The sequence below is a fragment of the Acomys minous genome (assembly GCF_964271855.1).
Source record: "Acomys minous genome assembly, chromosome: 7".
Lineage (NCBI taxonomy): Eukaryota > Metazoa > Chordata > Mammalia > Rodentia > Muridae > Acomys > Acomys minous.
The window spans coordinates 35,193,232-35,337,410 of record NC_140488.1 but is presented as its reverse complement, the minus strand read 5'-3'; the positions used below and the strand labels follow the sequence as shown (position 1 = coordinate 35,337,410).

The following is a 144,179-nucleotide window of genomic DNA, read 5'->3' as shown; positions in this document are numbered from 1 at the left end:
CCAGTCAAAACTCCCTCCTATAAGGGACTACCTGCATAGCAAGTGTCTTGACATGGTAAGTGCTAAGGTTTCCTACCTAGACAGAGCTTCCAAGACCCTGGATTTGCACTTAGGACCAGGCTTAGGGGGCAGGAATTTGCAGGGGGCCATGCAGTCTATTATGGTCCCGCATTCACCTGTCTGGTAAGGGCGAGTTTACAAAAGATGAAACTGGCCTTGGAAGGGGCTGTGGCAAGAGCTAGTCTGGCTCCAGTACTTTCTGTTCCATGAGTTTCCCCTTCAGTAGGAATTAGCCAGGGAGAGGCTCGGAGGTCAGGGAAGGGAAATGAATGTACAAGCTATTCCTGATGGCTCCACTAGTAAGCCAACTGAGAGTCGGAGCTTTCCGAAACGAAAGTGGGTCTCTAATGCAACCTGTGAGGAGGAGCTGCTGTGCCCCTGGATATGACCAGCTTGGTTTTTGTGCCTTTTAAAGCAGGGTCGAAGGCTAAGGCTCCTCCATAGATTGGGGCACAGCACCACAAGTGAATTCCTCTCTCTCAGTTCCCTTTCTCTGCCAGGTTCCCTTTTCGAGCCATTTTACTCTTAGCATTTTTTTTTTTCATTACAGTGCTGTGTTTCTACCTGCAGGGCATATTCGTGCCCCTATGATAACACAGGTTGCTGCTCTTTCGCTGAAGTCAGGACCTTGCCTAAAAAAGGAAGGATCCTACACTATGGCGGCCGCAAAGGGGCTCTGCCTTCAACACAGTCTTGGCGAATCTCCCTTCTAAAAGGAACTCCTGAGTCAGCTAGCATCATGAGTTTGGTGGAGCTGCGGTTTCTGATTTAGAAGGCATGGTTAGACTTTGCAAGGACCTTGTAGCCAGAGCACCTGATTTGAGGGGCAGGAAGATGCAGGGAGTCATGGAGCCTTAAAGGGTCCTGGACTCTCTAGTGCTGGCGATTTAGCTTAGGCATTAGTTTGTGCCTAGTCCCTGTTATATCTGTGGGGTTGGAGGCAAATCTGCCCGTTGCCCAGGCTGCAGAAACCTTTTCGGACGATTAAGACCAAAAATGAAAAATTTAAAAATTGGTAAAATATGCCTCTACTCAAGATAAAATCGGTCCTGGTGGAGGCTGCAGCCAGAGTTAGCCTGGCTGTTACAAGCTTCTGTTTAGTCATGTGTTTCTTCAGTTGGAGGCTCCTTGAGGTCTGGGAAGGCAACTTTCCAAGCACTCTGAGGTGGCTGTGCTAGTAATCCAAGTGTTACAGAGCCTTCTGGGGCTAAACCGGGATCTTGGGCAACCTGCAAGGATGAGCTGCTGTGGCCCTGTATATGCCCAGCTTGAATTCGGTGCCTTTTAAAGCAGGACAGAATGATTAAGGCTCCAGCCCCAGATTTGGGCAGAACACCACAAATGAATTCTCCTCTCTCAGTTCCCTTTCTCTGCCAGGTTCGCATTTCTCGTCATTGTCATTATGCCCTTAGCATTTTTTTGTTTTTGTTTTTGTTTTTGTTTTTGTTTTGTTTTTTTGTATTCTGAGGCTGTGTTTGTACGTGCAGGGCATCTTCGTTCCTCTAGGGTAATTCGGGCTGCTGCTGCTCTTCCTGGAAGTCAGCACTTTGCCATAAAAAGGAAGGATCCTACACTATGGCGGCCGCAAAGGGGCTCTGCCTTCAACACAGTCTTGGCGAATCTCCCTTCTAAAAGGAACTTCTGAGTCAGCTAGCGTCTTGAGTTTGGTGGAGCTGCGGTTTCTGATTTAGAAGGCATGGTTAGACTTTGCAAGTACCTTGTAGCCAGAGCACCTGGTTTCAGGGGCAGGAAGATGTGGGGAGTTAAGGAACCTTAAAGGGTCCCGGACTCTCTAGTGCTGGAGATCTTGCCCAGGCATTAGTTTGTGCCCAGTCCCTACTATATCTGTGTGGTAGGAGGCAAATCTGCCCACTGCCCAGGCTGCTGAAACCATTCCCGATGGTTAGGACCAAAAAGAAAATTTTTTAAGTGGTAAAATATGCCTCTTCTGAAGATAAAATCGGCCCTGGTGGAGGCTGTTGCCAGAGTTAGCCTGGCTGTTACAAGGTTTTCTTTAGTCAATTACTTGCAACTTCCCAAGCACTCTGAGATGGCTGTGCTAGTAATCCAGCTGTTACAGAAGCCTTCTGGAGGTAAATTGTATCTCTTGGGTAACCTGCAAGGATGAGCTGCTGTGCCCCTGGATATGTCCAGCTTGAATTCGGTGCCTTTTAAAGCAGGACCGAATGTCTAAGGCTCCTTTCCTCGATCTGGACAGTGCACCACAAATGATTTCTCCTCTCTCAGTTCCCTTTATCTGCCAGGTTTGATTATGGAGCCATTTTACTCTAAGCATTTTTTTTTGATATTATGGTGCTGTGTTTGTACGTGCATGGCATCTTCGTGCCCCTAGGATAATGCTGGATGCTGCTGCTCTTTCAAGGAAGTTAGCACTTTGAGGCAATAAGGAAGGATCCAACACTATGGCAGCCAGAAAGGGGCTCTGCCTTCAATACAGTCTTGCGAATCTCCCTTCTAAAAGGGACTCCTGAGTCAGCTAGTGTCTTGAGTTTGGTGGAGCTGGGGTTTCTGATTTAGAAGGCATGATTAGACCTTGCAAGTACCTTGTAGCAGAGCACCTGGATTAGGGGCAGGAGGATGTGGGAAGTCAAGGAGCCTTAAAGGGTCCCCAACTCCCTAGTGCTGGAGATTTAGCCCAGGCCTTAGTTTGTGCCCAGTCCCTGCTCTATGCATCTGCTGAGGGGTGAAACTGTTCAGTGCCCAGGTTCCAGAATTCTTTCTGGATCATCAGGACCTAAAACGGAACATTTTTAAAATTGGTAAGGTATGAGTCTCTTAAAGGGAAAATTGGCCATGCTGGGGCCTGTTGCCAGTGCTATCTTGTCTGCTACACATCTGTGCTCCATCAGTTGTGACTTTAGTTGGAGGCTCAGAGGTCAGGGAAGACACATCACTAAGTGATTAGAGATATCTCTGCCAGAAACCCTGCTTGCTGCCCAGGTCATTCTGGGTCTGGGGGTCTTTTGTATTCCTGCATTACAGCTTCTCTTACTGGTTTCTCACAAAGAAATAACAAAATAGAACAATATTTCCCCTCTTTAAGAGGTGTTTGTATCTTAAAAGTTGATGGAGATGGTATTTTTATATATTTTTCTATATTTAATCATATATATACATATATATGTCTATAGCATGGACCAAAATATATTTCTCAAAGTTTTTCTAAAAACTGGCCAGTTGATTTGCTCTGGAGGCTGTCTCTTTTTGTCTTTTCCCTAAGCCCAAGATAGATATGTGTAATATTGAAATGCTTTGGCATTTTAGAAGCTTTCTTTTGTTTTGTTTTGCTTAGAGATAATCAAAGACCATCCATTTTTCCTGGAGTTTTCATATTGGTTTTTTAGCTCTCAGGTAGGTCAAATTATAAAACTGACTCCCACATGAAAGTGTGATGTTAGTAGGGTAGAACTATGTCTGAAAGAAAAAAAATGAGTGTTACCCATTACCTGTGGGATGCAGTCAATAACGTACATTTGTAGTGAAACCAATGAACCTGGGGAATATGGGGAAAGGGATTGTAGATAACAGAATAGGCTTATTATAAGGAGGTGAGGAAAGACTGAATGCTGGTGATCTAAATGGGGTATGAGGGAGGCCATGAAATTTCAAATTCTAAATTTGTCTGTCATGGATTATTCATATTATTGGAGGAAAAGTGTGTGAAATGTATTAGAATTCCATGTGAAATCCCACAGCTTCTGGGTGCACACTCAGCTGTCTTTATGTGGGCTCTAGATAAATTGTGGGAGTGTTGTTTAATTTAGTTGGGAGTTGGTTTTTTTTTTTTTTTTTCATCACAAATGTTATAAAGTGAGGACAAAGATTGTCAAAGCAAATGGCATGAATGGACATTAAAAAGTGGAGGTGAATCCAAGAGGCAGAGGGGTTTCATCAGCAATGGTAAAGCCCCTTCTAGGCATCCCTTGCTTTGGGAGCTCAAAGCTGCCAGTATTTTGAGCCTTCAGTGTCTTCCAGGTAAGGGTCCTTTACCATTTTCTCATGATGTGTTTGGCAAACATTGGGCAGTGTTTCCATTTCCAGGATTTATCCATTCCAGAAGGCTGCCTGCTAGTCGCCAGGGCCTACTGAGGTTTCCTAGGAGTCAGCTCATGTCAGAAAAGGAATGAATCCTGAAGTATGGCCACTGGGCCAAATAAACTCTAGATTTGGTACACTCTTGTCAAACCGCCCTCCTGAAAGAGACTTTCTGGGTAGCCAGTGGCTGGACTTTGCTTGCTAGACAGAGCATGCTAGAAAGTGGCTCCCCACTTAGGACCAGGCTGAAGGGGCAGGAATTTGCAAGGTGTAATAGAGTCCTACAGGGTCCCAGACTCTCTGGTCTGGTAAGATCTGATTCTACTAAAGATAAAATCATCCCCAGAGGGGGCTGTGGCAAATGCTAGTCTGGCTTATGTACATTCTGCTCCAGGAGTTGTGCCTTCAGTAGGAATTAGCCTCAGAGAGGCTCAGAGGTCAGGGAATGGAAACTTCCTAGCACTTGGAGATGGCCCCACTAGGAAGCCAACTGACTGCCAAGCCTTTGGAAGCCAAGTGGGGTGTCCTGTGGAACCTGCAAAGAGGAGCTGTTGTGCCCCCTGGATATGCCAAGCTTAAACTCAGTCCCCCTTTAAGCAGGCTGAAATGACTTAGTCTTCTGCACCCTTTATTGGGGCCTGACTACAGCAGAAGAATTACCCTGTTTCTGTTGGTTCCCTTTCTTTGCCAGGTAAGTTTTTCTCTCCACTTTCCTCCCCAGGCTATTTTTGGGGTGGATTATTGTGTAACGTTTTTATGTACTGGCATCTTCATGCCCCTAGCACAGCAGCTAGCAAGGGCGGCTCTTCCCCAGCAGTCAGCTTTTTGCCACAAAAAGGAAGGGTCCTGCAGTAGGGCTGGCATGGCAAATGCGTTCTGTATTCCAAACACACACCCTTGGTGAATCTTCCTCCTAAAAGGGACTCCCTGGGTCAGCCAGTGTCTTGAGTTTGTGGGAGCTGAGGTTTCTTATCTATGTAGAGCTTCCTAGAGAGTGGCTTTCCCCTTTGGGCAACTGGAATAGTTGTCTGTCCTGTGTCCAGAGGGCCTCTGCTGAGGGGCAGGAAGTTGAGGGTGGCCCTGGACACTTACAGGGTCCCAGACTCTCTGGTTCCAGAGATGTCGCCCAGGCTTGAATTTGTGCCTAAAAGGAAATAATTTTAAATTGGTCAGATAGGAGTCTATGAAAGGTAAAACTGGCCCTGATAGGGGCCTTTGCAGGTGTTAGCCTGGTTTCCTCCTGTATACCCAGCACCTGGGAGACAGAGGCAGGTTGATCTCTCTGAATTTCAAACCAGCCACTAGGTTTGTACAAAGTGAGTCCAGTACAGCCAAGGCTACACAGAGAAACCCTATCTTAAAACACACAACAACAAAAATATAAGCAGCAGCAGCAGCAACAATAACAACAAAAACCCAAAATCAAATTTCAAAGAGAAAAAGAAAGGAAAAAAAAATGCATTATTTCTGTCCATATCGTTCTGAGTCTGGGCATAGATTTTTATTGCTTTAATACTGCTTTTCTTATTGTCTTATTGATTTTTCACCACAAAATAACAAAAGTAGAAAACTATTACGCTCTTAAAATGTATTTATATTTTAAAAGGTGAAGGATGGTGGTATATTTCATATTGTTATATCTTTGATCATATATATATATATATATATGTATACATATATGTGTATATGTGTGAGTGAGTGTGTGTGTGTGTGTACATGTCAAAATCAGGGAAGAAAAATTTATTTCAGAAAGGTTTTGTAAAACTTGCCAGTAGAATTTTTTTTAAGTCTCCCAAAGGCTAACAGAGACATGGCTGAATTGAAATACATTTGTATTTTGAAAGTTTTTTTGTTTTGTTTTTCTTAAAGATAGTCAAAGAACAACTATTTCCCTGTAGTTTTCATCTTGTTTGTTAGCACTCAGATAGGTAAAATTATGAAACTGACTCCATATGGAAAGTGTGATTTTAGTTGGGGTAGAAGAATCTCAGAAAGAGAAAATTGGGCATTACCACTTACCCGTGGGATCCAGTCAATAATGTATATTTGTAGTGACACCAATGAACCTGGGAATATGTGGAAAGTTTTAGTAGATAACAAAATAGGATTATTATAAGGAGGTGAGGAAAGACTGAATGCTAGTGATCTAAATGGGGCATGAAGGGGGCCATGAAACCAATTGCTTTTCAAGTTCTAACTCTGTCTGTCATGGATTTTTCATATTATTGGAGGATAAGTGTGTGAAAAGCATTCAGTTGAGAACAGGTAAAATTCCCTGTGAAATCCCACAGCTTTTGGGTGCACACTCCAACTCAGGTTTCTATATGTGCTCTGGAAAAATAGTGGGGCAAGGTTTAATTTAATTGGGAAGTTTTCTTCTTATCATAAATATTGTAAAGTGAAGACAAAAAGTATCAAAGCATATGGCATGAATAGAAGTTAAGAAATAGTGAAAAATCCAAGAGGCAGAGTTTTTTTCATCAGTAGTGAGTAAGCCCCTTCTAGGCATCCCTTGCTTTGTGAACCAGAAGATGCCAGTGTTTTCATCCCTCATGGATATGCTAGGTATGTTTCTTGTGCTGTTTCTCTCCTCAGTGGATTTGGCAGACATGGGGCAGTTTTGACATTTGCAGGACATCTCCATGCTCCAAGGCTATCTGCCAGAGAATACTACTGAGGTTTCCTTGGAGGCAGCTCATGTTGGAAAAGCAATAAAGCCTAAAGTATGGCTGCCTCGAGTCAGAAACTCCTATTTCCTATAAGGGACTTCCTACTTAGCAAGTGTCTTGACATGGTAAGTGCTAAGGTTTCCTACCTAGACAGAGCTTTCAAGACCCTGGATTCGCACTTAGGACCAGGCTTAGGGGGCAGGAATTTGCAGGGGGCCATGCAGTCTATTATGGTCCCGCACTCACCGGTCTGGTAAGGTCAAGTCTACAAAGATGAAATGGGCCCTGGAGGGGGCTGTGGCAAGAGCTAGTCTGGCTCCAGTACTTTCTGCTCCATGAGTTCCCCCTTCAGTAGGACTTAGCCAGGGAGAGGCTGAGAGGTCAGGGAAGGGAAATAAATGGACAAGCTGTTCCTGATGGCTCCACTAGTAAGCCAACTGAGAGTCGGAGCTTTCTGAAGCTAAAGTTCCTCCCTAGTGCAACCTGCAAGGATGAGCTGCTGTGCCCCTGGATATGACCAGCTTGAATTTCGTGCCTTTTAAAGCAGGACCAAAAGGCTAAGGCTCCCTCCCTAGATCGGGGCAGAGCACCACAAATGAATTCTCCTCTCTCAGTTCCCTTTCTCTGCCAGGTTTGCTCTTTGAGCCATTTTACTGTTAGCATATTTTTTTTTTTGCATTATGGTGCTGTGTTTGTATGTACAGGGGATCTTCCTGCGCCTAGGATAATGCAGGCTGCTGCTGCTCTTTCGCGGAAGTCAGGACAGTGCCACAAAAAGGAAGGATCCAACACTATGGCAGCCTCAAAGGGGCTCTGCCTTCAATACAGTCTTGGCGAATCTCCCTTCTAAAAGGGACTCCTGAGTCATCTAGCATCTTGAGGTTGGTGGAGCTGGGGTTTCTGATTTAGAAGGCATGATTAGACCTTGCAAGTACCTTGTAGCCAGAGTACCAGGTTTCAGGGGCAGGAAGATGCGGGGAGTCATGGAGCCTTAAAGGGTCCCGGATCTCTAGTGCTGGAAATTTATTTAGCCCAGGCATTAGTTTGTGCCCAGTCCCTGCTATATCTGTGTGGATGGAGCAAATCTGCCCACTGCCCAGGCTGCGGAAACCATTCCCAACAGTTAGGACCGAAAACGAAAATTTTAAATATTAGTAAAATATGCCTCTTCTCAAGATAAAATCGATCCTGGTGGAGGCTGTAGCCAGAGTCACCCTGACTGTTACTACCTTCTGTTTAGTCAGTTGTTTCTTTAGAAGGAGGCGCCTTGAGGTCTGGGAAGGCAACTTTCCAAGCACTCTGAGGTGGCTCTGCTTGTAATCCAACTGTTACAGAGCGTTCTGGGGCTAAACTGGGATCTTGGGCAACCTGCAAGGATGAGCTGCTGTGGCCCTGTATATGCCCAGCTTGAATTCGGTGCCTTTTAAAGCAGGACAGAATGCTAAGGCTCCCTCCCTTGATCCTTGATTGGCTCAGAATACCACAAATGAATTCTCCTCTCTCAGTTCCCTTTCTCTGCCAGCTTCGCTCTTCGCGCCATTTCCTCTTAGCATTTTTTCTTTACTTTTTTTTTTTTTTTTTTTTTTTTTTTTGTATTCTGAGGCTGTGTTTGTACGTTCAGGGCATCTTTGTGCCACTAGGATAATGCTGGATGCTGCTGCTCTTTCGCGGTAGTCAGCATTTTGCCGCAAAAAGGAAGGATCCGACACTGGCGGCCGCAAAGGGGCTCTGCCTTCAATACAGTCTTGGCGAATCTCCTTTCTAAAAGGGACTCCTGAGTCAGCTAGCATCTTGAGTTTGATGGAGCTGGGGTTTCTGATTTAGAAGGCATGATTAGACCTTGCAAGTACCTTGTAGCCAGAGCACCTGGTTTTAGGGGCAGGAAGAGGCTGGGAGTCAAGGAGCCTTAAAGTGTCCAGGACTCTGTAGTGCAGGAGATTTAGCCCAGGCATTAGTTTGTGTCCAGTCCCTGCTATATCTGTGTGGTAGGAGGCAAACCTGCCCGCTGCCCAGGCTGCGGAAACCATTCCCGACTGTTAGGACTGAAAACGAAATTTTTAAATATTAGTAAAATATGCCTCTTCTGAAGATAAAATCGGTCCTGCTGGAGGCTGTTGCCAGAGTTAGCCTGGCTGTTACAAGCTTCTGTTTAGTCATGTGTTTCTTCAGTAGGAGGCTCCTTGAGGTCTGGCAAGGCAACTTTCCAAGCACTCTGAGATGGCTGTGCTAGTAATCCAGCTGTTACAGAGCCTTCTGGGGCTAAACCGGGATCTTGGGCAACCTGCAAGGATGAGCTGCTGTGGCCCTGTATATGCCCAGCTTGAATTCGGTGCCTTTTAAAGCAGGACAGAATGATTAAGGCTCCAGCCCCAGATTTGGGCAGAGCACCACAAATGAAATCTCCTCTCTCAGTTCCCTTTCTCAGCCAGGTTCGCTATTCTCGCCATTTTCCTTTTAGCATTTTTTTTTTTTTGCCATTATGGTGCTGTGTTTGTATGTGTAAGGCATTTCTTGCATGTATGATAGAGCTAGCTGGTGCAGCTCTTTCCCAGCAGCCAGTGCTTTCAAGGCAGAAAGGGAAAGATTGGACACTATGGTGGCCACCTCCCAAACAAAACAAAACAAATCAAAATAAAATCAACCAAAAAAAAAAAGTTCTAGATTTTAAACATGCTCAGTGAACCTTCCTTCTAAAAGGGACTCCTCCAAGGTCAGCTAGTTGTTTTGAGATTGCTGGTGCTGAGGTGTCTCATTCAGAAGGCATCCTTAGAGCTTCCTTGATACCATGTAGCCATAGGACCTGCATTGTGGGCAGGATGATGCAGGGAGTCTTGGAACCTTAAAGGGTCCCAGACTCCCTAGTGCTGGAGATTTAGCCCAGGCCTTAGTGTGTGCCCAGTCCCTGCTCTATGTATTTGCTGAGGCGTGAAACTGTTCAGTGCCCAGGCTCCAGAATCCTTTCTGGATCATCAGGACCTAAAACAAAATATTTTTAAAATTGGTAAGGTTCGAGTCTCCTAAAGGGAAAATTGGCCCTGCTGGGACCTGTTGCCAGTGCTATCCTGTCTGCTACACATCTGTGCTCCATCAGTTGTGACTTTAGTTGGAGGCTCAGAGGTCAGGGAAGACACATCACTAAGTGACTAGAGATATCTCTGCCAGAAACCCTGCTTGCTGCCCAGGTCATTCTGGGTCTGGGGGTCCTTTTTTATTCCTGCATTACAGCTTTTCTTACTGGCTTCTCACCAAGAAATAACAAAAATAGAACAATATTTCACCTCTTTGAAAGGTGTTTGTATTGTAAAAGTTGATGGAGGATGGTATTTTTATATATTATTCTATATTTAATAATATATACATATGTCTATAACATGGACCAAAAAATATTTCTAAAAGTCTTTCTAAAAATTTGCCAGTTGATTTGTCTGGAAGCTGTCTCGTTTTATATTTTCCCTAAGCCCAAGATAGATATGTGTAATACTGAAATGCTTTGGCATTTTAAAAGTTTTCTTTTGTTTTGTTTTTGCTTAGAAATAATCAAAGACCATCCATTTTTCCTGCAGTTTCATAATGTTTGTTAGCTCTTAGGTAGGTCAAATTATAAAACTGAATCCCACATGAAAGTGTGATGTTAGTTGTGGTAGAACTATGTCTGAGAGAGTAAAATGGGCATTCCCCCTTACCTGTGGGATGCAGTCAATAATGTACATTTGTAGTGAAACCAGTGAACCTGGGGATATAGGGAAAGGTTTAGTAGATAACAGAATAGGCTTATTATGAGGAGGTGAGGAAAGATTGAATGCTGGTGATTTAAATGGGGTGTGAGGGAGGCCATGAAATTTCAAATTCTAACTCTGTCTGTCATGGATTTTTCATATTATTGGAGGATAAGTGTGTGAAAAGCACTCAGTTGAGAACATGTAAAATTCCGTGTGAAATCCCACAGCTTCTGGGTGCACACTCAACTCAGGTGTCTTTATGTGGTCTCTGGAAAAATTGTGGGTCAAGGTTTAATTTAGGTAGGAAGTTTTCTTATCATAAATGTTGTAAAGTGAAGATAAAGATTGTCAAAGCATATGGCATGAATGGAAGTTAAAGAGTGGAGGAGAATCCAAGAGGCAGAGATTTTCCATGATCAATGATAAAGTCCCTTCTGGGCATCCCTTGCTTTGTGAACTAAAAGCCCACAGTATTTTCATCCCTCATGGATCTGCCAGGTATGGTCTTGGGCCATTTCTCTCCTTAGCATATTTGGCAACCATGGGGCAGTTTTCACATTTGCAGGACATCTCCATGCCCTAATCTAGCTTCCAGGGGGCTACTACTGAGGTTTCCTTGGAGGCAGCTCTTGTTGGAAAAGCAATAAAGCCTAAAGTATGGCTGCCTCGAGTCAGAAACTCCTGTTTCCAACCACTCTAGTCAAACTCCTTCCTAAAAGGGACTTCCTGCTTAGCAAGTGTCTTGACATGGTAAGTGCTAAGGTTTCCTACCTAGACAGAGCTTTCAAGACCCTGGATTCGCACTTAGGACCAGGCTTAGGGGGCAGGAATTTGCAGGGGGCCATGCAGTCTATTATGGTCCCGCACTCACCGGTTTGGTAAGGTCAAGTCTACCAAAGATGAAATTGGCCCTGGAGGGGGCTGTGGCAAGAGCTAGTCTGGCTTCAGTACTTTCTGCTCCATGAGTTTCCCCTTCAGTAGGAATTAGCCAGGGAGAGGCTCAGAGGTCAGGGAAGGGAAATAAATGTACAAGCGATTCGTGATGGCTCCACTAGTAAGCCAACTGAGAGTCGGAGCTTTCAGAAACGAAAGTGGGTCTCTAATGCAACCTGCAAGGAGGAGCTGCTGTGCCCCTGGATATGACCAGCTTGAATTTCGTGCCTTTTAAAGCAGGACCAAAAGGCTAAGGCTCCATCCCTAGATCGGGGCAGAGCACCACAAATGAATTCTCCTCTCTCAGTTCCCTTTCTCTGCCTGGTTCGCTCTCTGCGCCCTTTTCCTCTTAGCATTTTTTTTCATTATGGTACTGTGTTTGTACGTGCAGGGCATCTTCATGCCCCTAGGAAAATGCTGGATGATGCTGGTCTTTCGTGGTAGTCAGCTTTTTGCTGCAAAAAGGAAGGATCCTACACTATGGCGGCCGCAAAGGGGCTCTGCCTTCAATACAGTCTTGGCGAATCTCCCTTCTAAAAGGGACTCCTGAGTCAGCTAGCATTTTGAGTTTGGTGGAGCTGGAGTTTCTGATTTAGAAGGCATGATTAGACCTTTCAAGTACCTGGTAGCCAGAGCACCTGGTTTCAGGGGCAGGAAGATGTGGGGAGTCAAGGAGCCTTAAAGGGTCCTGGACTCTCTAGTGCTTGAGATTTTGCCCAGGCATTAGTTTGTGTCCAGTCCCTTCTATATCTGTGTGTTAGGAGGCAAATCTGCCCACTGCCCAGGCTGAGGAAACCATTCCCGACGGTTAGGACCGAAAACGAAATTTTTAAATATTGGTAAAATATGCCTCTACTCAAGATAAAATCAGTCCTGGTGGAAGCTGTTGCCAGAGTCAGCCTGACTGTTACAAGCTTCTGTTTAGTCATGTGTTTCTTCAGTAGGAGGCTCCTTGAGGTATGGGAAGGCAACTTTCCAAGCACTCTGAGATGGCTGTGCTAGTAATCCAGCTGTTACAGAAGCCTTCTGGAGGTAAATTGCATCTCTTGGGTAACCTCCAAGGATGAGCTGCTGTGCCCCTGCATATGCCCAGCTTGAATTCGGTGCCTTTTATAGCAGGACCTAATGGCTAAGGCTCCCTTCCTCTATTGGGCAGAGCAGGACAAATGAATTCTCTTTCAGTTCCTTTTCTCTGACAGGTTTCCTTCTAGCACAATTTTCCACTTAGCACTTATTTGGCGTTATTGTGCTTTGTTTTTATGTGCTGGGCATCTTTGTGCCCCTAGGATAGTGCTGGCTGCTGCTGCTCTTTCATGGAAGTCAGCACTTTGCTGTAAAACTCGAAGGACTGGACACTATTGCTGCAGCAAAGGAGCTCTACTTTCAATATGGTCTTTGCAAATCTCCCTTCTGTAAGGGACTCCTGAGTCAGCTAGTGTCTCGAGTTTGATGTTGCTGGGGTTTCTGACTTAGAAGGCACGGTTAGACCTTCCTTGTTACCTGTAGCCATAGTGCCTAGTTTGAGGGCCAGGAAGATGCGTGGAATCATGGAGTTTTAAAGGGTCCAGAACCCTCTAGTACAGGAGATTTAGCCCAGATGTAAGTGTGTGCCTGAGTCCATACCTGCCTTTTTTTAGGCAGAATTCTGTCTGTGGTAGAAATAAGTATGTATTGCCCAGTAGTTTGTTTGTCACATTTGAAGCCATCTCCATAAGGTTTGTTCTTTGATGCTCATCATCTTCTCTGAGGTAGGCTGTATACTGTCAGATGTTAATCTGTCTCATAGTCAGTGAATCTTTAAAATAATAAAACTGTTTTAAACGTCATATTCTGTATGTCTCTGAGGTTTTTGAAGACCTTATCCAACTATGTTACTTTATCTTTCCATAGAATTTTATCTATATCTTGCAGCTAAGATGTATATTCTTGTGATAAAATTAGACTAGTGTTTGACATGACTGTGATTTGCTCAGCTAACCACTTCTATACTCGATTTATCCTAAATAGCCTGCAATAGCACTTTCAGAGTATTGGAAGTTACTTTGGAAGTATTATTGTAAGTATTGTTTTATATATATATATATATATATATATATATATATATATATACACATACAATGTGTATGAAGTATAATCTTACATTTGAATTCTATACTACTGTATGTAAAATTAAACTTATTATTCAGCTATATACAAACTTCTATACCAGTGAGTTAAAAATAACCTTGTGAGTGACAATTGAGGCATTAAGTTCAGGAGTAGAGTCTCTAATCCCCTTTTTGTTCTATCTTCCCTATGTATTTCTATATTCCCCCTGCTTTCTTTTCAACCCCTATCTCTAAACCTGAGTACAAAATTAAGGAAAAGAAAGACATCTCTGAGTCTAACCTTGTTTTCTCTCTAAATAAGTCCAATAATAACTTGTAACCAACTCCCATTTATAATAGCTCTCTATAGCTTTACTATTTTAAAGATGTTCTGATAATAAGACAGGTTAACCCCTGGCAAAACCCAGCCTACCTCAGAAAAGATGATGAGCATCACAGAACCTCCTTATAGAAATGGTTTCAAATGTGGCAAAACTATTTGTAATGTAAAAGGAGATGTGGAAGAGTTTTCTTCCCTTAAAATATATTTCTAAAGTGAGGAATAAAATTAATTCACAGAAGATTTTATTCAAAAAAGTACGTGCTAATTGATATTCCCTGGACTATTTCTTTTAATATATTTTGAAAACAGACATTGGCTTGATTGATATTGAAAAACTTCTATATTCCACTTTTTATATTTTCTATGATTATGAATGACCTTCCATTTTCTTGCACTTTTTGAAATGTTGTTGAGCCTTAAGAAAGATAAAAATTTGAAGTTTCCTGAAAGATAAATGAACTTAGCAAGGTGAATCAGTATTATAAAGAGAAAAATAGATGTTATTCATTGTATGGATGATCTGTCCACTAATATGTATTCATAGAATAAGATTGTACCTGTGGATATAAATAACCATGTTGAATACAGAACAGAAAAGTCTAAATACTAATGGCTGAGGTATGATTCAAAACATGTACTCTATATGAACTGTGAAAGTGGATAAAATCAAGTTGATTTTTCTAGTTCTTAGTCTGTCCTGAGTTTTTCATTTTTGGTAGCAAATAAATGTATAAAATATTTTCAATAGTGAATCTGTAAAATTCAATATGTAATTCTACAGCTTCAGGGAATCTACTTGAACTAAAATGTCTATACTTTGGATTCGGTTAAATTGGGTGTGATTTTATTTTATTGGTTTCTGTTTTGTTCTGTTTTGTGTTTGCATTCTTTTTTTTTGAGACTGTGTGTGTGTGTGTGTGTGTGTGTGTGTGTGTGTGTGTGTGTGTGTGTGTGTGTTTGTAGCCTTGTTTAACTGTCCTGGAGTCACTTTGTAGACCAGGCTGGCCTTGAACTCACAGAGATCTACCTGCCTCTGCCTCTAGAGTGCTGGGATTAAAGGCGTGCACCACCACACCTGGCATATTGCTGGTTTTTACAATTTTTTGCATGAGAGGGAAAGACTATACAGTAGAGTGTTTAGGGGAAGTAGAACGAGGGAAGAGTTGAGAGAACAATATGAATGAAATATATTGTACAGCATTTTTTAAAACGCAAACTCAATACAATTGGAAGCAATCAAAGTGTTAGTTCATATTCTCAGGCATATCAATTTTAAACTTTGGGCATTATTATTTGATGACAGACAGCATTGCATCCTTACAGCATAGCATCCTTTCTCTGTAGACCCCTAGTCTTGTATTTACGTTTCCATTGTGTCCCTCCTTTGGTTTCTCCTTCCTGCTCTTACCAACAAGGAACCTACTGTGAGGCATATTGTTTTTCTGAGGGAACCTGAAATGGGGAGCTCTTAGACCTTAGTATGCTTGCGATGTGTAGGAATGTTTTTAGCACCTTATGGCATGTGCTCTGTTTCAGTGTCACAGAACTGATAAATTGTCTAGAGACAGTGGGAAAGAGTCACAAGAGGAGTAAAACATCCAGACTTCAGAGGTAGGAATACAAGGACCTGAAGAGATGGTTCAGCAGTTGAGAACTCACTGTTATAATCAAATATCAGCACTCATATCAGGCACCTCACAAAACATCTATAACTCTTAGACCAGCTCTAAGGTCTAACTTCTGACCTCTGTGAATGCCTATTCTCTCTCTCTCTCTCTCTCTCTCTCTCTCTCTCTCTCTCTCTCTCTCTCTCTCTCTCTCTCTCTCTCTCTCACACACACACACACACACACACACATACACACACACACACACACACACACTCAAATATTTAAAATATTAATACAAAATATTAAGAAAAATGGACCAATATGTAGGTAACCTATGTGCAGAACTTCTAGAACATTTCAGCACTCCTAGCTAAACAACCATGGAAGGGAGGTAAACCTGTTCCTGTTTTGATCCCAAGTGTGGGATGGAGAAGAGGGCAGGATGTTTGCCACTTTGGTGTGAGAAAGCAGGATGTTTTTCCACTTGGAAGTCGAACTACTTCGTGGGTGAGTTTGGTGAAAAAAAAAATCTTTAAACAGACTGAGAGAATACACACACACACACACACACACACACACACACACACACACACACACACACACATATATATATATACATATATATATCCAAAACAGGAGAGGAGAGAGGAGGCTTTTTGGTTGGGACTTGGTTTTTGGCTGTTCATCCCTGCACTTCAAGAGGCTCCTAAAGAGAACTGCCCCAGGGAAAGCTTCAAGGCTTTGGACTCCAGCTGAGGCTTGAGGTTCCAGCTGCTGCTCCTGGTTCCAGCAGCAACTTTGGTGAGATTGCTGGTCTGCTGAAACCCTGATGACTACACCAGGAGAATCATTCCTCAGAACTGATATCCTTAAGGTTCAATTATAGTGTTCTTTAATAACCTTTTCCAGGATGTTTGGGTTAGTTGGGTTGTTAGGGAGGTAGGCTCATTTATTAAGTTCATAGTAAAATATAATTGATAAAAAAAATTAAGCCTATACCTCTAGAAGACAATCAGAAAACACAGATATTGACACTATCAGTCGTAACAGTACCAAATCATAGTTACAAAGTAGCAATGAAAATAACTTTATAGTTGGAGTCACCACAATATGAGGAACTGTATTAATGGGTCACAGCATTAGGAAGGTTGAGAACCACTGCTTTATTTAAAAGCACAATGTTGTAAGAATATATTTTCTATTACACTAATTCATATAAAGTAAGTAAATAATATTCAGATTTCATATGTCTTATGTACAGATATGTGTGTTCTGGTTTAGCTTAAATAAAAATGGCACAAAATAAGGAACAACTTAAGAGAAAAATCCCAACCATAGAAAAAAAATCAGCCTTTTAAGCCATTTACCCAAAAGCTTCAGTAAGAAAGTTTCTGGGTATGTCTAAAGATACCCCATCAGGAGATGAGCTCAGATGGCACTCTACAGCTCCCTTGTTCATCTGCCATTTCCAGTACATATGATGACTGCCAGTTCAGCTAGTGTGAAATATCAGTTAGTGTTCAAAGTTAAACATAAAAAATGGACCAAATATTTTTATTTTGGAACAAAAGAGGCATAGAACCTGTTGACAACCACCAGGCCTACATCCTCAGCTGCTTCGGTCATGATGGTATAGGCTGAGTCCATATATCCCGGAGACTAGCACATCTTCCCGGAGTGTAGCCACTCCTGAGTAGTGCTCTGTACCAGGGGGGCTTGGAGGTGAAAAGACAATTGATAACTCCTAGGACAGAAACAAGTCCTGTAAGTTTGTGCTAGGCAGACAGGAGATGATCTGAATCTGGATTGTAAAAGGCATCCTAGTTGCATGTCAGAGTCCCACACTGTCTCCTCAGACTCTGCCTAAAGAGCTGCAAATGGATCTGCACCAGCTGGATCTCAGTGCTGACAGCTGTGGGCATCTGTACCTGTGTGAATCATTTCCTAAGGTCTTGCTCTGTTTTTGTACAGACATCTACCGGACAGAAGTATTCCATGATTCAGCTTTGCTTTGGATATTTTTATGTTCTCTTGTTCCTTGAATATGTGTTGACGTGAAGTGTATGTCATGTACCTCAAGTTACTCATTTTGTTTTGGGATGAACTTTCAGTCATTTGGATCTAGGTTTCATAATAAATGTATTGTCAAATAGTAATAGTTTAAGATTATTTTAGACTAGGAATTGTTGTAGGGGTGGAAGTTGCAAGAATATATTTATTTATTTTTTATTTTTGGTGTTTGATTTTTCAAGACAGGGTTTCTCTGTGTAGCCTTGGCTGTCCCGGCACTTGCTTTATAGACCAGGCTGGCCATGAAGTCACAGAGATTCACCTGCCTCTGCCTCCCCAAATGCTGGAATTAAAGGCATGTCCCACCATGCCAGCAAGTTGTTTGTTTTTACTAAAATGAAGTTTCTATTTGTTGCACCTCAAGACATTTTTGCTGTGCTGAAAAGCCATAGCAAATTTGAGACACTGTTGAGGGCCAAATTACTCTGTGTTCATCAGAGAGATTGGCTGATAATCTTCATTGTTTTATTTTGTCTCTTTTTTGGAGTTCTATTAGGGAAGGGTGAGATTGGTAGAGTTTAGACTCATTGCTTCCTTTTCTGTTGTATTGAATAATAGAGAAACATTGGTTTTAGTTCTTTAAACTTCGGGTGGACGCATCTGTACCTGAGTCTCCATGTGTGAGAAGGAGAGGTAAGGTAGTCCCTGTAGTACCAGCCTGCCTTAAACTGGGAACTGTATTCAGGCAGGGATTATCTGGGTGGCCTAAGAGTTACCCTGGGGTCAAGATGACAGCTAAAGGGTCCGTGCGAATGACCAGGTCAGAATGTTTCTGCTAGGCAGTGAGAGGACCTAAGGTCAGCCCATGGAGCCATTGCCCATGGTTTGTTGCCAAGATTTTGAATTACTTTCCCAGGTAGAATAAAGTTCCTTCAGGATTCCTGTATGGTTTATATGCATTCAGAGGGCACCATGGAAGTGACGCCATCCAGTCGAAATGAGAAACCTGCAAGTCACGTGTGAATCAGGCTGTGATGCCTGTCTCTGGCCAGAAGTGGACTAGATAGTGAGTTGCCATCTTGGATTCTGGTGGCAACTGGTCAATTTTTTTTCCTCAGCAGATGGTGGAGGGGATAGACCTAAAACTTAGCCACCTTGGCATTCTTGGTACAATCCTGCCATCAAGTAGAATTGCTCTGCAGATTCTAACACTTCCCTGTCCTTTTTCTAGAGAGGACTGGTCTGCTGGGCAGACTTCAGGTCCAAGTGGGACAGGGAAGTGGGTCCTGTGAGCTTTGGGAAACCATGGAGACCCTGGGTGGAGATTACTGTGGCTGTCTTGGACAGTATTAATTCCTAGGTGAGACCAGGTGGCAGTGTGGTTGGTGGTTGCAATCAAGAGGGTACAGACTCTTGTCAGGTGGCTGCTGTATCTGAATCTATCCCGTGGCCCAGACTCTCTCAGACCTTCAGTAAAAATGGCCTTCCCTCTCCACTTTCCTTTGGCTCTCAAGCTTTCAACCTTTAGCTATTCATGGATTTGGTAATCATGAAGACATCAAGGGTGCTTGCATCTCTCTCCCTGGTTTGGGGTTGGGAAATCCTTCTGCTCACCCTCCACATTCCCTTTTATGTCTTTGTGCCCAGCCATCTAGCCTAGCCATCTAGCCTGTGATGGCTAGATGTTGGGTATATACTCTGCAGCATAGTTCTTCCTTCCAGACCCTAGTTTTTCTGGTAATTTACTTCTAGACACTCTCCACGACGGGCAGTGGCCTTTCTCACCTTTCTACCTGGGTTCTCCGCTCCCTGGTCAGTGTTCACAGAGGGATGTGGGAAGCAATTCTCTCTCTCTCTCTCTCTCTCTCTCTCTCTCTCTCTCTCTCTCTCTCTCTCTCTCTCTCTCTTTCTCTCTCTCTCTCTCTCTCTCTCTCTCTCTCTCTCTCTCTCTCTCCCTCCCCCTCTCCCTCTCCCTCCTCCTCCTCCTCCTCCTCCTTTCTTAGCTTTTGTTTCATGTTTGGTTTTCTTATATTTGCCTGTTTTGTTGCCAGATAAGTATTCAAAGTTGTTTCTCATTTCCCTTTATGTTGCACCTTTTAAGTCTTCTAAAGCATTGCTAAGTAGTTTTATGTGGCTGCAACCTTTTGAATCCAAGCAGCCCTCTTCACTGCCAGGTGCAAGGTGGCTTGCTTAGTCTTTACCCAAAAGGTTTGATCATTAAGCTGAAGCATGATGGTCTCAGTTTGCTCCCTTTGCCCGAGTCAAATTTTCAGGCCCAAGAGAAGGCACAGGAAGCAGAGACCCACTTGTTCATACAATCAAGAACCCTATAAAAACAGTAACCTGGAAGTCGAAATGTATACACAAAGGACCTATAGGCTAAAAAGAAAAGAGAAAAATATAAAGAAAAGAAAAAGAAAAGAAAAAATAAGATTTTTTTTAAAAAGAAAAAGCCTTGTCATGGCATTATGTGTGTGACAAGTTTTCATCTAACTAGACAACACTTCCACGAACCTCCAAAGATGCTGTTGAGTTTGATTTCTGTTGGCTGTCTCCTGATGAGGGTCCTTTGTTTCCAAGTTGGAGGAAACGAAATTTTCATTTGCATGTGGTTATCAATTGGAGATTGCTTCTGGGATAGGGACAGGGCCTGTGTCCACTTCTGAGATGTGGCCTTACAACCACATCTGGTGTAGACCCGTGCAGGTACTGTGCATGCTGCCTCCATCTCTGTGAGTTCATATGTGCATTGATGCTGTTCATTTTGAGGGCCTTATATCGTTGGTGTCCTCTATCCTCTCTGGCTCTTACACTCTTTCTATCTCCTCTTATGCAGGAGTCCTTGAGCCCTAAGAGGAGGCATTTGATGGAGACAGCCCATTTAGGGATGAATATTCTTCTAAGGTTTCTTACTATTTGCATAATGTCTGGCTATTGGTCTCTGTATTTGTTTCCATCTGCTGCTGGAGGAAGCTTCTCTGATGATGGCTGAAAAAGCCATCTATAAGTATAGCAGAATATTATTAGGGGTTATTATAACTCTATTTTTTTTAGGCCAGTATTGTTTGGTTTTGCCCTTATTTCCCATAATTTTAGCAAAGTTAATGGCTCAGACACCTTGGTACTCAAGTATGACTACATTTTTAGGGGCTTTGTTGTTTGTTTTGTGTTTTGAGAAAAGGTTTCTCTGCATAGCCCTGGGTGTCCTGGAACTCACTCTGTAGACCAGGCTGGCCTTTAACTCAGAGATCCTACTGCCTCGGTTTCCCTGAGTGTGGGGATTAGAGGTGTGCGCCACCACCGCCCAGCTGTCTGGCTATCTCTTCTTTATACAATTTTTGGAAGCGCCTGATAAGGTGGCCTTAGCCAGTCCCGGAATATTCCGAGTGTTCTCAATATATATCCTTCCTCATCCTAGATACTTTTCCCACTAGAAAAATAATTGCTGGAGGCAGGAGGCATGCTTTATCATATCCCTTCTATTTGGACATTAGATTTTTCTTTTTCCAACTTCTACCCCTCTTTCTATGAAGTACAACTGTTTGGGAGAAAGCATGCAAAGTCCTAGTTCTGGCAGGGTGGGTGTGAATCTGTTAATGGGTATGTTATATACTATCCTTTGTCCACCTAGAGGTGATAAGGTGGGTACTGAGATTAGACACACCCAAGAATGATGGTCATTGTCCCTGGAAGATCACTTGTAGATCGGTATGCAACCAGAGTAAACATCCTTTGGTAAAGCACAGGAGCTATCAATGAAAAGCCTGTTTTCCATTTACTTATAGTGGAGAAGACAGAGTGGAAAACATACTCTGCCATGCTCTGATGTAGTCATTCAAATGCAGAGCTGAAGATGTTCTTTAAAATTTTTTTTTAATTTTCAGTTCACTTTACATCCTGATTGTAGCTCCCTCCCTCCCTCATTGCCTTCTGCTCCCACTCGCACTCCCTCCCACAGTCCTCAGAAAGGGAGAGCCCTCCTCCCCTAACATTTGACCTCAGCCTATCAAGTCTCATCTGGACTACCTGTATTCTCTTCCTCCCCACCAGGGGGAAGTGATCAATGTATGGGGACCAGAGTCCATGTCAGAAGTAGTCCCTAATCCCCGTATTGTGGGACCCACAAGGAGACTGTGCTGCCTATCTACTACATATGAGCAGAGGGTCCTCACCATGCATGGTCCTTGGTTGATGTTTCAGTCTCTGTGTTATAGTGTAGTTATCCTGTATTAATGTGGCTAATAGCTGCTTATGAGTGAGTATATACCATATGTGTCTTCCTAGGTCTGGGTTACATCACTCAGGATAATCGTTTCTAGTTCCATTCATTTGCCTGCAAATTTCAAGATTTCCTTGTTTTTTAATAGCTGAGTAGTATTCCATTGTGTGTATGTACCAGTTTCTTTATCCATTCTTCAGTTGATGGACATCTAGGTTGTTGTAAGTTTTTTGCTATTACGAATAAGGCTGCTATGAGCATAGTTGAACAAATGTTCTTGTTGTATGGTGGAACATATTTTGGGTATATTCCCAGGAGTGGTATGGCTGGGTCTTGAGGTAGCACTATTCCAAATATTCTGAGAAAGAACCAGATTGATTTCCAAAGTGATTGTACAAGTTTCACTTCCACCAGCAATGGAGGAGTGCTCCCCTTTCTCCACATTCTTGCCAGCATGTGCTGTCACTTCAATTACTTTTCTTAGTCATTCTGATGGGTATAAGACGGAATCTCAGCGTCATTTTGATTTGCATTTCTCTGGCTATGGAAGGATGTTGAGCATTTCTTTAAGTGTTTCTAGGCCATTTCATATTCCTCTGTTTAGTTCTGTACTCCATTTTTAATTAGATTATTTGTTTTGATGATGTTTAATTTCTATAGTAAAGATATTCTTTTAATATTATTTCCATTATTATGGAGGTATATGTGTGTTATGGAGGTATATATGTCTGAAAACAAACTGTGAATGAAAATTCCTGGAAAGAATCTGTGTCTGGCTATGAACAAATAACTCCTGGAAAGAGTATCTGTGCCTGCAGAGATTGATGGACCACTGAAATTTTAGTACCATGGAGAAATAACAATTTTGTAGTTTCAGAGGCTAATTACTTTATCTTGGGCTAGTTTTAGCCTTCTATATCTGATAATAAATATAAACCTCAGAAGCTATTAGCAGAGCACTTAGTGTCCATTGATCCAAGAGTGAAGAATGTCATCAGATAGTACCTTGGGCCTATAGAATAGCTTTCCCCATGTTGTTATACCCACCTCTCTCAACAATATATACTCACTAATACATTTTTTAATTACCATGATTTATGACTTTCTTTGTTCTGTAAAAAGTATATGTGAAACTGTTTCCATAGTGGGACATGGAATGTGGGCTACTCTAAATCCGTATTCCTGGACCATGGCCACTCAAAATGGCTCCAGAATTAATTATCTGTATTCCCTTTGAGATGAAAGCTGTAGTTTTTGCATCAACACAACTTTCCTTTACATGAGTTCTGGGGAATGGACTCAGGAACTCAGATTTTTCCAGCAAACACTTTTACTCACTGATCCACCTTGGCAGTCTAAGAAAGGAAGCTCTATACGGGACAAGATAAAAGGCTCATTCCTCCAAAAAGTGATCCTGAGAGAATGGTCTCTCTCATGAAAGCTGCTTGTTTTTAATTTAATAATTTAATGTTAATAATTTAAGAATTATCCTAGACTTAATATATGTGAGGTTTCAAAAGGATGAATAGTTTTTTTTCCATGATATGCTTTTTTCAAAAGCTATCTTGTTACTTGAGGACTGATATTATAGCCTGAATGCACTCACTAGCCTAGATGTGCCAAATTTGGGTGATCCATTTGGCAATCCCACATTAACTGAAAGGGATTCTGGTGTTTCCTTCCAGGACATGAAAAAGGCATCCACCATAATTTCTGGTCATCTCTACATCCTGGCATTCTGGCTAAGTACTCTATGTTCAAAAAATAGTCCCTTGGATTCTATGGAAATGTTGGTGGAGAGGATAACAAGGCAGTTAGATTCTTTTTCTTTTTTAAGACTTATTATGTCTACCGTCTTCTGCTTGCATGTATGCCTGCACACCAGAAGAGGGCACCAGATTTCATTATAGATTATAGATTCATTGTGAGCTACCATGTGGTTGCTGGGAACTGAACTCAGGACCTCTGGAAAATCAGACAGTGCTCTTAACCTCTGAACCATCTCTCCAGGCCAGCAGTTAGAGTCTTACATGGGACAGTCATATATGTAGTTTCATCCATAAGTAGTATAGGGAAAAAAAAGGCTGTTAGGTGAGATTCTAGTGATAGGACCTAATTTAGACCTTATATTTATCCAGGCAACACATGACCACATAGAGTGAATGTGGGCCTCTGGAACAACAGGCCAGCACTCTGAGCGTCAGAGGACCATACAAAGGACATGGACACACAGCTGACCACAGCAGACCTTTGCAGAGTCTGTGGTTGACTGAGGAAGGATAGCAAGGTTCTTTTGGACAGTGAATTCCTGGCATTTGATATAATACCTTTTCAAACGTTTTTTTCTTAACATTCATCTCTTTTTTTTTTTTGAGAACTTTGGACACAAGTAGTGTATCTACATCACTCACACCAGTCTTCTTTAAGCTCTGTCTGTGTCACAACTCCCTCCCCCAAATTCATGCTCTTTTCACCTTTACGCTTTCTTTAAAAGATTATTTATTATGTCCAGAGTTCTGCCTGCATGTACACCTGCCTGCCAGAAGAGGGCATCAGATCCCAGTATAGGTGGTTACGAATTACCATGTGGTTGCTGGGAATTAAACTCAGGACCTCTGGAAGAGCAAGTAGTGCTCTTAACCTTTGAGCCCCACCTTTCCTCTCTCAATGGTGAGTTGTGACTTGGCTAACATTGTGACCCTCCATCATACAAAAAAGGACACATGTAAAACTATCACAAAATTTTAAGAGTGTTCATGATTAAGGTGATGATGATGTCTGATCATGCTTAAAGGCTGAAGCCAAGCTCTCCACACTCGCTCTCTCTTGTGACATGCCAAGAATTCTGGAAAAAAAAATTGATATTGTGGTTAGGGAGATGGCTTTGTGGGCATCTTATCTACTTTTCCTTTCATTATGACAAAAATAGCCTGACAAAAGTAAATTAAAGATGGAAAAGTTTGTTTTGATCATAGTTCAGAGACACAGTTCATCATGGCAGACAAAAATCAAGGTAGCAGGAACTTAAAGCAACTGCTCACATTGCACCTACAGACAGAAAGAAAAGAGGGTGAATGCTAGTACACAGCTCTCTTTTCTTTTTTCTTTTTCTTTTTCTTTTTCCATCTGTATAGCCAGGATCTCATTAGAGGGCATGGTGCATTTCACATTTAGGTTGAGTCTTCCACTTTGGTTAACTTAATAAAGAAGATACCTCCCAAGTATGCCCAGAGGCTAACATCCAGTCAAACTGATAACCACTGTTAACCAAAATGGCCCCTACTGTGCTTGCTACTCACGCAGGAGGGTTTAAATATAGCTCCTCTGCAGCCATGTAGGCGGGTAGGTGTATCTGTAACTCTAACCCTAGAGGACTCATGCAGGTAGATGCAAAGGCATCATTTGTCAGAGAGCCTAGCATAGACCCATGAAACAGTGATAGCGCCTGTTTCAAAACAAACAAGGAAGGAAGTAAATACATATGCAAGTAAATAAGGTACCAAACTAATTGAGAAAGGCACTGTATAGTCAGCCTCTGGAAGACACACAGGAAAGGCTACCCACATGCAAACATGCACATAAACACACGAACTACATATATAAATAAAATCTAAACAATTACACATATCTATGTATTTTCCACTACTCCCCTTCCAGGAAAAGAAAAAAAAAGTGAAAGAAAGAAAGAAAGAGAGAAAGAAAAAAGAAAGAAAGAAAGAAAGAAAGAAAGAAAATGTGAGAGAGGAACCTGGCATTGCCTCTGAGACAAGAAACTTGGTCTTTTTTTCAGCATGATTTTTTTTTTTTACTCTCTGTGAAGATAGTCTAAGGAAGAGCCAAACAAAACACTCCAGGCACATTGACCATGTATTTTGTTTTCAGAGTACTCTCTGCTAAATTACAGAGAAGGGATTCAAATAACTAATGTATAGCCATGGTCCCAGTGTCCTGGAGGTAGGACATGCATTCTTAGTGGACTGCCTTAGTCTACTGGATATGTGCTAGGTGGCCATAACTAGGGAATGCTAGAGCAGAGAGCAGGTGGGGGGGGGGGCGGGCAGGTTATTAACAAATAGTAAGAAATTATGTGAAAGGTGGCAGGCCATCTTAACTGCGTAGGTGGCTTAGTTCTTCTGTGAATTCAGAGGAGGCCTGCTGAAAGGATGATAAATGGTCCTGATGTGAGGAGCTGTACTCAGATTTAGTTTCTGCTACTTGCCCTGACTCCTGCATCTGGTGATGAGGTTCTAAATTTAGTTTCCTTGTTGGGCCCTACTGCCCTGAGGGGGAGCAGTGGCCTCAGAAGGTAATGTCTTAATTTAGGGAGAATGAAGACCATGTGGGGTCTGTGATCCTCCTGGATCAGATCCCTAGAGTTAGGCTGAGAAATCTATCTTCCAGGCCAGAAGTCAGCCATCTTGTAGCTTAGTGGCAAGCTTTGCTGTTTTTTTTTTTTTTTTCCTTAGAGAAAGGTGGAGGGAGTAGACCTGGAACAAGTGAACCTTGGTATTTGGGGTACAACACTGCCATCCAGTGGAACTATTTTTGGGTTCCTAGCAATACTCTGTGGTTTTTCTCAGTATGTCTAGAGGGTGACAAAACAGGGGAAAGAGGGAGACTCTAGGCCAAAGAGTGCAAGGAAGGAGGCTCCAGCAAGCCTCAAGGGAAAACAGTCCAAGTGACACATGTAGGACAACTAGCCAGTGTAGCTCCTGAGGAAGACAAGACTCTAGGGCATTGGACCTCAGCTATTCAGGAAGTACAGACATGGAACTCTGGAGGCAGCCATGTCTGGCATAGATGGGAGGAGCTCTTTACCCAGGAGTCAGTCACATGGGGCTCCAGTGTGTGGCTTCTTCCTGTCTTCCTAGCAACAAGAAACAGACTTCCCAAGTAGCTATGGCCACATTCAGAGCCTCTAGCTGTTTTTTTATGTTCTCTATGTAAACCAACATTTCACTTCTTGGAACCAGATATTACACAAAGGGCACTGGCTTCTTCTCAGGAGCTTGGGGGTCTCTAGGAATTCTACCCAGAGGTCATTTACTATAGATCCTCCCTTAGTTCCTTCCTTTACCTTCCTTCTCTTCATCTGATCCTTCTACCTTCCTCCCTCCCTCCTTCCCTCCCTCCTTCCATCCCTCCCATTCTCACTTGCTTATTGATATCCTCAGCCTATTAGCTTTCCTTGCTTTTCTCTCTAGCTCATCTTGCTTTCTGCTCTTTTCTCCGTTTGATTTGGTTTTTTTTTCAATTTGACTCTTGCTTTCCTTTAGTACTGCTGCAGGCAGAGCTGAGTGTCCTCTACCTATCAGCCAAGGGTTCAGCTCTAAAAATATATTCACAGCATAATCCAAGACTACAGGGAGATAATTGCAAGGGAAGCAAGCACTTGGAGCATCCTGGTTGTGTGAGCCTATTGTGTATATATCAGCAAGGAGCAAATCTGAGCAGGGGAACCTCAGTCATGGAAACAAGGTAGAAGTGAGGTATGAGATGCCACATGATCAGGTTTCACTACCTAAGCCTCCCTGGAAAACCAACTAGCAACAAGTCTGACTCAAAGGCACATTAGGATTCTTGGAGTTTTCTCCTCACTAGTCCACAGTATTCAAGATTCTCAGAAAATACCTAGGGACAAGGTCAAGAAAGGTTTCCCTACCCTCTTCCAAGTGACAGATGCCCTACTATGAAGCTGCTCTGTCATCAGTCCGTGGAATAATGTGTAGAGTAGGGCTCAATATAGGCAGGTGGCTGAAGATGAGCCTATAGTTCAGCTTGATTTGGTTGGTCCTCTCCCTCTCCCTCTCCTCCTCCTCCTCCTCCTTCTCCTCCTTCTCCTCCTCCTTCTCCTCCTCCTCCTCCTCCTCCTCCTCCCCCTCCTCCTCCTCCTCCTCCTTCTTCTTTCTTTCTCTCTCTCTCTCTCTCTCTCTCTCTCTCTCTCTCTCTCTCTCTCTCTCTCTCTCTCTCTCTCCAATCTCTGTTTTCCCTATACTGGTAAGCAAGGCCATGGAGGGTACAGAAGCCATTGCAGAGCATCCTGCCTCTGGCAAGTGTGTAACATAGACATTAAGTCCAAACCTGGTGTGGATTGTAGACCCCGCCCTCAGTAGATTTACACATGTAGATGCCAGATGGCAAAAAGTACTGGGATCATAGAGGAGTGCAGCCTTGTCAGGAAGTGGGTAACTCTTCTTATGATATGGTTTTCAGAACCTTTAGCTGCAAAGTATATATGTAGGAGGTGCCAAGACCAATCCATGGGCATGGGTCACCTGGGGCTAGTCAAAAAGGGAGCAGGTCAGTCATAAGGGAGGTCAATTAAAAATATCCTGAGAAGGATTCCCTAATCTGCATGTTGGTAGAGAGTGTGGAAGCGCTGTGCTGGCAGGGCTGTCTAGGGGAGAAGGGGAGAGAGGTCTTTTTTCCCTGGACATCACAGAAAGTTTCAACATTGCAGGGATGGGCCATTGTAAGTTCAGTCATTAAGGCCATGAAGGCTTCCTGTTTGGTAGTGAAAAACATTTTTGGAGGCAAAGTAGCAATTCCCCAAGAATCCAGCAAAGTCTGTCCTCCCTGGACACCTGTGGTGCAACATTACTGTCAGTATGAGAGAGAGAGAGAGAGAGAGAGAGAGAGAGAGAGAGAGAGAGAGAGAGAGAGAGAGAGAGAGAGAGAGATGTAGTGACAGCTAGGCGAAAACACATTCCTTCCTCTGATACCTACACTCACTTTACCCTTGATATTATGTCCAGCTCCTGGGAAGAGAAAACCACAAGAGAAAATAAGAAAATTGTGGGTTTCCTTTAAGTGTGGCCCAATTGCAGCATGACAGAAGTCCACCCTGAGGAGAGGGTAGTGGTGTGCTCTGTGGTTCTCTGTTGTGTGTCTCGGTGCCCTTCAATCTATGTAAATCCCACCAGAGAGACTTGTTTGCATCTGGGGTGGATTACATACATCTGTACCTGGATGGATGTGGATGCAAGTGATAAAGAAAGGCCATGTCCACTAGAGACTCTGTGACCTTTGGAGAAAAGAAACAGTGGCTAATACCGTGATATACAGAGGCTGTGTGGGAAAGAGGGTGCAATTGCATAGTTACAGCATGATCACACAGTATATGGGCAAGCCTGAAGAGACAGATGGTAAGGTAGGCTTGGTAGGCTTGGGACAACTGGAATGGACTAACAGTTCTTGTTTGATATTTTAGTGCCTGGGTGAGGGTCCCTGGGAAACGAACCTTTCAGCAGAGGCTGAGGTGATGCAACACAAAACCTCATGTAACCTTCGGAAGATGACTGACACATACACTTGAATGCACAGACATGGTCCTGAAATGCACAGGTTGGGTCTCCTCTGGAAAAGAAGACAAAAAGTTTTGAGTTGCAAATGTCCTTTCTACTCTGACTTCTGTCTGTGACTGAGGAACTGGGCCTCTCAAAAATAGAAACTACGTACTATTTGTCCTGTTTTCTACAAGCAGGGTTTTCCTCCTGCTAGGTACAAGTCTGTTATTTGTCCTCGTTCTGGTTCCTCTGTATGTGGTTGTTTCTCTCATGACAATTGCCTGTCTTCTATGTCTTCTATGGGGTCAGGTATCCTTGAACTTGAAGCTTTGTTGTGGCATGGAATTACAATATCTGCACACTCATGGGAAGGCAGGAGACTGTATGGGTTCCCCTTAAATCTGAGCATCAATATGCTATCTCATGGCACCTCATACAGTTGCCATTTAGAGTGTTCTTGGCAGGGTATGACAAGATGAACCCACACCAGGGCCCAGTTTCTGCCCAAGGTTTGATTCTGTGCCTTCTCTGGATATGTTTAGAGGTTCCCAATTTAGTTTTTCTGTTTGGTCCTTAGGCTTTGAGGGACAGACCATACCCTTGTGACAAGATGTCTCCATACAATGTGTGGTCTGTGACCTCCAAAATCAGGATCAATACAGTAAAGCTCCAAGTCCAATCTCTGAGTAGAAGAGGCCAAGATTGAACTCAGCTACTTTGGAGTCTAGTGGCGAGTTATTGTGTTTGTTCATTTGTTCATTTGGTTGGTTGGTTTATTTGGTTTGGTTTGCTTTTTGATTTCTTTTTTCACCCTCAGAGACAGGCATGGGGGCAGGGGAGAACCTAGACCAAAGGTCCCTTGGCATTCTTGGAACAATACTGCCATCAAGTGGAATTGCTTTCCTGTTCCTGCCAGCACCTAAGTGTACCTACTCTTCATTAGCAGGTCTGAGGAGAAGGGAATTCGGAACAAATGGAAACTCCAGTCTGAAAACTGAAGGAAAGGCGGCTCCAGCCTGTTTGTCAGTCATAGGGTAAGAGGGTCTAGGCAACTAAGGGGTCTCAACATTGCCACTGCTGGAGTCTTGTCATGCCCCAGAGCAATCATCACAGCGACACAGGAAGTACAGTCTTGGATATCCTGTGGCAGCCATGTCTGCCATGGTGAAGAGGAGGAGCTCCCTGCCTGAAGTCAGCACCCTTGGAGCAGATACATTTGCAACCTGATTGTGACTCTTTCATATCCTCCTAGTGTCAGGGTCCGAGTCTGTCCATAGGCATGTAGTTACAACAGGATCCCTGGGTTCATGTTTTATTTTGTTTTTTTGAAACCTCACCTGTAATTACCCCTATTTCTTGGAAGCAGACTCTACCCTTGAATTGGGCTTCTAGTCTCTGTTCATGGGCTTGGGAATGGAGGAGGAAGAGGGTCCACAGAAATTCTACAAGAGGACATTTAAGTGTCAGTTCTTCTTCCCTCCCTCCCTCCCTCCCTTCCTCCCTCCCTCCCTCCCTCCCCCCAACTCTTCCTTTCCTCACACCCTGCCTCCTATTCTGGCATCCTTGGTCTGTTTCTCTCTACTTTGTTTCTCTCATTCCTTCTTGGTTTCTGTCTTTTCTGCGTTTTTACTTTCTCTCTGTTCCCTTTGTGCTTCTGCTGTCTCTAGGAGTTCTGCATGGAGAGTTCAGTGTCCTTTACCTCTCAGCTAAGAGTTCACCAAGAAAGCCTGGTCCCCATCACAATCCAAGGGGATGGGAAATAACTTCAAGGAGGGGGCGAAGATGGGGCATTCTTATTATGTGACCCAACTGAGTTCCTTAGTGAAAAGGAACAGAAGACAGTGTCCTTCCTTAGGGTGGTTCTCAGTAAGGCAAGGAAGGTAGATGTGAGATAGGAAAGGTTTCACTCCTAGAGCCTTACTGGCTGTAAAACTGACTTACCAGTGGGTCATCCTTCTTGGAGGCTTCTCTTTCCTAGGTCAATTTGCTAAGAGTCTGAGAGAATATCCAGGATCAAGGTCAAGGAAGAAACTATCCACACCCCCATGTGATGGCTGTCAAAAGTGGGAAGCTAGTCTGACATCATCCAAAGGCATTATGGGTAGAGCCAGGCCCAACTTCAGCAAGTAGTGAAGGATGAGTGTGCTTTTCCTTGACTTGGCAATGAGCTGGTACGTGTGTTTGTATGTCAGTAAGTATGTTCTAAGGGTGTCTGGTGCAGAGGAAGGAAGGCCATAACAGGTCCAGAAGCTATGACAAAGCACTACTTCTCTAGTAGACATGGCAGAGAGGCCTAAAGTTCAAACACAGAAGGGCTTCTTGGTCTGAAGTTAAACCCATCAGGGACCCTGGAGTTAAACTTCTTAGAAACCCAGTCCTCAGCTGCAGTACAGGTGGGTAGATCTGGCAGATGAAGCTGTGACTACAGAGGTGTGCCATCTAGTCTTGTGAGTGGGTGGTCTTTTTTTTTTTTTTTAATGGCATGGTAGCAGGTGTCTTTGGCTAGAAAGTATGTGGAAGGTTCCAGAAATGGCCCATAGTTGTGAGTGGCCTCAGGCCAGACAGAAGTCAGAGGAGGCCAATCACAGGGGAGTTCAGTTACTGCCATCAAAAGTACTTCCTCAGCTGGAGCTTGGTAAAGACGCAGAGTGTTAGGCTGTCTGTAGGAGAAAGGGAGAGAGTCCTTTTTGTCTGGACAGTACAGTTAGTCTTCATAATGTGGTGGTGGGCCCCTGGAGGCTCACTACAGGCACCCTATGGGTCATCTCTGAGTCCCAGTGGTGAGGACATTGTGCCCATGTGCCAGCTGGGAGGATGGGTGGTGCTGTATTCAGGCCCGGGATCAGTTTCTGCCTGTCAGTTTGTTTCTTTGTTTTCTCCTGACTTTTTAAAAAAAATATTTTATTAATTTATTCATATTACATCACAGTTGTTATCCCATCCCTTGTATCCTCCCATTCCTCCCTCCCTCCCATTTCCCCTTACTCCCTTCCCCTATGACTGTGACTGAGGAGGACTTCCTCCCCCTGTATATGTTCATAGAGTATCAAGTCTCTTTTTGGTTTCTCCTGACTCTTGCATCTAGTGAAGGGGGTCCTAATTGAGTCTTCCTATTTGACACTTATGGCTTGAGACTAGACAGTAGCCTTATGAGAAAGTGTCTCAATACAGGGTGACAGAGAGCTCTATGGGGTCTTGAGACCTCCTAGGCCAGATCCAAAAGCTAAGGTCCCGAGGCTCATCTGTGGATATAAGGGGCCAAGTTATAGCCAAGATATTTTGGATGCTAGTGTTAAGTTGACTTTTTTCACTCTTTTTTTTTTTTTCCTCAGAGAAGGGCGGAGGGAGTGATCCCAGAAGCGGTTCTTGGCATTCCTGGTACTATGCTGCCATCCAGCGGAACTGCTTTGCTGTTTCTGCCAACACCTCACTGTGCCTTTTCTCAGCAAGTCTGGAAGTGAATAGGTAAGGAAAGCCTGGGGCTTGGGTCTGAATACGCAAGGGAAGGTATCTCCAGCCAGCTGGCCCGTTCTGGCATAAGCCAGGGTTTGGTGTCCAGCGTGGGACTCAGCCTGTACCAGGTCCCGAGGCAGAACAGGCTTCTGGGTAATAACATCAGCTACTCTGAAATACAGTCTTTGCGATCTCGTGGTAGCCATGTTTGGCACAGTGATGAGAACGCTTTGCCCCGGATTCATCACCTGGGGTGAAGATATGTGAGTAACTTGCTTCTTAAGGTACAGAATCTGCATAATTGCCCTTGAACTTTTATGTTTTAGACATCTAATTGCATATGTACCTCATTTCTTGAAATCAGCCACCACCCACGGGGATAGTGGTCTCTGCTCATGAGCTTCAGGGTCCCCGGAAATTCCACATAGAGGTCACAAAGTAGTCCAAAGTATGTTGCCCACATATCTGCTCTGAGCCAGCTGACTCTTGGGGAGAGGGTTCCTCCCACACCCTGACAAACATGGCTCCCACAGAATATCCAAGCCCGTAATTCCTGTGTAGCTCTGGTTATTGCTCTGCAGAACAGGCAGGCAATGGTGAGACTCCCACCTGTCAGATGGACTGAGCCAAACTGAGCCCCTGTTACTTCAGGCTTTGGACCGGCAACTCCATTAAATTGCTTAATACTTTACCCCCCAGACTTTTTGAGAGATAGCACACTGAGTTGCTGGTAGGAACAATAAAGTAACACCGCTTGATGGCAGTATTGCACCAAAAATGCTGAGAGACCCTTCTTCCAGGCTCGCTTCCTCCGCCCTTCTTTGATTAAAAAAAAAAAAAGTACAACAACTTGCCTTTGGACTTCAAAATGGCTGACTGTTCTCTTGCTCTTTGCTAGGCAGAGATGGACATTGGAGCCTTACTATATGCATACTGTCTGGGAGGTCACAGGCCACACAGGTTCCTCAGTCCCTCTTCAATAAGAGAACATGGCATTCTCCCAAGGCCTAAGGACCATATAGGAACACTAAATGCCAGAGTCACAAGAAGCCATACAAATACACCCTTGGGCAGAAACTGGACCTTATGCTAAACACAACCCCCTCATACCCTGCAGGAACAACTCAGCTGACACAGAGCCCCAGCTAGAGTCTTTACGAGGGGTGTCAGGGCAAGCCATAGAGTGTCCAGTCCTCCCATAGGTACCATAGGTATGCAGACATTGTATACCGATCTTCTACAACCAAGCTTCTAGTTCAAGGTTGTCTGACTCCACTATTCACACTTACATACCAGGTTCCTGACAGGGAGAATGCATAGGACAGAGAGGAAGGTGTGAGGTTGGCATAAGGGAGACAGCTACCTATCCACACAGGCCCTAGGACCTTCCGTAGATTCATACCCGGTTGAAGGAGATGCCAGGTTGTACAGAGGACAGAAAGCACACAGATGGCTTCCATGCTGAGGCTCCAGTTGCTTGGACCATGGACCAGAGTCAGAGTAACAAAGGACAACTGTTACCCAAACTTTTGGTCTTCTTGTCCAGAGAACCCAACCTGGTGTATTCTAGGCAGGAACCTGTCTGTGCATTCAAGTGCATCTCTCAGTCATCTTCCAAAGATCACATGAGTTTTTCTGTTCAGTCTTTCTCAGCTTCTGATAAAAGATTATTTTCTCAGGGACCCTCATCTGACCATTAGAAAATATCAAAGAGCACATCCCAGCTGCTACCACCCCATCATGTCCTGGGCTGTGGCTTCAAGCCATCAGTTTGAGCCTTCCCAGAAAACATGATCTCATTGTCTGTGGACAATAGTTCCCTGTACCCTACTCAGCCACAGCCAGTCAGGATATTTGGATATTTGCCAGTGTTTCCTTTCTCCAAAGGACAGTCCCTCATGTACATGAACCTTTCTTTATCATGAACATCTAGGAAATTACAGACATTTGTAACTCTATCTACAGGCAAAAAAAAAATTATCTCTGGTGATATTTAGATATAGTCAGGGGCACCTAGACACATAACAAGGAATGACACCCTCTTGTCTCTTGCCAGAACAGCAGCAGCACCTTTTCCTTGGGCAGTCCTTTTTTTTTTTTTTTTTTTTTTTTTTTTTGTCTCATTTTGCCAAACTAAAAACAAATCCAGTACTTCATCTTGTTTTCTTCTACTGATCTGAACTCATGGAGAAGGACAAAGTCAGTGTAGGCCTCAAGAGAAAGAATGCCATTGTATACACACACACACACACACACACACACACACACACACACACACACACACGCGAACTTGTCATTTGTACTACAAGTACACTGGAAGCACAGAATGGGGTTAGGAGCATGGGATCGAGGGGGCAAGTGACAGAAGGAGAATAGCTAAGGAGGAGGGCATAGAGGAAGGATGGGCCAAGAGGGGGAAATGGAATGAAGAAAGGAAAGCAGGGTTGACAAATTTATAACTTCTTTTTGGAATTCTGGGAATCCCCAAGCCCATGAACAGAGGTCAGAATCCCCAAGGTAGTACCTTTTCTAGGAAATGCTGGCTAGGTACAGCTGGGAGGTTAGAAAAACTGTCATGAAGCCAGGGACCCTGTTGTACCCACAGTTTCTTGTGCTGTCTCTGCTCCTTGATAGTGGTAGGAGGATATGAAGGAGTCACAAGCAATCTCCTGCATCATCTTCTTCAAGGCACCTCACTACTGACTCCTCCTCACCCTGGCAAATATGGCTGCCACAGGAAATCTAAGCCTGTACTTCCTGTGTACCTCTGGTTATTGCTCTGGGATATGGTAAGCCCTGGGGCTAGCTTAGGGTACCCCATAGGTGACCTGGACCCTGGATTACCTTAGTACTGGAAGATGGCTAGAGCCTCCTTCATTTCAGTTTTGGAACCAGAGTCCTCACTCCCTTGCTCCTTCACTCCCTCTTCCTCAGACCTACTGAGAAACAGCACACTGAGTTGTTATCAGGAACAGAAAAGCAATTCTGCTTAATGGCAGTATTGCTCCAAGAATGCCAAGGTACCACGTCTATCCCAGGTTCTTTCCCTCCACCCTTCTTTGAGGAAAAAAGAAAGTCAACAGCTTGCCATTAGACTGAGTTCAATCTTGAACTCTTCGTGTGTGTGTGTGTGTGTGTGTGTGTGTGTGTATTGCAAACCAGGGTTTCTCAGTCCAACTTCATTGAGCCACTCCACCACAAGGGCATGTCATGCCTGGATGGTATAAACACCATATAGGAAACGAAATTGGAAAACCCACCACTATGTGCAACAGTCACCCGAAGAAGCTACAGAAACGAAACTTTAGGGAGAAACTGGACACAGGGATGAACAGCGCCCCCCCCACCCCCGTCCCCCAGGAAGAACATTCTAACTGACAGGTGTGTGCAGGAGCCTCAGGTAGAATCATGACTCTGGGGTCAAAGTTGTCCAATATGTATGTGTCCAGGTCTTCCATAGTGGTGCAGACCCTGGGTAATCCTGACACAACTAAGCTTCTTTTTCAAGGTTAGCTGGTCCCACTTTCCCACACCCACACAGAAGGCTTCTGACAGGGAGAGTGGAGTGTGTAGGACAGAAAAGAAAGTGGGCAGTTGGCAATAGGGAAACTTAATCAACTACCCATACAGGTCCTAAGAGCAGAAACAAATTTAGACTCAGCAAGACACTCCAGGTTATAGGGAGGACAGAATGGACAGGGATTGTTTCTATTTTTAGTGCCCCAGTTCCTAGGGCCATGGATGGCAGTCAGAGTAGAAAAAAATATAAAGTATAAATGTCACCCTATCTCTTCAGTGATTCCCCTCCCCAAGGACTGAATCTGTGCATTCCTAAACCCTGTCTGGGCATTCAAGTGTATCTGTCAACCATCTTCCAAAGCTCACATAAGTTTTGGTGTTGAGGAATTCTCAGACTCTGAGGAAAAATTAATGCTCCTAGGGACCTAAGTCTTGTGACTAGAGAACATTAAAGAAGAAATACTAGTCCCACCAGCCCATCAGGTCCTGAGGCTGTGGCTTTGGGCCTTCCCAGAAAGCATTTTGATCTCATTGTCTGTGAATACTTCCCCTCTACCTTACACAGCCACTGCCAGTTAAGATATTTGCCAATATTTCCTTTCTCCACAGGATGCAGAGTTCATCTGTTCGTGGAACTTTATTATGTGTATGAAGCTGGGTACAGATGTCTGTAACTCCCTACACAGCCAAAGAAAAACTCTTTGGTTGTATTACATAGACCAAAAGGATACCTAGACACTTTCCAGAGAACCCATTCCTCTTATCTTCAGCCAGGATGCCAGTACAACACCAAGCTACAAGAACCCTTTGCTCAGGCAGTCCCTTTATGGCACATTTGAGCCAACCTCAAAAGAAATCCAACAGCTTTATCTTGTTTGCTCCTAGCAATCTGAACAAATAGAGAAGGACAAAGTCAATATAGGCATAGTGAGAAGATATGTGATTTTATAGCTTTGTTTGTTAGAACCCTGTACCACCAACCCAAACTGGGTTGGGCCCTCCCCCATCAATCACTAAGTAAGCAAATGCCCTATAGACTTGCCCACAACAAGATATTATGAAGGCATTTTCTTTTTCTTTTTTCCTTTTTGTTTTTGTGTGTGTGTGTGTGTGTGTGTGTGTGTGTGTGTGTGTGTGTGTGTGTGTGTTTCAAGATAGGGTTTCTCTGTGTAGCCCTGGCTATCCTGGACACACTTTGCAGACCAGGCTGGCCTCAAACTCACAGAGATCCACCTGCCTTTTCCTCCTGAGTACTGGGATTAAAGGTGTGCGCCACCAAGGTGGCAGGAGGCATTTTCTTAATCTAGGTTTCCGTCGTCTAAAATGACTTTAGCTTGTGTCAAGGTAACATAAAATTCTCCAGCACAGACCTCATCTTCTGCTTCTGTCTTTCTGCTACAGACTGACTTGGCTGACAAAACCAAGATTCCTCCACACCCCATGGGCCAGCCTCAGTTATTCCAATTGTTGGTAGGAACAGCAAAGCAATTCCAGTTGATGCATACCCTTGTTTTGTTTTGGGGACCTGGTTTCATGCTAAATCTTTTTTTTTTTACATATACAGGATGCTGAATGCTACCTACAAAACTCCTGAAAAGATAGCTAAAGTATAAGGGGGAAGGAAAACCCTGAAATTCAAACAGAGAAGGCAAAGAGCAAGGAGAGACACTGAAGCACAGACAACAGACCAAGGATGAAAGCACAAAAGAAAGGAGCCAGGATAAATACAGGGTGGATGAAGAAAAGAAGAAGGAAAGAAAGAAACACATACATGTACTTTCTTGGTGGAATTTCTGGGCACCTCCAATCCCATGAACAGAGGCTAGAAGCCCTAAGGCACTGTTCGATTCCAGGAATGGAAAGGTAGGTGCAGGTGAGGGTCCAGAAGTTAATCATAAATCCAGAGACCTTGGTGTACCTACAGACAGTTGGGAAGTCTCTGTTTCTATTTGATTATCATTACATTTATTTATTCACTTTACATCCCAATCGTGATCCCAGCCTGCCACCTCCCTCCTCTCCTCGCTGTCCGTAGGAGGATATGAAGGATTCCATCTGTTCCTAGGCTGCCTTGTGAAGCCTGTGAAGAGAGGGCATCCATACCCTGACAAACATGGCTGCCACAGGAAATCCAATGCTTCCTGTGTAGCTCTGTTTATTGCTGTGAGACTGCATGACGCTCCGAGGCTGAAACTACAGTGGCTCCATAGGTCACCTAGACCATGGATTACCTCAGGTCTGGCTAGAGTTCACTTTATGTCAGTCTTGAGACCTGAGTCCCCTCGCATTCCTCACTCCCTCATGGGCAGTCCTGTTGAGAATCAACAAACTGAGGTGTTGGCAGGAACAGCAAAACAATTCCGCTTGATGGCGGTATTGCTCCAATAATACCAAGGGACCGTTCCTATCCCAGGGTCTCCCTCCGCCCTTTTGTGAGAAAAAAAAAAAAAAAGAAAAAAAAAAGCACAAGCCAACAATTTGACACTACTCTCTGAGATGACTTGCATCAATCTTGAACAACTCTGGCCATAAATGTGCCTTGGAGCCTTACTGTATAGACACTGTTACAAACCACACAGGTTCCTCATTCCTACTCCAACAAGAGAACATGGCATTCTCCCAAGGCCTAAGGACCATATAGAAACACTAAGTTGGGAACCCCAAAACTAGAAACCAGAGTCACAAGAAGCCATACAAATAACATCCTTGGGCGGAAACTGGACCTTATGCTAAACACAACTCCCTCACACCCTGCAGGGCACTCAGTTGGTACAGATGTGCATGATCCCCAGCTGGAGTCTTTACACAGAGTTTTCAGGGTAGGCCATAGAGCAATGCCTTTCAACATAAAGGCTGGCACCCCTTTGGGGGTTCAGCGACCTTTTCACAGAGGTCACAATTCAGAGATCCTACATATCAATTGTTTATATAGGAATTCGTAACAGTAGCAAAATTACAGTTACAAAGTAACAATGAAATAATTTTATGGTTAGGTGTTGCCACAACCTGGAAACTGTATTCAGGCTGGAGAGAAGACTCAGCCATTAGGGGCTAGGCTCACAACCAAAAATATAAGAGGAACTGTATTAAAGAGTTACAGCATTAGAAAAGTTGGGGGCCACTGTCATTGAGTGTCCAGTCCTCCATAGCTATGAAGACATTGTATAGCCATAACAAAGCTTCTAGCTCAAGGCTGCCAGGCCCCTCTCTTCATACTCTAACACCAGGCTCCTGACCAGAGAGAGTGCATAGGACAATGAAATAAATAATAAAGAAATAAATCCTTTCCTAGCTAGATTTGAAGCCATTTGGGGTCCTAGTACCCAGGTAGGGAGATGCTTGTCTCTCCTGTGGCAGCTACCCAATTTTTTAAAATGCTCTATGGTCTCTAGAAGTTTGGGTGTGGTATGGATCCACAGTATTAGCACACCCTGGACAGGTCCAGCCACCCTAGGCATTATCCAGTGTTCTAGGAGTCAAGATGACAGCTGAGAACCCTGCACCAATGACCAAGTCACAATGGTTCTACTGCTCAGTGAGAAGATCTGGCTTTAGCCCCTGAGTGGAGTGCCTATGCTTTTGTAGCTGTGGCTGCTGGTCTCTCTTCCAGGAAGAAATGATTTTTGTTTGTTTGTTTAGGATACTTATATAGCATGGTTCCTATCCTTGAGGGAACATCATTCTTACTAGTGGAATGTCTCAGTGGAAATGGGGACCCAAGGGGGGTCTTTGTCATTCATCCATTCATTCTGACCACATCTAGCCAGAAGTGATCAAGACATTGGAGTACCCAACAGTAGCTGATGTTTCTATTCTACCCAAACAATACTGCCTTCTAATTGGCACACCCACTCTCCAATTTTAGGAATTCAAGGGGTTAGTGGCAAAAGTACTCCCCTCCAAAGGACAGAAAACTTATGTGCAAGTACTCAAAGCAAAACTGCCATTTTCAACCGTAGAGTTCACCCCTACTTTTCTCTCTTTGGAGTAGAAACTCCTATCTCAATGGCATCATGAAATCTTTGTACCTGAAGATCCTCTCTCGAGGCACCACTGAAAAACACCTAGCCAATTTTCTTGGCTAGAAAGATTCATAATTTGAGTAAATTAATGCTGTATTAAGGGGCACAGACTTAAACATTTATATTAGCTAGTCCAAGAACAACTATGAGAAGATCATATTTAGCCATGCTTTGGCACCTGGTATTTTCTGTTTTCCCAAGTGTCTGATAAGTGGAGGCTTTTGTAGCACCTCCCTGCTGTCAACACTCAACTCCATTTCTTTGATGCTTTTCAGCCTGGAGTTCTGTTTCCTGCCATGGACACGCGAAACTACCGTATTATTGCTTTTGGTTTAAAGGCTTGTATTACTATTCCTTTACATTCTGGTGATCAAGGTGTGTTTTTCAGTACCTACTTCTCAGAAACCAAGCACTTATTTTTTGCTTTCAATGGAAAGTACTTCCCCAAGGAATGATCAAGGGCCGCACCTGCTGCCAGTGCTGCCCTATACCCTAATAGACAAAATTTTCCCCACACAGAGCATCAAAATGCAATTGTTTGAATGTAGTAATGATACTAGAGTACCCAAGACCTGTCAGTGTCATATTATGGCAAACAAATGTAAATGCTTAACCAAGAACAAGCCTGGATTTCCATTCTTTACTTCTCTTTCCCCATATCTTCCATTGTTTCTGCTGATCTGTTGCAAGATTCTGGGCCCATACCATCCTGAATGCAGACTTGTGAATCTGTCTTTCTCAGACTCTGTATCTGTCTTTATGTGTACCTGAGTGCCTGTCCCTAAGCAATGATTGTCTCTCCCCCTCCTCTAGAACAACATAGAAAGCATCATATGGGAAAGAAATAGGGATACTTTAAAGAAATATTTAACACATCTTTACCAGAAAATGAGTCACTGGCCCCAATTGATCTAGATAAAAAAACAGTATTACAAAAACCATGTTTTTTTCCCAAGCAATAACTAAACTGCATCCAATATTTATGGTGGATATTTATTTTATAAGACAGCTTTTTATCCTATTTACTGTTTTCAGAATATTATTATCATAACACATATACAAACACATATACATTACACTGTGGGTCAGGAGCATGGAAGGAAACATATCTTAAAATAACAGCTATGTGTTAGACTGGATTATAATGGTTGATTAGTTAAGGAAACTCAAGGCAAGTAAGGTTGGGTATTGCATTGGTCTCTTAATGACAGGTTAAATGAAGATGATGAGCACACTAAGCTATCAGTCTGAAGTCTGAAGTGACCTTAAAAGATATTATTAACTCTGGCTGTGAGATTAAGCAAAAATTTCAGTCCTTTAGAATGCAAAACAGAATGCATCATCATTGTAGTGTACTTGGCATAAGGGTAGCTTGGCATTCTCAGATACTTCCCTGAAGCAGAATTACCCTATGAATGCCCAAAATATTTCTCTGTAGTTTTCTTTCCTAGGTTTGGGGAACAGGGGTACTTGGGTCTCAGAAGAATAGGTGGGCAATTCCTTGAATTCCTTCATACTTTGCAGTCCTTGGGAGAACCAAGGTCCAGGTTGACCTTTGGCTGCTTGGACCAGTGCAGGCTCCTAAGGCAGGCTGAACTCCACAGTTCAAGGCCTCAGATTTATATGTGTGTGTGTGTATATATATGTGTATATATGTATATATATGTGTGTATGTATATATATATATATATATGTGTGTGTGTGTGTGTGTGTGTGTGTGTGTGTGTGTGTGTGGGTGGGTGGGTGTGTGTGTGTGGGTGTGTGTGGGTGTCCATGCAGGACACAGAAAGAAAGATCCATGTTTGAGAGTGACTTGGGGACCTTGGAGGAAGGAAAGACAGTGAAGTGTCCTGAGTAGTCCCTGGTGATTGCCATCGATTTCAAGCTAGCTCATTATGATCGCCTGGCTATGTGTAGGAGATGGTTACGGTGGAGGTCCCAGCTCAGGGTTTGGCAGGCAAGAGATGGTGAGATGGAATGTTTCTCCTTTTGATATATCCTTGTCCCCCACATCAGATTGTTGACTTTTTTTCAGAAGTTGCAAATGAACACTGCTGCCCCCTGGTGGCCAGCGGTTTGAAGGCCATGCTGCAGCATCCACCTGACCCCAGATGGCTGGCTTACTGGAAGACTCTTGCCTGTGACCATGGGAAGAAGAATCAAAGGCATTAGCAGCCCTTCTCATCTCCTACCATACTCCTGGCTCAGGCTTGAAAAACTGGAGCCCTCACATGTGAATACAGCTGCCTGTGCTTTGCCCTGTGCCTATCCTGGAGCCTCTTAGGAAACCAGTGCTGACCCAGGGCCTCCATAAGGTCATCTAAACAGAATGCACACAGGGAGGGAGAAATTGTTGCCCCAGGTGAGTATTCCTTTCACTCAGCACCTGATCTAAGCAGTCAAATGGAAAAGAACATTCCACTCCTTTCTCTTTCATGATTGATGTGCCCCCTTAAACCAATGATACATATGATTGGATAACTCAAAACCCACCATTCTCTAAAAAAAAAAGAAGAGGAGGAGGAGGAGGAGGAGGAGCAGAAGAAGAGGTACTCTGATCACTGCCAGACTACACAATCTAGACAGAACTGATTGTCCCTTCTGTCTAACACTGACCAAGGAGACTTTAAATGGTTTTTACTAGGTTCTTTTTTAAAGTATTAAAAACAGCTGCTAAGGGACTGGAGAGATGGCTCAGTAGTTAAGAGTGCTGCCTGCTCTTCCAGAGGTCCTGAGTTCAATTCTCAGCAACCACATGGTGGCTCACAATCGTCTATAATGGGATCTGATGCCTTCTTCTGCAGATAAAGTACTCGTATACAATACATACATACATACATACATACACACACAAAACAGCTGCTAAAAAGATTTTCTTTGCCATCCAATCAGCCCCAGATATTAGAAAAAGGTTATAAAAGTTTGAGTCATAAGTAGGTCCCAGTTGTTGGACGTAGGTCAAAAAAGTGTTTAGCAACAGAGAACTGATTGTGGCAAGGTGTTTTGCATAAACCAAAAAGTCACTTTTTTTGATGATGAAACTCAGACTTATAGATACCAGCAAAATTTTGGTGTCTTATCCACTGTCAGAAGAATATCTTCTAGGGAAAGTTCTGCCTCAAATCAAACAATACAGTTGGACTATCTCTCAGACTTACAATGAAGGTTTTTAGGGTCGTAGACAGAAACCAACCTCCCAGGACTGGCCCAATCTTCTATATTTGGCCAACTAGCAAGTTCAGCTACCCTCATGCAGATTAAACAGTACACAGTGACCCTGGAAACAGAGAAATTGCAATTCATATTTCCTGGCTTGGATAGACTGGCATTCTGGTGACCTGCAAGTCAACCTGAAATATTCCTCTCCTTCCTATGAAGAAAACTGGGACCTTGGAGTCTCATGAGTCTGATTTTTCCAGAGAAATAGGCGCTCACTGTTTTGGACCTGAAGGATGCACTCTTCAGCCTCTCATTGGCAGATGTGAGTGAAGCCCTCTTTGTTTTTAAGTGGGCAGACCCAGAGAGAGGTTACAGCAGGCAACTTACATAGACAAGGTTGCCCCAAAGATTAAAGAATTCTCCAACCCTGTTGGACACACTAAATGCTGACCCCCTTCCCTTCCATCAGAGGTTTCTGGGAAAAAGAGATTATAAAAGGACCTCTGAGGAACTGCTGTCAGAATTACAGACCTGGGGCCCGAATTTCAGCTAAGAAAGCCCAACTTTACATCAGAAGCTACCTATCTTGGCTACCAGATGAGAGAAGACAAGCGAAGCCTGTCTCAGAATAGGATTGTTGTCGTCATCCTTCAGATCCCAACTCCAAACGCCAAGAGACAGGTTCAAGAGTTCCTAGGTGCCGCTGGGTGTTGTTGCCTCTGGATACCACAATTAGTAGAAATAGCTAAGCCTCTCTCTATACACCAGCACAAGTGGAACACAGAGCCCCTACTCTGGACTAAGTCTAAACAAAAGGCATTTGAGGCTTCAAAAGCAGCTCTGACTTTGCCTCCAGCCCCAGCACTTCCAGATGTCTCAAAATCTTTTTATCTGTTTGTCCATGAAATTAAAAAAAAATTACAAAAAGGGGTTTAACCCAAACTTTTGGGGGCATGGAAATTCCCTATGGCATGCCTACCCTAATAATTGGACCCTGTTGCACACATGTTTGCCCACCTATCTTAATGCTGTGCTAGCTACTATTAGTATAATGACTACAAACAAACAAGTTAACTCTGGGTTCAGATCTTATACACAGAGCACCCCACAATGTGTTTGAGGGCCTCCTCTGAGGAACACCAGACCACTTACTGTCTAATGACTATATGACTCAGTGCCAAGCACCCTCAAGTCCAATTTCAGAAACCCGTGCCGACAATCCTGCTACCTTCTTGCCTGATGATGACCTGTAGGTGCACCTCCGTGACTGTCACTGGATGAAAAATGAAGACCGGTACCTGGGAGCTATACTAGTTGCTTTAATTGAAATGATTTGGGCCCAAGACAGGTACCACAGCCCAGAGAATAGAACTAATCAATCTGACCCAGGCTCTCAGGTGGGAAAAGGAAAGTCTACCACCATATACACAGACAGTTGCTATGCTTTGACTACTGTGTCCACTGTAGGATCACTAGAGAAAGAGGGCTTTTCATTACTAGGGAAAAGGACATTAAAAAGAAAGAGAAAACCTTGGCTTTCCCAGAGGCTCTTTGGCTTTCCCTGCAAATTGTTGTCCTCCACTGCCAGGCTGCTGACCTGGGTGTCTGACAAACAGCCCTAAGACCAATGGAACCTATTGATATTCTGATGACATGCCCCACCAGATGCTACCTAAAACTCTATGGTAAAGAAGAAATAGATTGCTCAAACCCACCGATTGATGGAGGATACCAGAGGGAAGGACCATTCTCCCAGAAACAACTGGTAGGACTGTTGGTTACTAACATTCACTAAGCATCTGGGGTCCACTGAACTTTCTGAGTTGCTCAGACCAAGGTATATTATACCTATACTGGACCACCTGGTTCAAGATGTCAGGTTTGTGCTCAAGTAAATCCCAAACAGAGAACCCTTACCCAGGAAGGGGTCTAAATAAGAGATCAATACCCCTGCAAACTTGGGAAAAGCTGAATTCACTGAGACCTGTCCATCCAGGGGAAGATACTTTTCTAGTAATTACCAGTTCTTATAGGTACCTTTAAAAAAAAGTTTATTTATTACATATACAAGTGTTCCACCTGCATGTATTCCTGCACAAGTTCTCATTAAAGATGGTTATGAGTCATCATGTGGTTGCTGGGAATTGAACTCAGGACCTCTGGAAGAGCAGACAGTTTCTTAACTGCTGAGCAATTCTTATAAGTACTTTTTCTAGCATCCACTTAGACTGAAACTTCTCAAATAGTAGCTTAAAAGCTTCTCCAGGAACTGGTCCCCTGCTTGGCCTCCCCCTAGTAATGGGGTCCGACAATGGCCTGGTTTTCATAGCCAAAACCTCTCAATAGCAGCTAAAGCTTTAGACATAGATTTAAAACTTCATTGTGCGTATAATCCCCAGAGTTACTGGCAGGTGAGAAAAATAAACAGGACATTAAAAGAAACTCTAACAAAACTCTCATTCGAGTCCAGCAAAGGCTAGACAGACCTCATTCCTTTGCTTTGGCTGCTGCCCCACATGTAAGTAGGGGTTTACTCCCTGTTATATTACATTTGAAAGACCTCCCCCACTGCTTCCCCAATTCAGAGGCTAGCAGTTGTCAGAACTCTCTAACCTACTTTCTCAAACTGTTACAGGCTTTCCAGTTCTCAGACTACCTGAGAAAGTCAACCAACATCCGAAGCCACCACCAGTTTCTGCTTATTCAAGTCTGGTGATACTGTATAGGTCAAACAAATAGTCAAAGAGGCACTGGAGCCAGCTGGAACCAACTTGGAAAGGTCCCCACGTGGTGTTTCTTTCCGCACCTATGGTTCCACCACACCCAGGTCAAGAAAGTGGAAGCCATGGATGTCCCTACCAACTGGACTGTCTTTGGGACTATGGATCTATTTTCTCAGGTCCCAGACTCTGCCCTGCCCTGCCCCCATACCTCCTCCTGAGTCTTATGTTTTATCCTATGGGTATGAGCATAGGGTATTGGTCCAAACCCTACATACCTCAGGACTGAACTTAGGAAAGAAGGAAGACAGACAAGGGGAAGGTTTTTGCCAGCTTGACTACAGAGCAAGACCCCATATTCATCTTGACTTTTGCTCACTGATAGCTACTTTACATGTCTGGTTGTATAGAGAAAAAGAAAGATATGGGGGTTTATCTTCTGAGATAGGAATATAGAGTTTATCATTCTATGCATGCCTTGTGCCTGGGCCCCCTTGTTGCCAGAAACAGTTTTCCATTGTAAAAATTGGGGTTGTAAAACAGAAGCTTCCTAAAAACATACAGATAGGAAGAAAGCTCCCTTCCAAGAAAGGTACCATAAAAAAATATAATCCAATGACCATAAAATGAAAACAAATCTAATCTGGAAATTCCTTTTTAAATTATTCTGGTCTTTGGAAAACAGGAAAAAACAAATAACCAAACAGCAAAAACAAACAAAAACAAAACAAAACAACTGGGGAATCAGATTCTATGCCACAGGAAGGGACCCTGGGGAGAGTTAATCATTTCCAGCCAGAAATCAGCCAGGATTGCTGGTTATGCTTTGACACTTGGCCCCTGTACTAACTAAGCAGACTGTCAGGCCCTTAAGGGACAAAGGTCACTGACTGGTGACAGCCCAAACTAACGTTAGAGGGCTTATAAGGGGCTGAAACTTGTCTAACATCCCAAATCTGTGACCTAGGTGCTTCCCCTTTATTCCCCTGCTCTTCTGCCTTATGGATTAATTCATCAGGATAACAGTGATATTTCCCCACCCCTGAGGCTACTTGGTGGGTGTGTACTAATAGTTTGACTAGATGTGCTTCTTTTCATGCTTTCCAAACGGGAAGTATACAGGTTGATCAGGACCTAGAAGTATTAGAACCACAGTTAAATTCTCCTAAAAAAATGGTCCTACAAAACTGGAGAGACTTAGACTTACTTCTCATGATATAAAGGAAATTATGTCTGGCTTTGGGGAAAACCTGTTGTTTCTGTGCTACATAATCAGGAGTAAGAAAAAAAGTTTTGCCATGGTTGGAAACAAACAAAATCTCAAAAGGGGAAGGGTGATTAATTACATAATGATACTAGTCTCTTGTACCATTTTTTAAAAGATTTATTTATTCATTCATTTATTTATACAGTGTTCCGCCTGCATGTATACCTACACACCAGAAGAGGGCAAAAGATCTCATTATAGATGGTTGTGAGATACCATGTAGTTCCTGTGAATTGAACTCAGGACCTCTGGAAGAGCAGCCAGTGCTCTTAACCTCTGAGCCATCTCCCAGCCCCCAAGTCTCTGCTCTTTTTTCCCCCTTGGCTGACTACTTTGCTATCAACACTAATTGGGCACTTAATTCAAATTCTGATTGAATTACTGGGGAGGCCATGCAATTTAAACTATGTATCAATTTAGTAAAAGTAGTCGTCCTTAGAACCAACACTGTCTCTATTTGTTTGCTTGTTTGTTTGTGTGTTTGACATCTGGATTGTAGCTACATCCTTCCTCTCCTCTCGGTTCCCACCCTCCCTCTCTCTTCTTTCATCCCCCTTCCCCTACTCCTCAGAAAAGGGGAGCCCCCCACCAACCCACCCCAAGCACATCAAGTTATATCAGGACTGAGAGTGTCCTCTTCCCCTGTGGCAAGGTGAGGCAGCACTGGCAGGGGCAAGTGATCAAAAAGTATGCAACAGAGTCCAAGTCAGCAAACTCCACCTCTTTAGGGCAGGATGAATGAGTCCATGATTTGCCTCATTCACTGAGACCAGTGAGGAGTATAACAAGACCTGAGACCTTTGTAGACCTCTTACTCAATGTCATTCCCCACCCCTCGCCCCACCCCTCGCCCCACCCCAAGCGCTTCATTGTTGGTTGTTTTGTTGATCTTTGCCATTCTAACTGGGCTACTATAGAAAAACCCTCAACATTGTGTTGGAGCTTGGTCTGGTGCTCCGTATTTTGATGCTAATTATTGGCTCCCAAGGTCTAGACAAGCACATTCTCTCTCACCCCAAGTATCGCTGTGTAACCTTGCCTAAGAAATCATTCCTAACTGACTGATTAAAAGGCCTGAACCTGGGCAGGGCAGAATGGGGTAGGTGCAGAATGGGGTAGGTGTAGCCAAAGTTCCTGGGCTTTGGAAGAGAAGGATCTTGGGAGGAAGGACAGCCACCAGAGGAAGAAATGGAACCACTACTATGGGTTAGGGGGAGGTGAGCACGTGGATGGAGGAGATGGAGACTATTAGCATGTATTTGTGGAATTATGGATGGGAGGCAGCCCAGTAGAAATTATTAGAAACAGGTGGAGGCTGGGCGATGAAGGGAGGTAGTTTGGGGGATTAATATCTGCCCTGGCCCTGGTGAACCAAGGCTATTCTGAAACACAACAAGTGTCTGTGTCCTTTATTGATTGATAGCTGGTTAGAAAATACATCCATAATAACTATAAGCCTAACAATAAATATTTATTAGGCCATACTTTTAAATCAACACCAATGAAGTTGCTAGAAACAATATACTTTTTTTTTAGTTATTCGTAGAGATTTTCTTTCATCATTTGGTGTCTGTCCATATTCCTAGCCCATATTTTTATTCTTTAATTTTGAGATTATAATTACATTTGTCCCTTACCTCTTCTCCCTACAAACCTCCCATATACCACTCCCATATACCAAATTCAGATACCAAATGTTTGAATATGTTATTTGGGTATTTTGCTAGTTCTTTTTTTTTTTAAGTTCGACACATATTCTGGATGTTAATCCTCTGTTTGATAAATACCTGGCAGAGAATCTAACACTCCATGGACTTCCCTTTTGCCTGATTGACTATTTGTTTAGCTATCCATAATCTAAAATGCTTTCATGAAATCATACTTCTCAGCATTAATTTTTGGGCAAATTAGGTCCTATTCAGAAGAAAAAATTCTTTTCCATTGTGGGTGTTCACCAGAGAAGACTGCTCAGTCATGGTTTTAAGCTAATAGAAAGTCGTAGGCAGCTGGCAACTACACTGGGTGTTTAGGATCCCAGTGCAGCCCTGAGCTTTTTTCAGGGTGAGCTTTTAAGCACAAAACCCATGTTCTGGCTTGGCATACTTCAGTCTAGGCACTGTATCCATGGAAGAAGTATCTGTCTGCCAGAGGATTTACCATGTGCACTTGGGTAAATCTTTCTTAACCCACAGGAAGCCTTCCTTCCCTTGAGAACCAAGCCTCCAGAATTACACCACCATACTGCCCAGAATTTCTGTGCTGTACCCTAGAAAAAGACCACCCTCTCCACCTCTTAGAGAAAGCATCATATCACTGCATTCTAATTCTCCCTCTCTAACAAGCATCCTAGAATTATCCACTTTGGTACTTGAAACAGAGCTTCCTTGGGTTGGGCGTGAACTGAGTTCACAGAGGTGTCATGTTGTCAACATCCAAGGATGGGGTATGCCACAATTTATAGTGACGCCATACAAATTCATCTGCTACACTAAGCCATGTGCATAAACACCTATCCCAGAACAAGTCCAGACCTTGTGCTTACCTTGGATGATTCTGAGGGATTCAGCCCTACTTGACTTTTACTACAATACAACCTGTCTTTCCTAGTGTCTACTCTGAGATGTCTACACTCTGCACCCTCTGTGGCTTTTCTTCTTGGCTCTCTGAAGACATCACTGCCTGCACAGCTGACACACAGAGATCATACTAGACATACATGGACACATAACTAACACACATGCATAACAATGCACAGATAAATGGGCATAAGCACAGGTACACATACAGAGACCCCATGCCTGTCAGGACCATAGTGGAGCCTTAGAAACAAAGTCATGGATGTGAGGACCAGGCTCTGTGCCCTGTCCCCTCACTCACACAGCTAGGACATTCTTACTGGGGACCTGACCAAGGTTCCAGGAGCTGCCTACTTGACCCTTTCCACCAGGATAACCACTATAGCTGCCAAGCCTGCCATGGGTATGCAAACATTTAGAACTCAGACCACAAACAAGCTTCCAGTTTAAGGATGCCTGCATCTAAAACTCTACCATGCAGACCATGTACTGCTAGGGCAGAGGGCTGGTGGTGGCTGAGAGCTCAGGAAATAGGGCATGTGGGCCAATGACACAAAGTATTAGCCCAGGCCCCTCTCTGGATTTTACATTAAGTCCTTGCAAGTTAAATTTTCTTTCAATTTCTTTAAAATTAAGGCGCTTTTGTTTGTACACTGCATGTTAATAGTTTGTAGTAAAAGAATAAGTTCCTGTTTGTCTGGTGTGAACTCCTTGCAAGTTAAAGTTATTATTTGTAATTAAGAAATAAGTTCCTGTTTTTTTTTTAGATCTGATGTCAATTGCTTGCAACCCCACTCACACAACATATAGTCTTTCGCTTGTTCCTTCTCTTTTCATTTTATCCTTTCTTTTTCATTTTAAAAAATGTAATCATAGCCTAATCACAGCCCCCTCCATCCTTTCCTCCCAGCCCCACCCTCACATCTCTCCTCCATTCCCACTTCCCCTTCTCAGGGGAGCCCCACATGGGTACCACCCACCCTGGCACATCAAATTACAGCAGAACTAACCATATTCTCTACCACTAAGGCCAGACAAGGCAGCCCAGCTAGAGGAAAGGAATGCAAAGGGAAGCATCAGAATCAAAGCCCCGCCCCCCCACCCCTGCTCCAGTTGTTAGGGAACTCACATGAAGCCTGAGCTGCCTATCAGCTATATAGGTTTAGGAGGGCTAGGTCGTGCCCATACATGCTTTTGGGTTGGTGGTTCAGTCTCTGTGAGCCCACACAGGTCCAGGTTAGTTGACTTTGTAAGTCTTGTGGTGTCTTTGACCCCTATGGCTCCCTCAATCTCTGCTTCATCATTATCCCTACACTTCTTGTAGGCAGAAAAACTTTTGGGTAGGAGGTTTAATGGGTGGGTTGGTGTCCTCCTCCCTCCACTGGAAGTCCCACTTGGCTACAGGAGATAGAGACGTCAGGATCCCATCATTCTCTCCTATCTGTCTCAGCTGGGTCACCCCCATAGTCTCCTGGGAGCTTCTCCCATGCCAGAGATGGCCCCCGAATGATTTCTGTTCTCTCTCCCAGTCCTTCCCCCTCTCCCCACACCTGATCCCCACCCTGCCCCCTTCCCTACCCCCTCTTCCACCCAAGTCCCTCCCTCCATCTGTTTCAGATGTCTATTTTATTTCCCCCTCTAAGTTAAATTCAAGCATCCTCCCCTGGACCCTCCTTGTTACTTAGCTTCTTTGGGTCTGTGGATTGTAACATGATTACCCTATAATTTATGCCTAATATCCACTTATAAGTGAGTACATGTCATCGGTGTCTTTCTGGATCTCAGGATGATACTTCATTGTATCTTTCTAGCAATGTATAACCTCCAACTCTCTTTCCACTATCAATACCTTATCTCTCCAATAAAAGGGACTTCAAGATGCCAGCAGAGACTGCTCTCTCAATGCTTCAAAGGGCAAGACAGCTTGTTGGCCAGTACCAAGTATACCCCAAAATATACCTTGCTTTAATTGGACAGTTGTAGATTTGGTCTTTTCTCCTCGTCATTCTCAGATCGAACACTTAGAGTAAAGGCAAAGTAGGTTCATTCCTGTTTGTAATTAAACCTCTCTTTCTCAAGGATTGGGCTATGTTTCACCTCTGTAACCTTAATTACAAATGGTTTTGTACTGCCTGTTCCAGGAAACAGTAACCGTGCCTGTGTTTCAGAACCATCTTGCAACCATTCCATATATACTTCTTGGCTTTCTTTCAAATTCATATCCTCTTTTATCAATAATGATTGTTACATAATTTTTTCCTTGATTTTTCTTTTATTATTTTTTACTTTTACATATATATTTATATTATTACATATATATATATATATATATATATATATATATATATATATATATATATATACAATAAACTACATACTGCAAGAAGGTCCATGAAACAATTAGGAATTATATAAATGTTACATTCATAATGCTTTGCCTATTTGTATTTGGCAACCTTGGAGAAAACATATTTCCTATCTTGGTGAGTCTAAAATTCTAAATGTAAATCAACATCTATCATATGTCATCTCTATCAACCTAAACACATCTATCTAGAGCTAAAAAGAACTTAACCCCTAAACAACCAATCTTAATTGCAAAATTAAACTATCTGTTCTTCAGCCTCATCAGAGACTTGAGAAGGAATAAAATTAATTATCTGAGTAAAGAGGAAGTACAAGTTAGCAGCTTCTAAAATGAGAAAATGACAGAGACAGTTTTCTGCCGAGACAGTCACACAAAACTTTCTATAACATTGTAGCATCATCGTCAGCCTTCTGACCCAGTATATCTGACAGACATATTTGTGAGGAAGGAACTATTGAGGACTTGTTTACCCTGTCTTGGCAGAGTTTAGCCATTGACTCTGCCTGCGTTCAAGCTTTCCCACTTTTAGGCAGAATTCTGTCTGTGGGAGAAATGAGGATGTTTTGCCTGGTGGCTGGTTTGCTACATTTGAACTCATCTCCATAAGAAGGCTCTTTGATGCTTATCATCTTCTCTGAAGTAGGCTGGGTGTTGCCAGGAGTTAACCTGTCTCAAGGTCAGTGAATCTTCAAAATCATAAAAAAAACCAAACATTTTTTAAATGCTGTATTCTGTATGTCTCAGAGCTTTTTGAAGACCTTATCTAACTATTTTACCTTATCTATCTATAGAATCATATCTATCTGTTAAACTTAGGGTGTATATTCTTCTGATGAAAATAGATTAGTAATTGACCTGACCATGACTTGATCAACTAACAATTAACTTGTATTGCTTATTCTAAACAGCCTGCAATAGCACCTACAAAGTATTGAAAGTAAACCTTGTATTATAATTGAGTTGTATGGGTTCACTACTTCATATTAGAATAGAAATATATTTAATATGTGTGAAGAATAATCTTGAAGTTGAATTTAATTTATTGAATTCTATATTATTATATTATATATTATGTTATAACTATATAAAATATTATATATAGTTATATATTACAAACTAAAAAATAAGAAATAGACTATAAGAGATTAAATGAAATAAACTTGGATAATTTTCAAGAACGAAGACAAAATAGCATGAAAGATTGCTTTGCTAAGGACTTAGAACTGCTAAGTTAGTCACCTACCCCTGGTCTTTCTGTAGACTCTCAGGTTGGTCTGAGGTCAGATCCACCCATTTTCCTGAGTTTTCCCCAGGCCAGCAGTTCCAGACTGTGGTACTTCACTGTGCACAGTTCAGTCCCAGATACCAAGTCCCTGATATAGCCCACAGCAGCAGCTCTCAGGTGGGTATGGGTCCCGACTCTGGGGACTGGGCACCTGTGCTCTGTGGGACAGTTGCATGGCCCGAGGACAGACACACCTGTGCTCTGCACTGTGTGGGCCCCTCTTACCTAGGGATCTCCATGTCTTGCGGTCTGTAGCACCCAGCCAATTTATTAGTCACCGTCTTGCAGATCAGATACCCTGCGTGTTTGGTGTCGCCATCTTGGATCCCCACTCTTCTCTTTGATTTTCAATGAGAAGAAAGAATGGAAGTATGGTGGATAAGATTATACCTTCTATTGTCACTCACTTTCTAAGTGCAAAGGCAGCAGTGTGTTTATGTTTCTAAAGTATTTTGTACCCACACGTACATTTGACATTTTTGTGAAAACAATGAAATCTCCCCCTAAAATTGCACACAAAGTGTCCACACCTAGAAAACAGATTAAGCCTAGATCAAGCCTAGGTGTCTATGAAAAGAAAACTGATAATGAAATTTTATTCAGATATAAAGAAATAAATAATTTATGAAATCTGTAAATAAAGGGATAGAGTAAGAAACAAATTACTAAGTGAGGTATCTCAGTCTTAAATAAAAACAGATGTCACATGTTCTCTTTAATATATGGATCTAGATCTAAAATCTAGATTTTAGCTTTCTCTGGGATCTTCATAAGAGCCTAAAAGAAGTTTCCCTGACTTAGGATCCTTCATTTTAGACAGCTCTAATTTTGCCCTATAGCCATAGAGTCAAGAGAGTGGGGTCAGGGCTAGAGAGACAGCTCAGCAGCTAAGAACAATGCTGCTCTTCCAGAGGACACTAGTTCTGTTCCCAGCGCTGACGTCAGCTTGATCATGTATTCCCTTCATGCCAGTGCTAGGGGAATCAGATACCTTCTTCTGAGCTGCCTCCCTTAGGTTCCAGCACTGACTTGGCACAGACACTTTAAAAGAGGAGGGGAGAGGAGGGATAGGGACAGCTTTGACCTAATGAGAGGCCTGAGTTTCTAAGGCCACACATAAACAAGCAAAGAAACAAAACTAGAAGGTGTTTCCTAAAATGGAAAGTTTTGGATCAATTATTGGACGATGGCCATGACCAGCTTCACTTATCAACAAATCAGGTTTGAGCTGGCTATGTGGTGACAAAACTGTGTATATAACCGTCATAAGCCCCGCCCCCACCTCCTGTGACTCACAGTATAACCCTTGTAGTCCCCGGATGTTAGGAGAGCCTGTCAGGGTGCCATCTGCCTGGGCTGGTGTGTTCTGCCACCGCGTCCCTGCTACTTCCATGGGACCACCTCAGGTAACACCATAGACTTTGGTCGTGTCACCTGGGGTGTCTGCCGAAGCTCCCTCTATAACTCTAAGGGCCCTGTGAATGTCTTTACGAGCCAACAGCTTCCTAATCACAATCTTTACCAAAGTGTCCTGGTGGTCGATGCCATAATCCCTCGCATCACCCAGACCTTGGGAGTCCGAGGAGTCAGTATCGTCTTTATCCCACTTCCATCAAAGCCTTGTTGAGGTACTGACTAGTGTCATGTCTAACGCCGGCCATCAAAACACAACCAAAGACAGCCAAGACAACCCCTTAACACTTGAGGGAGAGTGCGTACAGGAGGCGGCAGAGGGTGGTGGGATAGGCTGCAAGTCCGGCCTGGACGGGGTTTCTGATGTACCTGGAGGACTTAGTTCCAGACAGGTGGAGAATGTTGGGCCTGAAAGATACCCAGAGGAAGAAGGTGACAGGGGAGAGCATGCCGAGGCTGAGGAAAAGTTGGAGGAGGAAGAGGAAGAAGAGATGGAAAGCCCTTCAGTAGATCCAGATGCTGTGGTGAATGCCCATCATTTCCCAATGGCTGACTTCCGATTTATGTTTATGGATTTAGTCCAAGCCATTCTTTTTTCACTGTTTATTTTTTATTGAAAAATAAAATCATCCATATTACATTTCAATTGCTATTCCATCCTATACATCCTCCCCATTCCTCCCTCCCTCCTGCTCTCACCCCATTCCTCTTCCCTATAACTGTGACTAAATATGATGCTAGGGTATCGAGTCTCTTCTTGGTAGTCTGTTATCCTTCCTCTGAGTGCCAATGGGTGTCCCCATCAAGGGGACATAGTCAAATATGGGGCACCAGAGATTGGGTGAAATTCAGTCCCTACTCTCCATTTAACTGTGAAGAATGTCCTGTCCCTTGGGTAGATCTGGGTAGCGGTTTGATGATGACTGCACATATTGTCCTTGGTTGGTGCCATAGATCAAGCAGAACCCATGTGCCCAGATCCGCACATCATAGTGTTCTTCTTGTAGGTTTCTAGGACACTCTGGATCCTTCTATTTTTTTTCCCTATCACATATATTTCTCTCACCTAGCATCCCAATAGGATGTCCTCACATCTATCCCACTTTCCTGGTAAGGGAAGACTTTCATGGGACATGCTCCTTGGGCTAGTGTCTTTCATGGGACATGCTCCTTGGGCTAGTGTCCATTTATAAGTGAGTATATACCATTTGACTCTTTCTGCTTCTGTGTGAACTCACTCATTATGATCATTTCTAGTTCAATCCATTTGTCCACAAATTTCTGGAATTCCTTGTTTTTAATTGCTGAGTAGTATTCCATAGTGTAAATGTACCACAGTTTCTTTATCCATTCTTCTACTGAGGGACACTTAGGCTGTTTCCATGATCTGGCTATTATGAATAAGACCGCTATAAACATGGTTGAGCATATGTCCCTGTTGTATGCTGGAGCATCTTCTGGGTATATTCCAAGGAGTGGAATACCTGGGTCTTGAAGAAACCCTATTCCCAGTTTTCTGAGATAGTGACAGACAGATTTCCAAAGTGGCTGCACTAGTCTGCATTGCCACCAGCAATGAAGGAGTGTTCGTTTTTCTCCACATCCTCGCTAGCATGTGGTGTCGAGTCCACACCATTCTTAATTATATCTATAAAAACAACCACAGGCTGAGTAGGGACCCCGAAGTGATGGTAACACCTGACACCTCTGCATCTGACCACTCAAGTGAGGCCCAAGTACCACCCGGGCCCATCCCATCAACTGTGAGGGACTCAGACTATGAGAGTCGGGGATCAGGCATGACCCGGAGCCTGCGGGAGGTTATCTCCACATTTCCAGAGTTTGAGGAGCCTGAAGATCTTGAGGAGGCAGAAGATTGTTAACTATATGAGCCAGTAGTTAGGGCAGCCCAGGAACCCACAGAACAAAGCACAGGAGAGGTGGCAGCAGAAGCTACAGCAGAAGAACCACCAAAGCAAGTCATAAAGCAGATCGTGGCCTCAGACGGTAAGGAATCAGGCCTAGGCGCCTAGAGAAGGCCATCAGTGCTGGGCAGTGGGCAGTGATGGGGAGGAAGGAAATAGGGCAAAGACCAGGCCTGGGAGGGCGGCTGCTACCTTGGTTAAGGCTGGTCCTTTACTGGGCAGAAACAATTAGCTGTGCTAGGTGCTGGCCTCAGTCAGGTGGGGAAAGGAATGGTTGGATGGCTCCCTTACCTAAGGTCAAAGCTGTATGGATTTTTTTTTTTAAATGGTTTGTTAGTTGTTATTGTTTTTGCTTTTGTTCATTTGTGGTGAGACAGGGTATCAGGGTTTATTTAGGTTAGGCTGGTCTGGAACTCTCTAGACAACACAGGGTGATTTTTATTCACAATTTCCTTCCTCTTGGGGGCCACTGAGTGCTGGGATTAAAGGCCTATATCACTGAGCCAGTTCTGTGACAACCTTTCCATGTTTTTGGTCTGAAATACAGTCTCACACAGGATAGATTGGCCTTGAACCCACTATGTAGGCAAGGTGCCCAAAAGAGAGGTTGGGAGCTAGTAGAAGGGAAGCCTAACAACAAAAGAACCAGAAAATGGCATTCCTCATTTTAAGTCTGTGGCTTTGAAAAGTGTGAAGGTTCTTGGAAATGTGATTTTCTGCATTGACTTAGTTTGGGAGCACTTGCTGGGAAGAGGAGCCTTAATCTTCATGGATTGAGGAAAAAAATCACTTGAGGCAAAACAAGTAGCTTCCTTCCAAAGTTCTGCCCAAGGTGTAATGGGTGCAAGGTGGCTGACTTATGCCTCTGATTTCTTCTTCTAAGGAGAAGAAATGTACTTCATTGCTTAGGATATTTTCTGGTAAAGGGAGAGACATGTCTCTGGGGAAAAGATCATTGGACAGATGTGTCAAGAGTAGGGAAGTGTAGCCTGAAAACCAGGAAGGAACTCAGCTACAGTTGTTTCTGTAGTTACTCATGCACCCGCAGTTTCTGTCAAGGTTAGATGTGAGTGGTGCTATTGGTTGGGAATTAGCTATTTTGTGTGTGTGCTCTGATGTAAGTGTGTGTGTGTGTGTGTGTGTGTGTGTGTGTGTGTGTGTGTGTGTGTGTGTGTGTGTGTTTTGTAATGATCTTTCCTGAATAAATAGGTGGATGCCATTCTGATAGCTGGAGTGAATATGACAAGGTATTGGATGAGGACGCCGGACAAGAAGAAATGAAAACACAAGAAGCATTTGCTGAAATGGACCCAGATCCCAAAGGCTACTGAACCAGCAAATCCAGGTTTCTGTGCATAGCTAGGAGCACCAATGACTACCCTGAATTTACTTATCAGTTGGGCCTTGTTCTCTTCAAATTATAGTTAATTGAGGAATACTTTATTTTGAATTCAAACAAAATTCAATTTAACTTTCTTGCTAAAATGTCTTAGAGTGGGATTAAAATACTCCTGTAGCTACTCATCTACACTGTAGTGTGGCCTTTGTGGCCATCCCTGCTATTCAAAGCTCTGTTGTCCACCAATGTGAGACTACTAACAAGCGGTGAGCCTATTAGACTTAACCCCTGTATCACACCTAGATTAGTCCCTGTTTAGAGAGCAATTGTCAGAAGCAACAGTGGTGGAGGCTGGACCAGGCAGGATTGGAGTCCTCAGGGCTCCACCTATACTAAGCAGGAATCAATGCCTTTTAGAGCACTGCAGACAAATTGTAAAATAGACAGTTCAGGTATGACGATTTTTAGTTACTAACACCTACCTATTCATTTAGCTATTAAGTTTTATATTTTATACAAGTCAAAAGAAATTTAGTCCTAATAGGATCGTTTAGAATCAAATTGGTAATTAAAATTTAAAGGCTATGTCTTCAAATGATTAAATTTTCTTCTCCTCTTTCTCTTTTTTTTCCCCACACAGCTGAGTGCCTGGTAAAACTATGTGGATGCTGAAGGTCTGGAGGGTAAGGAAGCATCATATGTGCACCTAGTACTGGCTTTTACAGATAGAGGGGTTCCTTTACATGCCAACAGAGCCTCTCAAGCAGAATAAACAAGAGTGAGGTGTTGGCTTCATGGGGTAGAGGTTGGGGTTAGCGTGTGCAAGGCTATGGGTTTGAATCTCAGGTGCCGAGCACAGGGTTTCATGCACACACATGTGCACATGAGAACACACACACACACACACACACACACACAGAGACACCAACTGCCAAAAAGCTGGTGTAATCACATGACTGGTTGCATAAGCACCCTGATAGCCATGGGTTTAATTTATAAGAGGAAAGCATGTTTATCTTTGGTAATTCAGTTGAGTAATAACACAAAAGCAGCAGGCATGAACAAGGGCTGAAATTTTTCTTAAATACAGGAAGCAGATTAATCTGGTATAATTGTTTCTTTTCTCTCCTTTTCATCTATAGTGAAGACGAATAGAAAGAAAGGGATGAAGAATGTCACCAAATTTAGATTGTCCACTTCTTAGCTCAACAATATTTCATGAGAGGGCTGGCCGTACCGCTGCTGACATGGAGACTCTGTACCGAGTCCCGTTCTTAGTGCTGGAATGCCCCAACCTGAAGCTAAAGAAGCCGCCCTGGGTGCACATGCCGTCGGCCATGACGGTGTACGCCCTGGTGGTGGTGTCTTACTTCCTCATTACCGGAGGAATAATCTATGATGTTATCGTTGAACCTCCAAGTGTTGGCTCAATGACTGATGAGCACGGGCATCAGAGAGCAGTAGCTTTCTTGGCCTACAGAGTAAATGGACAGTATATTATGGAAGGACTTGCGTCTAGCTTTCTGTTTACAATGGGAGGTTTAGGTTTCATTATCCTGGACCGATCCAATGCACCAAATATTCCCAAACTCAATAGGTTTCTTCTTCTTTTCATTGGCTTCGTCTGTGTCCTACTGAGTTTCTTCATGGCTAGAGTTTTCATGAGAATGAAATTGCCGGGCTACCTGATGGGCTAGCATTTCATGAGAAGAAAACAGTGGATCCTGGATCTGCTCCCATTAATAAAGCTTTGAGGGCTGACCCACTCCCTTGTGCAGTGTGGAAAAGAATGAAGAGCAGAATAAAAGCAGCATTGAGTGACACCTTAGCAAGCATATTAAAGCTAGGACTGGAATTCCTGGTATCAGACAAGTTCATTACAGTATTTTTCCTGATGACCTATTCCAATGTACCAGCTATGTTAAGTGGCATTTTCTTCTTAGTTTTTTATTTTTTAAAGTATACTCCACTTCTAAAACTTTCGTATTGAATAAAATGATTATTTTTTACAACCCCTCATCATTTTTTGGACATGATATTTTTGATTTTTAGAAGTGATTGTAAATGGAAAAGTCTATTATGAGAACTGATATTTGGGCGATTGTCAGTTCCTGCAGCGGTGCTTGGCCTTTACACAGTGTGTGTGTGGTACTCTGTCATTTCAGACGCATATGGGAGTTTGTTTCCTGGGCAACACGATGTATGAAAGGAGCAGAAATAAATGATTTTTCTAATTAACAAAAAAAAACCCAATATTTCATGAACACTGACTTGATCCCAGCGTTCGTCACCCATTAGCGATACTCGTAATTATAAACTTAACATCACTTGTTCATTGAACGTCACCAAATTTAGATTGTCCACTTCTTAGCTCAACAATATTTCATCAAAATTGACTTCATCCTAACATTCGTCATCTATTAACAATACTCCTAATTATAAATTTAACATCACTTGTTCATCTTCCAAATTAGACATGTCATGTGCTAAAATAAAACAGGCATACTTGGAGGCCACACTGTAATTCAGTTTTACTTCTTTCACCTTTGTTTGGCACAGATAAAATAAATAAGTGGCAGGCCAGGCATGGTGGCATGCACCCTTAATCTTGTTACGCAGGGAGGCAGAGGCAGGCACATTGATGTGAGCTGGAGGCCAGCCTGCTGTATAAATGAAGTCCAGGACAGCCAGGGATACACAGAGAAACCATGTCTCAAAAAAAAAAAAAAAAAAAAAAAGAAAGAAAGAAGGAAAAGAAGTGGCAAATATGAGAGAAAGGTTAAGTCTTATATACTGCTGAGGGTGGTGTAAATTGGCACGGCCTCTATGGAAATCAGTATGAATGGTTCTTTAAAAGCAATAAAACAAAACAAAATAAAATGGAACTAACGGATAAACCATACTTATTTGCACAGTGGTGGAGCCAGTTTACATCACCCTCAGGAGTGTATAAGACTCATCAACAAAGCACATAGATATACATAGACATTTTATTCCTACCCTACTCAAGACATGAGTGCATCAAGAAAACATAGTGCACATACTTGCTGAAACTTCTTTCACTTTATTTTTAAAAATCAAGTTTCACTGAGTAGAGTCACCTGCAACTAGGCCTGAGGACCTGAGTTTGATTCCCAGGGCTTACCTAATGGAAAGAGACAAATGGCACCTGAAAGTTGTCCTCTGGATTACACACACACACACACACACACACACACACACACACACATACACATACACGTGTGCTCGCATACACACAGACAAAATAAATATATAACCAAATGTTTAAATTGAAATTATTACATTAGCAGGAAAATTGAAGGAAGTGGACATTACCATGTTTAACAAAATTTATAAAAAATGAATACATTTTCTTTTATATTCCATATTTAGATTTAAATGAGAGTGTGTTTGCCTGTGTGTGTGGTGTGCGTATATGTGTGTGTGTCTTTGTGTGTATACACTTGGGGAAGTCATAAAATAAGAAAGGGAAAGATGAAGGGATGAAAGGGACCTCAGGAAATGGGAAAGAAGAAGAAAATGATGAGAAAATATGACATGAAAATCAACTGGAATGTTAATGTCTCGCTATAAATAAGAATAAAATGCATTCTAAAATGTAAGGCCACCAAAAGGAACACATAATAAAGTTTCTCTGGATGAGAAAATACTTTCAAGTTTAGCATAAAGCTAGTTTTCGCTGCCATGAAAAAGGCAAAGTTGTTGATTTTTGCAGCATAAAAATGAAAAGCTCCATAATTACAAACACTAACCAACTCAAAAAACCAAATTGAACTAGGTAGTATTTTCAACAAATTCCTAATGGTTTCTACTTTTATCTACCTGTATGGCTGAAAATAGTTTATAAATTTGTACCAGGAAGGAAACACATAGTTCTGTGTGACTGGGAAGTACTGAGGTCTGACTATGCCTCAGGTGTGGAGGTTGCCCCCTGGAATCCTCTGAGCTGCCCTAATGCTGTGATGACAATCACAAGTCACCACCTCATTGGCGCTATGATCCAAACTCGGGGTCCCCTGCTTGAGCAGCAAGAACTTCACTCAGTGAACCATCTCCCCAGCACCTAAAAATATGGTCAGACCTGGTGGGGGAGGAGGACCCCACCTGTGAGAGGTCCAGGAGATGGGAATAGAGTGGGAGAGGGAGGGAGGGTGGGAACAGGAAGATAAGAGTGAGGGGATTACAACTGGGATGTAATGTGAATAAATTATAACAATAATAATAAAAAAGAAAGTAGGAGTTAGAGGATAAAGAGAACTCTGTGCAATGCTAAAAAGGGTAATCTTTTGCCATTTAATATCATCTAAGTTCTCAGTCTTCATTCCTACTATTTTTCATTTTCATTTCATTTCAACTTCATTTTCAACTATTGCTGAAATTTGAGTTACACACTTCTCAAAGTATTTTGCTGGCCAGATCAACACCAAGTGGAAACTGACAAATTACTCCCTTGAAACATGTCTAGGGATCTTGTCCATACTGACTCTCTATATGATCCAGAACAGACATAAAATCAGTATGAGTGGTATGTGTTTGAACCTGAAAAAAAAAGTGGGACATGGCCTGCCTGATCACTCATTGAATGATAGACACAGCACTCTTCCATTTTCAGCAAATGAGTGCAGACTTTATTATGCAAAGAGCAACAGGAAGCGGCTCTTGGCTGATCCTTGGCAACACTGCCCCCTATCGACTTCCACACAGCTTCCTTTCTCTTCTGCTTATGGAATGAAGTTTGGGTTTTCTGTTCCTGAGATTGTCCATCCATCTTCCCGTGGCACTCCTCAGATGACACTTAATAGAATGCTAACCTATAGGTTGTCTCCACAGCACCTACTCAACCTACACAACCCTCACCACTACCTTAGCTCCTACTTTATTATTTTTAGATTTATTTATTTATTTATTTATTTATTATTTTTACAGTACTGTGCCTGCAAGAGGGCACCAGATCTCATTACAGATGGTTGTGAGCCACCATGTGATTGCTGGGAATTGAACTTAGGGCCTTTGGAAGAACAGGCAGAGCTCTTAACCTCTGAGCCATATCTCCAGCTCCATAGCCTCCACTTCTAATCTCAGACCCTACTCTTGCCCCTCTGGCCTCTACCCAGTCAGCCATCTTCATTATCTGAGTCCCCATCTCTTACCTCAGCTCCTCAACCATTTTCCCCCTTGGGTCTCTCTCTCCCTCAGCCCCTACTACTCCCCCCACCCCTGGCCCCAGCCCCCTAACCCTCATGTAGGTTTTCATCATTCTTTTCAGATCCCCTCACCTCAGCTTCTACTTCTCCCTTCAGCCATTCCTTCACCTCAGCCCCAGCTCTCCCTCTCTTTTGACTCCCCATCCTAGAACTTTTACCCCCACCAGCTCTCTTTTTAAGGCGCCCCTCTCACTCAGGCCCTAGCTTTCTTTTCAGCCCCTTTACCTCAGCTCTAGCTACTCACCTTGACACCTACCCTTCAGCCCCAACACCTCAGCCCCTCCAGCCCCCTTAGCCTCAGGCTTGCATTATCTCAACCTAAACCCAACACCTCAGTTCACCACCCATCATCATTACTCCCCACCTCTCCTGTCAGCCTTTACCCCTCATCTCAGCTGGCCTGGGACCTCAGCCCTCACCTAGTCTCCATCTACTCTTTGCAGCCACCCTTTGCCACGACCCCACCCTTCACCTCAGCCCTCACTTCTCCACTTGGCTCTCACCCCTCTCCTCAGACCTCCTCTCACTTCAGTCTCCCTCTCAGCTCAGCTCCATTCCTTTCAGCACACTCTCTCATTTCAGCTCCCTTTCACTGAACCCCACTCTTCGTCCCCACCCACACCCCATCACCTCAGTCCCCACCCCTTCCTGAGCCTCCAGCCTTCACTTCAGCTTTCCTTCTCACCTCAGCTACCATCAGCTCCTTTTCTTCACTCAGCTGTCATTTCTTACTCCACCCATGGGCTCTCCTCACCTGCAGAGAGCATGGCATCTGCAGGCACCATCTTCACTACAGTAATTGTTTTCTTCATGGACCTGGTGGTTGCCTATTGATGTCATGCCAGCCCTAGAGGAGGGAAACTGGGCCCTATGGAGTGAAAATACGAGGTGAGCTGGTGAGTGTTGATGTACACTTAGAGACAGTAATGAGACAGGATGACGTTCCAACCAGGACACATGGCATTGGTGACCTGGAAAGCCAATTTGCAGAGTAATAGAAGGTCCCACAGGTTTGACAAAGGCCTCAGGGAAGACTGAGGTGGAGTTGCATTGGCCCTGGTGAGAGATCAAGAGAGATGCTTTGCAGGAAGAGTGTGCTACTATATCTCGAAGGGAGGAGGCAACCCAGGACGAAGATATAGCATGACTGTACACAACTTTCAGGTCCCCACGGTTCACTTTCTTTTCATAGTTTTGGAAATTTGCACTCCATTCTGCACCTTGTCTACTACACCACATCTTTATTCATTCCAATTAATCCAGAGGGTAAAAATGACAGTTTCTCTGTGGAACAGTGAAATTCAAGGTCTAGACCTACTCCTGGGCCTGATCATGGACTTGAGCCTGACGTTTAGCCTGGATGTTAATCTAGCCTTCCCCCTGGGACTGCTCTTGTACATCTGTCTTGGCCTAGGCCTGCAGGAAAAGGCTTCTGCAGTCACAGGACACAAGGAGGTAAACACAGACAAGGAAGCAAAAATAAGCAGATGCAGCTTCTACTGCCAAGTTTTCTGTGAAGTCAGCAACAAAGGAGGAAGAAAGGGAAGAACAGGTAGAGGAGGGTATGTGTATACTGATAACAGATGTTAGGGGTGAGGAACCACAGGGCCAACTGGATGCTGGCAAGGCACTAAGTGGTGACAATGGAGGGAGGCAGGAAGAGGTCCATGGGAGGGTGTCAGGGAGGCATCCTGGCTGTAGACTCTGCATAAGCAGCAGCCTTTGTGCCTACCCCAGCTTTTGGCCATGTTCAGCTCTGGCCTAGCCCAGGGGGAAGTGGTGGATGTTTTCCTCTAAATCTGAAGCTACAGAGAAAAAGTAAAATCTATAAGGACTTTTAAATTTCCAAGGGATCTGAAATTCCAAGTGCCACCTGTGAGCCCCCAGTTTACTGGTCATGGAAAATAGGTGTGTGTGAGGGTGGGGGCGGGTACTTGGGAGAAAATGTAAAGAAAGAAAGCCTCAAGGGAAAAACAAAACAGCAAATGTGTTTCTCAATATGAGATCTTGGCTTTTTGTTTTGTTTTGTTTCAAGACAGGGTGTCTCTGTGTATCCTTCGCTGTTCTGGACTCACTTTGTAGACCAGGCTGGCCTTGAACTCCCACCTGCTTCTGGCCTCCCAAGTGATATGTACCATTGCCCCAGTTGTGTAGGAGACACTAAAAAATTATGACAGAGGTAAGTGCAGAGATTCCTCAATATACTAACCCAAAATGGCAAAGCAGGCTGCAGAGAGCATGAGGTCTCTGCTATCCCTGACAAGTACTACAGAAGCCAAGAGTGTGAAGCATGCTGGCTTGTCTCTTCAACAGAAGGCAGGTGGATTCCTGTTTTCCACCCAGAAACCTGTGTCTGCCTGTGGTTAATAGCCTGGTGATCTGTGCCACCTGCAGGGCCAGGCCACACCAAAATCTCCCAGGTGATTATGTTTACCTCACACCCTCCCTTCCTAGACCTTCATCGTTAGTCTTGTTTCTCAGTCAATAGAACCCTTCCTTAGGACAGAGGTCAAAACGTACTTTATCTCCTGGTGACCTCCATACTGTCTGTATGACTGAAACTGCACTAGACCCTAAACCCCTACTCTAGGCAACCCATCCTCCTGGGAGAGGTCACGTGTACACTGTAAAGGAGTTTCTGTGCAGTTAGGACCAAATCTTCCTTCTACACGTGGAATTGAGATGACTGTTACCCAGAAAATTTCCCCCCAAATTGTACTGTACTTAGCCAAGTCTAAAATAAACTGCTCAGGGCAGACTCTACAAGTCTGAACCAACACCTGCTAATTAAGGCATGCTGGGACAGGATCCTCCTCTTGCCTCACAAGGATTATTACTGTGCCTGCCATGGCTTTTGCATGGACCCCGTGATGGTCCACACCTCTCTGTGTGGGGCATCTGCAGTCTCCCGGGGTCCCTTCTATTTGCACCTGGACTCACCTCACAGACCTACGTTTGACTCTACCACACACAAGCCTAATCTCATCCTCCAAACTCTGACACAGTTTCTCCACTACCGGACTTCACCAAAGCATCCTCTAGCAACCAGGCACCTACTGGGACAGTCCTATCTCAACATCCTCTCCTCATAAACCTCTTTTTCATTACCGGAAGGTAACACCTAGCCTCATCCTGCCCCCAGAAGTGTGATGCTTTCTCATAGGCTGGAATAGCACCTATGCAGGAGGAAGGCCCAGCAGGTGGGCCCAGCTGGTGCACTTATACCACTGTGTGGGGGGTGCCAGGTGCATATGGTAGGTTGAAACAGGGAACCACTTAGATGAGGTGACCATGCTTCACCACATCCCTCTGAGAGCCATCTTCCCCTCAGAGGGTTATCTCAGCTGGCTAGGCCCAGCTTCCCTGAATGGAATGACATCTGATTAGGTGGAGACAGGGGAAGGGATGCAAGTGCCTGGTCCAAGGTGCTGAAGGATGAGACCCATCTTTTCAGCGCCCCCTCTTTTCAGTGTACCCACCAGTCTACTTCTCCATGCCAGACTCATCTGTGCAAGACACAAAGAGTTCAAAGAGTGTCTCAGGGAAGGGGTCCCTAGCTCCTGCCCACGCCCAGCAGCAGGCAAAACTGTCCCATCCACTCCCCTAGGGTCCTGGAGTCCTGAAAGAGCTTTCTCAGGCTGTTCAAGTCAGTGAGATTTGGAAGTGAGGGTCAGGACTCCATGGGCCATTCCTGGGTCCCAATACCTCTTCACCAACCTAGGAGGACAAGGGTCATGATGTTGTCTCCACACCCTTTTACCCATGAAGTTGGGCCACATCTAGCCAAACTTCCCAGAAAAGAAGAACCCCTGCCTCTGTAACAGCAAGCATGAGGACAAAGGCATAAGCTAGACAGAGTGTGGCTGTCCTGGGGTGAAGGCCTGTAGATGGGCTGTGGGTGGGTGGTGAGGTGTTGGGGTGACGGGGGCACGGGACGGGCAGTAGAATGGGTGAAGGCTGCATCTGTGCAAGTATGCAGGGAGACTGCCTGAACAGCACACTGTGGGACTAAGGCCTATAAAGGCCTGGGATGCCCTCAACCCTCTTTTAAATGATCCCTCCTGTGGAAATATGGACTGACCCCGGGAAAATGTCTGCACTCCATGGAGAGACTGTGTGTCCCTAAACCTTCAGCCTGCACACATGCTCTCCTGTCACTCCTCTCAGATCCTGTGGCCCTGACAAACCTTCCCCAGGCTGACCTCTCTGGTGTTTTCCAGTCTGATGGTGAGTTTGGGCTCAGGAGGTCACCTGCTGGACAACCATAGGCCCCAGGATACCTAGTACCTGAGCTATGGAGATGGGCCTCCCAGCACTGTCCCTTCCCTAATCCCCTCTCTCCTTCTCCCTCAAGAGGGGTCACAACCTGAGTGACTTCACTTCTGGAAGTGAACTACCCTGGATCCCATGAGACTTTGTCCTTCTGCTTGGAAATCTCAGGTCACAACAAGCCACGAAAATACCTGTTACCTTGGAGGGTGTTTACTGATAGTGAGAAGTCACTTCCACAAGTGGACTATAGTGGGTTTGGACATCATGACTCCACTGTGGACATGTGCCTCACAGCAATCTCCTCCCTGCCTCTCTTACCCTCTTACCCTCAAGGGTGCTCACAGCTAGCTAGATGTCACTTCCAGAAGTGAACTACCCATGGTCTCATGAGATTTGTCCTCTAGCCTGGGAACCCCAGGTCACACCGAGCCCACAAAACTACTCTTACCCTGCAGGGTGGTCACTGCTAGTGAGAAGTCACTTCCAGAAGTGTACTACAGTGGGTCCTGACATTACTCACTTCACTAGGGACATGGACCTCACAACAGTTTCTCCTCAACCCTCTTACAAGATCTGTGGAAGGAATCAGACTCCATAACACTGAACTGCCAGACTTCAAGAGTGTGGAATCAAGAATATGAATCTCCAGGAAGTGAAAGTAGCTGGGACTCCTAAATCTAGAAACATCTTTGCACATGAGCCATGTGATCCCCAGTTTTGCTGGAGACCTTTGTGTTTCTTGCTCAGGAGGTTGGGAACATGGACAGTGGAACACTGGTGTTATTAGTGATGCTCCCTAAAGCAGTTCTGGGCTCTATCAAAGAAACTGAGAGTCAGGCTCCTTGGAGGTGAAACCTGCTGCATCCAGACATCACTACATCAGGGGTTACTCCCACCCTAGCCAGTACCCTTGCTCCTATTGTAATCACTAAACTCCAAGAGGGGAAATTAAAATGTTTCATTACAGAAATGGACAAAATTCAAGTGGGACACTCAGCCAGCTCTACAGAAGATATCGGAAGGAACATTGTCATCAGAAAACAAATAGAAAGTCATCAATAACAGGGGAAGCAATCAAAAGATGTTGAAGAAAACACCACAAGTCAAAAAATTGAAAGAAATCAATACAAACCTTTCAAAGACAACTCTCCATACTGATAGTCTCAATTTGCCATCCAAAGGACACACATTAATATAGAATTATAAAATGGGAGCCATCATTTTGGTGTCTATAAGAAATATAGGTGTAGATATTTTAATATAAGACAAAATAAAATTCAAGTCAAGAAGAAAAGAGATAAAGGAGATTCCTTCATTCTCATCAATGGACTGTTCTGGCGCAAGAGAACACTCATCTTAAAATGCATGAGCCAAACACCTGGACACACAATTTGATGGCAAAATGTAAAGCTACAGTTAAAGACCAATACGCTCATAGTGGGTGAGTTCAATACCCTTTACCAATAATAGAGAAGTCATCTGGATTAAAAAAATAAATAGAGCGATGCTAAGAACGAATAGCAATATGAATTAGATGGAAATAAAAGAGTATATCAGCTGAGGGCCAGCAGTACACATTGCACCTAAGCAACATTTGTCAAAATTGGACACACATGAAGAGAGAAAAGAAAGCTGATGAAGCCATGAACGTTGATAAAGCATGCTATATTCTAAAAGAAAACAAAGAAATAAGGCAAACTCTTAGTATCAAAATAAAGTACATTTTACAGAACTTGGCAAAACAAAGTGGGAGAGTGGAATTGAGGATTTATTAAGGATGGGCACAGTGGCACATGCCTATAATCCGAACGCTTGGGGAGGCAGAGGCAGGCAGATCTCTAACTCTGAGGCTAGACTGGTCTACAAAGCAAGTCCAGGAGAGCCAAGGCTATACACAGAAACCCTGTCTCGATAAATCAAATAAGACACATAAATCAAATAGGAACACTTCACGAGGCTCCTAAAGAGAACTGCTCCAGGAAAAGCTTCAAGGATTTGCATGCCAGCTGAGCCTTGACATTCCAGATGCTGCTCCCAGTTCCACCAGCAAGTTTAGTGGAATTGCTGGTCTGAAATTCTGGTGAGTAGGCCAGAAGAATCATTCCTCAGAACTGATATCCTTAAGGTTTCATTGTAGACTTCTTTAATAACCTTTTATGGTTGTTTGGGTTAGTGGGGTTGTTAGGGATGTGGGCTTGCTTAATAAATTCATAATAAAATATAATTGATAAGAAAATTGAGCCTACAGGACACACACACACACAGAGAGAGAGAAACAGACAGACAGACAGACAGAGACACTGACAGAGACAGAGTGACAGAGAGACAGAGAGAGACAGAGAGACAGAGACAGAGAAACAGAGAGAGAATATATTGGGAAGGAGACATCAGAGACCACAGGAGGAAAAAAGCAGTCCTGTGTCCCCAAGAAAACTCGAGGAAATAGATCAAAGGAGGAGGAGAACAGGACCTTCTGGGAGGCGCTGCAGGGCTGTGTCTCATCACTACACCGCAGGTGTCAGGGACTCCAAGGAGTGCCAGGTTCCCTCCCTTGAGCTTCTAGCTCTGGAACAGGTGGCTGCTGTGGGCAGGGGAAATGGTGCTGCTGGGGTAAAGAGGCCCATGGATGGTAGAAGGTGAGGAGAGAGGGGCTTGTTGTCAGGACATAACCCACAAGGGGCAGGGGCAGTTAAAGCCATAGTAGAGGCTGAATATGCAGGGGAGACTATGTCTGACTTGCATCCTCTGAGAACTGGACTGCCCCGGTGCCTGGGTGTGTAGAACACAATGACCTTAGACTTGGCCTTCTCTTGGGAAAGCCATGAATGGACTGGAATTCTTAATTCTTGCCCTACATGTAGTCAGAATCAGGAAGGCGGGAGGTGTCGATGACTCCTATACGTTTTAAATGTGAGAAGGATTGATTGAGTTGTACCGTGTTGGTGGCTTTTACAGAGAGGTGGCTTATAGCACAGAAGGAAAACTTGGTTCCATTTTAAAATCTTCCTCACTTTGTCTTTGGCATGTGTATTTGTTCATTTCTGTGTGTACCTGAACATGAAAACGAGAAGCTGACTTCAGGTGTCTTCCTCATTTGCTCTTCACCTTAGTTTGTTTAGACATGGTCTCTTGCAGAACCCGGTGCTTGCCAATTCAGCTCTACTGGCTGGTCAGCAAGCCCCAGGGGTCCTGTCCCTGCGGTCCCACCCCTGAGAATACAAGCACTTGCACCATGCTTGGCCCTTTACCCGGGTAAGAGCCTACCGTGTGCAGAGAGGAAAGGCAATAATTAGCGTCAAAGACTCAGGTTCAGCATTCTCCAGTGCAACAGGAAGGGAGCAGGTGCTGGGAATCCAGAGGCACTGGCTGGGGGACACAAGGGAATTTACAGGGATTCAGCAGAGAACAAGGGCACAGTGGCCTCAGCCACTTATAAGGTTGTACTTCAGGATCCACAGAGGCGCTGATTCAGTGCCCTTTCTCTGAAATACACCAAGGACTGTGGTCCAAGATGGGCCAACAGGACCTCCTGGGCAGTGTGGCCTGGCTGCTTCTCATCAGTACACCCCAGGTGTCTGTGACTCCAAGAAATGACAGGCCCTGCCTTCTCCTGCAAACAGCTGAAGGCTCTGATCTCAGGAATCTGAGCAAAGCTGAGATGGTGATGTCTGCTGCAGACAGTCAGCCCACAGGGTTGGCAAATCTTTCTCATTAATAGTATAAAGAATCTGGGGGGTTGAGGGTGGCTGAGAGTGCGAAGTGCTTCCTTTATAGTGGGGAAACCTGAGTTCATTACATTAAAAGAAAGGTTTTATGGACAGTCATGTTCAATCTCAGCACTGAAGTGAAAAACACAGGAGGATCAAAAGAGGTGCCTAGCCAGCCATTCTAGCCAATTAGTGAGCAACATGTCAGTCACAGATCCTGTCTCAGAAAGTAGAAGAGAATAACTGAAGACACCAGATTTTTACCTAATTATCTACAACTTGTGCACACACTCAGGCGCACGCGCGCACGCACACGCACACACACACACACACACACACACAGAGAGAGAGAGAGAGAGAGAGAGAGAGAGAGACAGACAGACAGACAGACAGACAGACAGACAGACAGACAGACAGACAGACAGAGACAGAATGCATTACACTGTGGTCTTTGAAATCAGACCATCTTGAGGCTCACATTTCTCTTCTCTGGCTCCAAGGACCAGCAATAAAACACACATCCTCTCTACAGGGTAGTGGCAGAAAACTGTGGAACCCGGGCCCCACCCTTCGCGTCCTAGATAGAAGACAGAGAGGAGGGCAAGGAAGTATGGGGGAGTCTGAGCCAAGGCTTCACGAGGAATCTGGTGTGCTGTCTGTGTACTTAGGGTCCCTGCAGAGAGTGCTAGGCCGAGTGCCTAGCTAGCCAATACTCCATACAGGGCTGGTGAGGTTCCAGGGAAGCGCGCCCACAGGACTTCTGGGTCCTCTGGCTCAAGCCAAAGAGGGCTAGGCCTGGCCTGAAGCTAACAGGATTCATAGAGACAATCTAGACACCTGCACTGTCAAACAAGAAAGTAAACATTTATTTCGAGGGAGGGAAAGAAAACGCTCACCGCGGCCCCAAGTGAGGAGCTTTCACATTGCCCATAGCATGCCCCACAGTCTCCTGGATGTTCCTCTTTGTGGGGTGCTGCCTGTCTCCTGTCTTGGGGAGTTGCACGGGTGATGGCTGAAAGGAGGGTGGTCCCTTCTAAGAAGTGGGACCAAGCGTAGGAGGGGCGCTGGCAGTCCGAATCCTGGCTGCTGACCTCTTGCTGGCAGCCTTTAAGATGGTCTTGTCGAAGAGCTCTTTCTCGCGGTAGTGCACGGGTGGGCCACGCAGGTACTTCTCTTCTGCCTCCTTGTAGCTGAGCTCCTCCAGGGCAGCGATGGAGCAGATGATTGCTTCTGGAAGGAGAACCTCCATGGTAAAGCGCACTTTGTCTCCTCTAGTCAGGGAGAGTAGGGCCTCATCTGCTTCCTTGGCTAAGTTTTGCAAATGGCTGGCCACAAGATACAACTGGTCGTCATCCTCCAGGTAGGTCTCAATGCAGAAGACTTGCCTCTTAGATTTCCGGAGGTTGTCTAACCACTTGGACTGTGTTCTGCCCTTCACGATGTCCAGCAGGTGCTGGTCAACCCCTTTCCTCTTGACAATGAAGTCTACTAGCTTCTTGTTGCTTCTGTCCCATGCAGCCCTCATGCGGTCAGGCAGAAGTTTCTTGTGGGGCCCCTTCCCAGCCAGGGCCGTCTCCTCTTCCCAATCTTCTAAGTCAGCATAGCTCACCTTGGGGAAGTCAATGTGCAGGTCGCCCTCTTGGATGGCCCTCCTCAGCGGGTAGCTGGCTCGGGCGGTGTAGTAGTCCATAAAGGAGCCCAGGGAGGAGCCACAGGCCAGGTTCTCTCTGTAGTGGTCGATCAGTGAGAAGCACCAGCCTATGCCATGGCCGTATACTCTGCTGGCTCTCCTCAAGAGCTTTATCTTCTCCCTACAGTCCAGATGCTTCAGCTTGTGGAGAGGGACACGAATACCCCTGCGCTCAAGCTGCATGTTGCCCTCGATCAACAGCACCCTTGCCATCTTGTCGTGTTTGCTGATGCTCTTGACCACCGCTGGCCAGAATGGAAGGTCCTGAAATTTGAACCAGACCAGCATTCCTTGTTCAATGGTATTCGGGCCCTGGGCAGAAGAAGCCCCCATGTTGGCTTGGCTGTCTTCTTGAATCGCGGCCCCTCTCCTCTGGAACTTGGTGCTAGCCGCCTTTGAGTACACTTGAGGTTCCAGTTCCTCGGCCCTGTACAGGGGCCACAGCATGTGGCTCTTCCTTTTTGTGCTAGCAAGGCGGAGCGACCTCTTCAGCCTCGGGATAGGAGGCATGCAGGCTGCAGATGCCTCCTTTGCATCTGCCTTCAGGGTCCCTGGGCTGGGGTCCCCCTTGTCCTCTGGGAAGGTGGTCTTCCTCTGGGCTCCAATAGCCCGGATCTCTAGGCCTGCACACTGTGCTCTTGCTTGTGGCTTTGGGGCTTTGGGGGAGGTGGAGATGTGCCTCTTCTTCCTCCTTGGTATCCCAGAGGCAGCCTGCTGCTCATTTTTAGCCCAGGTGCCCTCCCTGGAGGCTGGGGCACTCTGAAGCTTGTGCTTGGATGTGCTCAGCTTTCTCTTCCCTGGATTACCAGCAGCTTTTCCTGCGGGTGCTGGGGACCTTGGCCACACTCTGTTGCCTCTTAGCACACTCCCTTGTTTTTCAAAGTGAGGGGGCCCAATAGCAGTGTGTGCTTGGGTTTTCCCCCCTTGCACATCAGGCACATTCTTTGAGGCCATCACCACAGGACCCCAGGCAAGGTGCCCCCGCTTCCCAGGACTCTTCTGGGAGAGCCCTTGGCCTTTCTGGCTGCATGCTTGGAGACAAAGCTTCTTGGGTGGGCTGCAGCTGGAGCTGGCCTGCTCTTCGGGAACCTTTGTAGCCTCCACGCTGGTTCTTTGGCCAACTACCTTTCCTCCTGGAGACAAGTGCCCTCCCTTGGCCAGATCATACAGTACCACCTTGAGGACTCTCCTGTATCCCTTGGTCTGCCCTGGCAAGCCACTGCCCTGTGACTCCTTTTCTGCCAAGGATGCCATGGTTAAGATTTTGGACTTGCTTAGGGTCTTCGCCTCAGGACCCAAGGCAAGGTGCCCCTCCTTCCCAGGGATCCTCTGAGAGAGCCCTTGTCCTTTCTGGCTGCATGCTTGAAGGCAAAGCTTCTTGGGTGGGCTGCAGCTGGAGCTGGCCTGCTCTTCGGGAACCTTTGTAGCCTCCATGCTGGTTCTTTGGCCACCTGCCTCTCCTCCTGGAGACAAGTGCCCTCCCTTGGCCAGATCATACAGTACCACCTTGAGGACTCTCCTGTATCCCTTGGTCTGCCCTGGCAAGCCACTGCCCTGTGACTCCTTTTCTGCCAAGGATGCCATGGTTAAGATTTTGGACTTGCTTAGGGTCTTCGCCTCAGGACCCGAGGCAAGGTGCCCCTCCTTCCCAGGGATCCTCTGAGAGAGCCCTTGTCCTTTCTGGCTGCATGCTTGAAGGCAAAGCTTCTTGGGTGGGCTGCAGCTGGAGCTGACCTGCTCTTGAACAACCTTTGCAGCCTCTATGCTGGTTCTTTGGCCACCTGCCTCTCCCCCTGGAGACAAGTGCCCTCCCTTGGCCAGATCATACAGTACCACCTTGAGGACTCTCCTGTATCCCTTGGTCTGCCCTGGCAATCCACTGCCCTGTGACTCCTTTTCTGCCAAGGATGCCATGGTTAAGATTTCAGACTTGCTTAGGGTCTTCGCCTCAGTGCTCCTCACTCTTTTCTTCTCACCCACCGGCAGGATTTGCACCTCCAAGAAGGGTACCCCTCTCCTCTTACTATGGGCTGAGGTCCTGGTTCTCAACAAGACCCTTGCAGGACACAGCTGACCCTGCCTCAGAGCACATACTCTGCAGAGTCCATGGTGACTGGACTCTGGGGCTGTGCTGATCTGGGGTTGCTGCTGGTTCCTTGACTGCCTGCGGGTCCTCTGGCCTAGCTGCCTGAGGTGCTGGCCTCCCTGCAGAGTCTTGTGGAAAAGCTTGAACTGACTTCTTCGCTCAGGGTGATGTGGCGGGCATGGGCATATCCTGGAGGGTGGGAGAGAGAAACAGAGCTGCATGAGGAAGGAAATAGCCTTTAGTGGACACGGGGGCATCAGCTCAGTGAGGTGAGGCAAGGGAAATCGAGGGAGCTCACAGAAGTCTGTTCTCCAGGAGCAGGAGAAGATAGGGAAGGCTCCCTAGCCTATTCACCAAGCACTCATGACCATTTTATTCCCCACCCTGAGGCTGGGGTGGTGCACTTCTTCCCAGAGAGCTGGGTGTCTTTACAAGGATTGTGTATTTTCTTGCCCACCCATTCAGTACCTTGGGGCTCCCTGGGATGCCCTTGAGAGGGGTGGGGGTCGGAAAGGGGGAAGCCTCATTGGATTCCTTCCTAGAAAGATAGTCCTGCTCTGCCACTGACCCCCCCCCACCCCATACTGGGAAACCTGTGGACACCTAGTGCACATGCCTTCCATACTTGTGGGATTCCTGGTTGAGCAGCAAGGAGGAGGAGAAAACTTCGTGGTAATTTGCATAACATGGCAAGTAAGGATGGCTGCTAACATAGCTCCTGGCCCCATCCCCTCCACCCCCTCCAAACTTTTGGTTCAGATCTGTGATTTCCAACACCATCCTGGACCAAGTGTCCACGGGGCACACATGGAGAGAGCTCCCAAGAGAAAGTACTCCATTGTGGAGAAATGGGCAGACTAGGGAGTGTCAGATGGAGTGAGTGTCTCTGTGGGAGCTGTGCACCCTCCTGCTGCAAATGTCTAGTCTGCAATAGACCCTGCACACCATATCTGCCTGTGATGGGCGGCACTGTTCCTCCAACTGATCCAGACCAGAGAACTCTCTTGCCCACAACCTCTGTGCCCTAATTTTAACCCATATCATCTTAGACAGGTAGGAGATCAAAGCAGCTACTTGAGGACCTGAATGGTCACTTGCCCATCCATCCCTAGGTCCAGTAGCAGTCAATGCCATCTGTAGCTTAGCAATCCTGTTCATGATCCTCCGTACTGTGCCTCTCAACATAGTTACTCCTCCTTGGGCTTTTCGGTGGAATATCATACCTTTCTTTGGCAACCCCTTCTGCCTGCGTGTGTGTGTGTGTGTGTGTGTGTGTGTGTGTGTGTGTGTGTGTGTGCGCGCGCGCGTGTGCACATTTCTGTTCACTTGTGCAAGTGCGTACGAGCTCAAGAGTAATTTTGCATTTATGTGTGCATGCCTGCCCTCCTGCATGTCGAGTTTATGGGGTGGTGGCTACTCTGTTCCTGACTGGGTCTGCCTTGAGCCTGCTGGGTTCCTATCAGCTCTGTGTATGTCATGTGTGCTTATGTGAAACTAATCCCAAATCTGTCTCATCCTCAGAAGAGGCCCTCTGTGCTCGCCTTGAAGGCCTGCAACACAGTGGAAGAACTAGGGAAGGGCTCACATGGCACCTCTGCTCACTGTTTATTCAAGGATGCAAATGATTTCCTGTCACTTCCTGGGCACAACAAGGCACAGTTGGGCAGAGCACTGTGGACTCAGGGCTCATGACGAGCGCCCAGAGGTCACTGTTCTTCTTGGGAACTCCTGTTACCCTTCGTCCCTTCTGAGTGTGTGTGATCACACTGAGCATGGGGACCCCAGACCTTATCCTGGGACTTCCCAACCTTACAGAAACATGAGAGACAAATGATGTTCTCCTCAGTCCCTCCCTCAGTCCTTCCCTTCCCACCCTCTGTATCCATAAGCACCCGGTGGTACACACTAGCTCCTTATTCATTATGGCAAGGTACTGGGCCCCTCCTGTTGTACTCCCATCCAAGGCTAAGGGACTTCAAACCCCATTTCACAATGCCTAAAGTGGTTATCTGCATAAAGGGGTCTAGGTGTGTCTCAAGCCACACCTGTTGGATGATGCAATATTCAATGTGTATGGTGGCAGTATGGGGCTCAACGTAGAGATCAGCCAGCATCAACCTTTCCTCTGATGAGGCTGTGTGATCCCTTACAGGGCTGACTTGCTCTGATTTGGCCCCCTTGGAGTCCTGGGCCTCGTCACGCAGGCGTCTCCTGAGGACAGAGAGGAAAACACAAGCCCCTCAGTTACTGTAGTCTGCCTTCTGATGGTGCTGCGTGGTACAGGTTGCTCTCCACCAAGGCCGAGTGAGCACCATCCAGCCCATCCATGCCCGCCCCACGCCCACCTGGGCACCATGTGTTGGGTACGTGAGAGCTCAGCCCTCACAGGGTACCCTTAGAAACCAAGGATGCCTGAGTTACACTTATAGAATGCACCCTTCCTACCCCTCCCAGGCCTGAGCTTGCTTCTGCTTCCCTCAAGCAGGGCGTTCTGGGCCCCACATACTTCAGTCAGAAAGCGTACCCAGGAGTAACAACTGTGTGTTCAAGACCACAAACCAGGGCATCTGTGCAACATCTGTAACCCAGTTGTAAACAGTCATAACCAGACAGAATCAGTCATATCAGGCCATGCTCTCCCCAGTTTGCATTCCCTCCCTGTGTGCCTATTGCTCCAGGGCATCTGAAACCTCTTTCTGTTTCCTACACTTAAATCCTAGAAGTATTGCCACCTGCCTCCACCTTCTCAGCCATCGCCTACGGTGCACTACTTTCAAAGGTTTGCTGAAATTTCTGTGATAGTCACCTTCCCCATGAAAATAGCACTATCTTCTACAGAGGCACACGGAGAAGTGTGGGAGATGGAACCCTGAAATCTCTGTCTCCACGCCTGCTTTACCCCCAATTCTAAAGGCCCTCTATCAAGACCTTGCACACAATCCCTGCCTGTGAAGGCTATTCGCGTTTTCTCCAGATGGGAACAGCGGCTTCCCTCCCTGTGGTAAGACAGACACGGGAGGGACAGTCTGATGAGAGGGAACAAGAAGGGTACCGTGTACATTGCTCACACACAGAGGCAGAGATACACGGAGAGATCCCGATGAGCTGGAAGGTCACAGAGAAACCCCGGCTGCACACCCTATAATGCCCAGCTGGTGCTTAACCCAACGCTGAGCAGGGTGAAGGCTCAGATAGAGACACAAAGTAATGCCTGTTGAGGGGACTCAGTCTGGCCCTTCCTCAGGAGTCCATACCACACTGTTTTATATCTCAGTCTGCCTAACTGCGATTAGTGGCCAGTTTATAGGCAGCTGTATTTTGGGGACATGTTTACTTCCTGTGTCAGGTATCCAATGCAAGAGAGTAACACCACTTGGCATCCACAGTCCTCCAAGGGAACTATGCGTCAGCACCTGCCTGCCAATTCTAGCCCCCTCACCCTCTGTCCCAAGCCTACCCAAGCCCACCACCCCCGTTCACCTCCTCCTTAAATGCTCTCCTGCTTCTCTCTCAGACCACACAAGCCATAGCTATCTAGGGGAAGGTGCTGTCAAGAGCACATGCGACAATCATCGCCAAACAGAGACAAGGCATCCATTTACATGTGTTGGGGAATTATGCTTTCAGGGCCTGAAATGATGAAGCTGACACCAAAGAGGTGTCACCTGAGGACAAAGAGGCAGGGCTGGGTGAGCAGCTAGTCCTTGGGGCTTTGCTTCAGACAGTAGTAGTGAGAACCTTTCCTGTCCCTTGGAAGAGCACACACGCTCCCAGGTCACACTCACAGGCTCAGCTCACACAGGCACTCAGGTTGGCTGCAGGCACCGACCTATGCGCTTTGTGTGTCTGTCCAGTGATTCCACCTCTCCAGTCTGTGAGTATCCTTCCCAAATGTATCTGTAACCAGGAAAGAGTGGCTTGTCCTCCGTTGTCATGTCAGTCACCCTGTCATGGGGGCTGGGGGTGGAGAAGAGATTTCTCTCCTAGTAGCCAGTTCTCTGTGGAAATCAGGAAGTACTAATCCACCCAGTGGGCTGACTGTTCACTTACATCTCTGTCACCTAGGTCCCCCACTGCCCCATGCAGCTGCAGACAGGAAAGGAAGTAAGCGTGCATGTGCACAGACTACAGAAGGTGATGCTGTCATTCCAGGGTGCAGGGCAAGTCAAGAGATAACATTTTTCACTCTGCCTCCAATAAGATCTGGGGCCATGTCAGAGAAGGACACCTTCTCACCTGCCAGAATTCAGAAGGCATGCATACTGTTTCTCCAGATGCCTGGCAGAAAATGTGGAGGAGCATGAACCTGCACAGGCTAGAAAGCAGCTCAGGGATCCAGGTGGTGGCAGCATCAAAAAATGCATCATGAATCTCAAACAGGAACAAGGCTGACCAAACTACAAATGGCAGGACCCTCGACAAGCAGTAGAGGAATGTCCTACTACCCCTCTCAAGGGGGCAGCCAATGTGTTTGATAATGGTAACTTGCAGTGATCAGTAGGGAAATGGGCTTCTACCTCTAGCTGGGGCAGCCCATGGATTTATCAATGGTGACTCTGGACAAGCAGTAGGGAAATGGGTTACTACTCCTTACAAGGTACAACAAATGCCCTTCCCAGTGGTGACTCCCTGTGGCAAGCAGTAAGGAAACAGTCTACTACCCCTCGCCAGGAACAGCCAATATACTTGCCAATGGTGATTTGTGTCAAACAATAGGGGAATCAGTTACTACTCCTTGAAAGAGACATCAGGTATCCTTCCCAAGGGGACTCGCGACAAGCTATAGGGAAATGTGCACTCACCAAGTGTCTTGAGGCAAGTACTTGGGAAATGGGCTTCTATTCCTGTCAAGGGGCAGCCAATGGACCTGTCAATGGTGACTCACAACACACAGTAGGGAAACGGGTTACTACCCCCCTTGCAAGGTACAGCAAACGTCCTTCCCAAGGGCGACTCAAGCCAAGCAGTACGGAAATTGGCTACTGCCCCTCTCCAGGGGCAGCCTGCTTGGGAATGGTGACTGGCACAAGCAGTAGGGAAATGTGCTACGACCCCTTACAAGGTACAGCAATGTCTTTCCCAGTGGTAACTCAGGGCAAGCAGTAGGGAAACAGGCTACTACCCCTCATAAGGGGCTGCAAATGTGCTTACCAATGGTGACTCAGGGTAAGCCTTAGGGAAATGAGCTACTCCCCCGTCGCAAGGGCCCCCAATGTACTTGCCAATGGTGCCTCACGGCAAGCAGTAGGGTAAAGGGCTACGACCCCTCTCAAGGACCCCCCCCCAATGTACTTGCCAATGGTGCCTCACGGCAAGCAGTAGGGTAAAGGGCTACGACCCCTCTCAAGGACCCCCCCAATGTACTTGCCAATGGTGCCTCACGGCAAGCAGTAGGGAAAAGGGCTACGACCCATCTCAAGGACCCCCCCCAATGTACTTGCCAATGGTGCCTCACGGCAAGCAGTAGGGTAAAGGGCTACAACCCCTCTCAAGGACCCCCCCCCCAATGTACTTGCCAATGGTGCCTCACGGCAAGCAGTAGGGAAAAGGGCTACGACCCATCTCAAGGACCCCCCCAATGTACTTGCCAATGGTGCCTCACGGCAAGCAGTAGGGAAAAGGGCTACGACCCATCTCAAGGACCCCCCCCCAATGTACTTGCCAATGGTGCCTCACGGCAAGCAGTAGGGTAAAGGGCTACGACCCCTCTCAAGGACCCCCCCAATGTACTTGCCAATGGTGCCTCACGGCAAGCAGTAGGGTAAAGGGCTACAACCCATCTCAAGGACCCCCCAATGTACTTGCCAATGGTGGCTGGCAGCAAGCAGTAGGGAAAAGGGCAACTACCCCTCCCTAGGGGCCCCCAGTGTACTTGCCAAGGGGGACTCCCGGAAAGCAGGAGGGAAACGGGCTACTCCCCCTAGCGAGGGGGAGCCAATGTGCTTGCCAATGGTGACTTCGGGGAAGCAGCAGTAAAGCTGTAGTCTCTGAGAAGGGTTCTCCTTTCTGAGATTTGCGACCCGTCCGGAGGGCGAATCGCACAGAATCGGAGTGACGGTTGGCCTCCGAACCAAGCAAAGCTCGAGCATGGAAGTTGGAATGGTTGTCCTCACACCTGCACGGGCCAGTCCTGAGCTTCCTCGCCTGGTGGTTCTCTATGCAGTAGCCTGGGGCACCAGAGCTTTCTGAGTGGGGAGGGATCCTAAGCACCCACTTCCTTAGGGTCAAGAGTGGGAGGTAGTCTGGTGCCCATGCTCAGAGGCTGTGACAAGGGATTGTTGAAGGAACAACATGACCGGAAACGGCAGGGGCGCGCGCTTAGGAGACTGTGCTCTCAGGTCCTTCTTGCCCCAGGTCAGGACCTGCTGTCTGGAGGCCAGCATCAGTGTTGCAGTGATGGCTGCGGAGCCTCTTGAGGGAAAATCTACTTAATATTCAATACTGCTTCAGAATCCACATGAATTCAACATTTTAATTAGCTTTCAAATAAAAATAAATTTAACATCAGATACTGAACCATCATTTTTTTTAAAAAAGTGAGATATAAAGTAAAAAATTTGAAAGAACTGTTTAATTTAATTACACTAAGGCTATTACTAGATGCCAATTAATAACCCCTTAACCATAAGTAATAAATATATAGTACAAGTCAGTGATTTAGGATTAAACCAAAAACCTTATCATTTCTTTGAATTATCACCTCTAACTTTTTTTAGCAGTAAAATAAAGTGACCTAGCATATTTAGTATCACTGTTATAATCATATTTAACTACATCAATACTATCAAAACATAAAATAATTATTTTGATTATACGATGGCTGAGTCTTGCATATAAATGATTTATTGTACTTTTAGAATTTTGAATGAGAAGGTACAATAAGTATTGCAGTGAATTAGAAAATGATTTCAAAATCTGCTTGGCTTTCTAAATGTACTTTTAACTGTAAGAAAAATATATCTTGATTTTTAAATTCATTGGTATCTTAAAACAGGGGAAGTAAGTGAGATAGACAAATATAATTCATTGATAATTTACTCAGTATCTGTCACTTTAGGGGGACATCTTCCTGTTATCTTATGGTTTACTCTGTAGCTTCTGTGGCTTCGATGCTACTATGTTTAGATTTGAGTTTTGTTGGGACATGTGCTGTTACTACCCCCATGTGGCCTCTAATTGACATGCAGTTGTGACTACCCCTAGCGAGGATGTGGGGAGAGAGGAACACTCCTTCATTGCTGGTGGGAATGCAAACTAGTACAGCCACTTTGGAAATCTATCTGGTGCTATCTCAGAAAACTGGAATTAGGGCTTCCTCAAGACCCAGCTATTCCACTCCTTGGAATATACCCAGAAGATGCTCCAGCACACAACAAGATCATTTGTTCAACCATGTTCATAGCAGCCTTATTCATAATAGCCAGAACATGGAAACAGCCTAAGTGTCCCTCAGTAGAAGAATGGATAAAGAAACTGTGGTACATATACACTATGGAATACTACTCAGCTATTAAAAACAAGGAATTCCCAAAATTTGTGGACAAATGGATTGAGCTAGAAATGATCATAATGAGTGAGTTAACCCAGAAGCAGAAAGACTCAAATGGTATATACTCACTTATATCTGCATACTAGCCCAAAGGGGCATGTCCCTCGAAAGCCCTCACTTACCAGGAAACTGGGACAGAGGGGAGGACATTCTATTGGGACTCTAGATGAGAGAAGCATGGGAGAATAGCAAAGTAGAAGGATCCAGAGGGTCCTAGAAACCTACAAGTAGAACATTATGATAGACAGATTTGGGCCCAGGGGTCCTGCTCAAACTAAGGCACCAGCCAAGGACAATACAGGTGGTAAACTCTAAACCCCTACCCAAATCTAGCCAATGGTCAGAACAGTCTCCACAGTTGAGTGGAGAGTGGCGTATGACTTTCATACGTACTCTGGTGCCTCATATTTGACCATATCCCCTGGAGGGGGAGACCTGGTGGCACTCAGAGGAAGGACAGCAGGTTACCAAGAAGAGACTTGATACCCTATGATCATATACAGGGGGAGGAAATCCCCCTCAAGAACAGTCATAGGGGAGGGGAATAAGGGGAAAATGGGAGGGAGGGAAGAATGGGAGGGTACAAGGGATGGGATAACCATTGAGATGTAACAAGAATAAATTAATTAAAAAATTTAAAAAATAAAATAAAAATGTAATTGAATATAAAAATATCAAATAAAGTAATTGGTTGCACCCATAATGTTTGGTCACTGTAGTACCAATATGTCTTATAGGCAATTCACTGTAGTGGATGGGAGTGTTTGTAGTTGTATGATATTCATGATGGCTTTTTTTTTTTTTTTAACTTCAGTAGCATGCAAAGTATCTTTCATCACCATGAACACTAATCCGTAGGGCTGAATCTTCTCATCCAACAGCAGTTTGATTTCTCCATGTGTAACATCATAAGTAGTGTCTTCAACAAGAGAGCTTTATTGTCAGGTTTGTGGCAGGGGGTAACTAAAGGCATTGGCAATATGCCTGTGATGTTTGGGATTCCCTTGGCTGGTGGCTCCAGAAGATGCAGCTCATTTCTGGCAGTGGAGGTTTTACTTGATGCATATGATATCTGGTCTGGGCGTTGTCTTCCTCACTATTGTATTTAAGGGCTCCTCCGTGACCTGGAACCCACTCCTGACAAAGCAGCCAAGAACTGGACTTTAAACAGATTATGGGCCTAGGAAAAGGCCTACTACTATTAATCTGATTTTAAAAACACATAAACATAGAGAAGCTTCTTCTTGTAATATGTGGTGATCATCACAGAGACTCACAACTGGACAATGTATAAATAGTGAAATACTCTGAAACAGACGTCCCTGAATAGAATGTCTTTATTCAACCCTTTCTCTAGAGGCTCAGGGAATCTATGCAGAAGAGGAAGGAAGAAGATTGTAAGAGTCAAAGGTGATGGATGACTCCAAGGAGACAATGTTCTCTCCACCTAACAGCATTGATACAGCTATGAATCCACAGAGACTGTGACCGCCCTTACTTGCAGTAACAGAGGCAGGGGTTCTTCTTTTTTGGGACGTTTAGCTAGGTGTGGCCCACACTCATGGGTAAGGACGGTCTGCAGACAACATCATGAGCCCTGTCCTCCTAGGTTGGTGAAGTATTGGGACCCAGGATTGGCCCATGGTGTCCTGACCCTCACTTCAAATCTCACTGACTTGAACAGCCTGAGAAAGCTCTTTCAGGACTCCAGGACCCTAGCGGAGTGGATGGGACAGTTTTGCCTGCTGCTGGGGGTGGGCAGGAGCTAGGGACCCCTTCCCTGTCACACTCTTTGCACTCTTGGTGTCTTGGGCACATGGGTCTGGCATGGAGAAGTAGACTGGTGGGTACACTGAAAAGAGGGGGCGCTGTGTGCTTTTCTAGCCATGGATAGCTCAGTTCCCATCTCAACCATGTGTAACTGCAAGCCCTGGAGTCCCTGGGCATGGTCTCTGCCTGGACCTCACCAAGCAACAGGTTTTGTTGGGTGCTTGCCCACATGACTGTCCTGCTTTCCCAGAGGCAGAGGCTCTTAAGTTTAGGAAGTGAGGACTGTGACCACCCACTAGTGGAAGGTGGGTGTCCGGAGGGATGGTGGTGACCCAAGTCCCCCTTAGGGAGTGACCACTTACTAGAGCCCAGAGTAGCACCTGAGGTGATGTGCGGAGCCCTGCTTCCACATCAGACTGGAAGAGGCCCCTGTACACAGTCTGATAAAGCTTTGTCAGGACCTCAGGGAGTTAGAGGAGCTGGCCAGACAACATGTGTTTCTGGAGAAGGACATGGGCTCCTTCCCATGTACCCTTGCTCTCCTCTGAGCTGACTGCAGAGATTTGGCCACATTGAGGACAAAGAAGTCAGGTGCATTTAAATGGATACCAGCTAGGGGAGGGCATTCCGGATCCTTCTGCCCCTTGGCACTGTAGTTCCCCAGTTCAGTCATGTAAACCCATCTGCAAGCCCAAGCCACAGGGGCTTGAATACTGGATGGGCCTCATCCTTCAGCACCTTGGACCAGGCTCTTGCATCCCTTCCCCTGTCTCCACCTAATCAGATGCCATTCCATTCAGGGAAGCTGGGCCTAGCCAGCTGGGATAACCCTCTGAGGGGAAGATGGCTCTCAGAGGGATGTGGTGAAGCATGGTCACCTCATCTAAGTGATTCTTGTTTCAACCTACCATATGCACCTGGCACCCCCACACAGTGGTATAAGTGCACCAGCTGGGCCCACCTGCTGGGCTTTCTCCTGCATAGGTGCTATTCCAGCCTATGAGAAAGCATCACACTTCTGGGGGCAGGCTGAGGCTAGGTGTTACCTTCCTCTAAAGAAAAAGATGTTTATGAGTAGAGAATGCTGAGTTAGGACCATCCCAGTGGGTGGCTGATTGCTAGAGAATGCCTGGGTGAAGTCCTGTGGTGGGAAAACTGTGTCAGAGTTTGGGGGATGAGATTAGGCTTGTGTGTGGTAGAGTCAAACCTAGGTCTGTGAGGTGAGTCCAGGTGCAAATAGAAGGGACCCCAGGAGACTGCAGTTCCCACACAGAGAGGTGTGGACCATCATGGGGCCCCCTGCAAAAGCCATGGCAGGCACAGTAATAATCCTTGTGAGGCAAGAAGAGGATCCTGTCCCAGCATGCCTTAATTAGCAGGTGTTGGTTCAGACTTGTAGAGTCTGCCCTGGGCAGTTTATTTTAGACTTGGCTAAGTACAGTACAATTTTGGGAGAAGGTTTCCATTTAACTGTCATCTCAATTTCCCGTGTAGAAGGAAGATTTGGTCCTAACTGCACAGAAACTCCTTTACAGTGTACACGTGACCTCTCCCAGGAGGATGGGTTCCCTAGAGCAGGGGCTTAGAGTCTAGTGAGGTTTCAGTCATACAGACAGTATGGAGGTCACGGGGAGATAAAGTACGTTTTAACCTCTGTCCTAAGGAAGGGTTCTATTGACTGAGAAACAAGACTAAGGATGAAGGTCTAGGGAGGGAGGGTGTGAGGTAAACATAATCGCCTGGGAGATTTGGGTGTGGCCTGGCCCTGCAGGTGGCACAGATCACCAGGCTATTAACCACAAGCAGGTCCAGGCTTCTGGGTGGAAAAGAGATATACACCCGCCTTCTGTTGAAGAGACCAGCCAGCATGCTTCACATCCTGGCTTCTATAGTACTTGTCAGGGACAGCAGAGACCTCATGGCCTCTGCAGCCTACTTTGCCACTTTGGATGAGTGTATTGAGGAATCTCTGCATTTACCTCAGGGGTAACTTTTTAGTGTCTCCTGCACAACTGGGGCAGTGACACATGTCACTGGGGAAGTAGAAGTGGGTGGGAGTTCAAGGCCAGACTGGTCTACAAACTGAGTCAGGATAGCCAAGGATACACAGAGACACCATGTCTTGACACACACACACACACACACACACACACACACAAAACCAAAAAGCCAAGATCTCATATTGAGAAACACATCTGCTGGTTTTTTTCCCCTTGAGGTTGCTTTCTTTACATTTTCTCCCATGTACCAGCCCCCTAACACACCTATTTTCCATGACCAGTAAACTGGGGGCTCACAGGTGGCACTTGGAATTTCAGATCCCTTGGAAATTTAAAAGTCCTTATAGATCTTGGCTTTTCCTCTGTAGTCATATTTAGAGAAAAGAACATCTACCACTCCCCCAGGCCTGGGCCAGAGCTGAACATGGCCAAAAGATGGGGTAGGCACAAAGGCTGCTGCTTATGCAGAGTCTACAGCCAGGATGCCTCCCTGACACCCTCCCATGGACCTCTTCCTGCCTCCCTCCATTGTCACCACTTAGTGCCTTGCCAGCATCCAGTTGGCCCTGTGGTTCCTCACCCCTAACATCTGTAATCAGTATACACATACCCTCCTCTACCTGTTCTTCCCTTTCTTCCTCCTTTGTTGCTGACTTCACAGAAAACTTGACAGTAGAAGATGCATCTGTTTATTTTTGTTTCCTTGTCTGTGTTTACCTCCTTGTGTCCTGTGACTGCAGAAGCCTTTTCCTGCAGGCCTAGGCCAAGATAGATGTACAAGAGCAGTCCCAAGGGGAAGGCTAGATTAACATCCAGGCTAACCTTCAGGCTCAAGCCCATGATCAGGCCCAGGAGTAGGCCTAGACCTTGAATTTCACTGTTCCACAGAGTACCCATCATTTTTAACCTCTGGATTAACTGGAACAAATAAAGATGTGGTGTATTAGACAAGGTGCAGAATGGAGTGTAAAATTCCAGAATTATGAAAACAAACTGAACCGTGGGGACCTGAAAGTTGTGTACAGTCATGTTCTACCTCGGTCCTGGGTTGCGTCCTCGCTTTGAGATATAATAGCCCACACTATCTTGAAAGCATCTCTCTTGATCTCTGGCTAGGACCAATGCAACTCCACCTCAGTCTTCTCTGAGGCCTTTCTCAAACCTGTGGGACCGTCTATTACTCTGCAAATTGGCTTCCTAGGTCACCAATGCCATGTGGCCTGGTTGGAACTTCATCCTATCTCATTACTGTCTCTAAGTGTATATTAACACTCACCAGCTCAGCTAGCATTTTTACTCCATAGGGCCCAGTTTCCCTCCTCTGGGGCTGGCATGACATCAATAGGCAACCACCAGGTCCATGAAGAAAACAATAACTGTAGTGAAGATGGTGCCTGCAGATGCCATGCTCTCTGCAGGTGAGGAGAGCCCATGGGCGGAGTGAGAAATGACAGCTGAGTGAAGAAAAGGAGCTGATAGTAGCTGAGGTGAGAAGGAAAGCTGAAGTGAAAGCTGGAGGCTCAGGAAGGGGGTAGGGGCTGTGGTGAAAGGGTGTGGGTGGGGAAGAAGAGTGGGGTTCAGTGAAAGGGAGCTGAAATGAGAGAGTGTGCTGAAAGGAATGGAGCTGAGCTGAGAGGGAGACTGAAGTGAGAGGAGGTCTGAGGAGAGGGGTGAGAGCCAAGTGGAGAAGTGAGGGCTGAGGTGAAGGGTGGGGTCGTGGCAAAGGGTGGCTGCAAAGAGTAGAAGGAGACTAGGTGAGGGCTGAGGTTCCAGGCCAGCTGAGATGAGGGGTAAAGGCTGACAGGAGAGGTGGGGAGTAATTATGATGGGTGGTGAACTGAGGTGTTGGGTTCAGGTTGAGATAATGCATGCCTGAGGCTAAGGGAGCTGGAGGGGCTGAGGTGTTGGGGCTGAAGGGTAGGTGTCATGGTGAGTAGCTAGAGCTGAGGTAAAGGGGCTGAAAAGAAAGCTAGAGCCTGAAGTGAGAGGGGCGCCTTAAAAAGAGAGCTGGTTGGGGTAAAAGTGCTGGGATGGGGAGTCAAGAGAGAGGGGGGCAGGGAGGGAGAAGAGAGCACACTGGGGCTGAGGTGAAGGAATGGCTGAAGGGAGAAGTAGAAGCTGAGGTGAGGGGATCTGAAAAGAATGATGAAAACCTACATGAAGGTTAGGGGCTGAGGCCAGGGGTGGGGGGAGTAGTAGGGGCTGAGGGAGAGGAACCCAGGGGGGGAAATGGTTGAGGAGCTGAGGTAAGAGATGGGGACTCAGGTAATGGAGGGGGATGTGGGGATAGGGGCAGGAGTGGTGAAAGTAGGGGCTGAGATTAGAAGTGGAGGCTATGGAGCTGGAGAGATGGCTCAGAGGTTAAGAGCTCTGCCTGTTCTTCCAAAGGTCTTGAGTTCAATTCCCAGCAGTCACATCATGGCTCACAACCATCTATAATGAGATCTGGTGTCCTCTTGCGGGCAAAGGACTGTATAAACAAACAAACAAACAAACAAATAAATAAATCCTTAAAAAAGGAGGTGGAGGCTAAGGTAGTGGTGAGGGTTGTGTAGGTTGAGTAGGTGCTGTGGAGACAACCTATAGGTTAGCATTCTATTAAGTGTCATCTGAGGAGTCCCATGGGAAGATGGATGGACAATCTCAGGAACAGAAAACCCAAACTTCATTCCATAAGCAGAAGAGAAAGGAAGCTGTGTGGAAGACGATAGGGGGCAGTGTTGCCAAGGATCAGCCAAGAGCCACTTCCTGTTCCTCTGCATAATAAAGTCTGCACTCATTTCCTTAAAATAGAAGATTCATCATCCAATGAATCATCAGGCAGGCCATTTCCCACTTTTTTTTCCAGGTTCAAACACATACTTTCCATACTGAGTTCATGTCTTTTCTGGATTATATAGGAAGTCAGTATAGACTTGATCCCCAGACATGTTTCAAGGGAGTACTTTGTCAGTTTCCACTTGATCTTGATTCTGGTAAGCAGAATAGTTTTAAAAGCATGTAACTCAAATTTCAGCAATGGGTAAAAAGTTTCCAAGAAGACTGAGAATTTAGATGCTTTGAAGTGGCAAAAGATTACTTTTTTGTTTTTAGCATTGCACAGAGTTCTCTTTATCCTCTGACTCCTACTTTCTTTTTTATTATTGTTATAATTTACTCACATTACATCCCAATTGTAATCCCCTCACTCTTATCTTCCTTTTCCCACCCTCCCTCCCTTTCCCACTCTATTCCCATCTCCTAGACCTCTCACAGGTGGGGTCCTCCTCCCCCACCAGGTCTGACCACATTTTTAGGTGCTGGGGAGATGGTTCACTGAGTGAGGTTCTTGCTGCTCAAGCAGGGGACCCCGAGTTTGGATCATAGCACCAATGAGGTGGTGACTTGTGTTTGTCATCACAGCATTAGGGCAGCTCAGAGGATTCCAGGGGGCCACCTCCACACCTGAGGCATAGTCAGACCTCAGTACTTCCCAGTCACACAGAACTATGTGTTTCCTTCCTGGTACAATTTATAAACTATTTTCAGTCCTACAGGTAGATAAAAGTAGAAACCATTAGGAATTTGTTGAAAATACTACCGGGTTGGATTTGGTTCTGTAAGTTGGTTAGTATTTGTAATTACGCAGCTTTTCTTTTTTATGTTGTAAAAATCAACAACTTTGCCTTTGTCATGGCAGTGAAAATTAGCTTTATGCTTAGCTTGAAAATACTTTGTCATCCAGAGAAATTTTATTATGTTTTCCTTTTTTGGCCTTATATTTTAGAATACTTGTTACTCTGATTTATAGCGAGACATTAACATTTCAGCTAATTTTCATGTCACATTTTCTCATTATTTTCTTCTTCTCCTCTCCCACTTCCTGAGGTCCTTTACTTTCCTTCATATTCCTCTTCCTATTTTATGACTTGCACAAGAGTATACACACGAAGAGACCCAGACCCAGACCCAGACCCAGACCCAGACACACACACACACCCAGAGAGAGAGGGAGAGAGAGAGAGAGAGAGAGAGAGAGAGAGAGAGAGAGAGAGAGAGAGAGAGAGAGAAGAGAGAGAGAGGGAGGGAGGAGAGAGAGAGAGAGAGAGAGAGAGAAACACACACACACACACACACACATACACACTCACCTTGAAATTTAAATTTGGAATACAAAAGAAAATGTATTAGTTTTTTAAAATTTTGTTTAAGATGGTGATGTCTAGTTCCTTCAATTTTCCTGCTAATGTAATAATTTCAATATAAACGTTTGACTATATATTTATTTTTGTGGGTGTGTGTATGTGAGTACATGAATCAATCTCTCTCTCTCTCTCTCTCTCTCTCTCTCTCTCTCTCTCTCTCTGTGTGTGTGTGTGTGTGTGTGTGTGTGTGTGTGTGTGTGTGTGTGTAATCCAGAGGACAACTTTCAGGAACCATTTGTCTCTTTCCATTAGCTGAGCCCCGAGGATCAAACTCATGTCCTTAGGCCTAGCAGTAGGTGTCCCTACACACTGAAACTTCATTTTAAAAAATGAAATGAGAGAAGATTCAGCAGGTATGCGCACTATGTTTTCCTGATGCACTCATGTCTTGAAAAACCATGCTGGCTCGATTTCCTACCTAATTTGAATACTGTAGGAATATGATGTCTGTGTAGATAGCTGTGTGCTTTGTTGATGAGTCTTATACACTGCTGAGGGTGATGTAAACTGGCTCAGCCACTGTGGAAATAGGTATGGGTTATCAGTTAGTTCCATTTTTATTTTATTTTGTTTTATTTCATTTTAAGAACCATGAATACTCATGTCCACATAGGCCGGGCCAATTTACATCACTCTGGCAGTGCATAAGACTTAGACTTTCTCTCATCATTGCTATTTCTTTTCCTTCTTTCTTTATTTCCACCTTTCTTTCTTTCTTTTTTCTTTTTGGTTTTTGGAGACAGGGTTTTTATGTGTATCCCTGGCTGTCCTGGATTTATTTTGTAGAGCAGGATGGCCTTGAACTCAGTCTGCCTGCATCTGCCTCCCTGAGTGCTGGATTAAGGGCATGTGCCACCACTACTGGCTTGCTACTTATTTTCTTTGTCATAGCCATTTTCTCATTCTGTCTTGGATGAGATGGAATCTTGAAGCATATTCTCCTGTCACGTAAGCATGTGCAAGCACCTTTGTTGAACACTAGGTGGCTGTAGCCCTGCGAGTTTACTTCTATTCCTCTAGTACATTCCATTTATCTAGACATTTGCTCTTAAAAAAAAAAACCCTTGATATCATTTTCTCCCTTTATTTAATCAGTTTACATTTCTTCTGAATGCTTACATTTTACTGTGATTTGTAGTTGGAGATTAAAATTTCAGTTGATCTTCACGATGTATTTTCCAATTATTTTCTCTCTCTTCTCCCACTTTCCATGTGGTGTCTTCACTTCCTTCATCTTCCCTTTCCTAATATTATGACTTGCATAAAATACAGGTGAGCACGCGCGCGCGTGCACACACACACACACCCACACATTTAAATCTAAATTTTGAGTATAAAAGAAAATGTGGTATTAGTTTTTTTCAATTTTGCTTAACATGGAGCTGTCCATCCTGCCTCTGCCTCCCCAGGTGCTGGGATTGCAGCCATCTTCGTGACATCTTTATAATTAAATAGCTATATATAAAGAATGAAGACAGGATGCTAAAGGCAGCCTGAAACAGTACCATGGAAGGGTGAAAGTTCACAGGGTCCTAGGTAGACAACAGACTACAGAGAAGTAATGAATGCTGAGAGCAAGAGAAATAATCTCCTTCAGGAAGAGCCCCACTCTCCCAGCTTGGTTATCAAATACCAGCTGATCATCCCTGAACTCATAGGCACATGGGCAACATAAGGACTAAGCAGGTTGTACTTATATATTTAGGTATACACAGAACAACAAAAACAACTTTAAAAAAAGAGGACATGAATTTTAAAGAAATTGGGGAGCACATGGTAAGATTTTAAGGGCGAAAGAGAATGGGAAATTATATAATTATATTTTAATTAAAATAATGGTGAATTTGAAACTCACTGATCTCATAAAGGAAAACCCATTTACAGTAAGAGTCGAGTTCTCAGTGGAAACTGTTAAAGTCAGAAAAGCATAAGGGAATGCACTCCAAGATGTAAGAGGCCACAGATACCAAGCCCACCTAACTTTGTCAAGTCAAACTGTCTGCCAGAGTTGAAGAAGAAATGACAATTTTCTGTGATACAAACAAGCTTTAAAATAACTCACGCCTGCGAGATTATAAGTGAATGCTACTATACCTGGCTTTTTCTTTTCTTTTTTCTTTTTTCTTTTTTCTTTTTAATGAGTTCTGAGGATCCTTGTGATTGCAAGACTGTCACTGTACTAACTGAACCACCTGCCCACCCCTCATTTCTTCTATTTATATTGTATGTCTGATTACTTAGTTGTTGGTCAGTAATGATTTTAACTGGTGAATTAATTGTATTAAAAACCTCCACCCAGTTTGGTTTTGTGTAAATATTGGCCAAGCAGGCTCCTCTGTTCCCTGTATCATTTTAGTCATTCTAAGACTTCCCTATTTTCAGTTAAAATAAGATCTAGATACAGAAATCCCAAAAGGATACCATGCAACTTGCTTTGTATGATAGCCAACTTAGGATGCCTAGAGGGTAAGCCATGGAGACCAATTTTCATTCAATTGACCTCCCCAAGCCTTGTAGTGTGAAAGCCACATGATGGCATTGTTTTTTTCCAGTGACATTCACTCTGTAGTATAACAGAAAGATCAGGCTAAGAAAAAAAAAACTTGTTGGTTTCCAGATTGGCTATATACAAGAGAGAAGTCATTTCCAATCACAGTCAAATCCAAGAGGGTCTCAAACTCAAACTCAACCACTGGTCTTCTTGTGCTAGTTTAATATCATTGGTCTAATCACTGGCCTACACTGCCTTCCAGCCTAAACTAAAACTACAAAGAAAAATCACCCGACTATAGGGCCTTGCGTTCAGGTATATGATTCAAACAAGCCCCAGAGGCTCTTTTGTAGGCTCGTAGTATGTTGTGTGGAGATGGAGGCGATTCGGATTAACATATTTCCTTAAGCCCACCAGTGAGTTTAAAAAACTGTTTATACTTTGGAGGTCTGGACAGTACTTTTTTTAGCATAGGGTTCAGTAACACCCTCTAATATTAAAATCATCCAGAAGAGGGTTCTGAAAGGTACATTTGAGGGACATAGCAAGACCAAAGTGTAGCTGGGGGTGCAGCCCAGTGGGAGAGCATGTGTTTAGTACGTGAAATGCCCTGAGTTCAACGCCCACTCACCCGGCATCCAAAACAAAGTAAAACAGACCTTTTTTAAAGGGTAACAATATCTGGTGAAGGATCTTAGCATGACTGGACAAACTCTCCCAGTGGGTATTTTAGGCGTAAAGTAGAGAACAAGCCCCACAATTTATCTAGCACGCCTTCAAATCAAAGCCCATGGAGTTCATAAGTCATCCCATCAATTTTCTTAGAACAAGATCCAGGAATCTATGGGTTTCATCTGCTTCATTCCTAAGCCCCATCCCTTCCCTCAGCCATATTGTTTAGCATCTCCCTAGAAGAGATACCAAGGAAGCCAGTCATAAGATAGTATGGATTCCCCAAGAAGAGCAAATCAAATCTGCTTCTAGCAGGTCTTGAAAGAAAAGGGAGTAAAGGGAATGGAACTCTACTCTAATTCTCTTTTCCTGGCTCCCCCATCTGTACTCAGACCAACCAACTCACCCTATCCTGTACCCATGTGCACAGTGTTAAGGTGGATGGAGGAGTTTTCCTTCTTCTGTGTGTAAGAGGGGATTGAATACGGGCATCCTTCCTGGGGAAGGAAGCTGGTTAGTACTGGCTGGTAGAGGACTGAACTGAACACTCTTTTGCTATGAGCTAGGTTAACGGAGTCTCTTTTTAAAAATTAAGACACATTTCAGTCCTATTTTTCCTTCCTGCCAAATATCTAGACCCAACAGGAAGCAGCTGAGTCAGCAAAGCACACTTGGGACATCCTTCTAAGAACTATATCTTTTTCTCTCTGTGTTGTTAGGCTTCCCTCTCTTTCTCTGTGGTTCATAAGATGATACTGGTAAAGGGATAAGAAGGACAAGCCTGCTTCTATCTTAGGCTGAAAAGCCATCTTATTGTAATTCAATCTAGGTCCATTCCGGTTTATGATTAAGCCTCTGTTTCCCAAGGATTGGGCCATGCCCCACCTGTAACCTTAACTACAAATGGTTCTGTGGTGCCTGTTCCAGGAATGGCAACCATGCCTTTGAAACCCAACTTGCAACCCTAACTTGTTTCAAAGAGTTATATGATCACCTATAGCTACCATGTTATGACTACCTTGTTATGCCCACCTTACAATCACGTCTTTGTTTCAGGAGGTCATTAGAACTTGTTATGCTTATGTTCTATTCCTGAACCCTATCTACCTTGCTGGCCAAATTCACCATTTTGAAGCCCCCTACTCCTGAGCTATAAAAGCCTTCTCTTCCTCTTGTCCAACGCTGACCTCTCGAACCCCGTTTTAGGGGGAAGCAACCCTTGTGTACACACACACACACACACACACACACACACACACACACTTGTTCTGATTAGTTGCTTGCTTTAGTTAATTCAGCAATGATGATTTTGGCCGATGGTCTTTCTCCTCCCGTCCTTGGGATTAACAGATAGAGAGCACTTTGGTTGGCTTCTCAGAACAGAGAACAGTCCTATCATGTGTTAAGGAAGAATAGGAGGCATGAGCAGTTGTGCAGTTGGTAAGTGGGGCCACTGAGAGGCTGAAACAGGGGGATTTGGAATGCATGGTCAGCCTGGGCTACAAGGTAAGCCAATGTTTTAAAAGACGTAAAGCCTACAGACCGTCAGGCTCATGTTTCCTCAAACATTTTGGGGGAGGTTGGAACTTTGGAAAAAGTATGTTCTGCAGCTGTCCAGGTGGGTCTGATACTGAAGATGCTGTGGTGCCTGGACCTGTGTGAGCTGAGTATGTAAACCACACTGCCTTGGTAATGTCTCCAGAGGAAGCAGCAGCTCTTGGTGGGAAGACTGCGCTCAGGAAGAGGTGTTTGTACTAAGAAATCCTGGCACGGGGTATAAGACTCGCTATTGCCTGGTTGTCCATCCCCCTCCCCACCCCATGTGTCCAAGAAGTGTGCTCACTCAGCTATGGCCTCACACAAAGCCTTGGTACCTACAAGCTGTTGTAACCTCAACATTCTAGAAGCTGGAGGTTCCAATGTAGCGCACACCCTCCCTCCTAATGCAATCACTTCAATTTTCTTTAACCTGCATGGAAAATACAAGCGTGCAGTACTGGAGCTGAGGATGTGCACTAGTGGTAAAGCATGTGCTCTATGAGTACAAGGCCCTGGATTTCATCCTTAGTGTGTGTGCACACAAATACATGGAGTTGGGATTTAAATAACACTTTACTTGGGGTTCTAGCTATACCATTTACTGACTCATGTTTCCTTACTTCCTTATTATGGACAGGGATGTTGATGTGTTGTTGCAAAGATTAAATAAGATGATACGTGAGAAGTGCTTGGCACAGTGCCTTTCACACAAGACCACCCCTCCACAACGTTAGCTGATATTTAACATGTTGGGGGGGGTAAGATAATGGTCAGCTTCTCTATTGTATTAGCTAAGGAAAAATGTCATTGCTACTGCCGGGCATTGAATGTTCAGGTTTATGACTGGTTTGTAAAGCTGAGTGGAAAATGTAAAAAAAAAAAAAAAAAAAAAAAAAAAAGCAAATCAAAAGACAAGCATGGCAATTTCTTTTCCAAAGTACCACTCTGGTTTGATCCCAGAGTTGAGATATGGCAAGAGAAAATGAAACAAGAACTTATGTCTTTGATGGGAAGCCACCCTCAAAACTATCCCTGAGTAGAGAATTAGTATTCACCTTCCTGGATGTTGATGAGTAGTATGATGAAGATTTCTTTTTGGAACGCTTAGGTAACCTGTCACTAGCAAAGGCTTTTTCAAAGTTGCCTAAGGCATTCTCAGATCGGATAGGGCTAGTGCTGAATCTCCGTGAGCGCAGAGGTGAGATCTGTTAAAGGGGAGAATGGAAGATGTTCTAATTGGGTGTTTACCCCTAGGGTTCTGGTATTCTTTTGTTCCTTAACTGGTGAAAGACTGACGAGCCAGAAAGGAAAAAAAAAAAAAGAGACATATATTTAAAAGGTCATAATGAAATCTAGTATTGTGTAGAATAAATGCTAATAAGGGCTGGGAGATTGCTTAGTAGGTAAAAGTGTCCTCCCTCCTTGCAAAGATGAGGATCTGAATGTAAATCCCCAACATGCAGGTAAAGTTAGGATGAGTAGCAGAAACATCCCTAATCCCACTGCCTCAAAAGCATCTTTAACAAATGGTGCTGGTCTAACTATATGTATACATGTAGAAAAATGCAAATAGATCCATAATTATCACCCTGCACAAAACTCAGGTCCAAGTGGATCAAAGATCTCAACATAAAACTGTTACAAAAACTGTTACTAAAACATAAAACTGACACACTAAATCTGTTAGAAGAAAAAGTGAGGAAGAGTCTTGAACTCATTGGCACAAGAGACTACTTACTGAATAGAACACCAATAGCTCAGGCTCTAAGATCAACAATTAATAAACAGGACCACATGAAACTGAAAAGCTTCTATAAGGCAAAGGGCATTGTCAACAGAGCAAAATGACAGCCTACAGATTGGGAAAAGATCTTCACCAACCCTACATCCAACAAAGGGCTAATATCCAAAATATATAAAGAACTCAAGAAATTAAACACCACCAAACCAAATAACCCAATTAAAAATGGGGTATAGACCTAAGCAGAGAATTCTCAACAGAGGAATCTTGAATGGCTGAGAAACACATAAGGAAATCCTTAGACATCAGGGAAATGCTAATCAAAACAACTCTGAGATTCCATCTTACACTTATGCAAATGGATAAGATAAATAACTCAAGTGACAGCACATGCTGGTGAAGATGTGGAGAAATGGGAACACTCCTCCATTGCTGGTGGGGGTACAAACTTGTACAACCACTTTGGAAATCAATCAGCGCTTTCTCAGAAAATTGGGAATAGTTCTACCTCAAGAGCCAGCCATACCACTCCTAGGCATATACAAAAAGATGCTCCACCATACAAGGACATTTGCTCAACTGTGTTCATAGCAGATTTATTCAGAGCAGACAGAATCTGGAAACTACCTAGATGTCCCTGAACTAAAGAATGGTTAAAGAAACTCTAATATATTTACAAAGTGGAATGCTATCAAAAACAAGGAAATCTTGAAATATGCAGGCAAATGGATGGAACTAGAAATTATCATCCTGAGTGAGGTAACTCAGACCCAGCATGGTATATACTCATTTATAAGTGGATATTAGCCCAACATAGATGTCCTCTGAGAGACTCCACCCAACATGGGATTGGGACAGATGCTGGGACTTGCTGCTGGACTCCTGGTGGAGCACTGAGAGTGGTATGGAAGAATGGGGAAATAGAAGGAACCACACAGTCCAGGAGCCCCACAAGGAGACCATCAAGGCTGATGGATCTGAACCCAGGGAAGCCTGCACAAACTACTGTACCAACCAACCTAGACCCCCTATTCAGATCTAGCCAATGGACAGCTCATTGTCCATTGTTGTGGGGAGAGTGGGGACTGACTCAGACATGAACCCTGGTGCCCCCTATTTAACCACTTCCCCTGGGTGGAAAGACCTGGTGGCACAAAGAGGAAGGGGAAGAAGGCTATCTGGATGAGACCTGATAGGCTGTGATCATATGGTGAGGGAGGTGTTCCCCTTCTGTCACAGGTCTAGGGGAGGGAAATAGTGTGAAAGAGGGAGGGTGGGAGAATGGGAAGATACAAGTGAGGGGATAACAATTGGCATATAATCTGAATAAATTACTTAAAAAAATAATGGAAGGATGGAAGGATCCAGAGGGGCCAGGAACTCCACAAGGAGACTATCAAGGCCGTCAGATCTGGATCCAGGGGCCTGCACGAAATGTTGCACCAACCAAGGACAATGGATGCAGTGAATCTAGACCTGCTGTTCAGATCTAGCCAATGAACAGCTCATCCTCCACGGCTGTGAGGAGAGTGGGTACTGCCTCTGACATGAACTCTGGTGTCCTAAATTTGATCACTTCCCTTGGTGGGGAGGCCCAGTGGGCACACAGAAGAAGGGGAAGCAGGCTATCTGGATGGGACCTGATAGGCTGTGGTCATATGGTGAAGGAGGAGGTCCCCTTATATCAGAGGTCTAGGGGAGGGGTATAAGGCAGAAGAGGGAGGGATGGGGAACTGGAAGATACATGCAAGAGGATAACAATCTGGATGTAATCTGAATAAATTATCATGAATTTTTTAAAATTTTTAAAGGAAATAAAAAGACCCAGTTATAAACTCCTGGGCATACACCCAAAAGATGTTCCACCATACAACAAGAACATTTGTTCAACTATGTTCATAGAAGCTTTATTTATAATTTATATTTATATGTAGCAAGAAACTGGAAACAACCTAGATGTCCGTCAAGAAAGAATGAAGAAAGAAAATAAAGAATATGAAGAAAACAAAGAATAAAGAAAATAAAGAACAAAGAAATAAAGAAAATTATACAATGGAGTACTACTCAGCTATTAAAAATAAATCATGAAATTTGCAGACAAATGAATGGAACTAGAAAAAAAAAATCACACTGAGTGAGGTTACCCAGACTCAGAAAGACACACATGGTACATATTCATTTATAAGTGGATATCAGCCATAAAGTACAGAATAAACATGCTACAATACACAGACTCAAAGAAGAGAAGTAACAAGGGAGGATGCTTGAATCTCACTCAGAAGGAAAAATAGAATAGACAGTAATAGTGGTTAAAGAGAGGGAACAAAGTAAGAGAGGCAGCGCAGAGAGAAATGAGGGTGGAGATCAGACCCGGGGAGATGGGGTTGGGGGATGTACAGAAGACCTGCAGAGAAAAGAGAAACTGTGCAGGGGCATCTCTGTGACAAATTGAAAACCTACAACAGGGTAGGCTTCTGGGAGGGTATGGGGAGAGGACTCTAGATAAGATTACTTATAGCCATGGAGACTGAAGAGGCCACCCTCTAACTAGACAGGACTCCTAGAGGAGGGAGGGGAACACCAACTCACCCACAAAAAACTTTGGCCCAAAATTCACCCTGCCTGCAAGATGTGCAGGGATAATGATAGAGCAGAGATTGAGGGAATGTCCCCATGGACAAGAGCCAAACTCTGACACTGTTAACAATACTCTGCAATGCTTGCATTTAGATGCCTAGCATAGCTTGTCCTCTGAAAGGCTTCACCCAGCAGCAGATTGAAACAGATGCTGAGACTCACAGCCAAACATTGAGGGGAATGCAAGGAGTCTTGTGGGAAAATGAAGAGAAGGAGAAAAGGATCTGGCGGTAAAGGATCTCCACAAGAAAACCGACAGACCCAACTCACCCGTGCCCAAAGGGGCTTATGGAGACTGAAACACCAACCAAGGACCATGCATGAACTAGACCTGGCCCCCCTACACAGATGTAGACGATGGACAGCTCAGGTTTTAGGTGGGTCCTCTAGTAAGGGGAGTGGGGACTGTGTCTGACATGGACTCTATTGCATGCTTTTGATCATTTCTCCCTGGCAGGACTGCCGTTCCAGGCCACAGGAGAAGTTGGGGAGCTCAGTCCTAATGTGACTTAGTCAGCTGGAATAGAGGGGCTCCCCTTTTCTGAGGAATAGGAGAAAGGGAGAGGGAAACAGGAAGAAGGGTAGGACTGGGAGGAGGGGAGGGAGGAGGCTATAATCAAGATGTAAAGTTATTCATTTATTTATTTATCTATCTATTTATTTATTTATAAAAGAAAAAAGGATGACCCCCATAGGCTCATATATTTGAATTCTTAGTCATCAGGGAGTTACAATATATATTTATATTTTATATATTATATATTTATATATATACATATATATTCATGTATATATGTATATATAATAGTAACTGAAAAACTGACTTGAGAAAGAATCTCCTGCTTCCCTGCTTTCACGTCTAATACCTATTTAAATCAAAGACCAGCAAGCAGCTTGGTTTTGCTTCTGTGTTTCTACACACTTTTGCCAATCTCCAAAACAAAGAAACCTCAAAATTATTTTATTAAAGTCAGAGTCTTAGTTTTAGCCCCTTCCTCTTTCTTTGAATTTTGGCCATGTCTTCGGAGTCTGGTGCTTACAGAGGCAAATCTTGCAGTTATGATCTGGGATTAGCCTCCAGAGTACAACCTCTGTTCCTTTTGCTCCAGGAACTGTGTGAGCTGGAGCTTGACCATGTTCATTTCTTGTCTTCATATTATTAAGGTTAATTTTTCTGGGAATGTTAAAGAAAATCTAGAGACCTAAGATTGGGTGTTTGCTGAGCATGAGTTTCATCTCCAGCATCAGATAAATAAACAGATAAATAAACTTGAAAATCTTAAATTTTATTTTTTAAAAATGATGGTGTGTTTGCGCGGGAGGGGTGACTAATTTCAGACTGATGACCATGATACACTTGCCTGGCCATGATCCTCTTGGTATGGATTAGAATCTTTGATTTTATCTTTGATAAAATTGGATATGCATATACAGTTTGCTATACCCAATCTTATGAACTGGGCCTACAGTAATTCATGATATGTGATTCTTTCTTCTTTCAAGCTAACATAGCTTATTTCTGTCTAAGGCTCTGCATAGGACATCCAGACACTAGCCAAGGAAAAATGGACACAGTGGAAGTTTGCCAAGATTTTTCCCCTGGAAAACTCCTGGCCAGAGTCTCCAGTGCTCCCTTATTGCTACCAGACTCTACTGTGAACTCAGGAACTAAGCCTAAATCAACTATTGCTCCAATCAACCTTCCTTATGCCCAGCTCTAATAATAATAATAATAATAATAATAATAATAATAATAATAATAATAATAATAATAATAATAATAATTACAAATAATGACAAATAACCTTCACTAAGGGATTATAATATGCCAAGCAGTGAGAAATCTCTACAGATGCATCTATTTAAGCTTTACAGTTCTTACAAGTGATTGCTAAGTATGATGTCCATTATGTAGCCGAGTAAATGAGGTTTGAGAGATGATGTAACTGCTCGTAATTCTAGCAGTTGCAAGGCACGTATTTGAAAGCTCTTGCCAAAGTGGTATCTTGTGTTCTTAACCACTATGTACTCTTGTCTTGTTTCCTCTTCAGTAATAAGTGACAGGGGTAGGAGGCCCCATACTAAACGCCATATATAGAAAGGTGAAAGGCAACAAGCAGAACCAATAGTGTTTGCTTCCTTAAAAACTGCAGAGCCGGGTGCAGTGTGCATGCCTGTAATCCCAGCACTCTGGGAAGCAGAGGCAGGTGGATCTCTGTGTGTTCGAGGCCAGCCTGGTCTAAAAAATGATTCCAGGACTGACGGGGCTACACAAAGAAACCATGTCTCACAAAGCAAAAAGAAAGAGGAGGAGGAGGAGGAGGAGGAGGAGGAGGAGGAGGAGGAGAAGAAGAAGAAGAAGAAGAAGAAGAAGAAGAAGAAGAAGAAGAAGAAGAAGAAGAAGAAGAAGAAGAAGAAGAAAGAAGAAAGGGAGAGGGAGAGTTGGGCCTGAGAGCAGTAAGAAAAGTGTTTTTTAACAGGTTTTTGTTTGTTTGTTTGTTGTTTTTTAAATGGTGAACTTAACAGCAGAAAGGCGTAGTGTATTACTAAACACATACATTCCCAACACATCAGAGAGTACATGAGGTGACGGTCTAGAAGGGAAGAAAACTGGCTCAATCTTAGCATTTCAAACACAACTGAATACCTGGATTTCCTCCCTCCCAATCTCTGGATTCTGTGAATGTCATTCATGATCCATTCAGAACCCTGCCCTGGGGATGGAGGGATTGCTCAGTAATTAGGAGCATGTCCAACTCTTGTACATCAGGAGGCTCACAACAGCCTGTAACTCCAGTAGTGGGAGACTCAACACCTCTGACCTCTGTTGGCTCCTACACTAATGTGCACGTATCCACACAAATACATTTTAATTAAAAAAAAAAAAAGAACTCTATCTCTTCAGGGACCCAGGCACTGGGTGATTCTATATTTCCACCAGGTTCCATGGAGCACTAGATGTCTGGACCCTTGATTCATTTTCTTTTGTGTATGGATATGTGTATGGTGTTTTGAGGCAGGGCCTCAAAATATATCTCAGGGTATCCTGGAACTCACTATGATCCTTCTGCCTCAGCATCCTAAGTCCTTATTTTACAGGGAAGTGCCAGTCACCCTTCCTGCCACCTAGGACCCTTGCCATCAACCAACTTTCATCTAGTTTCTGTTATCTTGGTATTAAAGGGAGTTTTCTATCCAAAGGTTAATCTGGTTATTGATGACCTATTACCACCTATCCTGGTTGGATTTTTTTTCTTTCATTTTTTTTTCCACACAAGGTTTCTCTGTGTAGCCCTGGCTGTCCTGGAACTCACTTAGGAGGCCAGGATGGCCTTGAACTCACAGAGTTCTTCCTGCCTATTCTTCCCTAGTGCTGGGATTAAAGGCATGCACCACACTGCCAGGCATATTTTTTTTTCCAATTTGATACAAGCTAGAATTATCTGCAAAGAGAAACCCCAATTAAGAAAATGCTTCATCAGATTGCCTGTAGACAACTCTGTGGGAAATTTTCTTGATTTCTAATTGATAGAGGAGAGCCCCGCCCATTGTGGAGTGCCACACTAGGACAAGGTGCCCCTGAATAGAATAAGAGAGCAGACTAAGCACACCATGAAGAGCAAACCAGTAATCAGTCTTCTTCCATGACCTCTGCTTCAGTTCCTGCCCCAGATTGCTGCCTTGAGTTCTTGCCCTAACTTCTCTAAGTGATGGACTATTACCTGGAAATATAAGATGAAAAAAACCCTTTCCTCCTCAAGTTGCTTTTGGTCATGGTCTTTACTACAACATTAGAAAAGTAACTAATACGGAGCCCTCTGCTATCCCTGGGCATGTTTCTCAGGGGACCGCTTAAAAGATTAGACCCAATGTATGAGATGTAGATCATTTAAGAAAACTTGCCTTTGGACTATTATGGTCTTTCCCCAATCCCCCTTCATCACAAGAAAGAAAGCCTCCAGAGTATTTCCCTGTAATCTTCTCAAAAAAAAATAACTCTTGTTTTTAACTGAATGTCTCTGCTACATGAGCTTCTATGTTGCTGGGACTAAAAGAGGAGGGAAAGAGACATGAACTAGACTGTTCCTTTCCAAATACAAAAAACAACAACAACAACCCATGACCCTTGCCATGGCCATGAGGGAATAAGGGGGTTAACTACAGGCATGCAAAAGCTGATGTTGCTCTTTTGGACTGGATGTCAAAAAGTGGAAGAGAATAGGTGTTCCCTGGTATGCTACAAGAGGACAAGCCGCCAGCACTAGGAACCCTCAGCCATAGAGCCATGTCCTCTACTGGTTACCTCAGTGCTGGCTTCTTCACCCTTCAAGATTAAATCACTCAGCAGAATTTTCACATGCTGTATAAATCAAAATCAACCACGTGAAGCCTCAAACAGATGGGTCACGAGTAAACACAACTTAGTTTTTGCCAAATGCAAAATCAAAATGAAACCAAACAAGTTTTCCAGTGGGGCATGGTCTCCTTGGGCAGCCTCCCCAGTTTCACAAGGAAGCCTACCCATAAATGAAAAGCAAGCTGCTAAAAGCTCCATGAGAGCACTCCTGGCTCAGAGTTCCAAAAGTATCTGGCTGAGGAACAGATGCATCTTTTAAGTTTAGGATTAGCTGGGAGTAAGGGGTTGTCTTATACAAATTATACATTTTGCTGAGACTGTAAGAGGGTTGTTGTGTCCAGGCAGATGTGAAGAATTCAAGCATCTTAGAAAATGGAGTCATAGGAAGTCTATGGGTTTTGAGGTTAACACCCCTGAAAAATAATTCTAAGTGAACAATGTACTAGCTTGGTGGTTTTGAATAATTTTTTTTTTACTTTAAAAACATTTCTTAGATGTGTTTGTGTGTGTGAACATTTTGTCTGTGTGTATGTCTGTGTACCATGTCCCTAGTGCCCATGGAGGCCACAGGAAGATGTTGGATACCCTGGAACTAGAGTTACAAATCATTGTTAGCTGTCATGAGGTGCTGGGAATCAAATGTGAGTCCTCTGGAAGAGCATCTAGTGCTCTTAATCACTGAGCTATCTCTCCAGCACTTTGAATGACTTCATTCAATCCTCCTAAGCAAATTTTGACCTAATGATTAATACCATAAACTGTAAGTGAGGAAAGGAAGGCTCAGAGAAGTTAAGGAGCAAAAGCATCGTCTTTCAACCAGTAAGTTACAGAGCAAGAATTTAAGCATAGACCTGTCTGGTGGCTTGAATGGCAATGGCCACCGTAACATGGCTGGAGAGATGACTCAGAGGTTAAGAGCACTGGCTGTACTTTCAAAGGTCCTGAGTTCAAATCCCAGCAACCACATGGTGGCTCACAGCCATCTATAATGAGATCTAATGCCCTCTTCTGGCCTGTTGGCTCACATGCAGGCCAAATATTGTGTAAGTAGCGAATAAATAAATCTTAAAAGAAATGGGCCCCATAAGCCCATAGGGAGAGGCACTATTAGGCGATGTGGCCTCATTGAAGTATGTGTGGCTTTGTTGGAGGAAGTGTGTCATTGGAGGGGGCGGGTCAGATGCCCAAGCCAAGCTCAGTATCACTCTCTTCTTCCTGCTGCCTGCTGACCCATCACCATGTCTGCCTGCATGCCACCATGCTTCCCACCATGATGATAATGGAGACTAAACTCTGAACCAGAAGCCAGCCCTAATTCAATGTTGCCCTATATGAGAGTTAGCATAGTCACGGTGTCTATTCACAGCAATGGCAGCCCTCACTAATACAATCTGTCTCTATGACTTAGCTGCCCATGCTACATACATTTCCATGGTATTACCTCAGTAATCTTGGAGCCTGGGATTCCACTTCTGCTGGAATAGTAGTCTACAGATGCACTCAAATCGTCAAAGATGTCACTTCTTGTGACTCTAGTCAAAGTTTTGGAAGTAGATCTCTGTGGGAGAAAGAGAAAAGCTTGGGGGTTGGCATGCCAGCACATCGATAATGAGCTGTCCGATCCAAGTAATGATGGCATCCCTGGAGTGTGTTCAGTAAATACACTCACAGAAGCCAGCATTCTGTGTTGGCAATGTGACATGGTTACATGCCTGGGTATATTTTGTATTATTGGATGCTTTACATAGCCCTGTGAGGTAGAATTAGCTGATAAGGAAGATCAAATCCTTTCCTCCTTTGAGGAAAGAGCAGGATCGGAGGACAGTGTCTCATTGGACTGAGGTTAAATTCATCGTTTACCTTCAGTGATCTGCCTCTCCAGGCTTGCGGAGAAGACTGCAGTTTGCTTCCTGAGTTTTCAGTCTCAGGGTCCAAACAGAAGACACTATCATGGGATACGGCCTTGGCTCCCATGCTGCTCTTAGACCTATGTGAAAAGGACAAGTCTTGTCAACCAAGTCCAAGGAATTAAGAATTGAAGGACACAGTATTTTCATGCTATAGGTACCATAGAGAGCTAGGAAGTGTAGAGATGCCTGCGTGCCAACATAGAAAACAGCCTGGGAGATATGGTGTGAGAATAAAAAAGAAGTATGAACATATTTAATATATGCACACATAATAGGCACAAACACACATATATACATAATACATTCATACATACATAGCTGAGTTTATGTTTTTAAAAAATGTCTGCAAATATATCTGTCACACTATTAGTGGTGAGTCCGTCTAAGGAGGAGCCCTAAAGAAATGAGGGATTTTCATTTTCTGCCATTTGCCCATGTTTAATTTTAATGTTTTAAAATTATTTGTAAATGCTAATATTTGTTGTAGTTCATAGTCATTATAAAAGCAATGAGGGGTATATGGAAGGATTTAGAAAGTGGAAAGGGGACAGGAAAGTGATGTAGTTATATCATAATCTCCAAAATTAAAAGAAATAATTAAACTGTGTATGTTTTACAGATGCTGGCTACTGAGAGAGTTTAGTCATCATGCAATTCACCCATATAATAAACAATTCAATAATGACAATCTTGGGAAATGAAAGGGTTACTAAAAATATTTCACATTGAAATTTCTCTTGGGTGTTTTTGTTTTTATTCGTTTTTAAATTATCAAGGATCTGCACAGATGTTGTCTTTTTATTTTTAAATATTTTAACATGTATTTGTTTATTTAATGTGTATGTGTGTGCATGCATGTGTGTGTGTGTGTGTGTGTGTGTGTGTGTGTGTGTGTGTGTGTGTATCAGAAAACATCTTTGGGTAGTCAGTTCTCTCCTTCCATCATGTAGGTCCCCTAGAATGAAACTCAGGTTGTGGGCTTAGCAGCAAGCATCTTTACTCACTGAGCCATCCAACAGGCCCCTAAGATACAGGCTTTCTTCTTTGTTGGTTTTTTCCTTTGTTCACAAGACCTTAAAGATACATCCATCCTATTTTTGGAATCGTCCAATTAGGAATGGGACCAGGTTGATCTCAAGTGTGCATTGAAACAACTTGGAGAAGTGTTAGAAACAAAAGAACAAGTAATGCTACAAAAGATGCCCTTGGGAACATAGGAATATGTTTGTCAACCAGTCCATATGCAAGTATGGATGCATGCCAACATGGATGGGAAATGATATTAAATACTCAGAAACAAAGGAGTAAAACTTGTCACCATCTCATGTTCAGAGCCTGAATCCTGACAGCCTCTAGTCCTACAGCCCCAGCTGCTTCTTCAGTCACCATTTAATGATGGTCGCTTTAAAGCACAGTTTCTTTTCTCTTTTTTTTGATAGAAAAAATGTTCTTTCTAAAATTATTTATTCACTTTATTCTTTGAGAATTTCATACAATATATTCCACATTCTTTCATTTATTTTTTTAGTTAAAATATAATTACATAGTTTGCCTGTTCCCTTTCTTCCCTCCAAATTCATGACCTTTTCCTTTATTACTATTTCTACATGTGTGTGTGTGTGTATATATATATATAAACATAACCAACTAAGATCATTTACTGCTACTCATTTGCATACATTTTCAGGGTGGACCACTTAAGATTCAATAACCAAATTGTATTCACTCCCCCTTCCCTCTCCAACACCTCCTAACTTTCCCAATTCTCCCTCTACTTTTCATGCCCCCCTTTTAAGTTCACTGTCTCCAATTAGTGCTTCCCAAATGCACAAGGGTGTGGGGGCCATCCACTAGGACATGGCTAACCTACCAAAGGCTACTCCTCTTAAGAAAATTATAAGCTATCAAGTGCCAATAGCGCCTCAGCTAGGGCTAGAATCTCAGGACCCCCTCCCCCACCCATGCTTGAATGGTAACTGTAAAGCCCTGTTATTCTAAATTGTGAGTTACAATCCTGTGTGGGTTTCCATTGTTGGAAATGTGCAATGATTAAAACATAATTCAAAGAATATGTGCTGTTTCTGGCAATGTTCATCCATGTTGCATTGGGAGCTTTTGCTGCAACCTTGGTTTTGAACACACAACACATGCACTTTGCAATCTGCATGTCACGCACTGCCAATGAACATTGAAACATCTCCATTCAGATTCGAGGCTAGTACATGATAAGAGTTGCATGTGCTCTCTACTCTTATGAAAACATAATGGCTCAGTTATAGGAAAGATGATTTATTTTCTTACTATCATATCGCAACATGGAGATATTAAACCAGTAGATCTTTAGTTAGTACTGTGTCAGATGTTTGTTGTTTTTTTTTTCTTAATTTGTCTGTTGCATGAAACAGGGTCTCACCATGTAGCCTTGGATAGCCTAGAAGTTTCTATGTAGACCAAACTGGCCTCAAAAGCATAAAGATCTGCCTGCCTCTGTCTCTTGTATGCTGGAAATACAGGCTTGTGCCACCACACCCAGTTGCTTGTAAGTTTTATGACTGATCATCTAGATAGATAAAAACCCTGAATTCTTTTGTCGTTCTTGTAGGTTTTTGTCCTAGTACATTAAGCAAAGGACAAAAGCCCGTGACCTTCAGGTTCTTAAGTGATACTCTATTTAATTTATGCTCCTTTCAAAAATATTCCTCCCTCCTTGCCCTCTTTGTGCCTCTCTTAACATTTCTTACTGTGGCAAAAAACAGCAGAGTTAATGGACCAATTTGGAATGAAAAGTTTAAAATGTTTGTAGAAATAGTCATTACCAAGTTTCAGAAACAATGCAGGGTAAAGCAGACAGCTTCTCCATCTTCCACCCGCCTGGTGTTTAAACAGCCTGGTTATAGTCTTGCTTTGAACTCTGAGACAATGTTCTATAATGGCAGTGCTTGTAAGGTATGAAAGAAGCCCTTCTAGCCAACACCTTTCCCCTTGGCTGGCTATCTGAAAGTACCCATGGTAGGCTGCACCCATTAAAGAACTGTCCATACGTTAGTGTTATCGTGTCACAAGAAGAGTTTGGAGGGAGGATTGGGAGAATCTTAGCATGGTGGAGCCTCAAAGGATAGCCAGGGACACTAATGAACTCTGCCGCCCCTCTTGATGTCTGCAGTTTAATGTCATGAGAATTGACCTAAGGAGTGTGTCATAGAGGGCTCCTATTGATCCAGGGACAGCTGCAGGTACAGAGCATCCCAGTGAAAGAGAAATGTGATGTTTAAATTGGAACACCACATATAATAATGTAAGTAGTTGGGCTGGAGAGATGGCTCAGTGGTTAAGAGCACTGCCTTCCAGAGGTCCTGAGTTCAATTCCCAGCAACCACATAGTGGCTCACGACCATCTATAAAGAGATCTGGTGCCCTCTTCTGGTGAGCAGGTGTACATGCAAGCAGAACATTGTATATGTAATAAATAAATAAATCTCTTTTAAAAAGGAATGTAGGTAGTTTATTGTATATATGTGTAATAATATAAATGTATATGTAAAAGATATTTAATAAAAAATTGTAAAAAATATTTTAAAGAAAAAGAGGAATGTGAATGGGTGTGAGCAGGTGGCTGGGAAATAGCCTTCCCCATATCCCTGTGACCACCCAGTGTCCTGGAGAGGGTATGTAAGATGAAGAGACAGAGCTTGTTAGCTTGTGTGTGTGTGCTTTTACAGCAACAGAAGACTTTATGCTTAGGCTCTTCTATGCTAAACCTCTCTGCTCCCTGAGATTTTATTCTTTACTCTGAGATCCCACTGTCTAGATCTGCAACCTAGGTGTGAGGCAAGAAAGCCAAAACAAACAAACAAACAAACAAAAAACAAAAAAACTACCTCTCATGACATGGACCATCCCCAACTTTATGAAATGGACCACACACTCCTTGTGAAGAGTAAGCCTGGAGTTTGACTGTTCTACCTGTTTGTCCGGTTCTGAATCTAGCTGGATCCCCAGCCCCTGACCCCATCTGGGCTTACGTGTACTCCATTGATTGTATTTCCAGTACTGGCTGCAGAGAAGACACGTTAATACTGCTGCTGGAAAAGCTTGGCTTTAGCAGTCTCCCTTCTGGGATATCTTCTGGCTCTTTCTTCTTCTTCTTGCCAAAAAAGCTCTTAAGAACTTTAAACTTCGATCTCTTCTTTCCTGGAAGTGAGGGGTGGATGTGAGGCCAAGTGCGGTGAAAAGAGACAGAGCCTTAGTGGCAGGAAGAGGACTGTGATTCCAGCTGCCTTGCAGATTTTGCCTCTGGTACCCATCACACTATTCATTCATGTTGCCCTTGGAAACTCAGTAAGCACCAGGTGGTGGTGGCGCACGCCTTTAATCCCAGCACTTGGGAGGCAGAGGCAGGCGTATCTCTGTGGGTTCGAGGCCAGCCTGGTCTACAGAGTCAGTTCCAGGGATACACAGTAAAACCCTGTTTTGAAAACTCAGAGGAAAAAAGGAAAGAAGGAAAGAGGAGAGGGGTGGAAGGGAAGGAGAGAAGAGAAGAGAAGAGAAGAGAAGAGAAGAGAGAAGAGGTGCAACACCGTACGCAGGTGTCTAAATTATAGTGGAAAGTAACAGGCCAAGCCACAGCTTGAGGTCTTAAGGCAGCCTCAATTCAGGCTAAACTCCTAAGATACTCACTTGCTTGTCAATTTCAATGACTGAGCAAGTTCATCCGCATTTTATTTATTTATTCATTTATTTATTTATTTGGCCTTCATCCTTGTACCATTTTATCTATTTTATTTTATTTGAGTTTGTTGGAGGGAAGGCTCAGGGTGTCACTAGACGGACCAGCTGGTCTTAAAATTCTGATTCACCTGCCTCAGCCTCCCCAGTGCTGATATTACAGACCCACACTCCTCACCCCATGTATGGCCTTACCTTTACTCTTTAAGTTCCTTACATCTAGGAAACTGTGAGGGGAAAAAACAACAAGTTCTTATCCTGTAGCCCAGAGTGTCCCCAAACTCAAGTTCCTGCCTGTGTAACCGGAAGGCTGGTATAGCAAGCTTGTGCTACGGCTGTGGATTTACCCCCTCTTTTTTAATATTGTAATTATTTAAATCTATGAAAGTGGAGGAGATAAAACAAAACAAATCTCCATAGCCCAAGCTGGCCAAAACCTCCCCATCCTCTTGTCTCCCCACGGCCCCAGTGCTGTTATTGCAAGCCTATGCCACCACCCAAGCCTAATTTTGCCTTTTCATGTTTTAATTTTGTAAATACAGGAAAATCTAGGGGCTAAAATAAATAGACCTCAAACTTTCAACTCTCCTGCCTCCACACCACAAGTACTTGTATTTCAGGCCTGTGCCACCACTTCAGCATTCTCTTCTCTTTCAAGCTTCTAATTTCTTACATCTATAAAACTGGGGGGTGGGGGGGCGGGGCAGGTTACTAAAATGGGGCCTCACTATGTGGTGGAAGCCAGTCTTATACTCTTGATCTTCCTGCCTCCAAACCTAAGTTCTGTATTATAGGCCTGTGCCACCAACTTAGGCATTGCGAGAGAGAGAGAGAGAGAGAGAGAGAGAGAGAGAGAGAGAGAGAGAGAGAGAGAGGGAGGGAGGGAGGGAGGGAGGGAGGGAGGGAGGGAGGGAGAGGGAGGGAGAGAGAGAGAGAGAGAGAGAGAGAGAGATTCTCTGTATAGTCTTGGCTGAATTGGACTCACTCTGTAGACCAGGCTGGCCTCGAACTCACAGATACCTGTCTGCCTCTGCCTTCCTGAGTGCTGGGATTACACGTATGTGCCACTGTGCCTGGCAATCTTCTTTATTTTTTAAGCTATGAAATTGTGAGGCTTTTTCCTAGGCTGGCTTCACACACTTGATCCTCCTTCCTTCACATCACACATATTGCTATTACAGGCCTGTGTGACCTACCAAGGCTTGACTTTAATTAATCTTTAAAAATTTTTTTCTAAATCTAAGGAATTGTATGTGTTTCTTTTCTAAGTAGTATGTAGTCTATGTAGTCTAGGCAGTCCTTAAACTCCACCCTTTGGCGTCCACACCCTTGGGACTGGCATTGTAAGCCTGTGCCACCACGCCAGGTTTGACGATCTCTTTGAAACTTTTAAATGTTTTAGCCTAGGAAATTGTGAGGATTAAAAACAACTGGCCTCAAATTTGAGATTCTCTTACCTCCATACCCAGAGTGTCAGCATAGCAAGCCTGTGATACCACCCCGGGCCTGACCTTATCTTTTACTTTTAAATTCTTTAGTCTAGTAATTTGTGGTGGTTTAAAAAAAAAAAAACTGAATCTTACTCTACATCCCAGGCTATGCTCAAACTCTTGCTCTTTATCCCTCTGTATCTGGGGTTTGGGATTGTAGGCCTATGCCACCACCACAGACTTGGCTACATCCTAGTGATGTATTGAAGGCCACCGCGGCAGCCTACACCTTCACTTTCAGTATTTTAATTTTTAAATCTTAGAAACTGTGGGAGATTTAAAACCAAGGTCTCATACTGTAGCCCAGGTTGGCCTGAAACTCACAACTCTCCTGTCTGCCTGCCATGAGTGCTGGCATTCCTTGCCTGTGCCACCACACAGGTTAGGCATTCTTAATTTAGGTTTCTTCCTTTCTTTCTTTCTTTCTTTCTTTCTTTCTTTCTTTTTTGTATTTGTTTTTGGTTTTTTGTTTTTCGAGACAAGGCTCATGGGCTCTAAAAATAAAAATCACTAATTCATAGGGCTTATTCAGGCTAACAGAAACAGATTTAAAGATATATATTTGATTTCCTTGTTTTTACTAGAATTATTAGTAGAATATGTTTTCATAAACTGAATCATATAGGCAACTAATATGTTCTATGGTAATATGCCATATGGAAATCAAGGAAGTTCCCAGTCTCTATATTTAAGGATTTTTATGCTAAAGAAGCTTCAATTCAACAATTGTCATTTTATTATGGACTGTTAAAGATGATTGAAACATACAGATTGATTCCTGATTGCCTCATAAATGATTATATTATTTGAAAATTCTTTAGAATATTTATGATTATGCCTATGGTCATGGTTGATTACTGGATGGACTTTATTTGGCCTCCTTTATTTTTTTTTTACCAACTGTTGAAGATAACTAGGAAATACACTGATGGTAGTCACCTTATAAGTGATCAGATCCTTTAATATGCCTAAAAATATATTTATAATAAAGTCATGTTAAAAATTGATACAGTTAATTACAAGATTAAGCTTTATCTAGTCTCTTGTTTTATGTTTTTATGGTTAAACCCAGGATGGATGACTAAATATAAACAGTTTATTTAACTCAGCTACTCTTAATAAATAAATAAATGGACCTGAGACACTTCAGAGATCTGCTGAATATGGCATTTAAATGTTTTTTAAAAAGCTTACTATGACAGAGACCCTATCCCCCAGCAGTGACCCTAACGTATCCAAGAAGATAAATGGGGCACCGGTGATCCACCTGTGCCGATGCCGCTCCTGTCCAGCAGGAAAGACACCAACACCGGGAACTCTTCTTGTAGCAGTTTTTATTCAGGATCCTTGACTATCGGAGTGACCCCGGGAAAAGCTCCCACAGAACCTTTTATAGTGTGCCTGTCCTATCAGAAACTGCCACGTCGCCACTCCTGGTTGGTGCATTCGGATCATCCCACCTCACGCCATGCCTTGTCAGAATCACACCACCTCACGCCATGCCTTGTCAGAATCACACCACCTTACGTCATGCACATACGGGGCTTGCTCACTGCGCATGCGCAAAGGGCTTTCTCACTGCGCATGCGCAAAGGGGTTTTCTCACTGCGCATGCGCAAAGGGGTTTTCTCACTGCGCATGCGCAAAGGGTTTTCTCGCTGCGCATGCACAGAAGGGGGTGCATTGCGCCGGTGAAGCAGCAGGGGGCGCTGCTATCTATGGCTCTCCACACACCTGGATTGTGGTATGCTAACCACTGGGTAAGACTGCCCCAATACTGCAACTGCTGCTAGGGCCCAGCCTAAACTATGGACAAAGAGGACACTTGGAGAGTTGCTTGCCCTATATTGCCTAAGATAAAGTAAGGTAGGTCTCTCCTATGTTCTTACCCCTCTCAGATTTGCCAAGCCTGGCAGCCAAAGACTAATACTGTACTGGAACCTATGCCCCCCCCCAACAAAGTCATCAACATCACAAGAGCCTAATGGGTAATGGGTAAGCCTGTCATTTTAATTGATACATAGGATATTTGGAATACTTCTTGCTATAATTTATCCTTCTCAGGTCTCTACTGTGTTTTAGGACTAGACTAATAAAAGAAGTAGTGTTTCTTTATCTAAAAGAAAATCATGTTACTGCTCCTGGTAACCAACTAACTACCTATGTCTTCTGGTAAATAACTGGAGATATTAATTTTTAGTATTAACAAATACAAATTATAAAGATTAAAAGATATAAAATTTTAAATGCTAATAAATGATTTAAGATACTGTTGTATTAAGGCTGTTCAAAACTTTAACCTTAATTATATTTTAAATTGCTTCCCAAGCTAACATGTCTCCTTTATAAACTTAAAAAAATTATTATAAGCTTCAAAGAATGACTTGGATACACCTGCCTCAAGTCAAATGGATTCCAGATAAGTACACCTACATGTTCCTGAAAATGGGAGTTTCCCTTGGTCTTGGGATTCTTCACCTTCCCTATTTACTAAAAAGTATTAATTCTGTCCATAGTCCATATTTCTCCCAACAGATTTTCACTTGGCTGGCAGACTCTATCCAGGCATCACCTATGGACTACAAGCTGCTAAACTCTAGACTTCCTGAAAGCTGATGTAAACCAGTCCAATCAATGTGATTTCTCCCTGTCTTTCAACTGGATTAACTAATCAGATGCTTCTGATAAATACCCATTGCCCACCATTTGCCTAGCATTTTAGCTTTCCTGAGCCCTGATAACAATGTCCTAATGTCAGCTGGAAATAGTTACAGAAAGAAATATGCCGTTCATTGTCCCACCTAACAGGTTGAAATGCTAAGTCAAAAGAGGATCCCTGGCATAAGGGACAAATGATTAAGTTTCTTAATGACATTACCTCTTACCTACTTCTACCTTTAGGGGATTTACAGAAAGAAAAAAAACTTGTTTTGGGTATCAGATAAATTTGTCTAATCCCCTTGGGATAAAAGAAACTAACCTTTTAACAGCCCTTATAGACACTTGGTTTACATGTATCATAAGTCTCTTCCCTTGCCTCTTTGTAAATTATTTCACAATAAATATCTAAATAAAAGAAATAATTTAGAGTCAATGATTTGACTCTAGGGCAAAACTCAAATGGGAGAATGTTGTAAACTGCTTTAACTATATAGGCCGTCCTTTGAGACCTGCTCTAGTTCCTAGCATAACTGTAGCTCCTGCTATTGCTTTTAGCATACCAGAAGCCATTTTGCCTCTAAATCGCCATTTTGCCTCTAAATCTCCATTTTGATCATAAGGTGAAATTAAGTTCAAGTTTTCAGGCCCTACATGCCTGAGACCAGAATACAATTCAATGCATGATACTTAGAATAAAACAATAGGTGATAAATGCATGTTCTTCTTGAATTAAAGATAAATGTATGTTCTATTAGAGTTAAGACTGTAATATCCTGCTATGTTCCTTTCTCCAGGAATGGTGGGGAACTGAAAAGTCCCCAAATTTACATCCTAGCCAATTAGCTTAAAATGCTTTGTCTAGCTATCTAGATACAATACACTTGAAACAAAATTGATTATGTTTAGCTAGTCAAAATGATGTAATGCTGCCCCGTCTCGCTTCCTACACCTAGTTACCTGGTTGTTACCAGGTTTTTGTATGAAAAGTGTGCCTTACAAACAGACCAGCATCATAATCTGGCTCCCAAGCCAAGATTATGGCCCTGACCAGTCAGTTTTTGTTCAGCATTCAATAAACTTCCATCAGTTTGAGTCTGGTGTTTGAGTAGTCAAAGTGTAGCTATTCTTGAACATATAAGAATAGGATTGAGGTTTATATGTACAATTCTAATTGCTATAATCACAGTGGTTGTTTGGGGATAGAAAATGCTTCACAGCTAGTTGTTTGTTGAAGAAATACCCTGGTCTGCACTCTGTACCTATTTGGTACAGTGGAAACACTCCCACACGGCCATTTTGATTAAGTCTCTGAAACCAGTTTGCGTCAGTCTGAGCCTGTCTGAGCCAGCTTGAGCCAGTCTGAGCCAGTCTAAGCCAGCTCCAACACACCAATTGCAAACACCTCCCCTCAGAGAAGGGAAGAAACAACTTACTATTCCAGAAGAATTCAAAATAATGCACATCTCTGTCCACTAGGGGCACTAGTGGATAAGAAATGTTTCCATTGTACCCTTGGGTGCTAGCTGTATGGAGTTTGCAGTTTTGCCAACAGGGATTTGAGATATCACAAAGATACCAAACTGGCAAACGTGGTGTGTTATATGCTCACTCATCCTGAGCATTGGCTTAGAAACATGTCACCACCTTAGACAGTAACTAGCTGCTAGACACATGCTTTTGAAATCCTAATAAAAATCAAAGATGTTTGCCAGAGATTTGGGGATATAAATACAATTTTCAAGTTTTCTTTTTGCAAAGGTTGTCTTTAAATTTCCAGAAGATGAGCCATAAAATGCTGGCTTTCAAAAGCCACTACAAATACAAAGGGTAGTTATGCAGGTAGGGGTAAAAACTCACCTTTATACCCAGTAACGTTTGTCACCTATACGCCTATAACTCATGTCACCACAAGGTGTCGCTGTTGTACTCAGTGACCACAGCGCTGACCACTTTCTCTAAGAAAGCCATTGATTTCTATGTCTACACCAATTTCCAAACAGCAAACATCATTACACAACAAAGACCCGAATGAACATGCCACATGCCACGAAACAGGCAGCAGAAGAAATCTCAACTAAAACCATTGAAGAAATTGTTGCTACTGCTTCCTATGCTTGCTCTTTCATCATGTACAGGAGCAGTATATTCTTTCTGGGTGAAACCTAGTTTTAAAATGCATAATATAAAATGATGACCTTGTTCTCTTGCCTTGTTACTTAAGAAACACAGAGAGAGAGACTTCTAACTTTTACTCCCTTCCATCTCCAAATGACCATTTTACTCTGTGGTCAGTGCTAGTTTTGAAAAAAATATATATGATCTTTTGAAAATTCTAGAGAACAGACCAAAAGCATTTCTCTCTCTCCATCCTTCATCAAGATTGCTGCACCGCTGGCCTCTTCTGTTGGCATCAGCCTTGGCCACTTAATGACGTCATAAGGTCTGTTTTGATGAGTCATTTCACTCATTGATTCATTCGCCCATTTACGCATGCATTTGTTTTTTAAATATTCTTTAGTGTCTAATAACTCTCTGAGACCCTGCTAACCAGAGACCAAGAGCCTTTGTGGCTCCATGGGCAATCTCAGTATCCTGTACCTTACACATTTAGTGAACTCGGGCCTCCAAGAAGTCAGGAGGAGGTTCCACTCTCTGCCTTTCTAGACAGTCTTTTGAGCCATTCATGACTAAAGAACGCTCAGCAAACAAATGAAAAAGCCAACCCAACTAACTATTACATCTGGTTCTGTCCTTAAAGTCAGTACTCACTTTGTGTCTCATAGTTCCTTTTCTGAATGACCATATTAAAATTAAGTGACACGCATATATAAAAAATTCACAATGAAACCCATTATTTTGTATAATTAATATGTACTAATAATAAAAATGGAAACATAGCTAGTGTTTGTAATTTATCTCTCCATTTCTATCATTTTATTCAGGTTAATTTCTCTCTCATAAATGGCACCACAACTTAGCCAATGACTATACATTTGAGGAAGGTTTGTAAATGATATTTATTTTAATTTAATAATTTTATTTTTAAATTAACATACAAAGTAGTAGGTTTCATTATGGCGGCTTCAAATTACGTTTTCCTTGTTGACTCTCCTCCCATGTTATCTCCCCATCCTATTGTCCCCGCCCCCTTCCACTCCCAGCCCTCTGGTTGCTGTGTTCTGTTGGCAGCCTCCATTCTTCAACACCTCTTCCCCACACCTCCATCATGGTCGCCTTTCCGCACTCACACGCACATATGCAAAAACATTAAAAGCTAGGGTGCGCACACAAAGACCTTTCGTTTTCAACTTAGAGGCCTGTGTGGTCTCTTTTGTTTCTATCCCCTTTAGTCGTCATACAAATCCTCCCTTGGCTGAATCTGAATTACTGTCTGTTTGAAGCCTTAATGTTCCTTGGCTGAATCTAAATTACTATCTGCATTAAAACTTTAATGGAATCCATGACATTGCGGTGCAGTTCTGGCTATTCTTTCTGAATGAAAAGAAATACTTCCTCCATAGTGAACGGAAGCTTCTACAAAGATTTCAGACCTTGTTGCTCCTCCCTTCCCATGCCCCACCCTCCTCAATCCCATCATCCTCTCCTGCTGGTCCACTTCCTAGGCCTAGTAGCCTCCATTTTGCTTTCATGTCACGTGTATTCTATAACTTTTTTTTGTCCCCTCACCCCTCCCTTGAGACTTCTTTTCCCCTTTATCCCCGTCTAAGGGTCCCCTTTCCGATAAGACACAGTAAATCTAGTTCTGGTCATTAGGGTTTCATTGGGTGACTTACCCTCCTCGGTGATTTCAAAACCTTCCATGCTGCTGGACACTTCACTTAATGACTCAGCCATGGTACAAACTCACTAAAAATATCCAGAACAAAAGATGAAAAGATGATTCCTTTGATATATAGGATACAACAAAATCATTGCACCTTGCTACTTAACCTTAAGTTATATTCTCAAGCCACCCAAGAAAAGACATGCAAAAGAAATTGCCCACTTTAAAAAAAAGTAATCCCAACAATAGGCAAATACATGGATACAGGATATCTTGTCGAGGGCTGGCAAGTGGGGTGGGGGTGGGGTGGGGTGATGGATGAGGAATCAATGTGACACTAGTGGCCATCTTTGTGAACATGGCAGTACTTCGCAGCACTCACATCTCATGGAGGGAAAGAAACTACGTCTGAACTTCAGAAACCCATGGAAAAGGTAACCATTGCACATAAATAACGTCAGGCCATCTTATGCTCACATTGTCCTTGACTCACCATTGCCGGAGCGAGGAGAACCACTAAAAAAAAAAAAAAAAAAAAAAAAAAAAAACTTAGAAAAGACAGAGAACAAAGAAATTGGGGTATTTTGACAGCCCTGCAATTCTGTGCCACTGCGAGAAGCAATTCGGTTTAACCGCAGAGTTCAGTCTGAAATGTCTTCTTGAATACAAGCTTCATTTCCCTCAACTGATCCTAAATGCCCCGAGAACATCGCTACCAGCAATACTCAGTCAGGTGAGACCTGTGGACCGTCTCTCTACCTCAGCAAACCAACAAACCACAGAAAAATGAATAAAGGTCCCCTTCACTGCAAATCCTCTCCTGCACCCTCCCCACGTTTCTCGGTCTTGTTAGCAATCTGTTTTCTCTACTTACTCTACGGCATCGTTCGGAATCCTCCCGCATTCTTCTCAGCGAGGACTCCAAAGCCACCTGCTCTGGCTAAAGCCAGCCTTCCCACAGCATCTCTCGCTCTCTGACTCTCCCTTTTAAAACCACTTTTATCAGTTTCTGTTTAGAACATCGCCCTCCCAGAATTTTCCTCCTCCTTTATTGGCTGGTCCTTCCCAGGCCCTTCCCTCTAATGTCCCATTCTCCTATTCTGATTTTGAAACAGCGTTCCGGCCTTTGTCCTTGGCCCTCTTCTTTATCGACACTAATGTCCTAGCCCAGCAAACGTTAACAGAAACACAATTGTGAGCCACATGCTCAACCAAAAAATTCGCTAGCAGCAGCGTTTTAAAGAGCAGCCCCCCAAAACAGGTAAAATTATTTTAATAGGGCATTTTATTGAATCTGATTTAAACAAAATATTCTTTCAGCATGGAATTGCTATAAAATATTAGTGGTCTCGTTTATGTTTTTCTTGTCACATTAAACTGTCACACCAGTTACATTAACCTCTTGTTCCACTTAAACTTATTCACCAACTTTCTGCTGCTTGAAGGTTAAACAACTGCCTTTGGGGCTCTGGGGCTCCCTTTCTCCTCCATCTCCCAGCAGCCCCCCTGTATCCCAGTCCCACACTTGTAGTCTCCTAGAATCATGAGCCATTCCCCAAACATACTCTATTATTTTGCTTTATCTGAGCTGTACACAGAGTGTCCATCATGCCTGAAACTCCATCTTCCCAAGTACCTATGCCCTCAAGATCCCACATGCTCTTCATGACTCAAAGGGCCACGTCTACTCCCATCATGCTCTGGGCCCCTAGCCCATCCATCTTCCATACCTGGCATCACCTAGGAGACAGGGACCACATTTTGCTTATCTGAGTAGTATCATTACCTACTACTATCAATCACACAGAGTACTTTCTATGTATGGTTGGGAAGGACGGATGCAAGAGTCCACAGTGAAGGGTGCTGGAGGGCAAGGTCTGAGTTAGGACAAAAAGTGGTGGTCTTGTTTAAACAAATGAAAACAATTTGAGAGAAATGGTAAGATGAGTAAGGAAAGAGAAAACACATATTGTTATCCAGAGACCTGCTTGTAAAATGGTCATTAGCAAGTCTGGCCCAGCGGAGATGTAAAAGTGCATTATGGAATCATTTTCAAAATACATGCTGGACTGAAGTGTACCTCAAGAGAGGAGTATGCACACAAGCCTGCATTTGATCCTAGCACCATATACATGTGCACACTCACGTGCGCACACGCACACACAGAGAGAGAGAGAGAGAGAGAGAGAGAGAGAGAGAGAGGGTGGGAGGGAAGGAGGGAGGAAGGAAGGAATGAGAGTGAAAAATGCACGTTTGCTTTCCTGGGCCACCTCCTGGGGCTCCCCTCTCCTTCCTGTTTCTCTGAAAGGTTGTAAATGCTCTAGAGGTAAAACAAAGGAAGAGGACTTGTGCTTCAGAGTTGATGGAGTAGTCTAACCATGGCCTTATTTAGGTTCAAGGATTCCGAACTCTTTTCTTGCCAGCTTGTCTCCTTTCCAGAATGGAGAATGTTATTGCACAGCAGTTAGCCTTATGTTCTGAAAAACATTCAATAGCCTCCCAGGGAAAAGCTCACTAATTGGTTGTCCAGTGCCAAAGAGTCAGTGCTGAAAACGTGCATAAAGTAACATTACATGAACTCGACAGATTATATTTAGGAACGTATGTGCATATATACACATATATGCATGTAATATCATTTAGTGGGAAAAGAGGCCATGAATTTGAAGAAGAGCAGTGAGAGGTATAAGTGAGGGTTTGGATGGAGAAGAGAGGGGAGAAATACAGTGCTTAAATTACAATCTCAAACATTAAAAAAAATGACTTGGTAGGATAAGTGTTCTCATAGGGCCTGCAGTAGACAGAATTCTTAGATCCCAAGCTTTTCAGTCCCAGAATCTCGTCTCCTTGAGTGTGAGGAGGCCTAACCTAATTAAGTGAACCCTGTGAAAGAGGGTCTAGATGTTAGCTATGGAAATCAGAGACTGGAAGCTGTAGCAGATGCCTTTCTGTTGTCCCTGACAGAACAAATTGTCGTGGTGTGAAGACCCGAGTGGCAGGCAGTCTCTCATAGCTGAGAGCAACCTTTGGTTAACAGCGATCAAGAAATCAGAGACTTTAGAGATAGTTATGGTGGGCATGTCTGTAATTCCTGCACTCAGACGGCTGAGGCAGGAGAATGGCTGGAGCTCTCAAGCTTGAGCTAGCCTCATTGTTAGGGTTTGGATATGAAGTGTTCCCTCAGAGGCATGGTCGAAAGGCCAGCTGGTAGAGAGAATTATTAGGAGGTGATTTGCCAGGCATGGTGGTGCACTCTAATCCCAGCACTTGAAAGGCAAAGGCAGAGGCAGAAGGATTTCAGTGAGTTCAAGGCCAGCCTGGGTTGATGACTAGAACCTGAGGGCTCTGGCCTAATGTATTCAACCACTGGCAGATTTGTAATTTGATGATATTTAATGACATGTGATTGAAACTTGGAGACAAAGTCTAGATGAAGGTGTTGCTGGAAGTGGGTGTCAAGAGCAGTGTCCCCACTAGTCCTTACCTCTATTCATGCAGGGTGAGTCTGAGGATTTTTGTCTGTTTGGCATGGTCACTGCTCTTACAGTTCCTTAACAGTCAATAGTACATGAGCTGGGAGAAGTGAACCTTTCCAAAAACTGGCCTGGAAGAAAGAAAAGTAGATGTTGGTTTGGGCCCTGAATTTCCCTGAGCTGGTTGGACTGACTGTGTGGGATTTGACTCAGTTCTTCCTTGCCCTTACAATTCTGGAGACACCAGGGAGGGGAGTCAGAAACAGAGACTAGGGAGGAGAGGCACAGGAAGCCACTCCCTGGAGCTTAGATATGGAGGAAACAAACAAGGATGAGAAATCAGGCCTCAACAATATGCCTTGTCCCAACGCTAGATCAGCTGTCCCCTTTGTGAAGCAACTTGTAACTTTTTGGTTTCACCTTGAGAAGCTTTCTTCCGCAGTATGTGGGTCTGAAGACGTGATTTACCATCACACCACGGCCTCAACAAATAGCCTTTGTTCTCTCAGTTCTGGTCTGGTGGGAAACAGAGTCGCTGAATAAGCTTAGTCTTAAGAGGGGAAGGCTAGCCTAAGGGGCAACGATTCTGCTTTCCCCAGTGGGTGCGCGCCCAGTGAAATACAAACGCCTCCCAGAAAATGAGATACCTGAACATTCTCAGTTAGGGTGATACATATAAGCCCCTTAGACCTCTAATTCCCTTAGATCTTAAATCCATAGGCATTCCTTCTACTGGGAAAGGGTGCAGAATGATCTGAAGGCACCCTGGCTCCAAGTGTCTTCCATTACTCCACCCTTGGCACTGCCTTCTGCCTACTTTGCCTGAAACAACTTCTGATAGATGCGTTCCCTTGAACCATACACCAAGTCAGAAGGCTAGTCCTCAGGGCCTCTGCCCTTCACCAGACTGTGTGAATGAATGCACAGTGTGCACTCAGGTCTGTTGTCGATGGTGTGAAAGCAATGACAAAATAAGGCAGTGACTGTTTTCTGTTTAGTAGACACTGAGCCTGTGCTGACACTGAGATGTTTTTTCTCAAAAACCTTCTCACTGAATCCGGAGGCCTTTCCTGTGAGGTAGGTACTATTTATTCTCACAGCCTCCTCCATGAGGCTCTGGAAGCTGAAAGGCTAAGTAACTACCCATGCTCACATGGTAAGTATGTGGCTCATACAAGTTATGACGTTAGAAGTAGAACCTAGGACTTCAGAATGCTATAGAAAATTATCTGCTTGCTGATTTCAAAAAGAGGAGGAGGAGGGGGAACAAGAAGGAGGAGGAGGAGGAAGAAGAAGAGCATATGAGAGCACAGCTTAGTGGTACGTGTCTGTGATTCCAGCAAGATGGAGGTAGAGGCAGAGGATTGTGAGTTCAAGGCTACATAGTAGGTTTCAGAACAATCCGGGCTTTATAGTGATACCCTGTCTCTAGAAAACCCTGTCCTAATTTTTTTCTCTATTGCTTTGATAAACACAATGGCCAAAAGCAAGCTGGAGAACAAAAGGGTTACTTCGGCTTACAATTCCCAGGCCACACTCCATCACTGAGGAAAAGTTAGGGCAAGAATCGAAAAGCAGGAGCTTATGTAAGAACTATAAAGAAGTGCCGTTTATTGGCTTTTCCCCTATGGCTTGCAGAGATTATTTTAAGTATCTTCTGAAATGCTAGCATGGTGGCCATGGATTGCTTCATTTTGTACTTGTCTTGAAATGCCTTTATTTTTCCATAATTTTTATTTTCTTAATGATGTATTTACTTATCTTTTTCAAATGATTTCATGTGAATGAGTATTTAGCCTGCATGTATGTCTGGGCGCCATGTTCATGCAGTGCCCATGGAAGACAGAAGAGGGTGTCACATCCCCTGGAACTGGAGTTACAGACTAGAGTGAACCACCATGTAATTGTTAGGAATCAAACCTGGGTCCTCTGGAAGAGCAGCCAGTGCTCTTAGTTGCTGAGACATCTCTCCAGCCTTTCTCCATATATTTTCTTTTTTATTTTATTATTTATTTATGATAATTTATTCAGACTGCATCCCGATTGTTAGCCCCTGGCTTGTATCTTCCTGTTCCCACCCTTCTTACCTCTTCCACTCTGTATCCCTCCCCTAAGCCCCATCATCCCCCACCACCAGACCGCTGCCTCCCTGAATCCCCTTCCTCTGTGTGCCCGCACAGTCTCCTCACCAAGGGGAAGTGGTGAAATAGGGGGCACCAGAGTTCATGTCCAAGTCAGTCCCTGCTCTCCACACAACCGTGGAGAATGAGCTGTCCATTGGATAGATCTGAACAGGGGGTCTAGGTTTGCTGCACACACTGTCCTTGATTGGTACAGCAGTTTGTACTGGCATCCCTGGGTTCAGATCCACCAGCCTTGATGGTCTCCTTGTGGGGTTCCTGAACCCTCTGGGTCCTTCCATCCCCCGATCCTTACGTATATTTTTTTCTTCCATATATTTTCTAAGACAGCATTACTAGATGTAGCAAGCTTACCTAACAGTTATTTGCTTTCAGGGCTTGACATTTATCGTGCTATGTGCTTGTGGCTTTTAGTTTTCTGCTGGATGTTCTGATGTTATTCTGCTATGTTTTCTTTTTAAATGTTTAGACTTTTTCTTACAGCTCTTAGTATTGTTTCTTTTGTAGCTTTGACATGACTTCAGTGTTAAGTTATGGAGAGATTCTCCTCTGGCCAAGTCTGTTTGGGATCCTAAATTTCTCCTGTGCTTCAATGTCCACCTCCCATTCCTGATTTTTTTTTTTTTTTTTTTTTTTTTTTTTGCTGCTATGTCTAATCTGTTTGTGATGCTTTCCGCTGTGTTTTCATTTGATTCATGAAGTTTTTCATTTCTGCTCAGCTATACTATTCCTGAAAAATAACCAAATGATTCCACATCCGACTGCAGATACTTGCACATCCCTCTTTATGGCAGGTGGATTCATGGTAGCAAGGAAATAGAAAGAAGTCTAGACATTCCCTGTGATGACTAATGCTAATTCTCAATTTGATAGATTCTAGAATCACCTGGGTAATGGAACTCTGGACACTCCTGTGGGAGGGTGAATATAATTTCTGTGGGGGAATTGAATTCTATATGATCACTGATGTGAGGAAACCCATCTTAACTGTGGGTAGAGCTATTCCTTGTACGAAATGGAGAAGGCAAAATGAGCAGTATGCATGTGTGCGTTCACCTCTATTTTCTGATTATGGATATAGTATGACTAGCTCCTTCCATGACATGAATAATGATAAATGAATTCAAAGAAACAAATAAATGGTTGAATGAATTTTAAGAAAAAAAACAAACAGCAGAATGAATTAAGAAAGACAGTGCAGGATACAAAAACAGAATTCAACAAAGAGTCAAAAAGAGTGAGAAAAACTGAAGCAATGTAGGAAATGAAAATATTAGTAAGGCAAGTAGAATGCTCCATATAAAGCCTCATTAATATAATGAATGGGGTGGCAGAATATCAGAGTATGAATATAAAGTAGAGGAATTGGTACATTAAACCAAAGAAAATAAATATTTTAACACATATAAAATATACCTTGAAATGACCAAATCAACAAAATTTGAGACACAGAAAAACTCCATGCAAAAAGCATAGAAAATATTTTCAGTACAATCATAGTAAAAATAATTCCCTGTATCTAGGAAAAAGGGAGGCCTATACAAGTATAAGGGGCATATGAAACATCAAATAAGCAGGAACAGAAAAGAACAAAAAGAGTGCACTGAGAATAGCAAGAAAGAAACACCAAGAGACACTCAAAGGGAGGTCCACCCAGATAACCACTTATTTCCAAAATAAATTAATAATAATAATAATAATAATAATAATAATAATAATAATAATAGCCAGAAAGACATAAAAATATGAAATTCACATTCTTAAAGGTCACCACTACCAACCAAAGCTACTATACCCAACAAAAATACTTATGTAATATAAGGAGGAATGAAAGTGTTCCATGATAAAAAGCACACTAACAGAGCTTATGAGCACTAAGCCAACTCTAGAGGCTTTGGCCCAAAGACACATTCAAGAGCCTTCAGAAATGAAACTAAAGATTTCACAGCAGTATTTAAACAAAGGAGAATTAGGAAAACACTAAACCCTACAAAATCAACAAAGTGATAGATATCACATACACCTTCCCATAATAATTCTGAATACTAATGATCTTGACTTTCTAATCAAAAGATACGAGCTAGTAGATTGGGCTTAAAAATAAAAACAGAGTCCATTATTTCCTACCTCCAATAATTAGATCTTCCCTTCAAAGATGGACACGACCTTAGGGTACAAGGATGGAAAAATGTATTACAAGAAAATGGAACTGGGAAACAAACAGGTGTCACTAATTTATCATCTCACAAAATAGATTTCAATCCAAACCAGATAAAAAGGCAAAAAGGTGATTTCATAGTAATTTGGGAACAATATACCAAGAGGACATTGCAATTCTGAACATTAGAGTGACTGTAGGGCAGTGTCTTAGAAAGGGACCAGTAGGGGTGGGAAAGAGAGGCTTTAAGGGGGGAAGGACAGTAGAACATATGTGACATGAGAGTTGGTCCAGGGGCTAATGGGGGTGACAGTGGAGTGATGGAGGAGACAAGTGGCTGGAGGAAGGATGAAACAAAGTGAAAATTGTATTAAAAAGCTTTATAGAAACCTTTTGATGAGCCAATTAAAATACAACTTTAAAAAAAGAGATACACCTTATGTGGGTAGATAACACTGCTCCCACAAGCCACATTACTTAAGAAAAATCCCAGCACCAGGTATAGGATGCCTCCTTCATGAGTGCAGGTACAGGAGACTTTAAGGGCTCTCAAAGCAATATAAGCCATTGTCATTGCTCTCTTTTCCTACTAGAACTAAATGATAAGATCCTATTGCTGAAGACACCCACACTTAGGTTGTTGGAACTTTCTTCCCTGGGAGCTATTTTTCATAACAGGAGGAGTTACATGGGCTGCTGGGAGAGAAAAGTCACTGATGGTTTTACTTGATGTAAATCCTGTGAGTTGCAATGTCAACCAGCCAGGGAAGATGTGTCCACTGGCTCAAGAGTGGCATGCCTGTTTTCAGGGTAACCTAACATTTTTTGACTAGATGGACTAAGGTACATTCCACAGGAAGAATTCAGGCATGGTACTATAACCTGGCCAAAAGTTCATGGCTGGGGATGTCACAGGCCCTAGAAGGAAATCTACTATTGTTGTTTTGATAGTGGCCATGGTATTAACATGATCAGAATATATTGTATGATAGTGATTTTTTCAATAAAAAAAAGTTTTAATAAAAAATATAAATGGACAATAAAGTACTTGCAAAGATGCTCAGCATCTTTAACCATCAGGGAAATACAAATTAAATTATACTGGAATTCCCTCTCATCATAGTCAGAAAAGGAAAAAGAATCCTTATTTTGTGATGGTGGAAGTGTAAACCAGTTTAGCCAGTATGGAAATAAATATAGAACTTTCTCAAAAGACTAAGTATAGAAATCACCTATGATCTGATCCAGCTGTGTCACTCTTGGACATACCCTCAAAGGACTCCATATCCTCCAAAAGAGATACTCTCTCATCCATGTTTATTGCAGCATAGATGTTCACCAATAATGCAATACATATACACAGTGCAATTTTATTCCATTACAAGGAAAACTAAATTATGAAATCTGAAAGGAAAGAAATGGGTCTGAATATGATTATATTAAGTGAGCTACCCCCCAAATCAGAAATATAAATTCCACATGTTCTGTCACAGAGTGTAACTTCTGATCTTTAGGTATGTGTATTTGGGAGTAAGTATGTGTGAAGTTCATGAACTAAAAAAAAGTCCCATGACAGGAGAAAAAAGTTGTCTTAAGGAAGGAAGCTTGGGAAGGGGATAAAATAAATGAGACGTGAAGATGAAAAGAGGAACTGCAGGAGCCAGAAGGATGCAGGAATGGGGAGAGGTACTGGGAAGGAAACTCAACTCAACTCAAAGCTTTCTAATAACGCCTTGATGAAACATGTTGCTCTGCATGCTAATTAAATACAAAAATAAATGAACAAAAGTAGTATGAACCATGAGGCAAATTACTTATGGTAAAAATAGAAATGATAATCAAATGAAGTAAAAGAGGAAAGGGAAGGAAGAATGGAATTTAGATAAACAAGCAGAAGACAGGAAAAGGATTTTGGGAAGAGTGAAATAAGAGATACAAAAATCTTATTTCACAATAGAGGAAGATGTCTGAGCCTCATTATATAAATATAAGAAGAGGAATAAAACTCACAAGTTACTTTTAAAAAACACAAATAATAAGACTATAGGAAAACAAAAAACACAAAGAGGAAGAAACAAAAATAAGAATGAAATCCCAAAGCACCAAAACACTGCATTAACATCACTTCATTCTGAGTTCTCTGATAGTGGAGCCTACAGAAGTCAGGTTGAAGTTGGCAACTTTTTTGTCCAGTTCCAGCTGCTGCTGAACCAGGAACTGTTGAAGGCCAGTTGCTCAGTGGTATTGCAATCACTGTAGAGGCTGCCTCATATGAACATCAGCAGCATTTTATCCTCTGTTCTCACCCTCTTCAGAGGAAAACACACACACACACACACACACACACACACACACACACACACACACACACACACACACACACACTTTGTACACCTTTGAGTAACTAATTTCCAAGACAGGAGGTGTCCCCCAAGTGTGTTAGGATTGGGGAAAGTAGGTGGAGTGCTGAGATCTGTAACTACAGGACCCATCTCAGTGCTTTCTGATCCTTTTCCGTATTAACCTCCCTCTGGAGTGAGGCGTGGGGAGTGTCCGCTGGACCTGAGCCTTAGAATTCTCTATCCTGTGAGCAGTAAATTGCACTGTAGAGAAGATGTCCTAGAGTTTGCATGGCCTGCTGGCTTCTAGCTTGATACTAACAATCTACACACACACACAGTTAACCTGGGTTTTTGTTTTTGTTTGGGGTTTTGTTTTGTTTTGTTTTGTTTTGATTTTTCCCTCATAAAATCACAAGGCAGGGAAAGTATCTGCTGTGTTGGAGCAGCCCACTGGACTCTGGTTGGGGTCTACCTGTCTCCAAAGTAGCTAAGAGAGTGGAACTGACTCCTGTAGACTGTCTGCATCCAGTCTCCCCGAGTCCACCAACTGCCTCATGCAAACCATTTCCCTCTCATGCACAGTGGCGAGTTGACATTAAGTCCTGATTTGTGATTGTTCTTTGTCATCAATCTTAAACAATAATCTCCCTCTTAGGACAACAGCCAGTTACAGCCTTCTACGACATGGGAAGTGATAAAGTCAGCATCATCACCGCTGTTGACCAAGTAAGCCAGAGCTGTCACTCACCAGGAGCCTCCTCAGTCTTCTTCATGAGCATCACCTGCCTTACCTTTTGGATGAGGCTTTCATGTCTCATCTCCTAATAGGGAGCTGCACAGCTGGAGCTGCTTTCTTCTTGCTCCTTTTCTCTGGGTCTGCCTTCTATTTCCTTGCACTGTCCAGCTGTCCTATCATGCTGTGTATGATTTTCAATGCCCTTCCACCTTTTCTTGCTTGGGAATACAGTCTATTTGTTATCTTGACTTTTTCTCATTCACCACATCACATGGAGACAGCTTCTCATCCACTTTCATCATGTGCTATGAAATAACATTCTATGACACGGATCCTCAGGAGGAGCAGTGCAGAGACAGCTCAATGGTTATGATCAAGCACTACTCTTGAAGAGAACCCAAAATCAATTCCCATCACCCACATTGGGTGGCTCACAACCACCTGGAACTCTAGCTCCAAGGGAACCGTGGCTTTTGGCTTCCTCAAACATAAGCAATGGTGTGCACATATTCACACATACACATAATCAAAAAGAATAAAACAACTAGGCGTGGTGGCACACGCCTTTAATCTTAATACTCAGGAGGCAGAAACAGGTGGATCTCTGAGTTCAAGGCTAGCCTGGTCTACAAAGTGAGTCCAGGACAGTCAGGGCTAGCTATTACACAGAGAAACCCTGCCTTGAAAAACATCAATGACAGCAACAACAACAACAACAATAATAATAAATCTTTAAAAAGGTAAGTCTTCAAGGTACAGAAAAGCTACCTAGACAGACAGAAATTTTCACCCCTAAGATTTATGAGACAGAGAACCAGAAGGTTCATTGTGTGCGTGTGTCATACAAGAGCCAGAGGTTAAAAATGACAGTAAGGATCATGGGTAAGCCAGAGAAGTGTGTCCACAATATACCACAAAGCTAAGTTTAGCAGGCAGCAACATCAAGATAATGAGATTTAGGCATGTATGAGGTTAAAGAAGTGAAGTGAAAGTTGAGAGGGGCAACAAATGGGAGGACAGGGGGCTAGGAACCCCCCCTGCCCACAGGAAGACTTTCCAGGCATGTTTCACTCGTGTGCCTAAGCATAGGTATGAATGCAACCAAACATGAAATCATAAACTACTTTAAAATTATTGTGAGAGGATTTTTTTTTCAGTTTTAAAAACTCTGTTGCAGTTCTTGGCCATTAACCCTGTAGGACATTATATCACAGGCCAAAGGGTCCGCCGTGGCTGGAGAGATGGCCTTGCACACTTGAGGACCTGAATCTGATCCCTGGAAGCTGTCATTTAAAATGCCAGGTGTAATGGAGGGAGCTCATAATTCTAGTGGTGGAGCGGGCGGATCTCTGGGGCTCACTGGGCTGTCAGCCTAGCTTCCATGGCAAGCTCCAGGTCACTGAAAGACTCTCTCTCTCTCTCTCTCTCTCTCTCTCTCTCTCTCTCTCTCTCTCTCTCTCTCTCTCTCTCTCTCACACACACACACACACACACACACACACACACACACACACACACAAACACACACACACAAACACATAGACAGTGCCTGAGGAATGACACCCCAGGCTGTTTTCCAACCAACATGCGCACACAGGGGCAGGCACACAGGGACACACACACACACACACACACACACACACACACACACACACACACACACACACACCTTTTAAAAAAGTGAACATGCTTGCATGAGAGGTGCTGTTGTGGGTCACTCCATTTCAAGCAACAGGACAAAAAGAGACTTGTGAGAGAAGGCTGCAAGGCTGCAATACTATGAAACGTCTGTTGGAGGAGACCATTTACTTTGATACGGGCAAAGCTCTTTCCACTAGGGAACCCTACCTCAAGGGAAAGTGGTGAGGAGAAGCAGGAGAGCTGAGACCTGTTCTATATCTGACGCACAGGAATCCCTAGTCATTAGGAACTGGGTACCGAAAAGGCCACACTGGAAGTAGACTCCCCATTCTCACAGCGCCCAGAAAGAACTGATGGTGGGAGGGCCTGAGCCTGCCCCAGGACACACTGCTGTGTGGTCCACTGAGAGAGGGACGGAAGCACATGCAGAATACACGCGATCATGCATGAAAAGTTGCACACATTCAGACAGCGGTAGAGCTCCGCAGAGCTTTATAAACTATGACTGAAGATAAGAATGATGATGTGAGGACAGGGTTCTGAAAGAAGCTTACAAACCAACAGCAAACATCACAACTCAGAAGAAAAATGAGTGACCAGGTGAGAGAGGTGAAGAAAAAGTCATTTTGATGATCCCCAGACATAACTGTGGCCAAAAAAGAAATAGTTTTCATTTTGTTTGGGGAAGGGCAACATTTTTTTAAAAAAATATTTATTTGTATTTATCTGCCTGTTCGTTTATGCACATATGTATGCCATGTGTGTGCAGTTACCAGTGGGTCGGGAAGAGGACACAGGATCTCCTGGAGGGAGCTGAAGTTAGAGGCTTTGGTGAGCTGGCTAACGTGGAGATGCTTCAAACCTAACTCGGGTCCTCTGGTGGAGGAGCAAGCATTCTTAATCAGGGAGCCACCTCTTTAGCTCCAGTACAATGGTTTTTTTCTTTTTTTAATATATTTTATTAATTTATTCATATTACATCTCAATGGTTATCCCATCCTTTCTATCCTCCCATTCCTCCCTCCCTCCCATTTTTCCCTTATTCCCCTCCCCTATGACTGTGACTGAGGGGGATTACCTCCCCCTGTATATGCTCATCTGGTATCAAGTCTCTTCTTGGTAACCTGCTGTCCTTCCTCTCAGTGCCACCAGGTCTCCCCCTCCAGGGGACGTGGTCAAATGTGAGGCACCAGAGTACGTGAGAAAGTAATATCCCACTCTCCACTCTACTGTGGAGAGTGTTCTGTCCATTGGCTAGATCTGGGTAGGGGTTTAAGGTTTACCGCCTGTATTGTCCTTGGCTGGTGCCTTAGTTTGAGCGGGACCCCTGAGCCCAAATCTGCCCATCATCATGTTCTTCTTGTAGGTTTCTAGGATCCTAATAGACGTGTAAACCTAAGTCTCCATAGAGGACTCTGAGAACATGCAAAGAGCACACACCTGAGCAGTGCCATCAATCAGTTGTAAGACACTGAGGCAAATCAAGTCTTGTCGGTGAGCCTGTTTCCTCACCTAAGTGCTTAGAGGGTGAGACAGATTTGGAGTTTAGGATTCATTTTAGGCCAGGCAGTCGAAAACTGCATACTCACTGGGACCCTCTTCCAAAGTTCCCAGCTCCTCTTAGAGAGGTCACATCTTGCAGCTTTGCTACGAACCCTGCCTGAGTTAACCAGCCGAGCCGAGCTTTAAGTGGAGGCTTCCTGAAACCCTGGTAATAGTTCCAGCATTTGTTTAGAAAGAAATTTAAGGGGTTTTTTTCCCTTTTAAAAAAATGTAAAGAGTTGCAGACCAGATGAAAACTCACAAACTCTTTCCTCTACTCTTAAAGAGACTTTATTTTGTTTTTTTCCCCTTTGTCTAGGGGTGTATGTGTGTGGGCAGGCACTCACATGGTGGCCAGAGGACAGCTACAAGTGTGGTACCACTTCAGGAACCGTCCACCAGCATTTTTTAACAGAAAGTCTCTCTCACTGGCCTGGAGCTCACTCATTAGGCTAGGCTGTCTAGCCACAGAGCCCCAAGGACCCCTTTCCACACACACCCCAGCCCTGGGACCACAGGTTTATTCCATGCCACTGCCATCAGTCTCAAAAGAGCTTCCCTCTGGTTTACTTTGCATTCTTCCAGGACAGGTAGGTTTGTGGAAAAACAATATCCCGGAAAGGATGCAGAAGTACCACCAAGACCCTCAGCTTGTAGAATCTGCTCTCGGCCCCATGAGGCCATATGGTGGGAAATAAGGAATGAAGACCTTGGGCTACATACAAATACGACACAATTTTATCTCCTTAGTAACCTCATTTTTTTCTGAAGCACAATGCCTACTGTGCCGCTGTTGTTCTTTTCTTATCCATATCTAGACGTTCCCATGCCCCTATCTTGTCACTGTGTCATTTAGTGTTCCCAGCCCTCGCTTCGAGCATCTCCCTTACAAGCGGCGGTAGATAATTGAGGTCCGTTGTTTAAATGTCTTGTTTGTCTATGGCACCAGCCAAGGACAATACGTGCAGTAAACTTCGAACCCCTACCCAGATCTAGCCAATGGACAGGACATTCTCCACAGTTGACTTGAGAGTGGGGTCTGACTTTCACACAAACTCTGGTGCCCCATATTTGACCATGTCCCCTGGATGGGGAGGCCTGGTGGCACTCAGAGGAAGGATAGCAGGCTACCAAGAAGAGACCTGATACCCTATAAGCATATACAGGGGGAGGAGGTCCCCCTCAGTCACAGTCATAGGGGAGGGGAGTAAGGGGAAAATGGGAGGGAGGGAGGAATGGAGGATACAAGGGATGGGATAACAATTGAGATGTAATATGAATAAATTAATAAAATATACTTTTAAAAAATGTCTTGTTTGTAACACAGAACTCAGTACTAAATGTTCGTAATTGAGTTCAAGTCAGACAAGGGAAAAAAACTACTTTAAATTTCTATGTTCAAAAATCATTAACTGCTCTAACAACACAAAGCCTTTTGCTGAGTTCCCCCTACTGATCCTTGAATACATTGGATGAAAGTATCCCTGACAGAACTGAATGTTCTGTAAAGATCAGAAGCTCCAGTTAAGATAGCTCAATAGTGCCCAACATCAGGGTCACAACACCTTTGGGGGTCGAATGACCCTTCCACAAGCATGGAATATCAGGTATCCTGCATATCAAATATTCATAACATAGCAAAGTCAAAGTTATGAAGTAGCAATGAAAATAATTTAATGGTTGGCAGTCACCACAGTGAGAGATTTGCAGCATTAGGAAGGTTAAGAGCCACTGGTATAGATTCTGACAAGCTGTGCGGCCTTGAACAAGTCAGACATTGTCTGTAAACCTCACTTTCCTGCCTATAAAAATGAACACAATAGAATATGTCTGGTAGCAGATTGGGAGATGGAGAGAGTGGGTGGGGGAAGGAGGTGTGGACATTATAGAATCACGTCTTTCGGCTGTGCTCTTCTGATCCAGCGGCTTCTCAGAAGATGTGCTTTTTTCAGAGACATGGAATCAGGCACATTGATCTCCCAGGGGAGGAAGTATAACACGTTTGCTAGGGGGATAAGCTATGGAGTTGAACAAATCTAGGTTTGCGTCCTGCCTCTTGTGAACAATTTTGTATATGTATGATCCGGAGTAAACTACTGAACTGAAGCCTAAACACTAAGCTGAGGCCTAAACTTTCCTGTTAAATGGAGCATTTCTATCACAGATCATTTGATGAATCTCTGCCTTCCCATGGAAAGGCTTGCCGCCTCCTTCTGGTAGAAATAATCCCTCTTTTTTTCTCTCTCTTCTCTCTCCTCTCCTCTTCCTTCCTCTTATTTCCCTCCCTCTCCCCTTCTCCCTGCGCCTTCCCCTCCCTTCTGGTCCCTTCCCTTCCTTTCTCTTCTCTTCCTAGATTTTCCAAAGTAAGGTCTAAGGCATCTTACAGTTTTTCACCCACTCTCCAGAAGACCCCTTCAACTAAACCGAAGAGGATAGTTGAAAGCTGGGGCCTAGGAATCAGCGAGAGGAAAGCTAACTGGGTCCAACCTATGCCCTTGGTGCTTCCCACAACCACAGACATTGCTGAAGTTGAAACTGTGGAATCCTCGCAATCCAGTGTCCCTAGAAAGCCTGCCTTTGGTGTACAGAGCTGGGGGAACCTCCTAAAGGAAACTTCCAAAGCCCAGCCAGGCTGCCAGGCTGCCAAGCTCCTCATAAGCTGCATTTGTAACTACTTCCCAGCTCTATGGTGGATAGTTCACCTCTCTCTCCCTCTCCCTTTCCTTCTCCCTCTCTCCCCCTCTTTCCTCTCTGACAGATGAGCACTCCATCAATTGAGCTGCATCTCCAGGCACCCCACTTTCTTTTGTACAAAAGACCTAAATAGTTTTCCCATGCCAATAGCAGAAATTTGATTTTGGGGTTTTTTTTCCCTATTCTTAATGAGCAAAACCTCATCACCAATTACTTATCCATTAGTAATTGCTCTTTGTTAATCAACATTAGGTGACAGGGAACTCTGGGGAGGGGGTGTAATCTATAGTATCTGATCTAAACATGGTTGATAATTCTATTAGGTAAGAATGGCCTCGTTTAACAGACAAGGCAAGTAAGGAAGGCCACGAAGGGCTAAGGCAGCCACTCACTGCCTATAAAGAGCAGCATTATGTGAACTCAGATCCAAGTCTGACTCTGAAGTCTAGTGCTCCCTCTCCTTCTTGAAGCCAAAGCATTTTGGTAGGTGTAAGTGCATGTGTGAGTGCACATCTCTTAGATTAGGTAGGTGGGGAGTTATGCTCTTGGGTAGTTATGGCCTTTGACAGCATGGTAGTTCCCTAGCTAAGGAGCTGCCATGAGATATCCTCTTTTCTCCCCTTAGACCAAGTGCCTTCCTCCTTCCTTAGAAGCCTGGAATCGGTCCAGTCCACACAGTACTCTGGTCTCCTAGCCCCAAGCACCAGGTGTGTAGCTGTCCTACCACACTACTGGCCAGGTGTCCAACAGTAGGACTCAGCACTGTGAGGGCCACCTCCCCAGTTCAGACAAGCTTCTTCCACATGGAGGATATTCCCACTGCCACTGGGCAGCAGTACTGGGAACAAACTGTCAGCATAAGCCGGAAATGGAGAGAGGGTCTGACACTCTGCCAAGCACTTTCACTTCCCTGCAACTCCGTGGGGTGGAGCACTGGGCAAATGGCCTTAGTGTGATTGTCAGGATTCATTATTCCCACAGAGAGAGGTACCAGCTAAGGTCCAAAGAGCTGCACGGACTTTCCTCTAGAATTGCTGCGAGGCCCGAAAGTCAGGTCTCTGCTTCTAAAGTAGCATTTAAATAATACCTCAAGGGAGATTTTGTTCTTAAGCCTGTCATTTACATAATGATAGCTGCTAAACGTTGCCATGGATCTCTGGAAATTATGGCCAGCAGCTCTCTGCCCTGGACACTGTATTACACATGTCCATCTCACACATAGTTTCATGTGGTACCCACAGGCCTCAACAGTGGGTCCCTTGACTACTTCCTCTATTAGAGATGAGGGAACTGAAACTAAAATGGCTTATGTGACAGGCCCAAGGCCATAAAGCTAGGAAATGACGCCATAAACATAATCTAATGTTCCACTGCACTATGCCCCTAAAGCCAAGGCCGGTGGTGGGCAGAGAAACAACTCCTTGGTTAACAACACTTACTACTCTTACACAAGACCCAGGTTAGATTCCCAGCACCCATATCAGATGGCTTACAGTGTAACTCCAATTCCAAGGGATTTGATGTCTTTTGGCCTCCATGGGCACCAGGCCTGCAAGTGATATACAGGCATACATGTAGGCCAAAAAAAAACCTATAAAATAATTTTTTAAATATGTTGTGCCAGGCATGGTGGCGCAGGCCTTTGATCCCAGCACTTGGGGAGGCAGAGGGAGGTGGATTTCAGTGTGTTTGAGGCCAGCCTGGTCTACAAAGGGAGTCCAGGACAGCTAAGGCTACACAGAGAGACCCTGTCTCAAAAAACAAACAAACAAACAACAAAATTATGTCTATATCACACCTTTCCCCCTGAAGGCTCAGGTATGTGTGGAAGAGGGTATGAAAATCCTGTAAGAGTAAAAGGTAAAAGCCGAGCATGGTGGCACACGCCTTTAATCCCAGCACTCAGGAGACAGAGGCAGGCTGATCGCTGTGAGTTCGAGGCCAGCCTGGTCTACAAAGCGAGTCCAGGACAGCCAAGGCTACACAGAGAAACCCTGTCTCGAAAACCCAAAAAAATAAAAATAAAAATAAAAAGAATAAAGGGTAATGGATGACTTCTGGGAAACTGCATTTTCCACACACACAACAGGACTGATGCATACATGAACTCACAGAGACTGACGGCACAGACTGACTGACATGCACAAGCTCAAGCCAAACATGGAAGAGAGAAAGAAGGCGTGAAGTTCCACCCCTAGCTAAGGGGCTATTGACACCTGATACCTATCAGAAGAAGAGCCAGTTTTCTGTGATGGAGTGACACCATGTACATCAACTACACACCAGGGCAGGCCCGATGCTCACAGACAGTTAAGTGATACAAATCAGACTCTTTTTCGTCTTCTTTTTTTTTTTTTTTGCTTGTTTGTTTTCTGAGTTTTTTGTTTGTTTGTTTGTTTAGGAAAAATGTGAAGTTTTGTTGGTAGGAGCTAGGGAACAATCTGGGAGGGGTTGGAGGAGTTGGAATAACATGATCAAAATGTATTTTACAAAATTTTTAAAGAATGAATAAAAACATTAAAAAGTAATCAATGTCATGGTAATACTCAACACAACATAGACTTTTTTGATGGGATCCTCGACATGCTACCTAGGCAGACTTCATACATGGTGTGACGTCATATCATATAGCCCTTTATTCAAAACTCTTAAGATTAATTTCTCATTTTAATGAAGAAAAATTTAATTTCTAGTGTTTATTGATATTTGTATCGACTCACAGAGTCCTTTTGTTTCTTAATTACCTGCAAATAAGTACATCAGAACCAAACACATTTTGGCAATCTTTGAAACGTAAATAAATGTTAAACTTCTAAAAATTAAGATTAAAAAAATTGGAGCTGGAGAGATGGCTCAGTGGCTAAGAGCACTGGCTGCTGTTCCTGAGGTCCTGAGTTCAACTCCCAGCAACCACATGGTGGCTCACAGCCATCTATCATGGGAGCCAATACTCTCCTCTGGTGTACAGATGTACATGTAGACAGAACACTTATATACATAAAATACATAAATAAATCTTTTTTTAAAAATAAGATAATAATGCAGAGTCCCATACAGAAGACACTAACCACTTGTGGCAACTTACAGTTAAGTTAAATGAAGATTAAATATTCAGTCCCTTAGTTGTACAGATGCAATAGCCAAATGTGTTTAAGGCTGTTACATTAGACCACACAGGTAGAGAAAATTCTGTTGGATGGTGATAATCTGACGCTATTAAGGTCAGCCTTCCTCCAGGCTTATGCTTTGGTAAAATAATAGTCAAAGACAATATTTTTCACTAGCAGTACATTTGAACGGAAGAAGCCCGTGAAGAGTCAGTGACATCTCTGGTGTGTAGCCACTAGATGCCAGTATTGTACCTTTCCTCCAATGTTGACAACGGAAAAAAATCTCTCAGGGCTTTTGCCAAATATTCTCAAGGGAGCAAAATTGTTCTCACTTGGAAGTTGGGAGACTCTAGCATAAGGGGCGCATACGTACTTGAAGTAATCAAATAGCAGAACTTCTCATTTGCTAACTTCGCCTGGCCTTCTGCAAGGAAGTGAGCTTGTTGACACACTTTTCCGGTGGGCTATGAACTGTGTCGTCTTGTGTTGGATGAGTGGCTGTAAAAGGTATTTAAAATGTGGTGAAAAGCTTCAAGCCATGCACACTGGCTCAACATTTTAAGTACCTTTTAAAGCTGGATAGTCAGAGGAAATGTGTGAAGGAGATGTAAGCTCTAGGTTGGCTTATAAAGGAGAAATAAGAGAATATTAAAGTATGGAGAATTGAGTGAGAAATGACAGCGCTGTTAAGCACAACACTTTGGTTACTAATTTCTAGCATTAACAAACGACAAAGAATTACGTTACTTAAGTTGATGAAGCGACTCTTAGTATGATGAAGCTAGAGCCACAGAAAATGTGCTTTTGAGGGATTTGAAAGGAAATTAGTGCAAGAAGCAAGTAATGCGGCGTGATGGACACATTAATCTCAGTCAATCGCCCCACAGTGTATAAGATGCATTACGGTATTGTGCTTGGGGACTGTGCAGATGGCTCAGGTGTCAGTGCACTTGCTGCCTAAGCATAAGGACCTGAGTTCAAGTCACTAGCACCCACATGTAAGGGGGGAAAAAGCTAGGCGTGTCCACGCACATCTGAGTAACACCAGTGTTGCAAAGGATGGAGACAGGAGGATGGTTGGAGTTTGACGGCCACCCAGCCTAGCTCCAGGTCCAGTGAGAGACCCTGTCTCAGGGGAATAAGACAGACAGTGATGAAAACAGGACACTGGGCTTTCTTCTCTGGTCTCTGCGGGTGCACACACAGGCACACATATCAAAAACATGAGTGCATACACACATACGCCCACCCACAAGCTACATTACGCTGTATAACATAAGCATATATAATTAGTCACTTGACAATTCGGTTGAAAAACAAAAATAAAAAGCTTGCAAATAAATATATGCATTCCCTCCACTACACAGCAAGGACATATGCTCAACCATGTTCATAGCAGCCTTATTCATAATAGCCAGAAGCTGGAAACAGCCTACATGTCCCACAGTTGAAGAATGGATAAAGAAACTGTGGTACATTTACACTATGGAATACTACTCAGCTAATAAAAATAAGGAAATCTCAAAATTTGTGGACAAATGGATGAAACTAGAAATGATCATACTGAGTGAGTTAACCTAGACCTACAAAGACTCACATGGTATATACTCACTTATAATTGGGCACTAGCCCAAAAGGCATGTCCCATGAAAGTCTTCACTTACCAGGAGATTGGGACATATGTGAGGACATCCTACTGAGACTATAGATAAGAGAAATATAGGAGATGGGGAAATAGAAGGACCCAGAGGGTCCTAGAAACCTACAAGAAGAACATCATGATGGGTGGATCGAGGCCCGGGCGGGGGGCAGGGGGCATCTACTCAAACTAATACACCAACCAAGGACAATACAGGTAGTAAACATCGAACCCCTACTCTGATCTAGCCAATGGACAGGTCATTCTCCACAGTTATGTGGAGAACAGGGACTGACTCTCACATGAGCTCTGGTACCCCATATTTGACCACCTCTCCTTGGTGGGGAGGCCTGATGGCACTCAAAGAAATAATAAGCAGGCTACAGAGATGAGACTTGATAGCCTATGACCATATAGTGGGGGAGGAGGTCTCCCTTGGTCCTAGACCTAGGGGAGGGGAATAAGGTGAAAGTGGGAGGGAGGGAGGAATGGGAGGATACAAGTGATGGGATAACAATTTAATTGTAATCTGAATAAATCAATAAAATTAAAAATTTAAAAATAAATAAATATATGCATTCCTATATAAGGCTGAAATTTGGATTCCTACTGAAATAGGACTTTTCCAAAGGAAAATGGACCGCTCCCTAGAATGTTTCTAAAAACCAAATGAAACCCATAAACTGTACCTTCAAAGAAATCTTCAAGCCAGGCGGTGGTGGCGCATTTCTTTAATCCCAGCACTTGAGAGGCAGAGGCAGGTGGATCGCTGTGAGTTCAAGGCCAGCCTGGTCTACAAAGCTAGTCTGGAACAGCCAAGGCTACACAGAGAAACCCTGTCTCGAAAAACCAAAAAAGAAAAAGAAAGAAAGGAAGAAAGGAAGAAAGAAAGAAAGAAAGAAAGAAAGAAAGAAAGAAAGAAATCTCCAAACACTTTCCAAAGTGTTCCCTCTAAGTGAAGTTTTACAAAGGCAAATTTTTTAACTACGTTGCAAATAATCAAAGGACAAGAAATCACCCAAGGGACAAAATTTACCCTGCCCCCTATGTACCTTTCACTCCACTAACACCTATTAATCTGCCCATTGTTCTGAGAACAGAAAACCTGATAGTTCTATACCACAGGGGAATGTCAGCTAGCAAAATGCAGTGTCCACTGTGTCTTACTTGCCAGAGATTTGGAGTTTAAATATCATTTCTTTAAAACTAGGGGGAAGTCTGCATCCCCCTTGCACTGATAGGCTGTGGTCAGACAGTGCAGGAGGACGACCCCACTGGTCAGAGGTCTAGGAGAGGGGAATAGGGTGGAAAAGGGAGGGAAGATGGGAACAAGAAGGTAAGAGTGAGGGGGTTTCAATCATGATGTAAATAAATTATAATTTTAAAATGTATTTGAAAAAAACTAGGGGAAAGTATGGGATTATCTCAACGGCATAGGATTTTCTAGCATGCACAAGGTCCCAAGGTCCCCCTTCAGCACAATAAGTAAATAAATAAATGAATAAATGAATAAATAACCCGGGGGAGCAGAAAAGATGCATTGATTTGCTCTGACCACTCATCAAAGAAGCTTCTCTGTGCAGTGGTCGGGAGGAGAGCACTGCAGAAAGCTGCCGCTGGTCAAAAGGTAAAGATGTACCTACCGACCTGTACCGACTGACCATGGGGTGCCCAGCCCCAGTTGACACTTCTACAACACAACCCCCCATACCTAAGGCTCAGAGAACATTGAAGAAGATCTGTGAGGGACAGAAAGATTTTAAGAGCCAGAGGACAGGAAGTCGGCTGTGAGATTGTGGCTTCCAGAGATGACAATATGACTGAAAGTAACAGACAATTGGGAGCCACCATGTGGACACTTGGGAATTGAACTCTGAACTCAGGTCCTCTGGAAGAGCAGCCAGTGCGCTTTACTGCTGAGCCATATCTCCGGCACCAAATAAGTTATGAGGAAGGGAGAGCGCAGAATCAAAGTGTCGTAAGGATTACTAATGATCATTGGGCATACTCTGAATCCCACTGAGGAGGGGACTGGGGTCTGAGCTCACTGGCTGCATCATAGCTACACGTTTCTTGTACTTTCTAATGACCTACATTCATCTTTCTCAAGGGAAAACTCGTGTGAAGCCTGACTTCACTGTCAGCATTGTTCCCTGGATGCACTGGCACACAGCCAGTCCTCAGGTTCTGGAGAATTGGTTGCACTTAGCCTAGGGAAATGGACCCAAGACTGTGGGCCACTGTCAGGACACACAAGGTATAGCATCTGGATTCTAGGACCAAGAAAAATGCACAGGGCCCTGAACATTAGCGACTGGAGCTCGTTTAAAAGTCACTTACTTGTGGCCTCTAATCTCAAGTAGCAATCTGCATTGTTCCCATGGGTATTCAAAGAAGTTTTGCACCCAGTTGGGTGGGCATTACTAGTGCATGCCTGACAACAGTTATTCCATCATCAGGACCACAGAGCTATCAGTCTCACCTTTCTGGAATCCTGTTCTTAACTAAAGACAACTTGACTAGCATGATGTGAGTGTCTCCCCACTTCTGACCAGTTCTTTCAGATGACCCCAGTCTCATTGGAGTAGCACAAAGCATACAGGGCCTATCCAAATGCACATTGTTGAGAGTTAACCCATAAATGCCCAAAGACTTACCAACACAAGTCGCTTTATCCAAGAGCAATCGCTGGACCACAGAACGGCAAGGTATTAGCTAGCCAAGGCAAAATCCACAGCCTTGGCTTCCAGTGCTTGGAGAAGAAGAACCTGGAGAGATGGACAAGGTACAGGCCTGAAATGCCAGGAGTGGAAACAGGCTCAGGTCAGGAATGCTAGATCACAGGAGAAACCAGAGTGGCCAAAAGCAAATTCACCATAGGCACTATTTTGCCCACAGCTGAATGGACCTTTGCAGCAGCCCCATCTGGATGTCATAGTGCTCTCGATGGATGCTTTTGTTGCACTGTTGAGAAGCTGATGCTTCCTCTAACCTGTGGTATACAGAATTCTAATCTTCTCATTGACTGCATGAACACCAGAACCCTTTCCCACCATGGGGTCAGCTGTCCTACCCTTAACAAGATCTGGTCAGATTCAAACCTCTTGTGTTTCCTTCATCTCCCATCTGCAACCCGGTGTCACATGGGGGAAACTAGAGCTATTTTCTTCCTTCTTCCAATAGGCATGGTTACTGACCTGTTGATCATTCTCTGGTTACCTGCTGTCCTTTTTTAAGGCTATGAAAAGAATAACAGAACTTAACAAATAGTTATCTGTGAGCTATGCCTCCAATAACCAGCTCAGAATTAAAACACTAAAATTGATATCCCAGCAACGCATTCAATTAGATCGAAGTTCCAGTGAGGTTCTTGGGAGTCAACATCTGCTGGGATCTGGATGGCCTCAAGTGTACCTGTTTCCACTTCTGACTAAACATCTCAGACATCTCCAACTCATATCATAAATGTATACATCCAGAGATAAAATATCGAGTGCAGATGTGAGCTAGAGAGGAGGTAGACCTAAGTTAGTGCTTGAGGGTTTTGTTTGTTTGTCTGTTTGTTTAGTTGGATAAGTAGATTCCATTCACAGGTCCTATCAGGGTTCTTTAAAAAGTATGTAATCCTGCTGAGGTAGCCAAATGGTGATTCTAAGAAAATCCCAGGAGGCAGCAAAAGTTAAATGCATAGACAATGGGAAGTGCCCCAGGGCTACCTGGGAAATTATGAGTATTGAAGTAGGATGGTTTCCCTCCCTGCCTTCCACTCCTGAACCGAAGCAAAAGCTCAGAGAGAAGAACCTAGGCTCCTCCCCCATACCCTTATAAATGCCTCTGTCTTCCTTTCATTAGGTTCTTCTGAGCCATAGCCACATACTCCAACTCTTGCAAACGGTTTCCTGGGCTAAGCGCCCCCTAAGAAGCTAGCTCCCCAAGTATAGCTCGATTCAATCAACATCCATCAACAGGTATCTGTCCCAGCTGTGGCACTTACGTGGATCCAGAAAGGAGAAGGAAATGGTTCATTCTAAGAAGTCAGCACAAAACTAGCTATAAAATACTGTTGCTGAGAACTTAGTTTCCTGTATAGTTCAGGTCCTGTTCCAAAGTTTACGTCATCTGTTCATATGGGCCCTGGCTGCTCAACCTCCTCACATGCACTACCATTATTTCCC

General features: G+C 43.9%; 2 protein-coding genes and 1 long non-coding RNA gene across 5 annotated transcripts; 2 read left to right on the top strand and 1 right to left on the bottom strand.

Moving 5' to 3' along the window:
- The first annotated feature begins 10,941 nt into the window (after positions 1–10,941).
- LOC311601079 lies at positions 10,942–47,057 on the top strand. Of its 3 annotated transcripts, none has more exons than XR_014780453.1 (6): positions 10,942–11,002; positions 29,936–30,026; positions 32,325–32,457; positions 37,529–37,827; positions 42,022–42,348; positions 45,781–47,057. It is a non-coding gene; the product is annotated as an uncharacterized lncRNA (long non-coding RNA). The 3 variants fall into 3 exon arrangements; XR_014780454.1 differs by having other exon boundaries at positions 42,022–44,910; XR_014780455.1 differs by having other exon boundaries at positions 42,022–47,057.
- Positions 47,058–56,456: 9,399 nt separating this feature from the next.
- Positions 56,457–60,286, top strand: LOC311601077 (oligosaccharyltransferase complex subunit OSTC-like). The gene is made up of 4 exons (XM_084788423.1): positions 56,457–56,781; positions 57,909–58,044; positions 58,679–58,721; positions 59,181–60,286. The coding sequence occupies exon 4, from the start codon at positions 59,211–59,213 to the stop codon at positions 59,733–59,735; it is 525 nt and encodes a 174-aa protein (XP_084644549.1). The 5' UTR covers positions 56,457–56,781; positions 57,909–58,044; positions 58,679–58,721; positions 59,181–59,210; the 3' UTR covers positions 59,736–60,286.
- Positions 60,287–72,194: 11,908 nt separating this feature from the next.
- Positions 72,195–118,984, bottom strand: KIAA1210. Its single transcript, XM_084788572.1, has 10 exons — positions 118,911–118,984; positions 118,539–118,611; positions 109,891–110,059; positions 105,819–105,945; positions 105,400–105,516; positions 96,279–96,428; positions 87,055–87,255; positions 80,866–81,098; positions 77,064–77,229; positions 72,195–75,233 (listed from the first exon to the last, which is right to left on the bottom strand). Exons 2-10 carry the CDS (start codon positions 118,597–118,599, stop codon positions 72,276–72,278), a joined length of 4,182 nt encoding a protein of 1,393 aa, XP_084644698.1. The 5' UTR covers positions 118,600–118,611; positions 118,911–118,984; the 3' UTR covers positions 72,195–72,275.
- Between the last annotated feature and the right edge of the window lie 25,195 nt (positions 118,985–144,179).

Bases quoted from the DNA above. Each gene is read 5' to 3' on its own strand.
- LOC311601077 (XM_084788423.1), top strand. From the start codon at position 59,211: ATGTCACCAAATTTAGATTGTCCACTTCTTAGCTCAACAATATTTCAT.
- KIAA1210 (XM_084788572.1), bottom strand. From the start codon at position 118,599: ATGGCTGAGTCATTAAGTGAAGTGTCCAGCAGCATGGAAGGTTTTGAA. The intron at 77,230-80,865 runs GTAGTTGCCCTT...CTCTGTCCTCAG, and splicing joins CTGGGGGCCCCTAGGGAGGG to GAGACGCCTGCGTGACGAGG. The intron at 75,234-77,063 runs GTGTGGCTTGAG...TTCCTCATGCAG, and splicing joins AATATTGCATCATCCAACAG to CTCTGTTTCTCTCTCCCACC.